The sequence below is a fragment of the Zalophus californianus genome, chromosome 10 (genome assembly GCF_009762305.2).
Source record: "Zalophus californianus isolate mZalCal1 chromosome 10, mZalCal1.pri.v2, whole genome shotgun sequence".
In the NCBI taxonomy this organism is placed as follows: domain Eukaryota; kingdom Metazoa; phylum Chordata; class Mammalia; order Carnivora; family Otariidae; genus Zalophus; species Zalophus californianus.
The window spans coordinates 47,619,508-47,743,999 of record NC_045604.1 but is presented as its reverse complement, the minus strand read 5'-3'; the positions used below and the strand labels follow the sequence as shown (position 1 = coordinate 47,743,999).

Below are 124,492 nucleotides of genomic sequence, written 5' to 3'. Positions count from 1 at the left end.
TGTTGCAATTCCCAACAGTAGTTAGGAACAGATGTATTCAAGTGGAGATTGGGTGATCCAGAGGGAATACTACTTTTGGAAGTCCTGCTAGTTTGTTCCTGTTCTTCCCTAGACCCAGAACTAACTGCAAAACTCCTTCCAACAACAGAGCAACAGGTTCAAGCTTTAGGTACTATCTTGAAAGCAATAGAATTTTTTTCTTTTTTGATATTATATTATTGCTCTTTATGTTTTCCAGCTATTTCACCTTCCCATTTGGTCTTGCAGACTTTTCTACACCTTTGCAGCTAATTACCTATATTTAATTCTCACTGGTAGAAATAGCTAGATTGGTCTGTTCCCTGACTGAATGTGACTAACACAATAAGTGATAACAGAAAAGACATATTCATTGTATGCAAAGTTTAAGATGTGGGTAAAGCCAAATGGAAGTAAGGTTTCCACATTTTACTTGCAGTGGTAACATGTCAGGAGTGAGTGATAAGCTGTAAATGTCTGTATTAATACTTAGACTGGTGTTACTAAAACTATACAAAGAAGCATAGTCAACAATATAGATATATCAAAATTGTTTTAAAATGTTGAAGAAACCCACAGGGAAGGCAAGAAAAGGAAACAAGAATGAGAAACAGAGGAAACACACACACAATAAATAATAAAATGGCTGCCATAGGCTTTAACGTAACAATAATTACTTTAAATGTAAATGGTATAAATACTTTAATTAAAAGACTGACAGGGGCACCTGGGTGACTTAGTCAGTTGAGCCACTGACTTTTGGTTTTGGCTTAGGTCATGATCTCAGGGTCCTGGGATTGAGACCTGTGTCAGGGCTCTGTGCTCAGGTGGGGAATCTGTGGATTGTCTGTCCCTCTCCCTCTTCCTCTGCCCCTCCCTCTGCTCATGTACTCTCTCTATCTCTAAAGTAAATAAATAAATCTTAGAAAAAAAAAAAGACTGACAATGGCAGGGTGGACATATAAACAAGACCCAACTATAGGCCATGTATAAGAATTTCACTTCAAACTTAAAAATATAGTTTGGCTCTAAGTAAAGGATTAGGAAAAAAACCCTTGATTTCTTTGATATGATTCATTCAAAGCACTGGTTGCTGTTCTCTCAGCTGCTCACTACTCTCCAATTGCACAGCTTATGGATCAGTACTCTGGATGCAGCAAGAGAGAAATGGGCCTCGTTGGCAGCATCTGACACAGTTGGGAAGCCTTGTGCTCATTCACATGTCATCACATTCACCTGTGGGAGAAATCATGGGCTGAGAAGCCCTCTCTTGGCACTGGGCTATACCACCTTGTGGGAGAGATATCAGTGGTAAAGCTAAATTGACCCTCTTCAAAGCAACCAATCTTGGATCTTTTGCTGCAACGATGTGCTGGAGCTTCTCTGCTGGACTCCTGGACTTCTACAAAGGCTCTCTTATCCATGGGTAATTATTTAAATTAGTGTTCTCCAGAGGCTCCTAGACTGACTGAGAGGGGCTGGTGCTGGTTCATGGGCTGCTTCAGGGTCTATAGCAGGGCCAAGGTCTGTGTACCTATTAATATACACATGGGTGGGTGAGACTCCTCCCAGGTCTGTTGGCTTATGGTGCTAGTTACAGAGTCAAAGCCAAATGGGGCTGTAGCCCAGTCCTCAGGATTATGAAACTGTTTCTGAGTTTCTAGTCAACCACAGATGGCAAGTCAGCTGCCTGGGTGCAGACCTGTCTCCTTAAAACAACTCTCCTTGTTCTTAGGCTGGACCAGGGTTTCACAATCTCCTACCTGGATCCCACATCTCCCACAAAGGCACTTTGTCTAAATAGATGCCAACTTGTTGGGGGGTGGATACTGTGAGGCATATTTTATCTACCATCTTGCTGACTTCACTCATTCCTTGTGTTATTGATGCTGGCAGGTTGGGTCTGGGGACCCAGATGGAGTCCCACAGGACCAGCCAAAATCCTTTGCTTTGTGTAGGAGAGAAGTCAAACATGAGCCAGCAGGAGGTGAAAGCAGAGTTTACTGAAGATAGAGAGCGGATACAGGGTCTGGGAGAGGAGAAAGGAAAGAAACTTGAGTCTTGTCTTTGTTTGAGGTCTGGGGTTTTTTACTGAGGCCGGTGGTCTGGTGTATGGGTCTTCTCAGGCATCCACGAACTGGTTAGAACCAGGACAAGGGCCCAGGTGTTATTCCTTGGAGTCAGGAGGCCTTGGCATCGAGATGTCTAGTACCAGTGGTCTCATATACACATATGATAGCCTCATCAAGTCATTCTCACCTCGTCTTTCCTTAGATGTTATCTATTCTAGAGAAATCATTAATTTCTCGTCCCTTAAAAGGAGGACATATGCTATTTGCATTACAATGCATGTCTGAAGTGGGGTGGGAGTGCAGGGCCTAGCAGGGATAGAAGCAGGAAAAGGAACAAAAAGCAGATTGTTATGGAGTCCTTCAGTTTCCCTGTCTCACTATTTTTGTTTTTATTTTGTAGTATTTTCTGTTCTTTGTGTCTGGAGTTTCTTGTTATTTGGTTTGATTTTCTTTGGAACATAGCATTTTTCTCATAATTCCATATATTTTCACATTTTATTTTTTATTTAGACAGAATGTTTTAGCTTTTTTTCTTCTAGTAACTTAATCACTTACAAATTTCTTGACAACTATATATTTCATTTCCAAATGCCCATTTAAAATATCATCTTCACGCAGGTATGAATTATATACAATAAAATTCACACATATTAGTGTGTAGGCCAATGATTTGAGAAATGTGTACCTCTGTGTAACCACAAACCCAGTCAAGCTAGAAACAGTTTTCATCTTCTGAACCAGTTCTATTCTTTTGCCATTCAGTCTCCCCCAGCAACACCACACCAGGCAACCAATATTCTTTTTGTTAGTATAGATTAGTGTTTCCCTTCCACAGTTGCATATCAATGGCTTTATAGAAACAGATTCTCAAATCTGGTTGTTTTATTTTTCCATAATGTCTGTGACATTCTTCTGTGTCGTTTCTTGAATCAGTAGCTCATTCCTTTCCATCATGAGCTTGTGTAGCATTATATAGATATAAAATTTGTTTATCCATTCCAATATTGATGGACTTTTGGAATGTTTCCAGGTTTTGGTAATTTTTTTCCAGGTTTGGCAATTATGATTGAGCTGTTTGTGAACATTTGAATTCAAGTCTTTGAATGATCATATATTTACCTAAGTGGTAAATACCTAAAGGAAAAATGGATAAATACCTAAAAGGAAAATTGCTAGGTTATGAGCATGATTAAATTTGTAAGAAGCTGCCATGCTGAGTTTCAAGTTAACTAGCATTTTACATTCCCACCAGCAATGTATGAGAATTCATTATGAGAATTGATTCTCATCTTTATTAACAAACAGGATGGTCAGGTTTTAAATTTTAACCACTATGATGTATATATTGTGGTATATCACTTTGCTTTAATTTTATTTTGCTGGTTGACTAATGATGGTGAACACATTTTCATCTGCTTATTGGTCATTGTTATTTCTCCTTTTGTGAAAACTTAATTTTTTCCCAACCTTAAGTAAGTCGTTTGTCTTATAATTCAGTTGTAATAGACACTTTGATATTTGGGAAATAATTCCTTTATCAAGTATGTGAATTGCAAATATTTCCTCACATTTTGTGTCATAACTTTTGAGCTTCTAACAGTTTATTTCCAGGAACATATGCCTTAATTTGATGAAATCCAAATTGACCATTTGTTTAATTATTTATTTTGTGCTCTACATAGGACACTTTTTTCCATCTTCAAAGTTGCAAAGATTTGTCATACTTTTTTTTTTCTGGCAAGTTTACACATGTACTTTTACATTCATCTCTATGATTGATTCCAGGTATTTTGTGTATGGAATAGGGTTCAACTCTTTTTCTCATATGGATTTTCAGTTGTTTAACACAATTTGTTGGAAATGGTATCCTTTTACTCACTGGATAACTTGTCATATTTGTCAGAAATCCACTGAATATAGGTGTGATGTGTTTTTGTCTATTTCTGGACTTTTTATTCTTTCCCACTAATTTATATATTTATCCTTATATCATTATGCCCTGCCTTGATTACTATAATGTGAGTCCTCCAATTTGTTCTTAATTGTGGGAGGTAGAATAATGGTCTCCCCAAAGATGTCCATGTCTAATCCCTAGTACCTGTGATTATGGTATCTTACATGGAGAAAAGAACTCTTCAGATATTAATATTACCTTAAAATCGAGAGGCTATTCTTGATTTTCTAAATGGGCTCAGGGTAATACCACATGGAAAGGGGGGTGGAATGGAGAGAGACAGAGCGAGAGATAGAGAAAGAGAGAGACATGTAGACCGACAGACAGAAGGATATACATGAGGTTGAAGAAGGATCAGAGAGAGACAGTTGCTGGCTTTGAAGATGGAGAAAGACACCATGAACCAAGAAAGGCAAGAAGCCTCTAGAAGCCAGAAAAGACAAGGAAACAGATTCTCCCTTGGAGCCTCAAGAAAGGAACACAGCTCTGTAGCAACTTGATTTAGTCCAGTGATACACCTGTCAGATTTTGAACTGACAAAATTTTAAGAAGTAAATTAGTATTGTTTAAGTCTGTAAGTATGTGGATTTTTTTGTAGCTGCAGTAGAAAATTCATACATTAATTTTTAATGTTTTTTGGCTTTTCTATCTGTTTTCCATTTTCTTTGAGTTTTAGTATTATCTTGTTAATTTCTACAGCAAGCCTACTAGGATTTTCACTGGAACTCAGTGAATCTGTATATCACTTTAGGGATAGTTGATTGTAAAAATATTTTTTCCTCCAATTTAAGAACTTGTTTTAGCTCTCCATTTATTTAGGTCTCCTTTAATTTTTCTCAGGAAGCTTGTATAATTTTCAGACTATGGGTTATGTACATGTTTTGTTAAATCTTTCCTTTTGTGGCACAGGCTTTTTAAAATACTATTACAAATGATATTTCAAGTTTTGATTTTCCACTTCCCATTACTATTGTATAGAAATATAATTTCATTTAATGTATTGTCCTTTTATCATGATCTTGCTTAATTTACTATTAGTTTGGTAATATTTTTATAGGTTCTGTAGGTTGTTACATATATTATAGAGTATCTGATGATTAAGATTAACAGGACTCCACAGCATAGATTTACATCAGGCCTTGTAAAAGTTAAGACGCAGCCCAACAGGAGAAAGAAACAAAGCAATCATAGGGAAGGTTGAACTCTTTCAGGCACAGCCAGCCAGTATCATGTCTCAGGATGTTCTTCATCTATGGGTTCCAAATCACCAAGATATATGCAAGGTATCTCAATTTCAGGCAGGCTAATGCACAAATTTACAAAGAGGTCTCATATATCATTATGTTTACATACTTAAAACTAGTCTGTGTAACCAGTTAAACCAGGTATAAACCATGAATCTATATATTTCTCCAAAATGTAGACAAGCCTGTACAGGGTGCTTCCAAGGGAGTTTTATACTTAAACAGCAAATTATAAATCACTAGGTACCACATCCAATGCTTATCTTGGCCAGGGGTTAGCACTAGAATTTTAGGTACACCTGGAGATAACTAATAGAGCAGTTTCATTCCACCTGTGAAATAATCCTATCCTTACACAGTTCATCTTCCTGATCCTTGGTTAAGCTTTCTTAAGTACAAATTGCTCATGAGTATTCTTTTTTCCATGCATTTTAGATAACATTTATAGAATAGAAAAAGCAAAAAGACAAGCACCAATGGCACATAGGTATTGCTTTCAAGAAACATTTGAGTTTTAACAAATATTCCAGCATAAACATGTTTCTGATTTTGACAACTCTCCTACTTCCTTCCAGAACTCAAATTTGAACTTTGTGAAAGGTATTTTAGAGTGATTTGATTTAATTGTAATTAATTTTCCATTTCAAGATTTCTTATCATAGAAGAAAAAATATCTTACATAATAAATACATCAATCTTTATTTAATTACCCATTTTACTCTGGTATATATATTGTAACTGCTAAGAAGTCTGGGATCTTAATTCACAAAATGCTATTCCGGTTTCCTAGAAAAAAGTACTATAAACTGTAATGGCCTCTTTTATTACTAGCAGGCTATGAATGTGTAAGTATAATTGAATGGAGAAAAATGTTCCTAAAATAAATTTTCAGAGGGTTTTAGTGATGAGAAGTAGAAACATTGTCTTCACTTTTGTTAACTATTTGAAGACAACAATTTATCACAGGTCTTTTTAGATTAATTTTACGTAGTGTTTAATTCATTAGCACGTACTAATTGATCAAGATTTTTGTTCTAGGGATGGGATTTACTAAGTTAGGTTGTTTATGAGCTACCATTATAAATAAAATCTTAAATTCTGTTATGAATTAGAATTTTGTGATATGCCAGGATTCATGAATGCCAGACTCAAGAGCAGTGGTACAAGGTTTCAGCTCAATGACCAGCTGGACTTTGAATGCTATGATGGATATGAAAACAGACTTGGACACATCACAGGCTCCATAGTCTGTGGTCACACTGGTTGGTCTGATACACCCACATGTTATGGCAAGTTACCTTTTTTTCAGGTATTCTTTTTTTTTTTTAGGATAAAAAAATCTGTAATTGTTGAATGACTATGTTGTGCACCTGAAACTAATATACCATTGTCAACTATACTTCAATGGAAAAAAAAACACTTTTTGTCTTCAGCTAGCAGTTATCAGTTAACTGGAAATAAGGTTTGTAAAAGGAACACTGAGTTAAAAAATGCTATGTGTTCCTTTTAAAAAAGTTTGAATTATCTAGAGGTATTCTTAAGGCACAATAATTAAAATCAAGGTGAATGCTTCTGATTTAATGTCAGCTGGGAAGAGAAGGTGTTCTGAAACTCAAAGAGAATATTCTATCTTTAACACAGTACATTAACGTAATGTTTCCGATGGGTTATGTACATCACAGATTTGTGATTAAAGTATAACTATTTTGTTTTACTAAATGAAAGCTTTTAAATTATTTTAAACTTAGCTTTCCTTAGTAACACTGTAGTTTCTTACAACTTCCTCAGCTATTTTGCTCTTGAGTTTCTGCTTGACCCCTCCCACCTTGAGAGTTAATTTCTACAGGTCTCGAGAGGATCTCTTTATTTTCTGACTTTGACAAGTTCTGTGGATGGTTGCATGAATCTCTTTTGTGTTTGCCACAATTCCAGAATTAGAAAGAGAGCTTGGATGTGTGGGAAAATAAGTGGATGTAGAGTGTGCAAAGCTTTGACAACAAAAGAGTATTTGGGAAATATCTCGGTAAGTGGATTCCAGTCTTTATGCGGGAGAATTTTATGAGCTGAGGCTGGATAAGAGGCTAAGGAAAGACTATTTAGGTTATATTAGGGCATCTCAGCATTTAGATTAATTTTATCATTGATAAAAAGCCATAAACGAGTCTTTAAGCAAAGGAATGATGTAATTTGATTTTAATTTCTGAATGTTGTTTATTTCTCTCACCACTGCCTCCCTTGTATACTCTTCTTGTGGTAGGCAAGAAAATATTCAGGAGTCCTTGTAGAGTGAGAAAAGTGGGGATCACATAGGGTGATGGCTGAGTGGATGCAGAACAGAGGACAGATTTGGGATATATTTTGGTGGTAGAAAGCACAGAAAATATTACTAAATGTTAGGTGTGAGAAAGAGTAACAAATCAAGGATTCACTTTTTATTTGATTTTTTTTTTAAAGTATCCAGGTAAATACCAGTGGCATTCTGTGAAATGATGCTGGCAGGAGAGAGAGCACTTTGGGAGGAACATTACAAGTTCTGACTTGGACACATCATGGCTGAACTGCCATGGACGATAAAAGTTGGATATGTAAACTACAGAATTGGATAGATGGGTCTAGCCAGGAGATATACATTTGGGATTATCACCATGTAAATGATGAAATTGGAAAAGAATATAGAATGATAAGAACAGAGAGCTCAGGACTGAGCCCTGAAGCATTCTAACATTTAGGTGTCAGACAGAAGAGGAATAGGTAGCCAAGTAGATAGAAAAAATGGAGGATGTGGAAATTGGGAAGAAAAAATGTAGGAATGAATGTTGTCATAGAAATGGAAAGAAGAAAATGACTAAAGGAAGAGAAAATACACCAGAATGATTAATAGTGAAGCCTGTGGGTCAGCCTGGATGGGCTCTCATTCTAATTCCACTACTTGCTAAGCATGTATCTTAGGGCAACATATCAAGCCTACTTGAACCTTTGTCGACTCTTTATCCGTAAAGGGCTTTAAAATGTATAATTGTTCTAATATTTCAAAAGGTTGCTTTGGTTAGACTGAATAAGCTGATATGTCTACCTAGAAGACTGAAAATATCACAGATTTGGCTATTTGGAGGCCAGCAATAACTGTAATAGAAATAGTTTTGGAAGGAATACATGGTGCAGAACCTAAATAGAGTTTACTGAAGAAAAAACAGTAAGAACTTCAGTATAGCATGTGGTCATAACTCTTCAAAGACATTTGTGTGAATATCGTGGATAGGAAGTGCAGAATATTGCTAGAGGAAATCATACACCAAAGGGAAGATTCCTTTTTTTTTAAAGATGGAGGACATTAGAGCCAAGTGAATGCTAAATAGGATATAATAGAGACTGAATACTCGAGGTAGACATTTCCCTGTGGGGGTGGGAGGGAAAGGGAACTGGAGCTCTGTGGAAGTACGAGGTTTCTGTGGCAACACAGCTGTTTCCAACTTTGTAATAGGAGGAAGGAAGGAAAACAGATGTGTAAATCCCATGCTGGAAAGAAGCAGGAGCTGATGTAAAAGTAAAGTAAAAAAGCTGATGTAAAAGTAAAAGAGTAAATTGTAAAAAACAATTTACACTTTCCTTTGAACTGTAAGACAGAGTCACCTGAGATTGAATGGTGCACAGGGAAAGGAGGAGAAGGAACACTTAGGAAGAATAAAAAAGGTTTAAAATAGAGACTTCAAGAAAGGAGCACACAGTGAGTTTATTATTGAGATGAGGTAGACTTGCTTAGTAGTCTCTTAGTTCCAGTTAAAGTTGATTAATTCAAGGCTGTCAACAAACGCCTGTTTATGAGCTAGAAATAGGCCAGGAGAGAATGGTGAAAACCCACAAACATGGCTCTGCCTTTTGGGAGCTTTCATTCCAATATTAAAACAACAACAACAACAACAACAACAAAACAACAAACCAACAACAACAACAACAAAAACCTAAAAAACCCAACAAATTAAGCCAAATAATGAACAGGATGATAAAAACATTTTAAATATATTTTATACATAACTGTGTTCAAAGAAACAAAAGAATCCAAGAACTTAGAAAATGGGAGGGCAAGGATGGAGGGCTCTATTTTCTATAGGATGGCATGTGCACAAAGAAAGGTTGAAAACCCTTCAGGATAGAGATGGGGGTCTATGTGAAAGCTGAAGCAGTGAAGAATTTGAGCTCTTTAAAAAATCCAAATATCATTAGCCTGGTGATGATGGGTATGACTTCGGCTCAGTTCATGATCTCAGGACCGTGGGATCAAGCCCTGCATTGGGCTCCACACTCAGTGGGGAGTCTGATTATCCCTCTCCCTCCCCTCCCCCCCATACATGCTCTCTCTCTCTCAAATAAATAGAATCTTTAAAAAAAAAAAGAATTACTATTATCGTAAACCACTTAAGCCAAACAGTGCTTCTAGCAATCTTAAATAAATGTACACTTAAAAAAAATTTTGTACTAGTATTTCTAAGTATCAGCGCCTGGATTTATAATTTTGACTTTTGGATAAAGACAAATATCTCTAATTCAGGGTATGCCCATTCAAACTCTTCTTTATAGTACATTTTAAAAGTCGGTATCTCTATATAACAGTTGGAAAATAGCCAACAGCCAAGATTTATTATTATTATTATTATTATTATTATTATTATTGTTTTTTGGTGTTAAGGCAGCATTTTTCACAATGTGATGAGATAAACAGAAAGTATATAAACAAAGATACATACAAATAAAAGAATTGCTATGTAGAAGACTGAAATAGAATTTTAGGAGAGAATCCCTGTAGTTCTCATCAAGTGTGACCTTCTCAACTAAGCTACAAAACTCAACATTAAAGCAAAAACAAATTTGCGGAATTATTTTTTGTGGCATTACTTTTAAGAATAGTTATCTTACACCTAATTTTATGATTATGTATAAATACTTGACTTTAGATAGTATGAATATTCTTTTTAGTATGATTCTAATTTTTAAATTTCAGTTTTTAATTTTATAAATTAGCAAGTTAGCAAGTTAGCAAGATTCCTAATTAGAAAAATGCAGTTTTTTTTAAATACAGTTTTTGACAATACTTAGCAATGTCACAATTATCACACATTTTAAGGAATAATTTTATACCTTCCTAATTTGAATCAGAACAATTAACAATTTATTAAGAGTTACTATAATTATAGGTATAATAAGAATAGGTAGTTGTATATTGCATAAATATTCAGGACACCTAGAATATGACTATGTGGCCTTGAACACGTTTCTTCATTTTCTTTCGTGTTTCAGTTTGATTTCTTCACTTATAAAGTATCGATTAAGCTTTTTAATTGTTCCTCTAACTAAAATACATTAGAAATGTTTCTCTTTAGAGTTCTAGGTCCCCAATTATATTAAAGAAAAATACCAATTTTTATTTAAGTGGGCAATTTTAAAATTGTAGCTTTAGTTTTTTTAATGTGACACAATGCTTTTCTGACAGTCTAAAAAAATATAACATTAAATTTTATAAATGTCAGTGATAAAAATCAGATCCAGTATAGGCAAACTGACTTTACAAATAAATTTTTAGGACACATCTATTGCTGCTCAACCCCTTAATATTTCTGAGTCCTGTATGGATTTAGAGGGCATATAAAATCTAATATGTAACAGTTTTCAAAGAAGAGAATTTATCAGAAGCTCCTCTGTATATGCAACACCTTGCCCCCATTATTATGTGACACATGTAAAATTTACTTTGGCAATGATTAATTATATATTCTTATTAAATTCTTTTACCTTTTTTTTATAGAAAGAGAACGTGAGATTCCTCTAATAGAAAAATACTTAAATGTTGAGCCCAGAAAAGACAAATAGAGAGTTGGAGATATGTTGAAATTCTCCTGCAGACAAAGATTCACAAGAGTTGGACCAGATTTGGTTCAGTGTTATCACTTTGGATGGTCCCCCTAATTTTCCAACATGTAAAGGTGAATATTTATCCTACAATTGCTGAAACAAGAATTAGAAATTAATATCCAATTGTTTATTGAAATATGTAGTAGAAGTATCCATAGATATTTACAGGGAGTCTGACACTGAAGGGACTTTTGTTACTTTTCTTTTTGCCTACAATTCCGCCATTAGTATTGAACATTTTTAATAGCATCGGCCTTAACTCATTTCATTGATTATGTCTAAATGATATTAAGCAACTTTTGGTCAAGTCCATCACATGTATAGCTTACTCAAAGTTAAAATATGTTGATCAAATGCTTATCTCTTGTCTCAAATGATGGTACTTTTTAAAAAAAGTTTTGATAAAATATTGCATGCAATATGATTAATATACTTGTACAGCCATATTTACTAATTGGTTTGGATACATCTTTAGAATATCTAGATCATTGAACATATTTTTTTGCTACTTTTTTCCTATTTGTCTGAACTATACTTTCAAAGCTGAATTCAGGGCTTTACCGAGGTTTTTAATCCACTCTTGAAGTTTCTTATGTTTATAGGATTGTAAGGTAGTCAGAAAATATTTTTTGTGTCTTTAGTTTTTTTATGTGTCATATCTAAGATATTTTGCTAATCTCAGTTCACAAAGATTTTCTCCTATGTTTTTTAAAGGCTTTGGTTTTATATTTAATGCTCTACTTTTAGTTAATTTTTGTATATGAATATGAGATATGATAGAATCAAAGCTCTGATTTGATTTGTATATGGGTATCCAATTGTTCTACCTCAATTTGCAGAAAAAAAACGATTATTTTCCCCTGAATTGCCTTTTGCAGCTCTGTCAAAAATCAATTGTTGATATAAATGTGAGTCTATTTCTGAGCTCCATTCTGTTTTTTATCATCTGTCTTTATGCTCAAACCACAGCTTCTTAATTACTGTTTTGTAGTAAGTATTGAAATCACATAATGTTAGTCCTTCAAACTTTTCTTCTTTTAGCCATTCTAGGTTCTTTGCATTTCCATGTGAATATTAAAATCAGTTTGTCAATTTCTGCAAAAAAAACCTGCAGTGATTTTGATTGGGGTAATATTGAATCTATAGATCATTGGGGAAAATTGATATCTTAACAATATTAAATCTTATGAACTTTATTTCTTCTTTTATTTGGGCCTATAGATTATCTCTGTGTTTTCTCATTTACAGTTTATCAGTTTTACATGTCTTTAACTAGATTTATGCCTATATATATTGAATGTATTTTCAAGGCTTTTAATATACTTCTAATAGGCTAGTTCAATATAAGTAATAGAATCGGGAAATGAATCTATTGTAAACCCCATTTTTAAAATTGCTTAAGAATACTATAATAAATTATGTCATGAATAATAAATTGATTAAAGAAAAAACCTCTCTGTTTTAGTGCATTTTTAAGATATAAAGTAGACACTGTAACCATCATTTACACAGTATTTCTACTGTAGAGCTAGTAAAATTGTGTGGCACACATCCTCAACTCCCCAATGGGGAGGTTAAAGAAAGAAACAAAGAAAATTATGAACACAATGAATTGGTGGAATATGTTTGCGACCCTGGATTTTTGATGAAGGGTCCTAATAAAATTCAATGTGTTGATAGAAAATGGACAACGTTGCCTATATGTATTGGTAATGTATAAAAAACATGAATATTCAAACTTGATTAAATCAACACTTTTTGTTTATATTCATATAACCACATAAATTATACTTTAAAGATAAACATATTTTTGTGAAATTTTTACAGAGGCCAGCACATGTGGTGATACACCCGGACTTGATTATGGCTATATTGTTGAGTTTTCTGCCCCTCCCTATCACCATGGAGATTCAGTGGAGTTCAATTGCAGAGAAACATTTACATTGATTGGATACAGATCAATTACATGTGTTAGAGGAATGTGGACCCAACCTCTTCAGTGTGTTGGTGAGAATAGCATTTCTTTTTTTTAATTAAAAAAACATTTTTTTCAAATTGTTTTAAGATTTTATTTATTTATTTGAGAAAGAGTGTGAGCAAGAGCACAAGTAGGGTGGAGGGGCAGGGAGAGAGAGAGCAGCAGACTCCCTGCTGAGCAGGGAGCCTGATGTGGGGCTCGATCCCAGGACCCCGGGGTCATGACCTGAGCCAAAGGCAGACGCTTAACCGACTGAGCCACTCAGGTGCCCTGAATAGCATTTCTTGATATATACAATTACAACAATATTTTTAAAATTTAGAGATTATTTGTGAAAATGTCATCTTAAATTACAATGAATTCAAACATTTGTTATTTATAGTTCAATATGTAGCTACAGAGGAAAAATATTAACTAGCAATTGAATTTATGAATCTTTCTGTCCCTTATGTTAACATTGTTTATTTATTTTTTTAATTTAATTTTATTATGTTAGTCACCATACATTACATCACTAGTTTTTTTTTAATTTTTTTATTGTTATGTTAATCACCATATATTACATCATTAGTTTTTGATGCAGTGTTCCATGATTCATTGTTTGTTCATAACACCCAGTGCTCCATGCAGAATGTGCCCTCCTCAATACCCATCACCAGGCTAACCCATCTCCCTACCCCCCTCCCCTCTAGAACCCTCAGTTTGTTTTTCAGAGTCCATCATCTCTCCTGGTTCGTCTCCCCCTCTGACTTACTCCCCTTCATTCTTCCTCTCCTGCTATCTTCTTCTTTTTCTTTTTTCTTAAAATATGTTGCATTATTTGTTTCAGAAGTACAGATCTGTGATTCAACAGTCTTGCACAATTCACAGCGCTCACCGTAGCACATACCCTCCCCAATGTCTATCACCCAGCCACCCCATCCCTCCCACCCCCAACCACTCCAGTAACAGTTTGTTTCCTGAGATTAAGAATTCCTCATATCAGTGACATCACTAGTTTTTGATGTAGTGTTCCATGATTCATTGTTTGCCTATAACACCCAGTGCTCCATTCAATACATGCCCTCCTTAATACCCGTCACCGGGCTAACCCATCCCCCTACCCCTCTCCCCTCTACAACCTTTAGTTTGTTTCTCAGAGTCCATAGTCTCTCATGGTTCGTCTCCCCCTCCCATTTCCCCCCCTTCATTTTTCCCTTCCTAATATCTTCTTCTTCTTCTTTTTTAAACATATAATGTGTTATTTATTTCAGATGTACGGGTCTGATTTATCAGTCTTACACAATTCACAGTGCTCACCATAGCACATACCCTCCCCAATGTCCATCACCCAGCCACCCCTTCCCTTCCAACTCCCCACCACTCCAGCAACCCTCAGTTTGTTTCCTGAGATTAAGAATTCCTCATATCAGTGAGATTTTTTTTAAAGATTTTATTTATTTATTTGACAGAGAGAGACTCAGCGAGAGAGGGAACACAAGCAGGGGGAGTGGGAGAGGGAGAAGCAAGCTTCCCGTGGAGCAGGAAGCCCGATGCGGGGCTCGATCCCAGCACCCTGGGATCATGACCTGAGCCAAAAGCAGATGCCTAACGACTGAGCCACCTGGGTGCCCCCCCGGTGAGATCATATGATACTTGTCTTTCTCTGATTGACTTATTTCACTTAGCATAATACCCTCGAGTTCTATCCACATCATTGCAAATGGCAAGATTTTGGGGTTTTTTGATGGCTGCATAATATTCCTCTGTGGTGTGTGTGTGTGTGTGTGTGTGTGTGTGTGTATCACATCATCCTAATCCATTCATCTGTCCATGGACATCTAGGCTTTTTCCATAGTTTGGCTATTGTGGACATTGCTGCTATAAACATTGGGGTGCAGGTGCCCCTTCGGATCACTACATTTGTATCTTTGGGGTAGATACCCAGTAATGTATTTGCTAGGTTGTAGGGTAGCTCTATTTTCAACTTTTTGAGGAACCTCCATACTGTTTTCCAGAGTGGCTGCACCAGCTTGCCTTCCCACCAACAGTGTAGGAGGGTTCCCCTTTCTCCACATCCTCGCCAACATCTGTCATTTCCTGACTTGTTAATTTCAGCCATTCTGACTGGTGTGAGGTGATATCTCATTGAGGTTTTGATTTGGATTTCCCTGATGCCGAGTGATGTTGAGCACATTTTCATGTGTCTGTTGGCCATTTGGATGTCTTCTTTGGAAAAATGTCTGTTCATGTCTTCTGCCCATTTCTTGATTGGATTATTTGTTCTTTGGGTGCTGAGTTTGATAAGTTCTTTATAGGTTTTGGATACTAGCCCTTTATCTGCTATGTCATTTGCAAATATTTTCTCCCATTCTGTCAGTTGTCTTTTGGTTTTGTGGACTGTTTCTTTTGCTGTGCAAAAGCTTTTTATCTTGATGAAATCCCAATAGTTCATTTTTGCCCTTGCTTCCCTTGCCTTTGGCAATATTTCTAGGAAGAAGTTGCTGCGGCTGAGGTCAAAGAGGTTGCTGCCTGTGTTCTCCTTTAGGATTTTGATGGACTCCTGTCTCACATTTAGGTCTTTCAACCATTTGGAGTCTATTTTTGTGTGTGGTGTAAGGAAATGGTCCAATTTCATTCTTCGGCATGTGGCTGTCCAATTTTCCCAACACCATTTGTTGAAGAGACTGTCTTTTTTCCATTGGACATTCTTTCCTGCTTTGTCAAAGATGAGTTGACCATAGAGTTGAGGGTCCATTTCTGGGCTCTCTATTCTGTTCCATTGATCTATGTGTCTGTTTTTGTGCCAGTACCATACTGTCTTGATGATGACAGCTTTGTAATAGAGCTGGAAGTCCGGGATTGTGATGCCGCCAGCTTTGGTTTTCTTTTTCAACATTCCTCTGGATATTCAGGGACTTTTCTGATTCTGTACAAAGTTTAGGATTATTTGTTCCAGCTCTCTATAGCTATTTTTAATGTAGTAGTTGTTTTGATTTTTATAATTAGTATTATAAAAAAATGAAATCTTTTCAAGGGGATATTTAATTTTACAGCATCAAATGAACTTAAGAAATGTAAATTATCACACTCATTTAACTATGAGATGGTTGAATTTGATCATAACACCAACATAAGTTACCAATGTAAAGGAAGATCAGAGAACAAACACTCAATCTGCATAAATGGAAGATGGGATCCTGAAATAGCCTGCACAAGTAAGCTCTTATTTATAATATTTTCAAGAATTTATTTGATTTCTAACTTATAAAAGAATGATCTTTGTGTCTCAAAAATTAGCTATTTATTATTCAAATAATTTTCAAGCTGGAGGTAATTTAAAAAATAACCAAAACCCTGCTTCTAAATATTGATTGTATCATGTGTATTAGTCAGCTATATAACAAACCACCTAGAAACCTGGCTTTAAATTAACATCTGGGCAGTAGGTGTACTCATTACTCTTGAAATACCATTGCTTTTAAGTCCTTTTATTACACACAAATGTGCCCATACCTATGCCTATAACTAGTAGGTATCTATGTATCTATCTATATATCCATTTATGTATCTGCCCATGTATGTATTTATGTATGTATTATGTCTCTAATCATCTATTTATTTATGTTTATTTGTCTTGAAACATCTGCATCCTACTAACACCACCAAATGCAACTGAATAGCACAGGCTTTATTCCAGTTTTCCACTTTTCAGATTTTGAATCTCTCTTCTCTATCTGTAGGACACCTTATCTCACTATCTTCATTTTAATCAATTTTCTCAAGCCTACAATACATAGAAAGTAGTGTCATACCAATACAAAAACCCACTTTACTATCTACAGTTCAACATATTTTTAGTTCTTTTTAAAAAGAAAATAAGAAATATTTACATGCAATGAAGCACACATGCGCTACATTAACTTTTAGAAGCTTTAGAGTTTTAGCATTTACATTAAGTATATCATCCATCATATATTACTTTTTGAGTTTGGTGTAAAATAGGGGTTGATTTAAAATATATATATATATAGATGCTAGTTGTTCTAGCGATATGTGTGGAATAGACTTTAAAATGAAAATCAGTTAACTATGTAAATATTGATCTATTTCTAGACTTTGTATCAGCCAATGTATCCATGTATCCTATTCCTGCCACATTGCTTTGGTAACTACAGCTTTATAATAAGTCTTAAAGTCTGATTTGTACTCTCCAATTATGTTCTTGCTATTCAAAATTATTTCACTTATTCTGGTCTTTTCATGTCCATAAAAATTTCAAGGAAAGCTTATGAATTTCTATAAGATATCTGCTTATATAATGAAATGGGTGGTTAATAACAGAAATAACAGAAAATACATAAAATGACAATGATAGCAGTACACATTGAAATCTATGGGACATAGCAAAGGCATAGATATCTATAACTTTAAACCATTCATTATAAATAAGGAACAAAATAAAAGCAATAGGAATTACCATCTAGAATTTAGAAAAGAACATGCACCCAAAGAACTTGGAAGTAATGAACAATTAAAGCATAAATTTTTATAATGAGAAGCTAAAAAAAGCATAAACATCTGGTTTACACAATAATAATTCAGCTTTTAGGGAAATCTGGTAAATACATCAACCTCTGGCAAGACTTATCAAGAGGAAGTACAAGTTTAGATTATTAGGACAAAAATAGTTAAACATCAGACATAGCATTGAAAAAATATGACAAGATACTTAAATATAAGAAAAAATTTTTAAGATTGTATTTATTTATTTGAGAGAGAGAGAAAGAGCACAAGTGGGAGGAGGGGCAGAGAGAGAGGGAGAGGCAGACTCACTGCTGAGCAGGGAACCCGATGTGGGGATCGATCCCAAGACCCTGTAATCCTGACCTGAGCCGAAGGCAGACGCTAAACAGACTAAGCCACCCAGGCACTCCAAGAAAAAATATTTTTGATGAAATATACAATACTCATATCAACTTAGAAAATTTGACATTAGTAGCGTGGAGGAAGTTTACTCAGTCAAATATTTCCCTGAATTGAATATAAAATGTGGACAAGTGAAACAATTTTGACAACTTCACAGTGTATACTCACAGAAAACTTTTAATGAAATAAAGATATGGTGTGACAGGAGAAAGCAAAATCAAGAAATCATAGAGAGGTCCAAAAGCTTCCAGGTATAGTCATCCAGAGACTTTTCTCAGTTGACCAGGACATGCTTTGCCTTCAAATTATTAACTGCCCAGATATATCCAAGCTGTCTCAGTTTTATGGGAGTTCAGACAGTTTACAGAGAGGTCTTTTATATCCCACTGGTCATGTAACTAAAGGCAGGCTGTTTAAACATTAAACTGTTCATCAGTCTATATATCTTTAAACAGTGTGGGCAAGCTAGTAAATGGTACCTCCAGGGGAGTTTTGGATTTTAAGCAACATACTATAAATCACTACTGAACATATTTCATTCTTGTCTTGGCCAAGAATTTGTATCAAATCAACTGATGGTTCACTAAATATAATTCTTCCTGTGGCTAATCACTTTCCTTTGGTAGGAAATCCTGTGAAGGTTTTAATCCAATCCCAACACATTTGATTGTGGACATCTTTAAAAAGTGGCTCAGATGGTTGAGCGTCTGCCTTGGCTCAGGTCATGATCCCAGGGTCCTGGGATCGAGTCCCACATTGGGCTCCCTGCTCCTTGGGAGCCTGCTTCTCCCTCTGCCTCTCTCTCTCTCTTCCATGAATGGATAAATAAAAAAAAATCTTTGAAGAAAAAAAAACTTAAAAAAAAAGGATCTTGATATCAGTCTTTATTGAGTGCCTGATACTGAGTGAGTAATTCAGCTAGAACATCCTAATGGTTAGAAATAATTAAAAGAGGTTTCATATAAACTATGCAAGATTGATCACAGAAAGAATGAAAGGAAGAAAGTACAAAGAAAACCATGAGAATAAGCCAAATGTGAAGCACCACTGTCCAAGTTGAAGAGTATAACATATTTAAACCTAGAACATGCCATTATTATGTGATCATTTATGATATATCATTTTCAGTTTTCTGCTTAATTATTCTTTTGATATTTTTAACCTATGATTTTTAATCAAGAAATCTAATTTTAATATTTTTAGAGCTACAAACACAGTCATGCCCACCTCCACCTCAGATTCCCAATGCTTAAGATATGACAACTACAGTGAATTACCGGGAAGGAGAAGAAATATCTGTTCTTTGTCAAGAAGATTATGTAATTCAGGATGCAGAAGAAATTGTGTGTCAAGATGGAAGATGGCAGTCAATACCATGCTGTGTTGGTCAGTAGTGCACACTTGCTTTATGATGTTCTTTCAAATGACGTTTAACACTCCCTGTGCTTTCTGTAAATGAACAAGAGGAAGACTTTCTCTATATTCCACTTTATCTTGAAACAGTAAATTACAATCTAAGTATACAAATGAATCAGCATTCTTTCACTGCTTCCGTGAAGTGAACACAGACAAAAACTTCAGGTTACTATGTAGACACGAGATAAAATTTCCTTTTATGCCTATTTTACCCCTTATGATGAGCAAGACAAGGATGAAGGGACATATTGAAACTCAGAGAATAGCAGCATAGATATTATGGAGACATATATCCTTGCAAGTTGCAAATATTTCAGTTTTAAATGATTTAATTTATTCACATTGTCCTTATTTTAAAATCCCAAGTAGTATTTGATTGTATTTTTCAATGTAAGCATTGTATTGGTGTTTGACTCTTTGATCTCTGTTCTTCGTATAGAAAAGTTTCCATGTTCTCAACCACCTCGTATAGAACATGGAATTGTGAAAGCATCTAGTTCTTCAGAAGAAAGGAAAGAAACATTTAAACCCAGGCTTTATGCACATGGCACTAAATTAAGTTATATTTGTGAAGATGGTTTCAGGATATCTGAAGAAGATGGGATAATGTGCTACATGGGAAAATGGAGTTCTCCACCTCAGTGTGTAGGTGAGGACAGGATGCAAGCTAAACTTCTATTTTCAATATAATTTATTGAAAATAATCAGTTGTCATCAAAGTCATGATACAGAATCCTTTAGGTTTCTACATATATGAAATCACTTGTATCTAAATGTTTAAAATCATTTATATGTTTATGTATTTTGCTAAACCCAATTTTTGTATAGTCAAAACAATCTTATTTGTGTTCATTTCATTGTTCATTATCGAGTCACTTTTAATTATGGCATTTAAAAAATTAAAACTAGATCCATAGTAACACTAAACCTACCTGTTTATATAAATTTACCTATTCACATTCTATTTATTTGAGTTGTAGTGCCTGCTTTGCCAGGAGGTTTTTAAAAATTTTATTTTTCCTACAATGTCCCTTCTGATTAGTTACAGTATATGGTACTTTTCTTAAGATGATTAAAAATTCTCAATGCTTTTCTTTTTATTGTTCATTATTGGTTTGAGAAGCATTGAAAGTCTCTTTGATAAATATGTTGACAATTGTAGTTTCAAGTTCTTGCCCAGGTTGGCAGCTGGACACACACCAGAATACTGGTTTTAGGAGCATCTGTGTACCTTCTCTGTGATATGATCATTGTTCCTATGTAATAATTTCTTTTTAAATAAAACTACAAAATATGACAACTAGTACATAAAATTAAATTTCAGACTTTGTGAAACATGGAGTAATTTTTTTTTCAATTTTTAAAGGACTTCCTTGTTAACCACCATATTTGATGACGCATTGTATTCTACCTCACATGTTAGATAGTTACCAGTATGGAGTAAGAAGTCACTTGCAACTATGCTGAAGGTTTTGGGATTAATGGACCCACATTTATAAAATATTTAGAAGGAAAATGGTCCCATCCACCAGAATGCTTAAGTAGAGTGCCTTTAATTTTACCCTTAATTCAGAGCATAAATGGTACAACTATGAAACTAAATAATACTAGACTTTAACAAGGTATCTCTGGAAAGTTCTGGATTCTGGTAGAGAATTAATAACCCTAATAATAAAAGGTTACAATAAGACCCAAATTATTTCACTTTCCTGTCATCTTGTGTACACTTAGGACAACTTCTGTTATACATTCTCAGACTTCTATTTTCTGTTCCTATACCACAGCTCCTCAATCACATCATTGTTCAATGTACTGTTAGTATGTCAGTTATCTCCTTATATGTATATAATTTTCTAAGATATTTGACATAATTAAAGGTAGCAGATTTTGACAGAAGCAAAAATGAGAAATACATGCGTAATGCAGGTGGCCTATATGGACAAAAAAGAATTCAAATGTAAGTAGTATGGTCTCAAGCATTACATGTATTCGTATTTCTCTAGGCTTTTTATATCACCATTCCCCTGTTATACTTTAGATAAACATAGAACCACTCACTAAACCCTACTCCTGAAACCAATATTACACTATATGTTAACTAACTAGAATTTAAAGAAAAAGTTAAAAAAAAGGAAAACAAAAAGAACCATTCAATGTAATTAAGTCAAGACTTCTAACTTATTTTTTTCAAGTTATAAGAAAAATTTTGTACAGTATTCATTGGTTTGATATGTACCTGTTGTTCTAGATTATAGTTATTGGCCATTATGTGTTTTTAAAGATTTACTGAACAAGTACCTATTCTTTTTCTTTCAGAAATGTATTGTTCTAGTTTACCTGACTTTGGTGATGCCATGCTCATAGGCCCAAAGAAGGAATCATATAGATCAGAAGAAAAAGTGACTTATACATGTCCAGAATATTACCAATTGGATGGATCCAATATTGTACAGTGTATTAAGAGCCAATGGATGGGAAGGCCGATATGCAGACTTTAATGAAATCTATGTATTAAAGTGTCTTAAGAATATAATGTAGAATTGCCTCTAGCATCATTAAAAAAATGGACATAGATTATTTTTTAAAGGCCAGAACAAAGGTTTATGCCTTAATATAAAGGGATGAAATTGTGTACCCACTGGGTAATCTTATAGCCCAGTGGTTCTCAAAGTGTGGTCTCTGGAATAGCAGCATCAGCCTCTTTTGGGAAATTGATAGAAATGCAAATGCAAATTCTCAGGTTCACTCAGACCTATTGAGTCAAAAACATGGGCATGCAACCCTGAAAACGTCTTAATAATTCCCAAGGGATTCAATGTACACTCCAGTTTAGGAGCCATGCTATAGCTTATTACACTTTATATCCACCTCAATTTGAGCGATGAATTATACTTTACTCATTATAGCGTCCTTAAGTATTTGCCAAAAAAAAATCATTAGTGTTTTTATAAATTATATATTTGTTTTTCTGTTATTTTCCCTATCTCCTGTTTGGATCCTCAGTTAATCATCTTCATCCTTTAACTATGGTATTCTTCAAAGTGCGTTAATTCTTAATTTATTCTCTAAGGAAGTGCCTACTGTGTTTATTTTTTTAAGGGCCTAAAATTACTTTCATAAATAGGATGATTGCAAGCCCAATTCTGATGTCAAATAATATTTTTATTATGATTTCTTATGGTTTATAAATCGATTTTGAGTTTATCTGATTCGTAATATTGATTTTATTAAACTCAAAGGGAAATGTCCAGAAAAACTATTTTCATAGAAGCTTAAATCTTATAAAAATATTGCTTTATCTCCTTTTCTGCAATCTTACATATAAATTTCTTTCTTTCTTTCTTTCTTTAAAGATTATTTATTTATTTGACAGAAAGAGGGAGAAAACAAGCAGGGGGAGGGGCAGAGGGAGAGGGAGAGGCAGGCTCCTCCCCAAGCAGGGAGCCAAAGGCTCCCTGGGATCATGACCTGAGCCGAAGGCAGACGCCCAAAGACTGAGCCACCCAGGCGCCCCTTACATATAAATTTCTTAAAATTACCAGTCTACCATGAAAGATTAAATATTGATTTTAAGTCCTTGAAATATATTTGGAATCTCATTTGTTGATTTATTACTCAAAATGATCATTACATTAGAGATGCTACTTTTTTCTTTCTCAGATGTTTCCTGTGTGAATCCACCCAGAGTGAAAAATGCTATTATATTAAATGAGATGCCTAGGTATCTACCTGGTCAGAGAATATGTTATGTATGCATCAAAATTCAAAAAAAAAATTTTTTTTTTTTTTTGCAGACTGAACTAAGTAATGTAGTGTATTTCTTTCTTTCTTTTTTTTTTTAAATTTTATTTTATTTTATTATGTTAGTCACCATATAATACATCATTAGTTTTTGATGTAGTGTTCCATGATTCATTGTTTTCATATAACACCCAGCGCTCCATGCAGTACGTGCCCTCTTTAATACCCACCACTGGGCCAACCCATCCCCCACCCCTCTCCCCTCCAAAACCTTCAGTCCGTTTCTTGGAGTCCATAGTCTCTCATGGTTCGTCTCCTCCTCCGATTCCCCCCCTTCATTTTTCCCTTCCTTCTCCTAATGTCCTCCATGCTATTCCTTATGGTCCACAAATAAGTGAAACCATATGATAATTGACTTTCTCTGCTTGACTTATTTCACTTAATATAATCTCCTCCAGTCCCATCCGTGTTGATGTGAGTGTTGGGTATTCATCCTTTCTGATGGCTGAGTAATGTTCCATTATATATCTGGACCACATCTTCTTTATCCATTCATCTGTTGAAGGGCATCTCGGCTCTTTCCACAGTTTGGCTATTGCGGACATTGCTGCTATGAACATTGGGGTGCATATGGCTCTTCTTTTCACTACATCTGTGTCTTTGGGGTAAATACCTAGTAGTGCAATTGCTGGGTCAAAGGGTAGCTGTATTTTTAATTTTTTGAGGAACCTCCACACTGTTTTCCATAGTGGCTGTACCAACTTGCATTCCCACCAACAGTGTAAGAGGGTTCCGCTTCCTCCACAATCTCTCCAACATTTGTTGTTTCTTGCCTTGTCAATTTTTGCCATTCTAACTGGTATAAGGTGGTATCTCAATGTGGTTTTGATTTGAATTTTCCTGATGGCTGATGATGATGAACATTAGCCATTTGTATGTCTTCTCAGAGAAGTGTCCGTTCATGACTTCTGCCCATTTTTTGACTTGATTATTTGTTTTTTGGGTGTTGAGTTTGAGAAGTTCTTTATAGATCTTGGAAATCAGGACTTTGCAAATATCTTCTCCCATTCCATGGGTTGCCTCTTTGTTTTGTTGACTGTTTCCTTTGCTGTGCAGAAGCTTTTTATCTTGATGAAGTCCCAAAAGTTCATTTTTGCTTTTGTTTCACTAGCCTTTGGAGATGTATCTTGAAAGAAGTTGCTGTGGCCGATGTCGAAGAGGTTACTGCCTATGTTCTCCTCTAGGATTTTGATGGATTCCTGTCTAAATTGAGATCTTTCATCCATTTTGAGTTTATCTTTGTGTATGGTGTTAGAGAATGGTCGAGTTTCATTCTTCTGTATATAGGTGTCCAATTTTCCCTGCACCATTTATTGAAGAGAGTGTTTTTTTCCATTGCATAATTTTTTCCTGCTTTGTCGAAGATTATTTGACCATAGAGTTGAGGGTCCATATCTGGGCTCTCTATTCTGTTCCATTGGTCTATATGTTTGTTTTTGTGCCAGTACCATGCTGTCTTGGTGATCACTGCTTTGTAATATAGCTTGAAATCCGGCAACATTATGCCCCCAGCTTTGTTTTTCTTTTTCAACATTTCCTTGGTGATTCACGGTCTTTTCTGATTGCATACAAATCTTAGGATTCTTTGTTCCAGCACTTTGGAAAATGTCATTGGAACTTTGATTGGGATGGCATTGAAGATATAGATTGCTCTGGGTAGCATAGACATTTTGACAATGTTTATTCTTCCGATCTATGAGCATGGGATGTTTTCCATCTTTTTGTGTCTTCTTCAATTTCTTTCATGAGTGTTCTGTAGTTCCTAGAGTATAGACCCTTTACCTCTTTGGTTAGGTTTATTCCAAGGTATCTTATGGCTTTTGGTGCTATTGTAAATGGAATCATTTCTCTAATTTCTCTTTCTATAGTTGCATTGTTAGTGTATAAGAAAGCAATTGATTTCTGTGCATTGATTTTGTATCCTGCCACATTACTGAATTGCTGTATGAGTTCTAGTAATTTGGGGGTGGAGTCTTTTGGATTTTCCACATAAAGTATCATGTCATCTGCAAAGAGACAAAATTTGACTTCTTCTTTGCAAAATTGAATAACTTTTATTTATTTTTGTTGTCTGATTGCTGTTGCCAGGACTTCTAGTACTATGTTGAACAATAGTGGTGAGAGTGGGCATCCTTGACATGTTCCTGATCTTAAGGGAAAGGCTCTCATCTTTTCCCCATTGAGGATGATATTTGCTGTGGGTTTTTCATAGATGGATTTTATGAACTTGAGGAATGTTCCCTCTATCCCTATGCTCTGAAGAGTTTTAATTAGGGAAGGATGCTGTATTTTGTCAAATGCTTTTTCTGCACAAATTGAGAGGATCATATGGTTCTTCTCTCTCCTCTTATTAATGTGTTCTATCACATTGATTGATTTGTGAATGTTGAACCACCCTTGCATCCCGGGGATAAATCCCACATGGTTGGGTGAATGATCTTTTTAATGTATTGTTGGATCCTATTAGGATTTTGTTGAGAATTTTGGAATCCATATTCATCAGGGATATTGGTCTGAAATTCTCCTTTTTGATGGGGTCTTTGCCTGGTTTGGGAATTAAGCTAATGCTGGCCTCATAGAATGAGTCTGGAAGCTTTCCTTCTGCTTCTATTTTTTGAAACAGTTTCAGGAGAATAGGTGTTATTTCTTCTTTGAATGTTTGGTAGAATTCCCCAGGGAATCCATCAGGCCCTGGACTCTTGTTTTTTGGGAGGTTTTGGTCACTGCTTCAATCTTGTTACTGGTTATTGGCCTATTCAGGTTGTCAATTTCTTCCTGTTTCAGTCTTGGCAGTTTATAGGTTTCCAGGAAGGCATCCATTTCTTCCAGATTGCTCAATTTATTGGCATATTGTTGTTGATAATAATTTCTAATAATTGTTTCTATTTCCTTGGTGTTAGTCGTGATCTCCCCCCTTTCATTCATAATTTTATTAATTTGGGTCCTTTCTCTTTTCTTTTGGATAAGTCTGGCCAGTGGTTTATTGATCTTATTAATTCTTTCAAAGAACCAGCTTCTAGTTTCATTGATCTGATCTACTGTGTTTCTGGTTTCTAATTCATTGATCTCTGCTCTAATCTTAATTATTTTTCTTCTAATGTGTGGCTTAGGCATCGTTTGTTGCTTTTTCTCTAGTTCTTTAAGGTGTAAAGTTAGTTGGTGAATTTGGGATTTTTCTATTTTTTTGAGTGAGGCTTGGATGGCTATGTATTTCCCCCTTAGGACTGCCTTTGCAGTATCCCATAGGTTTTGGACGAATCTGTTTTCATTCTCATTGGTTTCCATGAATTGTTTAAGTTCTTCTTTAATTTCTTGGTTGACCCAAACATTCTTAAGCAGAGTGGTCTTTAGCTTCCAAGTATTTTAATTTCTTCCACATTTTTTCTTGTGATTGAGTTCCAGTTTTAAAGCCTTATAGTCTGAGAATATGCAGGAAATAATCTCAGTCTTTTGGTATCGGTTGAGACCTGATTTGTGACCCAGTGTGTGGTCTATTCTGGAGAAAGTTCCGTGTGCACTTGAGAAGAATGAGTATTCTGTTGTTTTAGGGTGGAATGTTCTGTATATATCTATGAGATCCATCTGGTCCAGTGTATCATTCAAAGCTCTTGTTTCTTTGTTGACTTTCTGCTTCGATGATCTGTCTACTGCTGAGAGTGGAGTACTGAGGTCTCCTACAATTAACGTATTGTTATCAATATGAGTCTTTATTTTGGTTAACAGTTTGCTTATGTAGGTAGCTGCTCCCATGTTGGGGGCATAGATATTTACAATTGTTAGATCTTCTTGTTGGATATACACTTTAAGAGTGATATAGTGTCCTTCTGTGTCCTAACTACAGTATTTAGCTTAAAATCTAATTTGTCTGATATAAGAATTGCTACCCCAGCTTTCTTTTGAGATCCATTGGCATGGAAGATGGATCTCCATCCCTTCACTTTCAGTCTGGATGTATCTTTAGGTTCAAAATGAGTCTCTTGTAGACAGCATATGGATGGGTCCTGTCTTTTTATCCAATCTGCAACTCTGTGCCATTTTATGGGAGTATTTAGGCCGTTCACATTGACAGTGATTATTGAAAGATATGAATTTATTGTCATCATGTTGCCTGTGAAGTCCTTGTCTCTATAGATTGTCTCTGTAACTTTCTGTTCTATATCACTCTTGGGGTGTTTTTCCTTTTATAGAACCCCTCCTTAATATTTCTTGCAGGGCCGGCTTAGTGGTCACATATTCTTTCAGTTTCTGCCAGTCTTGGAAGCTCTGCATCTCTCCATCCATTCTAAATGACAGCCTTGCCAGATAAAGTATTCTTGGCTGCATGTTCTTCTTGTTTAGTACCCTGAATATGTCTTGCCAGGCCTTTCTGGCTTGCCAGGTCTCTCTGGATAGGTCTGACTTTATTCTGATGTTCCTCCCTCTGTATGTAAGGAATCTCTTCCCCCTAACTGCCCTTAAGATGGTTTCCTTGGTTCTAAGATGTGCGAGTTTTACTATTACATGCCGTGGTGTTGGCCTGTTTTCCTTGATCTTGGGAGGGGTCCTCTCTGCCTCTAGGACACTAACGTTTGTTTCATTCTGCAGATTAGAGACGTTCTCAGCTACGATTTGCTCAAATATATATTCTAGTCCTCTCTCTCTCTCTCCCCCCCTCAGGGATCCCAATAATTTTGACATTGGAAGTTTCATGTTGTCAATTATTTCTCTGATTCTATTTTCATGGATTTTTATTTTTTATGTTATTTTTTATTATGTTAATCACCATACATTACATCATTAGTTTTTGATGTAGTGTTCCATGATTCATTGTTTGCGTATAACACCCAGTGCTCCATTCAGTACGTGCCCTCTTTAATATCCATCACCAGGCTAACCCATCCCTCCACCCCCCTCCCCTCTAGAACCCTCAGTTTGTTTCTCAGAGTCCACAGTCTCTCATGGTTCATCTCCCCCTCCGATTTCCCCCCCTTCATTTTCCCCTTCCTGCTATCTTCTTCTTCTTCTTCTTTTTTTTTTTTTTAACATCTAATGTATTATTTGTTTCAGAGGTACAGATCTGTGATTCAACAGTCTTGCACAATTCACAGCACTCACCATAGTGCATACCTTCCCCAGTGTCTATCACCCAGCCACCCCATCCCTCCCACCCCCCACCGCTCCAGCAACCCTCAGTTTGCTTCCTGAGATTAAGAATTCCTCCTATCAGTTAGGTCATATATTTTCATGGATTTTTAGTTGTTTTTCCCTGGCCTCCTCTTTTGCCTTCTTTTCTATCAATTGGTCTTCTAGATCACTAATTTGTTCTTCTGCCTCGCTTACCCTAGCTGTTAAGATTATCTAGATTAGATTGGATCTCATTGATAGCATTTTTAAGTTCTGCCAATTCAGCTTTCATTTCTGCCCTTAGAGACTCTATGTTGCCATTAATCAATTTCTCCATTCTAGCTATTGTCTTCACAATTGCTACCCTGAATTCCATTTCCAACATCTTGGTTATATCTGTATCCATTTGTAAATCTGTGGCAGAAGTCACAGTCTCTGAGTCTTTCTTATTTTGGGGGTTCCTCCTCCTAGTCATTCTGTTGAAGGGTGGTTGAGGGAATGTGCAGAGTCCAAATTATTGACCACAACCCAAGCAAGATGCACCTGTTTTATAGGGACCTTAGGGTTGCTGACCTCTTGTTCTCCCAGTCTGTCTTCTGGGTGAGGGACCTGCTGCACTGTTACTCAGGCAACCCTGTTTGTGCAGAGTTGCCCTGCCCCTGTAGTAGGGGATGGGCTCAGTGAAAACTGGTTTTTGGGGGCTTTTGTTCTCTGGTGGCTTTCCCTGGCAGCTTTCCACATCTCTTCTGAGAGTCAGAGCAGAAGAGATTGTTTCCAACCCTCTGCCTCAGAGCAGAGAGATTGCTGATTGTTCTTCAGTGAGTTCTCCAGGCCACATTATCTCCGTTTCTGTCTGTGCTGCTATAAACTGCAGCGTCCTGGATTGTGTGCCCCTCAGCAGGGCTCCCAGTCCTCACCTCCGGGTTGGGGCATGTCTCTGCCCTTTGTGCTTCTAAAACTGCCTGCGGCCCTCAGTTCGCATGTGTGGTCCCACTGCTCTGGGTTTCAGTCTGGGGGCTGCCCTAAAGTCCTTTCTCCATCACTACCAGTCTGCAGGTCTCTGCCCCGTCCCCAGTGTGGGAGGCTATCACTCACTGGTGGTGTAGGATCACCATGGCTCTGCTCCCTCCCCCCTTCTGTTTATCCTCTGATATCTGCCTGCAGAATCACGGCTCCCCGCTCCACACCTCGAAACCAACCACCTGCGATACTCTGTTTGTAGAGATCCAGATCTATCTTCTTACATCTCAGGCTGATTTCGTGGGTGTTCAGGGTGGTCTGGTAGATATCCAGCTCAATTCCAGGGACTGGTTGGAATAAGGTCCCCTACTCCTCTGCCATCTTTTCCTCCTCCAATGTAGTGTATTTGTTTCATGAAGGATTTGGCCAGATTAAAAGAACAGTTGGAATCATGGAAAATTGCCTATCTTAAGCATTAGGACACTCAGTTATTTTCTGAGGAACAAATGTATTAAAGCTACCTTAAGTACATCTGACTACTCAAGAAATTCCATTTTGAGACATGGAATAGGCAGCTGGGGTGTGATCATAGAAGGTGATATAAATTTGGGCTTATTCAGCATGTGGATTATATTTCAAGGTAGTTTACTAGTGGAGCTTATCCAGGGGATTAGTGTGTACAGAAAAGAAAGTCTGAGAACCAGTCATAGAACACTCTAGTATTTAGAGTTCAGGAAATGAAGGCAACAAAAGTGATATTATATTAGCCATTTGTATTTCATATCAACTTTTGCCTGCCATATATACTTTCCAATCTTTTACTTTGAGCCCACCTATGTTTTCATGTTCAAAGTGAGTTTCTTTTAGACGCCATATAGTTGGGTCTTGTTTATGTGTCCACCATGCCATTTTCACTCTTTTAACTGAAGTATTTAAACCATTTACACAGGGATGCCTGGGTGGCTCAGGTGATTGTCTGCCTTCAGCTCAGGTCATGATCTCAGGGTCCTGGGATGGAGTCCAGCATCAGGCTCCTTGCTCAGAGGGAAGCCTGTTTCTCCGTCTGCCTCTGCCTGCTGCTTCCCTGCTTGTGCACGCATATGCTCTCTCTCTCTCTCTGACAAATAAATAAAATCTTAAAAAAAATACCATTTACACATAAAGTAATTATTGATAGATTAGGGGCTGTGTCAGCCATTTTATTATTTGTTTTATGTGTGTTTCCTCTGTTTCTCATTCCTGTTTTCTTGCCTTCCCTGTGGATTTTTGGAACATTTTAAAATCATTTTGTTTTGATATATCTATATTGTTGTTGAACAGATCACTTTGTGTAGTTTTATTAGTGTTTCTGGTGGTATGAAGATGCACATATATAGCTTATCACTCCCCCCTGGTATTGACATTTTACCACATCAAGTGAAATGTGGGAACCTTGCTTCCATTTAGGTCTATTTACTCTCTCCAAATTTTTAACATAAAGCTTTTAAGTATTTCCTCTACATTTAGTGAGCACCACATTAAATTATATAATTTTGCACAAACATCAAACATAACAAACTCATTAGGAAAATGTATATTACATTCACCCCCATTTTTATTAATTTCATTGTTTTTTTTTTCTTCCTTCCTGAAATCTCCATCCTTCTGTTATCTTTTCCTTTGAACTTGAAGAATTCCTTGAGCAATTCTTTAAGGGCAGACAGGTCTGCTGCAGACAAATTCTCTGTCTTCCTTTTTCTCAGAATGTCTTCATTTTGCCCTTAAATTCTGTAAGATAGTATCTCTGCATATAGAATTTGGGGTTGACAGTTCTTGTCTTCCAGCACTTGAGAGGTGTTGTCACTTCTTTCTGGCTCCATGGTGACAGATGAGAATCCCACCAACACTGGAATCCTCTTTCCCCATAGGTTAGCATAATTTCTATCTAGCTGCTTCGGATATATATATATATATATATATATATATATATATATATATATATATATATATATATATATATATATATATATTTTCCTTTTCTCAGTAGTTTTCAGCAGTTTGATTACAATGTATCTTGGCATGAATTTCTTTAGGTTTATCCTGTTCAGCCTTTTTAATGTGTAGGTTTATGCCTTATGCCCAATATGGGAAATTTATCAGATATTATTTTTGAAAGTTGTGTTGTTGTTGTTTTAATCTCCAACCTCTTTCTGTTTTCTTTCTGAGTATCCGGTTTTTTGCTAACATCTCACAGGTCCTTAAAGCTCATCTACTTTTTGTTGTTGTTTTCAGTCTTTTCCAAGTGAATAATTTGTGTTCTATATTCAAGTTTGTATAGCCTTCCATCACCTGAGATCTATAACTGAGCCCATCCAGTAGGTTTCTAAAAATTTTTATTATTATATTTCTCAGTTCTATACTTCCTATTGGATTTTTAAAAACCATTGTCAAAGAATTCCAATATCGGTGTCATCTTAGTGTGGTCTTCTGTTGATTTTCTTTCCCTTTTTAGGTATTTCTGGTCCTTGGTATGATGAATGATTTCCAATTATATTCTGGACATTTTGGGTATTGTGTTTTAAGACTTCTGATTTTATTGAAGTCTTTTATTTCTCAGGCCCCCATTACTACCATGCAGGGTGTAAGTTCAGGCTCCTCACTTGGCCTCTGTGGATCAAGGTAGGGAGAGGCGTGGTCTTAAGTTTCTTCTATGATATTTTTCTGAGGTAATTTAAGTATTGTGTAAAAATGTTTGTTTTGCTAGCTTACTCCTTTCCTGAGCCTTTGTCTAAAGAAACAAAGGAAATTCTTGGGACCTTTTTTTTTTTTTTTTGCTTGAACTTGGTATCATTTCTGGGTTACAGTCTTCTTCAGTGCTCAGTCCAGGATCCACTGAAGGCAAAATGAAAAACCAAATAACTCACTGCAGTGTGATTCCTTGAATTCTGAAGTCCTTGAAAGACTGACTTCTTGTCTACATCTTTCATAGTCTCTTATGTTGGATTTTTGCAATACGTTCAGGATTTTTGGTTATACTTAGCAGAAGGACTGAGCAGAAATGTTTCTACCTCATTTGTCCAGAACAGGAGCCAGCAATTCCCTTTTACATTATACAAATGTGTAATTCTTTGAATTTTATTAAAGAAGTCGATGTTTCTTTTGTAATAAAAGTGAAAATCAATAAACAATGACTAGAGATCCAATAGACACTGTAGTATGTTGTTTATAGCAATAAAGATTCTTTGTTTATATTAGCTACCCATCTATCCAGCATTTATTCACTAAGAAAAACATTTTTAATATCACAATACTGCAAAGCAGATGTATTTGTTAATGCTTCTGTATGCTTTCATGTGGGATAAAAAAGGGCGTACATGTGTGCTTTTCAGTTTCTGTGATTAAAATTTCTTTAATGAATCATTTGTGTCAGCAGATATTACAAGTGTTGATATTAAGTATTGTACTATATTTTTATCACTTTAACCTGTTTTTCTTTGGCCTTTCAATAAGTCAAATAATGTCTTTTAGACCCTAAAGGAAAATGTGGGCCCCCGAGACATTACCTCATTCCCATTACCAGCTTATGCTCCAGGATCATCAGTTGAGTAGCAATGCCAGGCCTTCTATGCACTTTAGGGAAACAGGAATGTAATATGTAGTAATGGACAGTGGTCGAAACCACCAAAATGCTTAGGTAAATATTTTAATGTTCTCATGGATCCTGGGAAAATCAGTGTAGTGAATATGATGTTTAGCTATTTATAATAGAATTTTCAAGGATTAACAAACCGTCATTCTGTTGAATGCTTGACTATCAAACATTAATACGTGAGCAAATAAAGTTTGCAAAATTCTTGTTCAGGCAGCGAAATATTTTTTAATTCATAATTCATAATTGACATGAATCTTTGATTGTAACAATTATCACAGACTAAACATAGTACCTCATTTTTACATCATTCATTGCTTAAAATCATTTAAATCTACATGATGGATTTTCAGTCTGTTGGTTTAGAAAAGATTTTGAGAATGAAGCCCTGAAGCAGTGTGGAAGATTCCCCTTGAAAGTCCAAAATTCTGGGGAAAATATTACTTACTACTTAATGTTTTTTGTTCATTTTTTGTACTTTCAGATCCATGTGTGCTATCAGAAGAAACCATGAGAATGTTTAACATATGGTTACGATGGAGTAGGGAGAAACAAATTTCTGCAAGAGCAGGGGATATTGTTGAATTTGAATGTAACTATGGATATCATAGAAAGACACCATGATATACATTCCGAGCAACCTGTCGGGAAGGGAAATTGACATATCCAGTCTGTGGATAAAACAATGGTTAAAATGCTGTCCTAAAATTAAAATATGTATATTTATTCAGAATTTTTCATTATTAACCTATTCTCAGTTTAGTTTTTCAAGTATTAACTAATTTTTATTCATAAGTCAGAATGTGTTTAATATTATGTGGATGGTGTAGTTATAATCTAAGAGACAAATGAATCACTTTTTTTTAGGGGGGGTGTCAGTAAATATTTTTAAAGTGAGGTATAATGTGGGAAATAAGCAAATTAAGTTAAATAACAAATGGAGTCATGTCTAGGTCAATTCCTGGCACATAGTAAGCACTCAGTTAGGGTCTATTGAATGGATACATGTGTACCTTTTTAACCAGGTCTCACATATGCTCCATTAAAAAATAAATCCAAGGAATGGAGAGATGTTTGTCAAAGGGTACAAACTTTAGGTATAAGATGATTAAGTTCTGGGAGTTTAATGTACAGCATGATGATTTTAGTTAACAAAACTGTGTTATATATTTGAAAGTTGTTAAGAGAGTAGATCATAAATGTTCACACCACACACACAAAAATAGGAATTATGTGAAGTGATAGAGATGTTAATTAATCTTATGGTAATCATTTAGCACTATATATGTGTATCAAATCATCATGTTTTACAACTTGAGTTTACAGAATGTTATTTGTCAATTATATCTTTGTAAAGTTGGAAAAATATTACATTAAAATTTTAATGAATAAATAAAAAGGATAAAAATAAATCAGTTTTTTCCTTGATAGTTTAGACCATTGGTAACCTAGCAGATAATTATTGAAAGGTATGTATGCTTAGAGCATGCATTTACAAGATGTTATATGCTCATTTGAATCTATTTGATATTTTTATTTTTAAATTTAATTATTTTTATTTTTTATTATTATGTTCAATTAGCCAGCATATAATACATCATTAGTTTTTGATATAGTGTTCAATGATTCATTAGTTGTGTATAACACCCAGTGCTCATCACCACATGTGCCCTCCTTACTACCCATCACCCGGCTACCCCATCCCCCTGCCTCTCTCCTTTCTGTAACCCTCAGTTTGGTTCCTGGAGTCCAGGGTCTCCCATGGTTTGTCTCCCCCTCTGATTTCTTCCCATTCAGTTTTCCCTCCCTTCCCTGTAGTCTCCCGTGCTATTCCTTATGTTCCACATATGAGTGAAACCATATGATAATTGTCTTTTTCTACTTCACTTATTTCACTTAGCATAATCCCCTCCAGTTCCATAATATTCCATTGTATACATGAACCACATCTTTATCCATTCACCTGTTGAAGGGCATCTTGGCTCCTTCCACAGTTTGGCTATTGTAGACATTGCTGCTATGAACATTGGGGTGCATGTGCCCCTACATCTGTGTCTTTGGGGTAAATACCTAGTAGTGCAATTGCTGGGTCACAGGGTAGCTCTATTTTTAACGTCTTGAGGAACCTCCATACTGTTTTCCAGAGTGGCTATACCAGCTTACATTCCCACCAATAGTGTAGGAGGGTTCCCCTTTCTCCACAACCTTGCTAACACTTGTTGTTTCCTGTCTCAATTTTTGCCATTCTAACTGGTGTAAGGTGGTATCTCATTGTGGTTTTGATTTGTATTTCCCCGATGGCTAGTGATGTTGAACATTTTTTTCATGTGTCTGTTAGCCATTTGTATGTCTTCTTTGGAGAAGTGTCTGTTCATGTCTTCTGCCCATTTATTGCCTGAATTATTTGTTTTTTTGGGTGTTGAGTTTGAGAAGTTCTTTATAGATCTTAGATACCAGCCCTTTATCTGTAATGTCACTTGTAAATATCTTCTCCCATTCTGTGGGTTGCCTTTTAGTTTTGTTGACTGTTTCCTTTGCTGTACAAAAGCTTTTTATCTTGCTGAGGTCCCAAAAGTTCATTTTTGGTTTTGTTTCCCTTGCCTTTAGAGACATTTCTTGAAAGAGGTCGCTGTGGCCAATGTCGAAGAGGATACTGCCTATGTTCTCCTCTAGGATTTTGATGGATTCCTGTCTCACATGGAGGTCTTTCACCCATTTTGAGCTTATCTTTGTGTATGATGTAAGAGAATGGTCCAGTTTCATTCTTCTGCATGTGGCTGTCCAATTTTCTCAGCACCATTTATTGAAGAGACTGTCTTTGTTCCATTGGATATTCTTTCCTGATTTGTCGAAGATTAGTTGACCATAGAGTTGAGGGTCCATTCCTAGGGTCTCTATTCTGTTCCACTGAGTCCAGGGCCAGATGACTTCCCAGGGGAGTTCTACCAAACATTTAAAGAAGAAATCATACCTATTCTACTGAAGCTGTTTCAAAAAATAGAAATGGAAGGAAAACTTCCAAACTCCTTCTATGAGGCTAACATTACCCTGATCCCAAAGCCAGACAAAGACCCCAACAAAAAGGAGAACTACAGACCAATATTCCTGATGAACTTAGATGCCAAAATACTCAACAAAATCCTAGATAATAGGATCCAACAGTACATTAAAAGGATTATTCACCATGACCAGGTGGGGTTTATTCTTGGGATGCAAGGGTGGTTCAACATTTGCAAATCAATCAATGTGATAGATCACATTTACAAAAGAAGATACAAGAACCATATGATCCTCTCACTTGATGCAGAAAAAGTATTTGACAAAATACAACATCCTTTCCTGATTATAACTCTTCAAAATATAGGGACAGAGGGAACATACCTCAATATCATGAAAGCCATCTATGAAAAGCCCACAGTGAATATCATTCTCAATGGGGAAAAACTGAGAGCTTTTCCCTTAAGGTCGGGAACATGACAGGGATGCCCCTCTCACCACTTTTGTTCAATATGGTACAACAAGTCCTAGCCTCAGCAATCAGACAACAAAAAGAAATAAAAGTCATTCAAATTGGCAAAGAAGAAGTCAAATTTTGTCTCTTTGCAGATGACATGATACTTTATGTGGAAAACCCAAAAGACTCCACCCCCAAATTACTAGAACTCATACAGCAATTCAGCAACATGGCAGGATACAAAATCAATGCATAGAAATCAGTTGCATTTCTATATATTGACAATGTGAGTGAAGATAGAGAAATTAAGGAATTGATTCCATTTATAATAGCACCAAAAACCATAAAATACCTAGGAATAAACCTAACCAAAGAGGTAAAGGATCTATACTCTAGAAACTAGAGAACACTTATGAAAGAAATTGAAGAAGACACAAAGAGATGAAAAAACATTCCATGCTCATGGATTGGAAGAATAAACATTGTGAAAATGTCTATGCTGCCCAGAACAATCTAACATTCAATGCAATCCCCATCAAAATAGCATTGACATTTTTCACAGAGCTGGAACAAACAATCCTAAAATTTGTATGGAACCAGAAAAGACCCTGAATCACCAGGGGATTGTTGAAAAAGAAAACCAAAGCTGGGGACATCACAATTCCGGACTTCAAGCTATATTACAAAGCTGTGATCATCAAGACGTCATGGTATTGGCACAAAAACAAATGAATCACTTCTTGAAAGCACCACATTAGGGGTGCCTGGGTAGCTCAGTGGGATGGGTGTGACCTCAGGGTGTGGGATTTAGTCCCACCTCAGCCTTTCTGCTCAGCAGGGAGTCTACTTCTCCTTCTCCCTCTGGCCTTCCCCCCACCACTCATGTGCACTCTCTCTCTCCCTCCCCCTCTCAAATAAATAAAATCTTAAAATACAAATCACCACATTAAAACTTGACAAACCAAAATGCTATGTGTCCTATTCATAAAATATCTATGGCAAGAAATTAGGTTCAATCACTTCAGGGCCTGCTTCTATCCATCTTTCTCCTAACTTTCTCAAAGCTCCCTCCATGACTTCTGAGGCCTCCTGAGACCCTGTTTCAGCAGAAATGTGAGAAAATGCTTTTCTCCTTCTTCAAAATAATATTATTTCAAAAACACATAAAACCTATGTCATATCTATGTTAGTAATATGATGTAAGTAGTTATCACTTACTTTTGCTTATCTATCAATAGATGTATATACCAAAAAATGATGAAATGCATGATCTCCTACAAGATGACTCTCTACCACACATAAAAATTAAATCATAAAGACAAAGTAGAATCTAATTGTGTGTATAACTATAATAACATGACATGAAAAGTGACCCCCAAATCCAAAATCAAGTATAAACACAAACACACACACACAAACCCCATGCTTTGAACACTGAATAAATGTTTACAGAACAAGGTCAGCAGAAGTACAATAGAATATTTACAAAAGCTATAGTTAGCTATAGTCAGAAATTAGTGGTCTGAGTTGGTATTTAATTCCTTAATACTCAACAGTATTCTCCATTTTTTTCTATCTTTAGCAGATATCACCTTTGGACCACAAGAATATATTATTTTAGAATAAAGATATATTAAAAACTAAGATAATACATGTTGAGACCTATGAAAACTTCTTTGTGATGATCATTAGATCTGAAAACATTTTCATGATTTTGCTGGTATTGAGGGTTTTGGAAACATTTAATGACAAGAGTCTGAATGAGGAGTTTTATGTTCATACATTTCACATTACGTAATTAGTTAAAATCATTTGACTATAAGTATTTTAAGTTTCTACGAAAACATGAAAATTTTAAGATGAAAATAAGGATATAAATAATTAAGGTAAAAAAATTTTATGGTGTTATCTTGTTACTTCATATCGCATCAAATCAGGTGGCACTCTAAGCATGTTGACTAACTAGAATTTAAATAAAAATTTGGGGAAAAAATGAATGAGAAACCTGGCTATCACCAATAGAATCAATTTATCTAAATTTGAATCACAAACGACAGCCAGTTTTCTCACATTTAAATGGCAAGTTATCTTTGCTGTTAATATTAACATTGGTGTATATATATTATTTGTCCAAAACCTTTCATCTAATGCTTATGGAATCTGTTTATAACACTTACCCTACAATTAGTATTATAGCCTATAACCAACTATTGCATTGTTGGCTGCAAAGTAGTGATTTTTAAAGATCAATTCTATAATTTTTCTGCACTTATTCATTGTCATTCTTGTGTAAAGATGAGTGTTAATGTACCAACTATTTTTAAAATTTTCACCTAACAAGATTTAGTAAATGTTTATTTTTGCTCTTTAATTTCCAATTTTTGGAGTGAGGACTTGATGTAATGGTGATCTTCTATGATGGCATTAAAGATTCTTTTCTTTCTTTTTGAAAAATATTGTATCAGTGTGGATTCATGAATTTTTATTCAATTTGTAACAATCAATTATAGTATTATTTTTGAAGCTTAAGTTATCCCAAATTTGGCTAGTGAGTGCTTCTTGCAACTAGCCCCTGATTGCTTTGTTATATCCCCATTAATCTTTGAGCATCTCTTTTTTTAATTATTTTTTATTATTATTAACATATACTGTATTATTATTATTATTTTAAGATTTTATTTATTTATTTGATAGAGCGACAGAGCACAAGCAGGGGGAGCAGTAAAGGGAGAGGGAGGAGCAGGCCTCCCGCCAAGCAGGGAGCCTGATGAGGGGCTCGATCCCAGAACCCTGGGGCTCACAACCTGAGCCAAAGGCAGATGCCCAACCATCTGAGCCACCCAGGCACCCTTATACTGTATTATTTGTTTCAGGGGTACAGGATTATGATTCATCAGTCTTACACAATACACAGTGCTCACCACATTTCTTTTCTTTATAGCACAACACAATGTTCCAGGCTCATGGTATACTTCCCCTACCCAACACCCATAATCAAAGATGGAACACAGCAGTCAATACCACACTGTGTGGGTCAGTAGTGCAAACTCGCTTTATGATGTTCTTTCAAATGAGGTTAACACTGCCCTGTGCTTTCTGTAAATGAACAAGAGGAAGACTTTCTCTGTATTCCACTTTATCTTGAAACAGTAAATTACAATCTAGGTACACAAATCAATCAGCATTCTTTCACTGCTTCTGTGAAGTGAACACAGACAAAAACTTTGGGTTACTATGTAGACATGAGATAAAATTTCCTTTTATGTCTATTTTACTCCTTATGATGAGCAAGACAAGAATGAATAGGCATATTGAGCCTCAGAGAATAGCAGCATAGATATCATGGAGACATATATCCTTGCAAGTTGCAAATATTTCAGTTTTAAATGATTTAATTTGTTTACATTGTCCTTATTTTAAAATCTCAAGTAGTATTTGATTGTATTTTTCAATGTAAGCATTGTATTGATGCTTGACTCTTTGATCTCTGTTCTTCATATAGAAAAGATTCCATGTTCTCAACCATCTCATATAGAACATGGAATCATATCTAGTTCTTCAGAAGAAAGGAAAGAAACATTTAAACCCAGGCTTTATGCACATGGCACTAAATTAAGTTATATTTGTGAAGATGGTTTCAGGATATCTGAAGAAGATGGGATAATGTGCTACATGGGAAAATGGAGTTCTCCACCTCAGTGTGTAAGTGAGGACAGGATGCAAACTAAAATTCTATTTTCAATACAATTCATTGAAAATAATCAATTGTCATCAAAGATACAGGATACTTCTGATGTCTAAATATATAGAGCCACTTATATATTTTACCATTGCAATGTTTGCATGATGAAGTCATCCTATTTTTTTAATATTATTGGTTCATTCTGGCATTTTAAAAATTCTGGCACTAAAAAAACCTGAATGTAATGGTGAAATTAAGTCTACCTATTCCTATAGGTATACCTATTCATAATCCTACCTGTTGCTGCCAGATTTAAATAAATTTTTTATCAGATGTCTTGTTCATCATTTAGATTTTTTATAACAGACCCAAAACATAAAACAGCATAGCTTTGAAGAACACATGTGTTTGGATGTGAAGAAATGCTAAATATAGTTGGTTAATGCCTATAGTCAGTATTATTAAGCCTAATTGACTTCAAGTAGAGAAAGCAACAATTTTTTAAACCTTATTTTGAGTAAGAGAACAGATTGCTGTAAATAGCATGGTGATAGCTTCTAAGCAGTGTCGGGGTTTGAATGGCTTTGTTATTTTCTATCTTTGTTATTTCTATATTTGTTATTTTCTATAAATGGATTATTAAGAAGATACCTGCTACAACTATTGTACTTGAATGAAGTAGGGCTGAGATGGGTGTCAGGCCTTCTGTGGCCGAGGGAAGTCATGGGTGAGGGCCAAATTGGGCGGATTTGCCAGTTTTGGCTAAAAAAAAGTCCAGTTCAAGGAAGATTAACATGACTAAAGTTGGGTATAAAACTTCGTTGAAAGTCTCATGAATTTAAATTAAACAGAAGTCATGCTATTGGTCTAATAATCCAGTATCTCCAAAACAGTTGTATAGGATTGCTTGGAGGGCAGCAGGGTTTGCGTCAGCTTGGCCCATAGCATCATCACCTGATTAATAGAAATGATATATTCCTACTCCTCCCCATCTGATGAAAAGCTGGAAAAGATTGTTTGCAGGGACTGAGATTAGGATAGTCATAAGGAATATAAGTAGGTATTTGAAAAATTGGTTAATGTTGGAGTCTGAATGTATATATCATGTTGAGAACTCTATAACTGACCATGTAACAAAAAGTGCTACTGATATACATATTACAGAGAAATAGTCTAATTTAAAGCTAAGTGATAGTTTTAGGGTTTGAATTTATTCAGTAACAGTTTGGAATAATTATTTCTTGGCATGAGTAAATGAATATTGTGGGAATTAAGCTGGTGATGAAGGCATATGAAATGATAGGTTTTACATAGTATGGATATAGATTAGAGGTGGATATATGTTAGAGGTGGTTAGGTGGTTACTACGATTGGTAAAATTAACATAAATAGTAAAGTTAATATAGAAGGGGTGAATAGATTTATTAGTTTAATTTAGAGTTGCACCCATTTTTTGGTTCCTAAGACCAGTGGAATACGTCTATTGGTTAAAAGCTTGAAAAAGCCATATTATTATACATGGAGGCATGAATTAGCAGTTCTTGCATACTTCTTGATAAAATAACTTCTATAAATTTTTATTGTTAGATCCAGAATCTAATGTTTTTAGTTAACTCTATGGTTTATAGGTCCCAAAATAATTTGAGGATTAAGTGATAAAAGTGGAAGGGGTAATAAATGTAAGGTTATGAGGGCATATCCTTGTGTAAATGATAGCTTAATGTTATTGGCATAAAATGTTTATTTGCCTTGTGATTAATATATAAAGGGAATATGGGGCAGCAATCACAAGATTGATTCCTATTAGGATGATAGTAATGTTTGAGAATGATGGTATTACTATGAATAGTTTTCCAATTAAATTAATTATTGGAGGTAAAGCTAAGTTGGTAAGCCTTGCTAGTGGTCATCGTGTTGCTCTTTGTAGAAGGAGTATCTGCAGTCTATGAGCTAGAATTATAGTTTGGTTGTGAATTAATTCATAGTTTGAATTTTCTAGACAAATAGTACTGATGATGTAAGGCCATGGGCAGTTATCAGGACTGTAGCTCCTATGTAACTTCATGGGTGAGAATGGCTACAATCCCTAGTGCTACATGGCTGACAGAGGGTTATGCAATGAGTGATTTTAAGATGGTTTGATGTAAATAGATGAAGCTGGTTGTAATTGTTCCTCACCAGGAAAATATAAGGAAAGGGTAAGGCATATAATTTGTTAAGGGGTTATTATTGTAATTTGTAGTGTACCATGGCCACCTAGTTTGAGTGGTATGGCTGCAAATACTATGGATCCAGAAATTGGGGTTTCTACATGTGCTCTTGGTAATCAGTGGTACAGACCATAAAAAGATATTTTTACAAAAATGCTAATATGCATGCCAGTCATAGGAAAATGTTGAATCAAGAACTGAGTAGTGTTTGGTTTCAGTATTGAAGTATTGGAAAATGTAATGAACTTATATGATTTTGGATTAAAATTAGCACGATGAGAAGTGGAGGTGACCCTACTATATATAAAATAAGAAATAAAGTCCTTCATTTAATTGTTCTGTCTGATTTCTTTAGTCGGTTATAATGATAGGTTTGGGACTAATGCTACTTTGAATAAAATATAAAATAGGACCAATTCTTTAGCAGTGAAAGTCATAATTAAGAATGTTTGTAATATACGTAACTAATGAATCATTGAACACTGCATCAAAAACTAATGATGTACCATACAGTGGCTAGCTGAACATAATAAAAAAAAGAATATAATATAATTAGTATTGTATATATAGTTTTTTTCAGGTTAGTGATTCTTTGGACAGATGACATTGGCTGGCTGTAAGTAGTAATGGGAGAAGTCATGTTGTTAATGTTAGCGGAGATGCTGATGGGGAGTCAGAATAGAAGATTAGTGAAAAGGCCATTATCATTAAGTTGATCCAGGAGAATAAGTTGATAAAGCTGATTAATAGGCTGTAAGTTGCTATATTAATTCAGACTATGTTATTTTTTGATAATCATGTTAATGACATTAGTGTTATAGTTTAAATAATAATTTTTAGCATAGAAGAAGGTTAAGATTTTGTGCTAAGTCAATACCATAGATATTGGACACTGTAACTGGTAATGACAGTCTTAGTGCAACCTCATAGGCTGTGAATGCTAATAAGATAATGGGCGTTATGCTAGCTAATATAAAGTGAATGTTTAGCATTATTATGGTTGCTATAAAGAATAATGATAATATTACACCTTCTATGCATAAGTGGGATTAATGTATTAGTAGTCCTTTAAAAGATACTGCAAATGCTAAAATAATATTAAAAACTAAGAAAATTTGAGTTATGAAATTAATAATAATTTAATGAGCCAAAATTACTTGCTTTAATTTAATTATCATATTCATTCTATCCTTTTTGAAGTCATAAGCTAAGTTTATGGCTAGTAATAAAATCAGAACTAAGATCATAATAAGTATAATTTTTAGGTTGTTTGGGATGCTCAGGGTAGGGGTAGGAAGAAGGCAACATCTAGATCAAATGATAGAAATGGAATGGCTACCAAGAAAAATTGTGTGGAGACGGGTGGGTGTGTTGACACTATGGGGTCAAATTCACATTTGTATAGGCTTGATTTTTCTGCATAGTCAATAGTCATTTAGTTGAGGAAATCAGAATGCAATAAATATAAGTAATGATGTTAATAGTGTATTGGTAAATAGTGTCAGTATAAGGTTTGTTAATCGTTTCAGGTTATACAGAAACTAATTGATTGGAAGTCAATTTTACTATTTAATACTGAGAGAATAAGATCCTCATCAATAGATAGAGACATATAGATCTGTGAACTGTAGTACCAGGCAGCTGTTTCAAATACAAAATAGTAATTAGATGTAAAATGGAACTTTAGCTGATGTATAAAGCAGACAATGACACAAGTAGAACTGATAATTACGTACAATCTGTCTAAGCCTGGCTATAAAGAATGGTGATCCATAAACTCCACCTCAAATGGTAAATGATGTTTCATAATATTCCGAGGCTTACAGTAGTGTAAAATAAATTCCTAGAAAAACTGTAACAAAGAAGGCTTGGAAGATACATTTTCAATTTCCTTCTTTTAGCCTGTGTTGAGCTCAAGGAATAGAGACTCTAGAAGGTAATAGAACTGAAGTACTAAGAAGCGATACTTCTAAGTGATTTAGAGGTGAGTGGTCAATAACCACCTAATTCAGGTTTCAGGGCTAAACTTGAAAGATAAAAAGCTCAGAAGAAACCAGTAAAAAAGAAGACTTCTGAAATAATAAATATGATCATTCCATTGCATAGTCCTTTTTGGACAGTTGGTGTGTGTGATGGCCTTGAAATGTACTTTCTTGAACGACGTCCTGTCACTATTGGTATATGGTTAGTACATTGGCTAAGGATAATAGGAATATTGGGCTAAAATGGAATCATATTACCAGAAGTTATGAGAAGAACAGAGAGGGCTCCCAGAGAGGACTGGGATTTACCATGTGATATGCATACATTTGTGGATCTTTAAATATCTTTAAGTATTATCATGTAAGTAAAACAAATACATAAGCTTGAATTAAGGCTACTGTGAATTCAAAGATAGTAAGTGGGATAAGAATAATAAATATGATAAAACGGCTAGGGTTGCTAGCCCAGTTAGGTGAATTAGATATCTGGCAGTAATGTTAGCTGTTAATCGTATGGTCAGATTATTGGTTGACTAAACAGGCTAATGATTTCAATAACTAGTATAGGAATAAGTAGAATAGGTGTTCCTTGGGGTAGGGAATAAACCAAGGATGCTTTTGTTTTATAGTGGAGGCGAGTATTTACTGTTGCTGCTCATAGAGGGATAGCCTTTCCTAAATGTATTGAGAGTGTGTGGTAGGTGTAAATGAGTGTGGTAGAAGGCCTAATAGATTTGTTGAGCTGATAAATAAATTATGTAACTATTAGCGTTCAAATTTGTCCTTTAATGATTGTGTATAGTTATTATTTGTTTAATATAAGTTGAATTAATCATGGTTGAATAGAAATTAGACAGTTATAAATTAGGTGATTAGGTGTGGGAAACAGAATGCTTGGGAATCTAATAATGAGAATAATGGTAATCTGTCGGAATAGTGAAAGAGGGGAATATTTTTGCATTTATTTTGTTTTTCAAGGGGTGAAATGTTCTTATGTTTTAATTGTTTTTACTTCTGGGTTTGAAGGATGGAAATGTTTTGAAATTTTTTGTTGAAATATAATAATACTATAATTATTGATATAATGGTAATAAATTATGTTGATGTATCTAGTTGTGGCATATCATTAAAGAGAGGTTTAAACTCTAAGTCTTTAACTTAAAAGGTTAATGCTATTTACCTTCTTAATGTCTTTACAGTATAAATGCAGGCCATTTTTGGAAATATTTTAGTGGAACTAATTGAAGAGCAATAGGTATAAAACTGGTTTGACCTACATTGTCCATAGTATAAGCCCAGTCATGTAGATATGCTGGCTGTTCAATTTAGATGTCTGGGGATGTCGTCTGTTTTTAGGCCTAAAGAGGGGACAGCCCATGAATGTAGTAAGTCTTTGGATGAAATGAATACTTAGTTTATTTCTGTAGGTAAAACTATTCAATTGTCAACTTTAGTAGTCACAATTTTCCTGGTCTTAGGTCTGATATAAGAATTGTATAGCAATTGAAGTATAAACCTTCATAATTTGTATATTTATAGCTTCAATATATAGTCAGGGAAGGGTTGTTGATTGTATTTATTATGTAAAGAATTTGTAGGGATGGTAGGGCAATTAGGATTAAGATAATGTCTGATAGGATAATTCAGACTGGTTTTACTTCTTGTATATTTATTGTGCTTGTGTGAATTAATTTAGTTGTTAATATTAGGGAAATGATATAAAGGGCTAAAGAGCTAATTAGGAAAACAATGATTAAGTGTATGATCATGAGAGTGTAAAAGTTCTTCTATGATAGGTCATGTTGCATCTTGAAAACTCAACTGGAATAGACATGCCACAGAGATATAAAGGGTTTGAACCTATAATTCGACTTTGACAGTTATGTAATTTTTACTAATTTCTCATTTGAGAAAGACATAGTGGTTATAATATTGACTTGAAACCAGTTGGAGGATTCTTTTCTTATTTTAAGTTTATGTAAGTAGGTTATTAGTTTCTTCAAATGTATGATATGGGGGGGGCGGGGATTCCGTGAAGTCATGCAAGATTAAGTAGTTAATTCTATTGATGCTTCTCATTTAGATGCAAATGCTTCTCAAATTATGAAAATTATTCAGTTATTGCTGTTAATGAGATAAATGGACCTACGCATGATATGGTGTTTCTTGTATATATACATCTGGGTAATCAGAGTAACATCTTGGTACTCCTGAAAAGCCAAGAAAGTGTTACGGAAAGTTATGTTAACACCTACAAATATAATAGTGAAGTTGATTTTCGCTCAGGTTGACTTGAGTGTATAACCTGAGAATAATGGGAATCAGTGAACAAATCCTCCTATAATGGTCAAATACTACTCATATCAATAAGACATAACAAAACTGTGCTACTACATAGGATGTATTGTGGAGAACAACCTCCCAGGATGAATTAGCTGAACAATCCCTGTTAGACCTCCTATTGTAAGTAAGAAAATAAAACCTAAGGCTCATAATATGGTAGGTGGTCATATAATATTACTTCCATGGAGGGTTGCAAATTCAATTCTGCTGGACTCCTTCCGGCTCTCTCCCTGAAACAGAGGGATAGTAGATTAAAGCCAGCTGTTAACTAAAAATTTGTGGGGAAAGCCTGCCAATCTAGAAAGGATTTAGCTTAATAAAAGTGTCTAATTAGCATTTAATTGATGCAGAGTCAAGTCTTGCAATCCCTATTTTTTAGGAATTAAATTATATTTACTTAGGATTTTGAAGGCTCTTGGTCTATACTAACTCAATTCCTAGTCCAGCACAGATGATATTGGTGTTAAAGGGAGAAATAATGTTGAAACTATGATTAGCAGTGATAAAAAGGTTGTTTTATGTTTTCTAATTGTCATTTTTGTTTTATATTGTTTATTGATGGAAATACAGTTAGTGGAGTAAATTAATTGTATATAGGAATATAGATTAAGTAGTTCTATGATAGCTGTTAATGTTGACAAAATAATGTTATTATTTTTTGTTATTTCTTGAATAATTGTTCATTTGGGTAAGGATCCTGAAAGTGGTAGGAGGCCTCCTAATGCTAATATAATAATAAGAATGAATATGGTAATCAAGGTATTTTATTTCATATTATGAGAGCAATGGTATTGTGGTAGATAAGTTATATATAAGTAATATAAATATAGTATGTGTTATTATAATGTAACCTAATAAATTTAGGATTGTTATAGTTGGTTGTTATAGTTGTATAGTTGTAACTATACAACTATAGTTGTATAGTTACAAATTATAATAGTTGTTATTCATCCTATGTGAGCAATTGATGAATAAGTTATAATTTTTCATAATTGAGTTTGATTAACTCCTCCTCATCCTCCTAGTATGATTGATAAAATAGCTATGGTTAATAATATAATTAGATTAATGGATGATGAAAATTGATATCAATGCAAGTGTTTATCATGTTAATAAAATTATACCTGATATTAATGGGATAGCTTGTGTAACTGTGGGTACTCAAATGTGGAAGGGGGAAAGTCCAAGTTTTATAGTGAGGGCCATTGTTATAAAGGTAGATGCTACTGGATTAAAATTTTTTGTAATTATTCACTGGCCAGGACATATTAGATTAATAATAATGGCTATTATAAGAAGTATTGACGCAGTGGCTTTTGTTAAAACAATAATTAGTAGATGATTCCATGTCTTGTGGATTAAATTTTTTAATTAAGACTGGAATAATGGCTTGTATATTTATTTCAAAGCTCATTCAGTGTGAGCTTATTATTATAATTATAATTATGGTTTCTGAGATGATGGTCAGTAATATGATGATGAAGATAAGGGGATTTATTAGTACAATAAGGATATAAATCAACAATTTTGGGGTATGAGCCTGATAGCCTAGTTAGCTGACCTTACTATAGAATATGATGTAATATGGTAGCTCAGTAATGACTTTTTCCCACGACTTCCATACTTTACAGTATTGGGTGTCTTGGCAGGGGTCCCCAGCCTGGCCCTGCCATGGGCCCTACTGATTGGTCATTCAAATGTATTAAAGCCAAGGACAGTATTTGAGTCCACCCAGCCAAGGTGGTTTTACTTGTTAATAATATAATCTGCTGTTTTAATACTCCATTTTTTCTTTCTACTAGTATTGCTATTTGTGGATTAAAGGGGAGATGGAACCTTCACTCAATGTCATGTTCTGTTGCCCGGTCTTGCACATCATGGCTTTTGAAATGTGACCTCCGGTCACTATCTTTTCCTCAAGCGTAACTATACATGGTACCCAGCTTCTCTAATCCCCTAATGGTAGCAGCCTGGTTTACATGACAGCAGGGGAAAGCTTGGGTTAGGCCAGATGCAGTATCTATACAAACCAAGGCATATTTAGAACTCTCACTCAGAGGGAGGGGGACAATAGAATCAATTTGGCAATCCCTCACTGGTTGGGAACTCTGGTGGATGGCTTCAGGTTCCTTCAGCAGTTGCTTTGGGTGCTGTTTAGAACACACAGGCCATGCTTTTACTGTACTAACCAAGTACTTTAGGGGCCATCTGGCATCCTTAGCAATATGCCATTTTTTGAGGCACTGTGGTGGCCATTCTTTCTAGGCACCCAACCTGCTGTACCTACTGAAGGGTCAGTAGCTCGTGCTGACACCTGCGGTAGGACATCAGCTTCCTGATTGGAAGTGTCAGTGCCTCATGAGCTGGGACATGGAAAACAGGGAGGGCTGCTTCAGGATCTTGCAGATGTCCCCAGATGTCTTTCCACATATCCTGACCCCCCATGGGCTTATTTTATGATTATCCATCCCTCAGTTTCTCATTGTCCAAGCCATAGGATTAATCTCTTTAGAACAGCCCAGCAGTCAGTACAAAGAGTTAATGACCAAGGCTCATGAGTAATCACCAGCCAAACTGCTCTAAGCTCAGCCCACTGGTTGCTTTAGTGGCTGCTGTGTAGAGGTCCTACCTTGAGGAGCACTGTGTACATTGCTAGGAGCTGTTGCTCTATGGGGGTATATTGGGCTTCTGCCCTCTTCCAGAGCTGGGACCAAAATCCTAGGCATACTCTCCCCTTCTGCTGTCTCTGCCACAGTGCCTGACCCATACCTTCCAGAGTATCTAGACACATCTAACTTAAACACATCTAGCCCTGCTTAGGAGATGTCCAGAACTTTAATCTGCCTCACTAGTATTTTTGCTTTCTCAAAGGTGGCTTGCTGCTCTGATCCCCAGTCCCATATATGCCCTTTCTTTACCCTTTCATATAAGGGATGGAGGCAGCTTGCCAGGGCAGGGATGGGGGGGTGGGGGTTTGCAGTCCTCCCAAACTGCAAAATCCCTACAAAGGTTTGAATCCTTTTCACATTCTTAAGGTTTGGATGACCTTGTACTTTATCAATCACAGCTTTGGGGACAACATGCATCTTACCTGACCAGATGACTCCCCAAACCAGACGGTGGAACCTGGGCCTTGAATTTTTTGTAGGTTTTTGCCCACCTTCTCCCTTGCAGATGTTCATCCTAGCAGCAGAGGCAAATTTTCATCTGTTAACATTATATCACAATATAATATGCCCATTTTATCTATGTGGGAAAGGAGAATGGGGCAGGTCTCCAGCTACTGTCTCATGACAGTGGTGGGGCTATACAGATAGCCTTGGGGAAGCATTTGAAAGTGTATTATTGTCCTTCCCACATGAAGGCAAATTGATTTTAGTTATCAGAAACTTGTCAGTCTTTTCCATGAATTTCCTGAGATGAAGCACTTTTGCAGAAACACTTTGCCAAAGCAAGAACAGTAAAACAGTAATTGTCTTCAAATGACAAAAGACTTAAAATGGCCATGATTAAAGATGTGACAAGAGTTCATTATAATGCAATGGACAGCAGAATGGTTATTTTTGTGATGGATTTTAAAATTATGACTGATACCATTATACCAGGACATAGGAGATTTTAAACATTTCATTGAAATATATCCTAAAAAATGTTTAGCATCACTTTTTATTTGATAATACTTCCCGTGAAATTTAACATGTACGAAAAGTTACATATTTGTAAAAATCTTAGCTCTTTTAATAGAGAAGACCTGGTTTTCTTAAGTAATCAAAACCTGATAAAGACAAAACACAGTGTTTTGTAGGCAGATTACATTAAAGGTAAAGAAGAGACTTTGCTTACAATTTTTTATGAAGAACAGGTCAATAATCTAAGAAAACTTTGTTCTTTTAAGAGAAAAGAAAACCAAATTTTAATTTTACCCCAGTGTACTTTTGATATTAAAATTCTCCCCTTTGTTTTCTGTTTAAATTACATAAATTCATTCCAATTTTAGCTTGACTACACATAAAATTCCTTTCTCAGTGTTCCTTTTCCACAAACCTTCTGCAACTTTCTATATCCATTCAGCTTTTATTCCCAGACTCTAGATGTGAGTCTGGCATCCACTCACATGGCTTGTGACTGATACTCGTGATCTTGTGGAGCCTGGAGACTGGATTTGGGGCAAGGGAAATCCTATGGCAGTCTGTATTTTATAAAGCCCCCCCCCACGCTTTTATCAGTCTCTGTGGGCAATATTTTGGTTATCTCCTGGGTAACCAGGATACACTTCAAAGACATGATAAGATTTGCAACTTCAGGGGACAGAGAAAGAATGCAAGTTTTCTCCTAAGAGTTATGGGGCAATAACTATTTAAAATTTTCCTTTGTATTAGGGGTCAGAAGTCGTGGAGCATTTCAATCAACACAACATCCTCTTCTTCATTCTCATCACTTTCCCGGGATTGTTAGCTCTTGGCGTCCTAATCAGGCTCTGTCACAAGTGCCTGGATCTTAATCTGAGGCATTTTGGACCCTCCTACCTTTGCAGAACTGCGCACTGAAGCCTCTAACTTATGATCCTGGTCTGCCATCTGCTCTGCCAGCCCTGAAGCTCGCAGAGTAGTGGACACAACCACTTCATTCTCTAATCTCAGCTCTTCCTCTAACTTTCAAACTTGAGCTTCAGCCTCCAGCCAAAGTGGCCACAATAGAGGCCAGCTCACTGTAGCTACCATGCACTTCCCTTGTCTGCGACAGTGAGCTCTGTGCGGTTCCTCCAACAAATGCATGAGACTGGCTGGCATTTTGGGGGCATCCTCGTACTCATGTGGTGATCCATAAGCATCTGACATACGGGTCACCCCTTCCCACATAGAGGTTGATGGTCAACTTGAGATTTCCTCCCATGGGTGTCTCATTCCCAAGGCCCATTTCTTCAGTCTCCTGGCTGACTCACTGATTGCTAGTTGACAAGCTCCTCATCAGCTTCCCTGGTCTCATCTGAAATTGGCCCCTGTACTTGGAGGGTGGGGAAAGACTGAAGAGTCAGGCCACTCCAGGTTGGTAGGTGACAGTTTTAATAAGCAAAGGAACTTACATATGAAACTTGTCTTGTGGGGCAACAAGATGAATAGATCCCTGCACCTGCCTGCCAAATCTTAAAAGTTTATAAAGAAGCCCAGACTGGGTTCAGTCATGTATACTGTGTAGGTGTTCTCATCATTATCTCAAGGCAATGCTGTCTTTGGAGAAGCCTCTAGTGATGAAAAAGGCAAGTAGAAACCTCCATTCCAAGGACAGGAGAGGGGATGTGGAGCCTCCAAGTGCTCAGGTCCAGCTCACTGGTCAACCAATGGTCACATCTTCTGATGACCTTCTCCAACAGTAATGGAATTCATATTGTTAGGGCTAAAGTGAGGGCTAGGATTGGTGCAATAATAAATCTGGGTATCGATGACATACTAATCATAGTGGTTTTTAATGAACAGTTTGACAGCATTAACGACAGGTTGTTACAGGACCTGAGGGTTGATGATGTTTGGTTTTATGGAGTTGCAGATAACCTAAAACTTTTCATTCAATTAGTGTACGAAATGCTATGGCAAATAGGATAAGGGATAATTAATAAAAGAAGGTTAATAATAAACATGCTGTTAGGGAGGAGAATTGAACTCTGGCCATAGAGGTTTGAGTTTTATATGTCTGTTACATATGATAATTGACATTATGAATCTTTGATTATAGCATTTAATCATCATACATATAACATATTATCTCATTTTATATCATTGTTTGTTGATTGCTGGTTGACAAGAAACTTAATGGATTTGCATAGATTTCTAGGAAATTCCTCAGTATCTAAACTCTAGTGACATGCTATCTGTCCAGGAGATAAACATGTGCCTATCACATGGGCCATGGCCATGATCACTCTTACCGTCCAAACTTAGGAAGCAAATAAATATGTATAATAAGGCATGCAAGTTATTTATTTATTTATTTAAATTTTATGATGTTATGTTAATCACCATACAATACATCATTAGTTTTTGATGTAGTGATCCACGATCCATTGTTTTCATATAACACCCAGTGCTGCATGCAGTACGTGCCCTCCTTAATACCCATCACCAAGCTAGCCCATCCCCCCACCCCCCTCCCCTCTAGAACCCTGTTTGTTTCTCAGAGTCCATAGTCTCTCATGGTTCATCTCCCCCTCCGATTTCCCTCCCTTCATTTTTTCCTTCCTTCTCCTAATGTCCTCCATGTTATTCCTTATGTTCCACAAATAAGTGAAACCATATGATAATTGACTTTCTCTGCTTGACTTATTTCACTTAGCATAATCTCCTCCAGTCCCATCCATGTGGATGCAAATGGTGGGTATTCATCCTTTCTGATGGCTGAGGAATATTCCATTGTATATATGGACCACATCTTCTTTATCCATTCATCTGTTGAAGGGTATCTTGGCTCTTTCCACAGTTTAAGCCATGCAAGTTTTAATATCGGGTCAGAATACGGGAACAATTGGCTTTTTCAACCCTATGTGTCTACTACATATTGTTAGGCCTTCAGTCAATTTAGAATGAAGACCAGAGACAGTGTTCAATTCACTTTTCAAAGCTATATTCCTCCCCAAACTCCATATAAACTGGCCATCTCTAGCCTGAGTTTCTTTCTCTTCTCCCTTTGATGTCTTTCATAAATGAAGCAAGAAACATCTGACTCACAACCTCATTCTGCCTTTTTTCCCAGTAATTTCCCTGAAAGGACTTACAGCCTTTTTAGTTTCCAAAGAATGGCAGATGAAGGTTTTATCAAATGTGATACTATGGAAGACACAGGCTGATGAAGTTCCAGTCCTCTTTCAAAGATGACTTTCTTTCAGACAAGTATATGGATAGGAGCTAGCAATATTTCCAAATATGAACATGTGTTCAACAAAATTCAAATGACCTGATGAGCATTCTGTGTTTTGTTTAATTTGGGGGCAGGAAGCAGTAGTAGTTTATTTTTAGTCCTCTGTGGAATACTTCAAATGATCCTTCCCTGTTTATTCCCCAACATTTTACTGTTTGTTAAAGATTAGATTTTTGTTTCTATCAGCCAATTTCTGTTAGTCATATGTTTTATTACTATATATAAAATCCCAGTGGCCCCGGACTTTCTGTCCACAGCTCTACCCTTGGAGACATCCTTTCTTCATTTTGTATGGTCCCTGTCCCTTTCAGTCCAGGCTGGAAGCATTTCTGCTAGTATAACATTATCAAAATTCTTGTCAGTCTCTAGAGTATTAACAGGGTACAAGCTTTCAGACAAGATGGTCCATTACAGATATTTCCTGGATAACAGCATCTCTATTTCTGGCTTAGGCTGAGATGATTTCATTTGGATCCATGAGTCACTTGCTTAACCTTTTTACCAAATGATTGTCTAGCCTCACCCTTGACTCTGTTTGTGAGTACACTATCTGGACAGGCTGAGAGGTTTCAAATCATCTAGTGCTGGTTCCTTCTTGCCCAACAGTTCATTCTTCAATTTATCTCTCCGTGGTTGCACTTTACTATAAGCAGCAAGAAGAAATCAGGCTAATTTTCCTTCTTTTTTTTTTTTCCTCCATCGTTTTGTTGGTAATGTCCTCAGTGAAATATCCAAGTTCATCACCATGGTGATTCATTTTGTGTCAACTTGGCTAGGTTATTGTACCTAGGTGTTTGGTCAAATTACCAGTCTAGGTGTTTCTGTGAAAATGCTTTTTTTTAATTTTTTATTGTTATGTTAATCATCATACATTACATCATTAGTTTTTAATATAGTGTTCCATGGTTCATTGTTTGTGCATAATACCCAGTGCTCCATGCAGAACATGCCCTCTTTAATACCCATCACCAGGCTAACCCATCCCCCTGCCCCCCTCCCCTCTAGAACCCTCAGTTTGTTTTTCAGAGTCCATCTTCTCTCATGGTTCGTCTCCCCCTCCGATTTCCGCCCCCTAATTCTTTCCCTCCTGCTATCTTCTTCTTTTTTTTTACTTAACATATATTGCATTATTTGTTTCAGAGGTACAGATCTGTGATTCAACAGTCCTGCACAATTCACAGCGCTCATCATAGCGCATACCCTCCCCAATGTCTATCACCCAGCCACCCAATCCTTCCCACCTCCCACCACTCCAGCAACTCTCAGTTTGTTCCCTGAGATTAAGAATTCCTCATATCAGTGAGGTCATATGATACATATCTTTCTCTGATTGACTTATTTCATTCAGCATAACACCCTCCAGTTCCATCCACGTGGCTGCAAATGGCAAGATCTCATTCCTTTTGATGGCTGCATAATATTCCATTGTGTATATATACCACTTTTTCTTTATCCATTCATCTGTCGATGGACATCTTGGCTCTTTCCACAGTTTGGCTATTGTGGACATTGCTGCTATAAACATTGGGGTGAACGTACCCCTTTGGATCCCTACATTTGTATCTTTCTGGTAAAAACCCAGTAGTGCAATGGCTAGATTGTATGGTAGCTCTATTTACAACTTTTTGAGGAACCTCCATACTGTTTTCCAGACTGGTTGCACCAGTTTGCATTCCTACCAACAGTGTAGGAGTGTTCCCCTTTACCCACATCCCCGCCAGCATCTGTCATTTCCTGACTTGTTAATTTTAGCCATTCTGACTGGTGTGAGGTGGTATCTCATTGAGGTTTTGATTTGGATTTCCCTGATGACGAGCGACGTTGAGCACTTTTTCATGTGTCTGTTGGCCATTTGGATGTCTTCTTTGGAAAAATATCTGCTCATGTCTTTTGCCCATTTCTTGATTGGATTATTTGTTCGCTGGGTGTTGAGTTTGATAAGTTCTTTATAGATTTTGGATACTAGCCCTTTATCTGCTATGTCATTTGCAAATATTTTCTCCCATTCTGTCGGTTGTCTTTTGGTTTTGTGGACTGTTTCTTTTGCTGTGCAAAAGCTTTTTATCTTGATGAAATCCCAATAGTTCATTTGTGCCCTTGCTTCCCTTGCCTTTGGCGATGTTTCTAGGAAGAAGTTGCTGAGGCTGAGGTCAAAGAGGTTGCTGCCTGTGTTCTCCTTTAGGATGTTGATGGACTCCTGTCTCACATCTAGGTCTTTCAACCATTTGGAGTCTATTTTTGTGTGTGGTGTAAGGAAATGGTCCAGTTTCATTCTTCGGCATGTGGCTGTCCAATTTTCCCAACACCATTTGTTGAAGAGACTGTCTTTTTTCCATTGGACATTCTTTCCTGCTTTGTCAAAGATTAGTTGACCACAGAGTTCAGGGTCCATTTCTGGGTTCTCTATTCTGTTCCATTGATCGATGTGTCTGTTTTTGTGCCAGTACCATACTGTCTTGATGATGACAGCTTTGTAATAGAGCTGGAAGTCCGGAATTGTGATGCCACCAGCTTTGCTTTTCTTTTTCAATATTCCTCTGGCTATTCGGGGTCTCTTCTGGTTCCATACAAATTTTAGGATTATTTGTTCCATTTCTTTGAAAAAAGTGGATGGTATTTTGATGGGGATTGCATTGAATGTGTAGATTGCTCTAGGTAGCATTGACACCTTCACAATGTTTGTTCTTCCAATCCATGAGCATGGAACGTTTTTCCATTTCTTTGTGTCTTCCTCAATTTCTTTCATGAGTATTTTATAGTTTTCTGAGTACAGATCCTTTGCCTCTTTGGTTAGATTTGTTCCTAGGTATCTTATGGTTTTGGGTGCAATTGTAAATGGGATCAACTCCTTGATTTGTCTCTCTTCTGTCTTGTTGTTGATGTATAGGAATGCCACTGATTTCTGTGCATTGATTTTATATCCTGCCACTTTACTGAATTCCTGTATGAGTTCTAGCAGCTTTGGGGTGGAGTCTTTTGGGTTTGCCACATAAAGTATCATATCATCTGCAAAGAGTGAGAGTTTGACTTCCTCCTTGCCGATTTGAATGCCTTTGATTTCTTTTTGTTGTCTGATTGCTGTGGCTAGGACTTCTAATACTATGTTGAATAGCAGTGGTGAGAGTGGACATCCCTGCCACATTCCTGACCATCGGGGGAAAGCTCTCAGTTTTTCCCCATTGAGAATGATATTCGCTGTAGGTTTTTCATAGATGGCTTTTATGATATTGAGGTAGGTACCCTCTATCCCTATACTCTGCAGAGTTTTGATCAAGAAAGGATGCTGTACTTTGTCAAATGCTTTTTCTGCATCTATTGAGAGGATCATATGATTCTCGTTCTTTCTTTTGTTAATATATTGTATCACGTTGATTGATTTGCGGATGTTGAACCAACCTTGCAGCCCAGGGATCAATCCCACTTGGTCATGGTGAAGAATCCTTTTAATGTACTGTTGGATCCTATTGGCTAGTATTTTGGTGAGAATTTTTGCATCCATGTTCATCAAGGATATTGGTGCGTAATTCTCCTTTTTGATGGGGTCTTTGTCTGGTTTGGGGATCAAGGTAATGGTGGCCTCATAAAACCAGTTTGGAAGTTTTCCTTCCATTTGTATTTTTTGGAACAGTTTCAGGAGAATAGGTATTAATTCTTCTTTAAATGTTTGGTAGAATTCCCCTGGGAAGCCATCTGGCCCTGGGCTTTTGTTTGTTGGGAGATTTTTGATGACTGCTTCAATTTCCTTAGGGGTTATAGGTCTGTTCAGGTTTTCTATTTCTTCCTGGTTCAATTTTGGTACTTGATACATCTCTAGGAATGCACCCATTTCTTCCAGGTTATCTAATTTGCTGGCATAGAGTTGCTCATAATATGTTCTTATAACTGTTTGTATTTCTTTGGTGTTAGTTGTGATCTCTCTTCTTTCATTCATGATTTTGTTGATTTGGGTCATTTCTCTTTTCTTTGTGATAAGTCTGTCCAGGGGTTATCAATCTTGTTAATTCTTTCAAAGAACCAGCTCCTAGTTTCGTTGATCTGTTCTACTGTTCTTTTGGTTTCTAGTTCATTAATTTCTGCTCTGATCTTTATTATTTCTCTTCTCCTGCTGGGTTTAGCCTTTAGTTGCTGTTTTTTCTCTAGCCCCTTTAGGTGTAGAGTTAGGTTGTGTATTTGAGACCTTTCTTGTTTCTTGAGAAAGGCTTGTATTGCTGTATACTTTCCTCTCAGGACTGCCTTTGCTGCATCCCAGAGATTTTGAATAGTTGTGTTTTCATTTTCATTGGTTTCCATGAATTTTTAAAATTCTTCTTTAATTTCCTGGTTGACCCATTCATTCTTTAGTAGGTTGCTCTTTAGCCTCCACGTATTTGAGTTCTTTCCGACTTTCCTCTTGTGATTGAGTTCTAGTTTCAAAGCATTGTGGTCTGAAAATATGCAGGGAATAATCCCAATCTTTTGGTACTGGTTGAGACCTGATTTGTGACCTAGGATGTGATCTCTTCTGGAGAATGTTCCAGGGGCACTAGAGAAGAATGTGTATTCCGTTGCTTTGGGATGGAATGTTCTGAATATGTCTGCGAAGTCCATTTGGTCCAGTGTGTCATTTAAAGTCTTTATTTCCTTGTTGATCTTTTGCTTAGATGATCTGTCCATTTCAGTCAGGGGGGTGTTAAAGTCCCCCACTATTATTGTATTGTTGTCAATGTGTTTCTTTGCTTTTGTTATTAATTGCCTTATATAATTGGCTCCTCCCATGTTAGGGGCATAGATATTTACAAATGTTAGATCTTGTTGTTGGGTAGACCCTTTAAGTAGGATATAGTGTCCTTCTTCATTTCTTATTACAGTCTTTGTTTTAAAATCTAATTTGTCTGATATAAGGATTGCCACCTCAGCTTTCTTTTGGTGTCCATTGGCATGGTAAGTGGTTTTCCACCCCTTTACTTTCAATGTGGGGGTGTCTTTGGGTCTTAAATGAATCTCTTGGAGACAGCATATCTATGGGTCTTGTTTTTTAATCCAATCTGATAGACTGTATCTTTTGATTGGGGCATTTAGCCCATTTACATTCAGGGTAACTATTGAAAGATATGAATTTAGTGCCATTGTATTGCCTGTAAAGTGACTGTTACTGTATATTGTCTGTATTCCTTTCTGGTCCATGCTGCTTTTAGGCTCTCTCTTTGCTTAGAGGACCCCTTTCAATATTTCTGGTAGGGCTGGTTTCGTGTTTGCAAATTCCTTTAGTTTTTGTTTGTCCTGGAAGTTTTTTATCTCTCCTTCTATTTTCAGTGACAGCCTAGTTGGATATGCTATTCTTGGCTGCATATTTTTCTCGTTTAGTGTTCTGAAGATACCATGCCCGTCCTTTCTGGCCTGCCAGGTCTCTGTGGATAGGTCTGTTGCCAATCTAATGTTTCTGCCATGGTAGTTACATATCTCTTCTCCCGAGCTGCTTTCAGGATTTTCTCTTTGTCTCTGAGATTCGTAAGTTTTACTATTAGATGTCGAGGTGTTGACGTATTTTTATTGATTTTGAGAGGGGTTCTCTGTGCCTCCTGGATTTTGATGCCTGTTTCCTTCCCCACATTAGGGAAGTTCTCTGCTATAATTTGCTCCAATATACCTTCTGCCCCTCTCTCTCTTTCTTCTTCTTCTTCTGGGATCCCAATTATTCTAATGTTGTTAGATCTTATGATATCACTTATCTCTCGAATTCTGCCCTCATGATCCAGTAGTTGTTTATCTCTCTTTTTCTCAGCTTCTTTATTTTCCATCATTTGGTCTTCTATATCGCCGATTCTCTCTTCTGCCTCATTTTTCCTAGCAGTTAGTGCCCCTATTTTTAATTGTACCTCATTAATAGTCTTTTTGATTTCGACTTGGTTAGATTTTAGTTCTTTTATTTCTCTAGAAAGGGTTTCTCTAATAACTTCCATGCTTTTTTCAAGCCCAGCTAGTATCTTTAAAGTCATGATTCTGAACTCTAGGTCCGACATCGCACTAATGTCTGTATTGAGTAGGTCCCTGGCAGATGGTACTACCTCTTGTTCTTTTTGTTGAGGTGATTTTTTTCGTCTTGTCATTTTTTTCCAGAGGAGAATAGATGAATGAGAGAACAAAATGCTAACAGGTTAACAACGTCCCCAGAAAATATACTCTAATCAAATCAGAAAAGACCTGGAACCAGTGGAAAAGAAAGGGAAAGAAAGAAAAAAGAAAGAGAAAAAAAAAAAGAAAAAGGAAAAGATAAAAACAAACAAAAACAGAACAAAACAAACAAAAAAACAGAATATGATCAAATATGATCAGGCTGGTGCATAGATCAGTGCCACACACTAGATTTTGGGTGTATTTTAGTCTGTTGGAAGAAAGTGCCTCCTAAAATTTTAAAGAAAGAAAGACTTATATATGTAGAAAATAAGCGTTGATATGATGAGAGGATGGAATATGACTGTAAAGATGAAAATTATAAAAAATTTTAAGAAAGGAATTGATAAGAAGATGTTTGAAAAAAGAAAGAAGAGGATTAAAAAAAAGGAAAGAAAGAAAGAAAAAAAAGGGGGGGAGATAATGTGATCAGGCAGGAGACTAGAACAAAGCCATACACTAGAGATTTAGGGTATATTTTGATATGTTAGAAGAAATTGTATCTCAAAATTTTAAAGGGAGAACAACTTATATATATCTGCCAAAAATAAGGGTAACTACTATGAAGGGATAGAATATGACTCTAAAAATGAAAAATAAAAATGTTTTTTAAAAAAAGGGATTGAGGGCGCCTGGGTGGTTCAGTTGGTTAAGCGACTGCCTTCGGCTCAGGTCATGATCCTGGAGTCCCGGGATCGAGTCCCACATCAGGGTCCCTGCACAGCAGGGAGTCTGCTTCTCCCTCTGACCCTCTTCCCTCTTGTGCTCTCTATTTCTCATTCTCTCTCTCAAATAAATAAATAAAATCTTTAAAAAAATTAAATAAAAAATAAAAAAAGGGATTGATAAGATGTTGGTTGAAAAAGGGAAAAAGAAAAATTCAAAAAAAAGACCAGTTAAAAAAATTAACTTTGAAAGACTAATGAATCATGGTAAAAAAGCCATGAATTCTATGTGCAGTATTCCCCTAGCGCTGGAGTTGTGCTGTTCTCATTGATCGGTAAACTTGGTCTTGGGTGGCTGTTCGTGCTGATCATCTGGGGGAGGGGCCTGTTGCCGTGGTTCCCAAATGTCTTTGCCGGAGGTGGAATTGCTCCGCCCTTGCCGGTCCAGGCTACACAATCTGCTTGGGTTTGCTCTCGGGAGCTCTTGTTCCCTGCAAGCTTTCCCTACAGCTTTGGAGGACAAGAGTGAAAATGGTGGCCACCCAATCTCCGCCAGGAGGAGCCGAGAACTCGGGGCCCCGCTCCTCAGTGCGCCCCCAGAGAAAAGCAGTCACTCCCGTCTCCCCGGTCTCTGGCCGCACTCCGTGCTCACCCGGCCTGTGACCGAGCGTTTCTGTCTCTGGCACCCGATCCCCTGTGGAGTCTCCAAACCCAGCAGATCCCTGTGGTGTGCTCCCGCGCTGCTCCTCCCGGGGGAGGAAGGGGAGTCTCCCCGGATCTGCCGCTTGTTGGGTCCCTGCTGGAGGAGCAGTGGCCCGACTGGGCCACGGATCATGGTTTATGGCAACCCCGAGCTGAGAGCCTGTGCCTTGGCTCCGTCTCTGCAGCCGGCTTCCCCGGTCTGATACCTGGGACCTCTGCCGCACTCAGGCACCCCCGGTCCTTCTGTGACCCCGAGGGTCCTGAGACCACACTGTCCCACGAGGGTTCCAGCCCCCCCTTAGCCACTGGAGCGACGTCCCTCAGCGGAGCCGACTTCTAAAAGTTCCGATTTTGTGCTCCGCGGCTCTATCACTTGCCAGAAGCGGCCGACGGAGGCCCCCTCCCCTGCCATCTACCCTCCCAAACATCGCCTCGGATTCGCTTCTCCGCACCTTCTGCCTTCCAGAAAGTGGTCGCTTTTCTCTTCAGAGAGTTGTTGCTATTCTTTTCTTCAATCTCCTGTTGAGTTCGTAGGTGTTCAGAATTGTTTGATCCCTATCCAGCTGAATTCCTGAGACCAAATGAAATCCAGGTCTCCTACTCCTCTGCCATCTTGCTCTGCCCCCCTCTGTGAAAATGTTTTTAAGATATGATTAATATTTAAGTCCAGACTTTAAATAAAGCAAATTACCTTCCAGCATGTGGGTGTACTTCATACAATATGGTGAAGGCCTTAAGAGAAAAGATAAAATCCTTCACGGGAAAAGGAACTCTGTCTCCAGACTGCTTTTAACCTCTAGACTCCACCATGTGCCTTTCTTGGATTTCCAGGCTGCCATCTGCCCTGCAGATTTCAGACTTGCCAGCCTCACAGTCATGTGAGCTAATTCATGAAAATAATCTCTCTATGTCTGTCTCTCTGTATCTCTGTCACTGTGTGTGTGTGTGTGTGTGTGTGTGTGTGTGTGTGTGTGTGTAGGGACTTAGAAGGAACATGATTGGAAAATTTGTGACAGTAAGGTCAAGGGAAGAGATATGTGGCTGGATCTCTGAATGGGCTAAAAAAGTGAGGATATTTATGTCCTATGTGAATGATCAGGACAAATCTGAATCTGGTTTAAAAATCAGGTAGACAGGGTGACCTGTTTTGTGGATACCAATCAGACTCTTTCCCCAGTCCCTCCTGTCATTTTCCAATGGGTTCATGAACAAAGGGGCCATGCGGACAGGAATGGAGTTATGCAGGGGTCAGAAACATGAACTTCCACTCACCAAGGCCTATCTGACTGCAGGCACTGCTGAGTACCCATTCGGCTAGCACCAGAGACCAACTTGATTTCCTGGCACAACACAGTCTCTAGGGGTGATCAGCCAGCTATCTGCTGGTGGGGTGATTACATTGGACACTTCCATTTGTTCTTACTGGGATAGACCACCCGGGTGTGGATAGGACTTCACTACACACAACGCTTCTGCCAAAACAACCATCTGTGAACTTATCCACTATCATGGTAAACCACACAGCATTGTTTCTGATTAAGGAACTCAGTTCACAGCAAATGAAATGCAACAGTAGGCCTACACGTTTGGAATTCACTAGTCTATTCATGTTCCTCAGCACCCTGAAGCAGTTGAATTGATAGAACAGTGGCATGGCTTTTTGAAAACTCAAGTTTCAGTGAGCTGTGGCAAGATTCTCCAGGCTGTGGATGCTCCAAGTCAGCATCCAATATATGGTGGTGTCTTTGTCTTGACCAGGATTGGCAGGTCCAAGAGTCAAGGGGTGGAAATGGGAATGACATTATTCATAGTACCCCTCCTGATCCATTAGCAATTTTTCTTTTTTTCCTGAACCTGTGGCCTTATGGTTTGCTGGTCTGAAGGTCTTAGTTCCAAAGGAAGAAATACTCCCATCAGAACAATAATATCTGAGTTAATTAATTAAGAATATTTGGTTCTCTGTCTATTATAAAATCTATTCTGTTGTTTATTTCTGATCAACTTTATTATGACGGCCATAGCTGAATTACCTCCTGAACACTATTTTCAAGAAAAAATGCAGTTAGAAATGTTTTAATGAGGAATTTACCTTCTCTCAGAAACAGAGGATATAAGTCCTCAATGAATTTTGATTATACTAATTAAATTTTATTTGATCCTTTGTTCAATCAACTAATCCTACCAAAATTGAGCAATGTAATCTACTTTGAAATGTATAAATTGTTCATTGTAAAATTTTATGTTTGAATGAATCACTGGGTAATTACAATCTACTTAAAAATCCTATCTATGTAAATGACAGTCGTCTATTTTCTATTTAATATACTTAAGTCTCATCTGTCTAATACAGAGAAACTAAAAATTTGTTGTAAACATATTTTACAAAAATTATGTTTATTCAATGTTTATGTAATAATCCTAATCTTAATCCCTTCATTTATTTTTACATTAACTTTTCAAAGATTTCATCTAAATGATCATTGCAGTTTTCCTTTAAATCTAAAATTATCCCATGCAAAGGCTTTATTTAAAAAAATAAAAATAAGAAAAAATTTCCACTTTGAATATTTTACTGTTTTCATTAAATTAAAAAAAAACTATAAAAATACCAAATAATGTGTACAAGTTTCTAAATCAATTTCCTTTGAAGAACCTTTTTACCTTCATGTGTAATTCAATATCCTTTCCTTTGCCATACCTTAAAAATTAATCAATTAATAAGGATGGCTTACTCTTAATTTTAATAGTACAATTAACAATATTGATATATTTCTGATGTCCTTCACCAAGATTCTGGGTAACTGCTCTTTACATTTTATGCAATTAACTTTGAAAACACCTCGTGCTCCTTTTAAAAGTTAACTATAGTCCATATTCATGACCAACCCAAGCTGGTTACACAAGCAATGATACCAGAAAATGAAATATTTTTTTCAAGAGTTTTTTTTTGGACTTCAAAAAGTGACAACTCCATTTTAAATACTATCAGTTTTGGAAAATGATATTAATATTTAAATTCTTTACAAAATTACTTATAGAAAGGGTAAAGTCTTTTTTTTAAAGACTTTATTTTTAAGTTACCTCTACACCCAACATGGGGCTCAAACTCACAACCCTGAGATCAAGAGTTGCAGGTCTACTGAATGAGTCAGTCAGGTGCCCGGAGGACATTTTGACTCAGTTGTCATTCTTGGCTAAAGTTCATTGCCCAGCTGATTTCTGCCATTCAGACACTTTGAGCTGATCAATTGATCAACAGTGTTATCTCCTTTTAATTTCTTGTTATCATTATACTAAAAACAGTGCTATAGCTTAAAAATATGGTGTTACTTCTTAATTTTGTGTTGTTATGTAGGAAACAACATAGTGAGATGATTCTTATTAGAGTTTGTATACACTGTAACAGAATACAGTTTTCAAATAGTTTCTTCAAGTATCAAATGCATATCAACAAAGCTGCCAGTGTTTTATTTTAATTTCACTTACTATTAATTATTTCATTGCTTCATTAGCAAAAGAGTTGGGAACTTAGGTATATTGACACAGAGCATTTTGAACAAAATCAGTGAGGCACAATTTCACAACTTAGTTGATTACGGTTGATTTTTTTCTGACACTTAACATACATATAATCATGTAAAAAGATGCATTAATTTTAGAGTAACCTTAGCTAATTTTTTACATGTTTATATATGTAACTCACATAATCATATATATAACCCATATGAGCCACCACCCGGATCAAGACAGAACATTTCCAGCACCCCATAAGCAACCCTGTTGTGATACCTTCGAGTTAATATACTACTCATCTCCAAAGGTATAACTAGTGTTCTGAACTTATAAAGTAAGATTAATTTTCACTGTTTTCTAACTTCATATGAGTGGAATTATACTCTATTAACATCTTTGCTTCTGACATTTTTCTCTCAAGAAAATATCTGTGATTTCCATCCAAGCTGTTGCATGTGGCAATAGGTCCTCCTTTTTATTGCCAAGTAGTTTCCATTGGATAAATATAGCAAAAAAATATTCATCTATTCTCCTAGTTTCAACATTTTGCTATTATGAAAAAAGCTGCTATGGGCGATCTAGTCTATAACTCTTGATGTATAGACATACTTATTTTTCTTAAAAATCTACCTATATGTGGAATCAATTGCCAAAGAATTTCCCAAAGTACCATTTTAATATTCTTGCAGTAATGTATAAAAGTTCTGGTTGATCCTAATCCTTAAAAAAATGGAAATGGCAGGCTTTTGTTTTATTTTTTATCATAGAAGCTACTTTTTATTTGATACAAGATTTCATTTGATATATAATTTATATAGATATTGCATTATTTATGTATTTTTTCTTACTTTAGAAATATTTTACACCCTCAGTATATGCAATAGAAACCTAATATATTCTTTTTTTAAAAAATTCAAGTTAGTTAACATATAGTGTATTATTAGTTTCAGGGTAGAGTTCAGTGACTCATTAGTTGTATACAACACCTAGTGCTCATCACATCCAATGCCCTCCTTAATGCCCTTCACCCAATTACCCCAGCCCCTCCTCCTCCTCCCCTCTAGCCACCCTCAGTTTGTTCCCTATATTTAAGAGCCTTTTATGGTTTGCCTCTCTCTCTGTTTATATTTTATTTTCCTTCCCTCCCCCTATTTTCATCTTTTTGTTTCTTAAATTCCCCATATAAGTAAAATCATTTGTATTTGTCTTTCTCTGACTTATTTCGCTTAGCGTAATACCTCTAGTTCCATCCGCATCATTGCAAATGGCAAGGTTTTATTCTTTTCGATGGTTCAGTAATATGATAATGTATTTCTCTTTTGAGTTTCACTGGTGAGTAGTGGTACAGAACGCATTGTGTATAGGTTTGTGAGGTGATTTTCGTAATTTTTAAAGTGGGTTGCTTATTTTTTCTCTTGGTTTATGAAACTGCTTTATGTAGAATACATATGAGCCTTTTATCCAATATATGTATTACAAATGTCTTCTCCCAATCTATGGCTTTTTTTTCCTTTTTGTGATGATTTTTTTTTTTTGGATTGGAAATTGAAATTATTCCTGAAAACTAATTTGAATTCTAGTAAATAAATATTGGTCTGTCATGAATGACTAAAAGTATAATACAATTCTTTCTTTTAGAGGCTTTATATTTAGGTCTATGACCCAACTTTAACTGATTTAGTTGGTATAAGGAACAGGCCAATTTTCCATTATTTTACCCTACTAAAATCCAATTGTTATCCCATCATTTCCAGGGAAAATTTTTTTCTCCATTGAATTGTGTTGGTGCATAAAACAAGTGATCTGTGTGTGGGTGTATTTGTGGGCTCCCTTTTTTCCACTGATCAATTTGTCTCATTATGATACTACTACACAGTGATAAACAATATCTTTATTATATATCTAGGATTCTGGTATTACAAATATTCCAATTCTTCTTTTTCAATATTTGTCTATTTCCACATTATTTTTGAATTACATGGTTAATTGTTTTTTTGGTCAAGTAAGAGAGTTTTACTTGGGTCATGTTCAAAGCACCAATTAACTGGGTAGAATAGATATCTTAATGGGGTAAAGTCTTCTAATCCATAAACATTTTTCCTTCCTTGGTCTATTAAATTTTTCTCGGTAATGTTTTGCAATTTTCAGGGTAGAGAGCTTACAAATATTTTCTTGAATTTATGCCTTAATATTTTAAGTTTTTTAATATTTATAAATGATGGTGTCTTCAAAAAATTCATTTTCCATTTTTTGTTCATAATATAAAGAAAATTTTTTTTAAAGATTTTACTTATTTATTTGAGAGAGAGAAGGAGCAGGGGGAGGGCAGATGGAAAGGGAGAAGCAGACTCCCCACCGAGCTGGGAGCCTGACGTGGGACTTGATTCCAGGACTCTGGGATCATGACCTGAGCCAAAGGCAGACACTTAACCAAGTGAGCCACCCAGGCGCCCAAAGAGACTATTTTTTTGTGAATTAGTTCTAATAGCTCTTTTTTGTGGAATCTTTAAAAATTTTTTAAATTACGATAATTATGTTTTATTCTTTTCTTACAATTTTCATGCCTTTTTTCTCTTGCCTTAACGAATTCAACATCATCTGAACTGATCAATCTTTTAAATTATGAAATACTCTTAAATTATTTTTTGGTAATTCTTTTGAATTTTATTTTACCTGAAATTAACATAAGCACTGCATCTTTCACATGCCTCTTTTATGCAAGGTACACATTTTTCAAACTTTTGCTTTCAGCTTGTGTCTTTATATGTAAATTGCTATCTTTGGAGACAGCATATACTTGGGTTTACCATTTTTATCCAATCCCACTTTATCTTTTCATTGGCCTAATTAATTTTTACTTAGTATCAATAACTAATATTGATAGATATATTTATACCATTTACCAGTTTCTTCTATCTGTCCCATCTATTCTGTAGTATTCTTTAGAACCCTTTCCTGCATTCTTTTAGATTAGTCTCATGCTTTTAGCATTTTATTTTATATCATTGGTTGGTTATTATTATCCATTGTTCCAATAGTTGATCTAGGGCTTATAATATATGCCTTTGGCCAATCACAAACCAATTGTAATTAATTTTTCACCACTTCATCTAAAATGTAAGAACCTTGCAATCATATATTTTCTCTCATATTTTTTCCTATATTGTTTTTCTTACAGCTTTGTTTTAAACTTTCGTGTTTTAACCTATTTAAGAATAGGAACATATGTGTTAACCATTCACATTTTTATCATTTTCAGCGATCTTCACTCTTTTCTAGGATCCATATATCTAGCTAGTATCAATTTTATTTCTCTGGAATAATTTCTTTTCATATTGTCAAATGAATTGACAAACCGTGGTATACCCCTACAATGGAATACTACTTATCCCAGTGAAAAATACCATGCTACAAGTGCATGGATCATTTGCAACAAATTCTCTGAGCTTGGGTTAATCTGAAAATGTATTTATTTCCCTTTTGTCTTTGAAGAATCTTTTTCATGACTATTGTATTCTCATTTGACAGAGTATGTCCATGTGTGTGCGTGCATGTATACGTGTGTTTAACACTTTATTTTTTTTTTGTTGTTTAATACTTTAAAGATACTATTCTACAGTTTCCTGGCCCCATTGTTTTTTAAAATGTTTTAAATTTTTAACAGCTTTATGATGGTATAATTAACATAGAATAATTACCCACATATATAATATTAATGTGATATGTTTTGATATCTGTTTATACTTCTGAAACCTTCACTGAAATTAAGAAAATGAACACCAGTCACCCCAAAATTTTTCCCATGCTTCATTTTAACCTCTTCTTCCACACCTTTCTCATCACCCTTTCTTCTGGGCTACCACTGATCTGGCTTCTATCACTATGGATTATTTTACATTTTCTAGAATTGTGTACAGATGAATCATATGGTATATACTATTTTTTGGTATGGTATTTTTCACTGGGCATAATTATTCATGCTGTTGTGTGCAATTGTTTATTCCTTTTTAGCACTGAGTAGTATTCCATTGTATGGGTATGGGTATACTACATTTTGTGAATTCATTTGACAATGAATATTTGGGTTTCCAATCTTGTTCTATTTCCCTTTTTAAATTAATTTTTTATTTAAATTTAATTAACATATAATGTATTATTAGTTTCAGAAGTAGAGTAAGTGATTCATCAGTCTTATATAATACCCAGTTGTCATTACATCACATGCCCTTCTTAATGTCCATCACTCAGGTACCTTATCCCCCCACTACTCTCCCCTCAAGCAACCCTCAGTTTGTTTCCTATGATTAAGAGTCTCTTATGGTTTGTATCCCTCTCTGATTTCATCTTGTTTTATTTTTTCCTCTCTTCCCCTGAGATCCTCTGTTTGTTTCTTAAATTCCACATATGAAGGTGCCTGGGTGGCTCAGTTGGTTAAGCAACTGCCTTCGGCTCAGGTCATGATCCTGGAGTCCCGGGATTGAGTCCCACATCGGGCTCCCTGCTCAGCAGGGAGTCTGCTTCTCCCTCTGACCCTCTTCCCTCTCATGCTCTCTCTCATTCTCTCTCTCTCTCAAATAAATAAATAAAATCTTAAAAAAAATTCCACATATGAGTGAAATCATATGATAATTATCTTTCTCTGATTGACTTATTTTGCTTAGCATAATACCCTCTAGTTCCATCCACATTGTTGCAAAAGGCAAGATTTCCTTTTTTTTTTTTTTGATGGCTGAGTAGTATTCCATTGTGTATATATCCATTCATCTGTCAATGGACATCTGGGCTCTTTTCATAGTCTGGCTATTGTGGACATTGCTGCTATAAACATTGGGGTGCACGTGCCCCTTCAGATCACTACATTTGTATCTTTGGGGTAAATACCCAGTAGTGCAATTGCTGGGTTATAGAGTAGTTCTATTTTCAGCCTTTTGAGGAACCTCCATACTATTTTCCAGAGTGCCTGCACCAGCTTGCATTCCCACCAATGGTGTAGGAGGGTTCCCCTTTCTCTGCATCCTTGCCAACATCTGTTATTTCCTGACTTGTTAATTTTAGCCATTCTGACTGGTGTGAGGTGATATCTCATTGTGGTTTTGATTTGTATTTCCCTGATGCCAAGTGATGTGGAACATTTTTTCATATGTCTGTTGGCCATTTGGATGTCTCCTTTGGAAAAATGTTTGTTCATGTCTTCTGCCCATTTCTTGATTGGATTATCTGCTTTTTGGGTGTTGTTTGATAAGTTCTTTCTAGATTTTGAATACTACCCCTTTATCTGATAAGACATTTGCAAATATCTTCTCCCATTGTGTAAGCCTGTCTTTTGGTTTTGTTGACTGTTTCCTTTGCTGTGCAAAAGCTTTTTATCTTGATGAAGTCCCAAGAGTTCATTTTTGCCTTTGTTTCTCTTGCCTTTGGAGATGTGTCTAGCAAGAAGTTGCGGCTGAGGTCAAGGAGGTTACTATCTGTGTTCTCCTCCAGGATTTTGATGGATTCCTGTCTCACATTTAGGTCTTTTATCCGTTTTGAGTCTATTTTTGTGTATGGTGTAAGGAAATGGTCCAGTTTCATTCTTCTGCATATGGCTGTCTAATTTTCCCAAAACCATTTGTTGAAGAGACTGTCTTTGTTCCATTGGATATTCTTTCCTGCTTCATTGAAGATGAGTTGACCATAACGTTGAGGGTCCATTTCTGGGTTCTCTATTCTGTTGCATTGATCTATGTGTCTGTTTTTGTGCTAGTACCATACTGTCTTGATGATTGCAGCTTTGTACTAGAGCTTGAAGTCCAGGATTGTGATGCCTCCAGCTTTGGTTTTCTTTTTCAACATTCCTTTGGCTATTTGGGGACTTCTCTGGTTCCATACAAATTTTAGGATTATTTGTTCCAGCCCTGTGAAAAAAGTTGATGGTATTTTGAGACGGATTGCCTTGAATGTATAGATTCCTCTAGGTAGCACGGACATTTTTTTAAAGATTTTATTTATTTATTTGACAGAGAGAGACACAGCAAGAGAGGGAATACAAGCAGGAGGAAACAGGCTTCCCACTGAGCAGGGAGCCCAATGCGGGGCTCGATCCCAGGACCCTGGAATCATGACGTGAGCTGAAGGCAGATGCTTAATGACTGAGCCATCCAGGCACCCCTAGCATAGACATTTTAACAATATTTGTTCTTCCAATCCAAGAGCATGTTTTTCCATTTCTTTGTGTCTTTCTCAGTTTCTTTCATGAGTGTTCTATAGTTTTCTGAGTACAGATCCTTTGCCTCTTTGGTTACGTTTATTCCTAGGTATTTTATGGTTTTTAGTGCAATTGTAAATGGAATTGACTCCTTAATTTCTCCTTCTTCTGTCTCATTGTTAGTGTATAGAAATGCCACTGATTTCTGTGCATTGATTTTATATCCTGCCATTTTGCTGAATTCTTCTATGAGTTCTAGCAATTTGTGGGTGAAGTCTTTTGGGTTTTCCACATAGAGTATCATGTCATCTGTGAAGGGTCAGAGTTTGACTTCTTCTTTGACAATTCAGATGCATTTTATTTCTTTTTGTTGTCTGATTGCTGAGGCTAGGACTTCGAGTACTATGTTGAACAACAGTGGTGAGAGTGGACATCCCTACCATGTTCCTGATCTTAGGGAAAAGCTCTCATTTTTTCCCCATTGAGAATGATTTATTCACTGTGGGATTTTCGTATATGGCTTTTATGATATTGAGGTGTGTTCCTTTTTGGAGAGAATTTTTGCATTCATGTTCATCAGGATGTCCATCAGGAATATTGGCCTGTAATTCTCCTTTTTGGTGGGGGTCTTTGGTTTTGGGATCAAGGTAATGCTGCCTCATAGAAAGAGTTTGGAAGTTTTCCTTCCATTTGGATTTTTTTGAAACAGCTTTGAAAGAATAGGTATTCTTCTTGAAATGTTTCGTAGAACTCCCCTGTGAAGCCATCTGGCCCTGAGCTCTTGTTTGTTGGGAGATGCTTCAATTTCCTTGCTGGTTATGGGTCTGTTCAGGTTTTCTATTTCTTCCTGGTTTAGTTTTGCTGGTTTATACATTTCTGGGAATCCATCCATTTCTTCCAGATTGCCTAACGTGTTGGCATATAGTTGCTCATAATATATTCTTATAATTGTTTGTATTTCTTTGGTGTTGGTTGTGATCTCTCGTCTTTCATTCATGATTTTACTTATTTGGGTCCTTTCTCTTTTCTTTTTGATAAGTCTGGCCAGGGGTTTATCAATCTTATTAATTCTTTCAAAGAACAAGCTCCTAGTTTCATTGATCTGTTCTATTGCTTTTTTAGTTTCTGTTTCATTGATTTCTGCTCTAACCTTAATAATTCTCTTCTCCTGCTGGGTTTAGGCTTTCTTTGCTGTTCTTTCTCTAGCTCCTTTAAGTGTAAGGTTAGGTTGTGTATTTGAGAACTTTCTTGTTTCTTGAGAAAGACATATTAATATATACTTCTCTCTTAGTACTGTCTTTGCTGCATCCTAAAGGTTTTGAACAGTTGTGTTTTCATTTTCATTTGTTTCCATGAATTTTTAAAATTCTTCTTTAATTTCCTGGTTGACCCATTCATTTTTTTTAAAGATTTTATTTATTCATTTGAGACACAGAGATACAGAGAGAGAGAAAGCATAGGCAGGGGGAGAGGCAGAGGGAGAGGGAGAAGCAGGATCCCCGCTGAGGCAGGAGCCTGATATGGGGCTCAATCTCAGGACCCTGGGATCACGACCTGAGCTGAAGGCAGATGCTTAACCATTTGAGCCACCCAGGCACCCCAACCCATTCATTCTTTAGTAGGATGCTCTTTGGCCTCCATGTACTTGAGTTCTTTCCAAATTTCCTCTTGTGATTGAGTTCCAGTTTCAAAACACTGTGGTCTGAAAATATGCAGAGAATTATCCCAATTTTTTGGTACTGGTTGAGATGTGATTTGTGACCCAGTATGTGATCTGTTCTGGAGAATGTTCCATGTGCACTCCAGAAGAATGTGTGTTCTGTTGCTCTAGGGTGGAATGCTCTGAATATACCTGTGAAGTCCATCTGGTCCAGTGTGTCATTCAAAGGCCTTGGTTCCTTGTTGATCTTCTGCTTAGATGATCTGTCCATTACTGTGAGTGGGGTGTTAACGTTCCCTACTATTTTTGTATTATTATTGATGTGTTTCTTTAATTTTATTATTAATTGGCTTATATAATTGGCTAGTCCCATCTTAAGGGCATAAATATTTTCAATTGTTAGATCTTCTTGTTGGATAGACCCTTTGATTATGATATAGTGTCCTTCCTCATCTCTTATTAAGTCTTCAGTTTTAATCTAATTTGTCTGATACAAGTGTTGCCACACCAGCTTTCTTTTGATATCCATTAGCATGATAAATGGTTTTCCACCCCCTCACTTTCAATCTGGAGGTGTCTTTGGGTCTAAAATGAGTCTCTTGCAGGTAGCATATGGATGGGTCTTACTTTTTTTATCCAATATGATACCCTGTGTCTTTTTTTATTTTGTTAAAGATTTTATTTATTTATTTGAGAGAGAGAGAGAATGAGAGAGAGAGAGCATGAGCGGGGGAGGATCAGAGGGAGAAGCAGTCTCCCTTCTGAGCAGGGAGCCTATGTGGAACTCGATCCTGGGAATCCAGGATCATGACCTGAGCCGAAGGCAGTTGCTTAACCAACTGAGCCACCCAGGCGCCCCTACCCTGTGTCATTTGATTGGGGCATTTAATCCATTTACAGTCAGAGTAACTATTGGAAGATATGAATTTAACAGACCTGTATCCCTGAAACAAATAATACATTATATGTTAATTAAATGAAAAAAACAAAAACAAAAAACAAGCGAAAAATAAAGTGGGTTTCCTGTAGGTGGGAAAAAAAAAGAATGATATGAATTTAGTGCCATTGTATTACTTGTAAAGTCACTGTTTCTGTATATTGTCTCTGTTCCTTTATGGTCTATGTTACTTTTGGGTTTTCTCTTCACTTAAAGGATCCCCTTTAATATTTGCTGCAGGGCTGGTTTAGTGATCACAAATTCTTTTTGTTTCTGTTTGTCTTGGAAGCTTTTTATCTGTCCTATTTTTAATGACATTCTTGCTGGATCAAGTATTCTTGGCTGCATATTTTTTTCATTTAGTGCTCTGAATATATCATGCCAGTCCTTTCTGGCCTGCCAGTTCTCTGTGGATAGGTCTGCTGCTAGTCTAATATTTCTACCCTTGTAGCTTATGTACCTCCTGTCCGGAGCTGCTTTCAGGATTTTCTCTTTTGTCTGACAGCTGCCAGTTTCACTATTGTATTTTGAGGTGTCAAGCTATTTTTATTGATTTTGAGGGGGGTTTCTCTGTGCCTCCTGGACTTGAATGCCTGTTTCCTTCCCCAGATTATGGAAGTTCTCTGCTATAATTTGCTCCAATATACCTTCTGCCCCTCCCTTTTCCTCTTCTTCTGGGTTCCCACTTATTCTATTGTTGTTTCGCTTTATCATATTCTCTCAAATTCTCTCCTTGTGAGCCAGTAGCTGTTTATCTCTTTTTTTCTCAGCTTCTTTATTCTCCATTATTCTGTCTTCTACATCATTAGTTCTCTCTCTTTGCCTCATTTATCCTAGCAGTTAGAGCCTCCATTTTTTATTGCATCTCATTAATAGCCTTTGTTATTTTGACTTGATTAGATTTTGGTTCTTTTATTTCTCCAAAAAGGGATTCTCTAGTATCTTCTATGCTTTTTTCAAGCCCAGCTAGTATCTTTACAATCGTTATTCTGATCTCTAGTTCTGACATCTTACTTATATCCATACTAGTCAGTAATGCCTCTTGTTTTCTTTTTTGAGGTGAGTTTTTCCATCTTGTCATTCTTGCAGAAAGTGGTCGCTTTTCTATTTGTAGAATTGAAGCTATTCTTTTCTTAGATTTCTGTTTGAGTTCACAGGTGTTCAGAATGATTTGATAGTTTCTAGTTGAATTCCTGGGACCAGATAAAACTAAAGTCTCCTACTCCTCCACCATCTTGGACTATTTCTTGGCCCCATTGTTTTCGATGAGAAGTCTGCTGACAGTATTAGTTCTGTCTCTGTGTTGGCATTATCTATGTTTTATATAGGTTCTTCTCCATCCTTTTTCCAGTTGCTTTCAAATTTTTCTTTTTAATGTTGGTTTTAGCAGGGTTTTTTTTTTAATTACAGTTTTCTGTGTATTTGTCATTCTCGATGTTAGCTGAGCTTCTTGGTTCTGTGGCTTCATGTCTTTATTAACATTTGGAAGATTGCTATCTATAATTTTTCAAATTGGTCTTCTGCCTTAAACTTTCTCTTCCTTCTTGTTTGATCACATGACACTACCCCTCAGGTCATTGAGTCTTCTATTTTTTATTCTTATTTTTAAGATATTTATTTCTGATAATTTTTATTAACCTATCTTTAAGTCCATTTATTTCTTCTTATTCATTTCTCATTCTGTTATTATTTTTCTCCAGTTTTTATGAATATTATAATTTTAATTCTGGGCTTCACATTTGGTACTTTCTTAGAAACTTAGAAATACCTCTATTCTGAAACTTGACAACTCTTAAGCAATTTTATATATATATATATAACTTTTCTGTAGATTCTTTAACATATTTCATAATCATTGAAAAGTTATATTTATCTTATTTATTTTAGTGTATTATTTGTCTTTAGGTCTGTTTATTTTGATAGCTCTTTTCTTCTGACTGTGGCTCATATTTTCTGCTTCTTTGCATGTCCAGTAAGTTTTATTCTACCCTAAACATCACCAACAGCACATTGTAGAAATTTATAGATTCTGGCATTTGCCTCTGAATAATATAGATTCTTCTTCTAATAAAAGTCCTGTTGTAAATATTTTTCGTTTTCTGCATATTATGGTGGTTTGATATCTTACAAAACCTTCTGGCTGAGGAGAGACTACTAAATCTTAGAGATAGCAAAGGGCCCAGCCAGAAGCCTGTCTTTGATCTGCAAACTAACCAACCAGAGCCATACCTCTTCTATCTGACCCCTAAACCTTCCCCTCATTCCTATTTCTGCCTCTGTCTCTAGGACTTGTGAGTATAATAAACTTTGTTTTTTCCTAAACCTATCCTCTGTCTCCTCTTATGGCCATATTTAGCTGACCATCTCATAAAGGAACATAAAACAGAGGTTATGTTCCTGGTGGAATACTATAATTCTGTGAGGTCTTCGTTTTGAGTTTTTTTTTTAAGTTTGGTTTATTTCAGTGTTGCCTTAATACAAGGATATAGCCCTTAGTCAACCCCTGGGACATAGTATTTACTCCTAAGACATATCTGTCTGGATGGTAAAATGTGAGGAACTTAATAAGCTAAGCTGGCCTTGAACTCCAAACTCATTCTCTTCCACACTAGGTACTACTTGAATTTTTCAAAGTTTTCAGCCTTGCAGCAATTTCTCCCCACTGGGCTGCTTTGAGTTTGCAGGCTCATATAGATTAGGAAATAATTTAAGAGGACATATGGAGATTATTGGGGATTTCCCTGATGGGGCTCCATACATTTCTCTTCTCATCTGGCAGAGGTTCTCCCAGCCCCATACTCAGATCTCTAAATTGTCCCACAAGTAAGACTCCTGCTTTCTGCCTGAGCTTATCATCCATGCACCAAATGGATGTGGGTGTGTTCTAAATTCATAAAATGGATAAATATGGACGTCAGAGTTTAATTCCATTCTTTCAAAGATTGGACACTATCCATTTTCCGCTTGCATTTACTCACTCAAGCAGTTCATTTTTGTAATTTATGTTAAGTTTATATCTGTTACTTTAATACAAGCTCTTTTGCTATTCTGGAAGTATTAATTATTATATTACTAAATTATTTAATATTTTAAAACTATGTAGTTACAGTAAGGAAATAAATAAATTTCAATGCATTAACTTTATGATATTAGTGACTGATTTATTTTCTCCTCCTTTATAATAATATTATATTTTCCATATTCATTATCTGCTTGAAAACAATTCTCTTATATTAAGTAATTGTATTTTAGAAGATGACAAATATAATTGGCTACATATATGTAAACATACATGTATATCTAAAAAATAAAGAATAAAATTAATAAATCAGTGAAAGGACAGCTGTGAGGACATTTGAGCTGTATTCCTACATGAAAAGGGCAATCATTGCATGCATCTGAATATATTGTACCCTAAAATAAAAGGGACCTCAAAGCACATTAGTTGAAAAATATTTCAGTGCCAAGAATATGCTGAAGCTCTTGTACTTAGTACTATAACCTAATGTGAATTTAAAAGTAAAGCAATCGGAGGGGGAGATGAACCATGAAAGACTATGGACTCTGAAAAACAAACTGGGGGTTCTAGAGGTGAGGGGGGTGGGGAGATGGGTTAGCCTGATGATGGGTATTAAAGAGGGCACGTTCTGCGTGGAGCACTGGGTGTTATGCACAAACAATGAATCATGGAACATTACATCCAAAACTAATGATGTAATGTATGGTGATTAACATAATATAATAAAAAAAAAGTAAAGCAGTGTTTCCCTAAGGGGAATACAGATAATGGAATGGGGTCCAAATATACACATTGGTTTTCATAAACCCCTAAGTAATGAGGTAATGAAGGGAAGTAAAGGACAAGAGAAAAATATAACGACAGGGATTTAGTTATTTGCATATGATTCACCTGGTTGAGAATGGGCCGTATTGATTTTCAGTGGGTGTTTAACTTAGTGTTTTACATCACTTTTGGAGCCAGCCTGTTATTGTCCCTAAAGAATGCTGTACAGTACATATCAGGGAATGAGTTCAAGAAATCATTGTGAAACATTTAACCACTAGGAATTGAGGGATTTTGCAAAGTTCTTTGAACTTTGATATTTACTGAGCAACCACAATTAACGAGCTTCATGGTATTGCACTTAAATTCAGGGTCACACTTGATAACTGCTAATAAACCAGATTTACAACCCCAAACAGCACAGCTGGAATATTTGTATTAATATAGCATTGGAATAACTAATATGCTGTTACTAATCAGTATTATTTTCATCTTGTGGGTTTCCTGTGCTCATGGACAAGGTAAGTTGAAACAGATCTGAACACTTACCTTCTCTCTTAAATGTAACTTCATATCATATCTACTTTCGTGTATCTATAATTTTTTAATGAATTTACTAGTAAAAATAGTCTGTATTGTGATACCATGATGGAGCATAACTTTATAAAGGAAAATTATCTTGTGTTTATCTAATGGGAAAATAAAATAAATTCTGTTTTCTATTTCCTAAATTTGACAGAAGGACACTCAATGCTGATTATGGAGATGTGTGAGTATGCTCACACAACTTTAGGAAATACGTCACAAGAAAAGTGAGATTCTGACCTCAAAATATATGGAGGTTTCTTATTTTTAATGCAAGAAATGGATATCTACGTAATCTTATATATGGTGATGGTTTTATGGCTTTGTATGTCAAAACTTCTTAAGTTTAGGAGTAGAATATTTGTCACATTTTTTAACTATTGAGAGTCATTTAAAAATCTGAATTAATCAGAAATGATCAACACTTAATAGTAATTTCTACTAATGCAAGAAGATGCTTTTTGGTTGAGATAAAGTCATTCTAAAATATTTTGGATTTGTAGGGGCACCTAGGAAGCTCAGTTCGGTAAGTGACTTAAAACATAAAAATATCTATCTTTATAGTACATAATATGTATTTGTCCTAAGCTAATAGTTTAGTTAAATAAAGTAATTGATGTTTTATTTGGTGAAAACTGCTTTCCCAATTCACTCACACAAAGAAACTTATTAAATCAGACATTTCAAATATATGCAGTTTACCGTATTTCAATTATACTTTAATAAAGCTGTTATGAGGGGCACCCGGGTGGCTCAGTTGGTTGAGCTTCCAACTCTTTGTTTCAGCTGAGGTCATGATCTCAGGGTCATGGGACCCAAGCCCCATGTTTAGCTCTGGGCTCAGCAAGGAGTCTGCTTCTCTTCCTCTCCCCCGCCCCCTCCCTCTGCTCTCACTCTCTCTCTTAAATAAATATAAATAAATAAATCTTTAACAAAACTAAAGCTGTTACAAGCAATTATGATCAATTTAATATTTCAACAAAATTAGCATCAAGACAATAAATTTTAATTTACATTTCTGAGTCCACTGGTAAATATTGAGTAAATAAATAATTTTCAGAGCATTAGCTGTAGCACATTGCTCACTGATTTGTTTTCACCTTTCAAGTAATATATTTTCTAGATTATGTCTCTGAATTCAGTCCTTGTTATTAAAAATTATATCTCATGACATAACAAATATAATTGGTAGATTTTTAAACTTTAGAGAGCAATTTATTTTTGTGTACTAGTTCTAATAGCTTTTTGCTGCATGTGTAAAATCTTTAAGATTTTTATTTATACAATTACATTTTTCTCCTTTCTTAATGTCTTTATAAATTCTTCATTATGATATCTTTTTAAAGGCTCTTTCTTTTAAAATCAAAAACTCTTATTTCCAAATTATTATAAATGAAATCTCTAAAGTGCTTTAGGATACTTCATTGCACCATTTTTGAATAGAATATAAATCACAATGCTTTACTTCTGAATTTACTAAAATTCATTTTGGTAATTTGCAGTACACAGAGTTTTATATGCTCTTTAAGTTTCCCTTTACTAGCAACAATAACAACAAGAAAACAAAACATCCCAGCTAGTTTGAAACTATCCTCCCTCAATGAATTCTTTCTGAAAGCAGCCTTTGAGATGAATGCCCTATAAGTTTGGGTTGCACCAATGTTTCTCAAAGGAGAATTGAACTCACTTGGTGGAAGCACACTGTTTTGTATACAGAAGACATCTTTGTGTGTTTATTGGCATGGGTTGAATTGTGTTCCTGCAAAATTCAAATGCTGAAATCCTAACTCCCAGGACCTGAGAGTGTGACTGTATACAGAAATAGGGTCTTTAGAGAGGAAATTAAGTTAAAACAAGGTCATTAGGGTGGATCCTAGCCCAATAAACCCGGTGTCCCTATACGAGGAAGAAATTAGGACAGAGACACATAAAGGGAAGACTCAGGGAGAAGAGGCCATCTACAAGCCAAGGACAGATGCCAAAGAAGAAACCATTCCTGCTGACACCTGATCTCTGACTTCTAGCTTCTAGAATTACAAGAAAATAAGTTTCAGATATTTAAGCCACCCATTTTACAATTATAGTTTCATATGTGTATATGTTCATATATCCTATGTAATGTGTTATCTAGAGTAGGAGAAGAGGGATGGAAAGGGCCAAGATTTCTGAGGGGAGATCTGCAGAAGACACAGAAAGAAGAGACACAGAAAGTGAATAGAGAACTATAAATAGTCTGACCATCCCATCCCAAGTGAATTTCTTAGATCTGAGAAGCCTACTGGATAGAACCACTTCTATTCTTTCCTCAGTTTTTACATTTTAATCTTGGAAATACTTCTGAAGAACTTAAACATCACAAATGTCTCAAATATCTTTATACTCCTGGTTATAGATTGTCCCAGTTCTTGAATCACAAACCTAAGTGGAACAATTAATTTAAATAGAATAATAAATTCAGGGCCCCTGGGTGGCTCAGTTGGTTAAGCAACTGCCTTCGGCTCAGGTCATGATCCTGGAGTCCCGGGATGGAGTCCCGGGATCGAGTCCCACATCGGGCTCCCTGCTCAGCGGGGAGTCTGCTTCTCCCTCTGACCCTCTTCCCTCTTGTGCTCCCTAACTCTCATTCTATCTCTCTCAAATAAATAAATAAAATCTTTAAAAAAAACAGAATAATAAATTCATCAATGATTATTAAAATAAAATATAATTATTCATGTATGATACTTTTTTTTTTCTTAAGGAGGAACTTGTGATTTTCCAGAAATAAAACATGGAAACATATATGATGAAGACAGATATAAACAAAGCTTCCCCGTTGCTATAGGAAAATATTTCTACTATTCCTGTGATCACAGCTTTGTGTCTCCTTCACAGTCACTCTGGACTCAAATAATCTGCACAGAGGAAGGATGGTCACCAACACCAAAGTGTATCAGTGAGTAAATACATGGTCATTATCTGGATGAATTATTCAGTGCATTCAGTGGGGGAGATGGGGTTGAGGGGGATGTCAGGGGGGCTCACAAAGTTTAGACAATTACAGAGTTGGGGACTGGAGGAGCCAGCAAGGACAAGATAGTCATTCCTCTTGTAAGAAGCTGTTTGTGGAAACAAATCAGAAAAAAAAAAAAAAAAAAACAAGTACAAACTTTTGTGTAATATCTAGATCTTTTCATTTTAAATGCTAATGGTCAATACTGTTAACTGCTACTATTTAATTCAAACACACTCATTTGGTAATTGTATGAATGTAGATTTTCTCAAGAGAGTTTATTTGTGGGGCGTCTGGGTGGCTCAGTTGGTTAAGCAACTGCCTTCAGCTCAGGTCATGATCCCAGGGTCCTGGGATCAAGTCCTGCATAGGGCTCCTTGCTCAGTGGGAAGCCTGCTTCTCTCTCTTCCTGCTGCTGCCCCTGCTTGTGCTCTCTCTCTCTCTCAGATAAAAAAATAAAAAATCTTGGGTCGCCTAGGTGGCTGAGTTGGTTAAGCATCTGCTTTCGGCTCAGGTTATGATCCCAGGGTGCTGGGATAGAGTCCCACTTTGGGCTCCCTGCTCAGCGGGGAGCCTGCTTCTCCCTCTCCCTCTGCCTGCTGCTCCCCCTGCTTGTGCTCTCTTGCTGTCTGTCAAATATATAAATAAAATCTTTTAAAAAAATTAAATGAAAACTCTTAAAAAAGAGTTTATTTGTATGTGTAATATCTGATTCAAAATGTGCTGTTCCTTTGAATATTCAAGAAGCATTTTTAAGCTATTTTCTTTAATTTTGTGTTTTTTACTGATTACATCTTTGTTTTTTAAAATTATATCTCTTACCCTCTCAATGAGTACAGAGAAAAAGCAGAGAAGTGAAGAAAACAGTGTCATAAGAGAAAAGTAACAAAGGCAAAGGAGAAAAAAGTCATCTCTTCCTTCAAAAATCAATTTAGATAATCAAATGAGAAATAAAAACTAACTTTTCTGATATCTAGAGGAATTTTACAAATGTAAAAAGTTTTATATATGCATGTGGTGATTGATGACATTACATATTTTTTTCTTTTTAACTTGCATGAACTAATATTTAAGAATCGAATTTTTTGCACTTGATTTCTCTTTTGAAATTTGCAGAATGTACTACTCTTTCCTTGCAAGATTTGTATTTGTCATCTTTTCGGTTTTCAGGGCAGTGCTTTTTCCCTTGGGTGGAAAATGGTCATTCGGCATCTTCAGGACAGACACACCAGGAAGGTGACACTGTACAAATTGTCTGTGATACAGGCTACAGCCTTCTATATAATCAGAGCAGCATCCGATGTGCAGAAAGTGGCTGGTCCACTCCTCCTAAATGCAGTCAGCGAGGTAAGTAAAATACTGTCCTTTTGGGATCCTGTATTTTTTTTTTTATAAAGACTTAGCAGCAGGAAAGATATGCAGCATTGCTTTGTGCATTATGCATTGTGATTGTCCCCCTTTTAGGTTTAGGGTTCCAACTGTATCTAAGTAGATATGAAAGTCTCTGGATAGTCACTAGAAAATCATTTTGTCCCCTTACATGAGTTAAATTTAGGCAATATTAGAAAACACTAGTCAAGAACACAATGAAAATCTTTGAAAGATCCCTGCATGTTTTAGTAACACAAATTTAATGTTATAATGAAATTAGGCAAAATCAGTTGACACAGCATGAAGATAAATTAAATTTTACATAGTGTAATTGTTAAAATACCACATGTGCAAGATCTTACTGCTAAGAAACATAGCTACTTGGCACTTATCTTTTTTGGCAAGTGCTAAATTGATCTCATTTAAAGACTAGCACAAACATATTGATAATATCCACATTGTTAGAACTTTGTACTTCTGAAATTCAGATTTCCAGGGTATAATTTAGAACATGGAAAACTCCTTCATAAGAAACCACATCAAAAACAGGAATATATTGGAACTGAAGTTGAGTTGAGTTTCTCATACTTTTAATGGAAACAAAGCAGTTGCTGGATGTGAATAAGGGTCTCGGGAATAATAAGATTCCTAAAGCATAGTCAAAGCCTCTAAGGGAACAGTGTCTATTCTATCCCTCCATGTTTTCCCACTCATTATTAATTCATTTAATCAATATTGTGAACTTGTATATGCCAAGCAGTACCACAACTGTTGGAGATTAGTGCTCTATAAGAGTCAGTGTATCTTTATTCATAGACTATAATGTCAAGTGGAAAACTGACAGTAACAATAATAATTTTACAAAGAAGAAAATAGAAAATTAAAGATGATGAATCATGCACATTATAAAAGATAATATTAATAAAATGACTGGACAAAGTTCATGTTTCACATGATATAGTTTTTGAACCTTCTCCAACCTTAAGGATGGCACCTGGAGAAGAGTTAGATCAATCATCTGAAGGTATCAAAAGGCTTCTACTCAATGAAAGAAAACAAGGAGGCCAATGTGGCTGGCTCATGATGAGGCAGAGTGTTGAATTAATTTAGAAGTTATAAGCCATAGCACATATTTTGGATTTTAGTCTATGTGCAATTAGAAACCTCTGGGAGATTTTCAGCAGGCAAATGACACAAAATGGATTTAAAACAAGATCATTATGAATGCTATTTTGAAAATGAATCTGAAGTGACCAAGAAGAGAAGAAGGGAGGAGTGCCAGTAAAAACATTACCATCATCTAGATGTGGCATGTTCTGGGGTACAATAAAATGGAGAAAAGAAGCATTTTTCTGGAGTCGCAGTTTATGTTATTTGCAATGTAGAAAAGGAGAGAATTGAACTGTCTGATACAGTGTGAATATTACAGTATGTCAAGCATACTTTTAAATAAATGGAAAACAAAAAAAATCAAGAAGAGTCTTAACGCCTTAAACCTTTGTAATGTTATTTGTCAATTACATCTCAATAAACTGGGAGAAAAAGAAGCAAGTCTCTTGTAGAGAGCATATACCTGATTCCGAACATTTTTAGACCTCTTTCTCCAAAACTTTGCTTTTTAAATGAAGAGTTTAATTCATTTAAAGTAATTACTGATAACAAATTTCTTACCACTGCCATTTTAATTTGTTTTCTGTATGTCTCATATCTTTTTGTTCTCAGTTTTCCATTAATGCCTTTTTTTAATGTTTAATGGATTTTTTTGTAGTGAACCAATCTGATCCCCTTCTGATTTGCTTTTCTTTCTATTCTTTAGTAATTTATTTTAGTGGTTTCTCCAGGGATTACAAATCACATCTTAAATTTACAATTACCTAGTTTGAATTAGTACCAGCCAAGCTGAAGTAGCATTTAAAAATCTGCTCCTATACATCTTCATTCCTTCCCCTTTTTATGTTATTGTCACACAGTATATCTTTGTTATTGTGTTCCCATTAATATAGATTTATAATTATTGTTTCATGCATTTGTCTTTTAAATCATATAAGAAAAATAATTTAAAAACATAAACACAATAATAATGGCTTTTATATTTCCCTTTATTACCTATAGTCACCTAATGGTACCTATAGTGATCTTTACCATTGTCCTCTATGTCTTCATTTAGCTTCAAGTTACTGTCTGATGTCCTTATACTTCAGCCTTCAGCATTTCTTATAGGTCATGTCTACTTGTAACAAATTCCCTCAGTTTTTGTTTATTGGAGGATGTCTTCATTTCTCCTTCAATCTTGAAGGATATTATGGCCCAATATAAAATTGTTGCTTGATTTTTTTTTCCCTTTTAAATATTTCTTATCACTGCCTCCTGGCCTCCATGGTTTCTAAGGAGAAATTGACTCGATGTTAATTAGGGCTTCTGATATGTGATACGTGGCTTCTTTTTTGCTACTTTCAAGATTTTATCTTTGGATTTGATACTTTGATTCTAATGTATCTCAGTATGGACCTCTGCATCTGAGTTTTTTCTCCTTGGAGTTTGTTGAGATTCTTGGATGTGAAAATAATACCTTTTATCAAATTTGGGAAGGTTTCACCGATTCATTTGAATAGTGGTTCGTTTTTCTTCATTTTGTTCTGCTCATTTTTCTTCATTCTTTTTTCTTACTGCTCCTCTTTTGACCTACCTTCAAGTCCATTGATTCTCTTTTTTTGTTATATTTTCTTTTCTTCTTAGAGACTTCTCCTTCAGTCATACTTTAAGGGTAATTCTGCTGGCAACAAATTCAGTTTTCCTTTGAGACTTTCTTATTTTCCTATATTCCTAAAGGATATAGAATTTGAGGTTGATAATTCTTTTGTTCCACCACTTTTAAAATATTGGGCCACTTGTCCTGGCTTCCTTAGTTTTGGATGAGTAGTTTACTCTCATTTGAATCATTGTTTGCCTATTGGTTCTGCATTATTTTTCTCTAGCTACATTTAGGATTTTTTTTTTCTTTTCCTTTAATTTTCAGCAATTTGATAATGATGTGTCTTGACATGGAGTAGAGCTTGCACAGTTTCCTGAAGAGGTATATTTATATGTTACATGTATTTGGGGAAATTCTTAACCACAATTCTTTAAGTATTTTTTTTTTAGCTCTACACCCTTTCCCCTTTATGGAATGCCAGTTTTACTTATTTTCCCACAAATCCCTGCAGTCTGTTAATTTTGTACCTTTACATTCTATTTTTAGATTAGATCATTTCTATTCATCTATCTTCAACATCAATGATTCATTCTTCCATTATCTCTAGTTTATTACTGAGCTCCTTCCAATGAGGGTTTTTTAAATGTTTTATTATTGTATTTTTCAATGTATAATTCTTATTTGGTTCTTTAAATTCGATATCAAAGAGTTCCACAATCTGAGTGATCTCGAAGTTAGCATCTGTTCATTTTCTTTTCTCTTTTGAGATTTTCCTGAATCTTAGTGTGATGAGTAATTTCCAATTGTATCCTGAATCATTGGGGTATAATGTAGTAAGAAATGGGATTTTATTTAAACCTTCTATTTGATCAGGCCTCCACTGATACAACTCCTGCAGGTAAAGGAGGCAATGCCTTAGTAGTGCTGGATGGTAAAGGCCTATCACTTGTCTTTGCTGACATCTCCCTAGACTGAGGTTGGGGTGCCACCTTATTACCAAGCAAGGTGCATTTCCAACTATGCACTTGCCTTCCACTGATACCGTGGGAGAGGAGAGGTAATTTATTGCTGCAACTGTGGACATAAGTATAGCATAAGCAGTGAGCCTCTGCTCACATCATGGGAAGAGCAAGGAGCACCTTGTTTGGTAGGGCAGGTTGAAAATCTAATCTACCCACTTAGCCTTTCCTGATAGGCAGACTGCAGTGTTTCTATGGTGTTTTTCTAGGATAAGTTAGGTATTATTTAAAAAAAAAAAAAAGCATCTGTCTTTGTAGGCTGTTTTTCTTGGCCTTTGCCTAGAAAGAGACCATTCTCTTTCTTTATTCTTTTGGGTTTTTTTTTTTTTTGGTGTAAATTTCATGGCTCTAGGTTGAAAGTTTCTCTCATCGCATGTCTGGGATATGCAAGAAGTAAAAAGAAACCCAAGCAATTCACAGCTGTGTTGCTCTTTTTGTTTCTATATCCCTAGCAAATCTGACTTCTCTACATTGTTCAGAGTTTCCTTATGTTTGTTTTATATAATATGTCACTTTTGTGTTATACTTAGCAGAGGGAGTTAGAAATGCTTCTAGATTCCATCTTTCTGAAACAGGAAGTTAGTATACCCTTTTTACCTTCTATAAATTTGTTTCTTTAATTTTTGCAAGGAGTTGATTTTTAAAAACAATGAAAAAAATAAATGATTAGTGTCCCAAGAGACATTGTAGTAGGTTGTATGAGAGTACAGGAACTTTAGGGGCACCTGGGTGGCTCAATTGGTTAAGCAGCTGCCTTCGGCTCAGGTCATGATCCCAGTGTCCTAGGATAGAGCCCCACGTCGGGCTCCCTGCTCAGCATGGAGTCTGCTTCTCCCTCTGCCTCTGCCACTCCCCCTGCTTGTGCTCTCTCTCTGTCAAATAAATAAATAAAATATTTTTAAAAAAGAAAAGGTACAGAAACTTTATATGATGGCTAACTATGCAACTGCCCATCATTGCAAACATCATTTTTATACTGGAATATGGCAAAGCAGAAATATTTATTTCTAGTGTATGTGTGATTTAACGTGGCATTAATGGAAGGGCTACAAGTTATTGTAATCCTCACTTTATATGATTAGAACTTCACCAATAAATTATTTCTTTCCTCAGAATCACACAAGTCCCGAAATTACATATTGTGCTGCTTCTCAGACATACAGGATATTTTGTATATAATTCCTAATAATTTCACATAACAATACATTAAAAGAAGCAAGTCAAAGTAGGGTTCTATCATAATACTTTTAAAAGGTGGCACAGTTTGTTTACTCTGACAAGATCAGTTGTCAGGAGTGGATGGTGTATAGAAAGGAAACTGTTACTTGCATCCATGTTTACTAGATTAGCATCGGAGAGAGCTGCTGGAAGCATGAGACTCCCACACAAGGCAACTAACTAGAGGGAGAGAAGCAAGAGCTTTACTGGGCAGAAAGAAAGACTCTGGCATGGGAAGGGTTTAGGGGAGCTAAGGCGGGGCAATGACGTTGTCTAGGGGTCTTTACAGGTTTTACCTGGGCAGGGGGCCGAGTTTTTGGCCCCCTCCTCCAACAGTTTTCCCATTGGTCAGTTTAAGAACTTTTCTATATAAGGCTATGGCGCCATGGGCTTGGTGGGCATAGTGCTATGTCCTAGCTTCCTGTTATCCGGGGCCATTGTTTAGCCTTACACGGTCTATTGTCAACTTTTTTTTATCTTCTTCAGGCCCCTTGGTGGATTCTTTGTTTAGTGGCTGTTTGTCCGGTTTTAGGCATGGAAAGCTTGACCCACAGATGTTTGTGCAAACTTGCTTCAGCCCAGGTCCCTGACTACCAACAATTCCTTAAGGCCTATCAAAATAAAGGGAGGGGAGAAGACTAGCTTTATTTTAATTGTGTAAAACCAAGTGGTAAAACTGAAAATTTTCAGTTATACTCTATGGCTTTAATTTTAGGCCCACTGAAGATGTCTATTTGTAATCCTGACTGAAATTTGCTATTCAACTGGTATGTTGATCTTTCCTTTTTTTTTCTTTAAATTTTTTATTGTTATGTTAATCACCATACATTACATCATTAGTTTTTGATGTAGTGTTCCATGATTCATTGTATGTACATAACACCCAGTGCTCCACACAGAACCATGCCCTCTTTAATACCCATCACCAGGCTCACCCATCCCCCAACCCCCTCCCCTCTAGAACCCTCAGTTTGTTTTCAGAGTCCAATGTCTTTCATGGTTCGTCTCCCCCTCCGATTTACTCCCCTTCATTCTTCCCCTCCTGCTATCTTCTTCTTTTTTTTTTCTTAATATATATTGCATTATTTGTTTCAGAGGTACAGATCTGTGATTCAACAGTCTTGCACAATCACAGTGCTCACCATAGCACATACCCTCCCCAATGTCTATCACCCAGCCACCCCATCCCTCCCACCCCCCACCACTCCAGCAACCCTCAGTTTGTTTCCTGAGATTAAGAATTCCTCATATCAGTGAGGTCATATGATACATGTCTTTCTCTGATTGACTTATTTCATTCAGCATAACACCCTCCAGTTCCATCCACGTCGTTGCAACTGGCAAGATCTCATTCCTTTTGATGGCTGCATAATATTCCATTGTGTATATATATCACTTCTTCTTTATCCATTCATCTGTCGATGGACATCTTGGCTCTTTCCACAGTTTGGCTATTGTGGGCATTGCTGCTATAAACATTGGGGTGCACGTACCCCTTCGGATCCCTACATTTGTATCTTTCTGGTAAAAACCCAGTAGTGCAATGGCTAGATTGTATGGTAGCTCTATTTTTAACTTTTTAAGGAACCTCCATACTGTTTTCCAGACTGGTTGCACCAGCTTGCCTTCCCACCAACAGTGTAGGAGGGTTCCCCTTTCTCCACATCCCTGCCAACATCTATCGTTTCCTGACTTGTTAATTTTAGCCATTCTGACTGGTGTGAGGTGGTATCTCACTGAGGTTTTGATCTGGATTTCCCTGATGCCGAGCGATGTTGAGCACTTTTTCATGTGTCTCTTGGCCATTTGGATGTCTTCTTTGGAGAAATGTCTGTTCATGTCTTCTGCCCATTTCCTGATTAGATTATTTGTTCTCTGGGTGTTGAGTTTGATAAGTTCTTTATAGATTTTGGATACTAGACCTTTATCTGATATGTCATTTGCAAATATTTTCTCCCATTCTGTCGGTTGTCTTTTGGTTTTGTGGACTGTTTCTTTTGCTGTGCAAAAGCTTTTTATCTTGATGAAATCCCAATAGTTCATTTGTGCCCTTGCTTCCCTTGCCATTGGCGATGTTTCTAGGAAGAAGTTGCTGCAGCTGAGGTCGAAGAGGTTGCTACCTGTGTTCTCCTTTAGGATGTTGATGGACTCCTGTCTCACATCTAGGTCTTTCAACCATTTGGAGTCTATTTTTGTGTGTGGTGTAAGGAAATGGTCCAGTTTCATTCTTCGGCATGTGGCTGTCCAATTTTCCCAACACCATTTGTTGAAGAGACTTTTTTCCACTGGACATTCTTTCCTGCTTTGTCAAAGATGAGTTGACCATAGAGTTGAAGGTCCATTTCTGGGCTCTCTATTCTGTTCCATTGATCTATGTGTCTGTTTTTGTGCCAGTACCATACTGTCTTGATGATGACAGCTTTGTAATAGAGCTGGAAGTCCGGAATTGTGATGCCACCAGCTTTGCTTTTCTTTTTCAACATTCCTCTGGCTATTCGGGGTCTCTTCTGGTTCCAAACAAATTTTAGGATTATTTGTTCCATTTCTTTGAAAACAGTGGATGGTATTTGATGGGGATTGCCCTGAATGTGTAGATTGCTCTAGGTAGCATTGACATCTTCACAGTGTTTGTTCTTCCAATCCATGAGCATGGAACGTTTTTCCATTTCTTTGTGTCTTCCTCAATTTCTTTCATGAGTATTTTATAGTTTTCTGAGTAAAGATCCTTTGCCTCTTTGGTTAGATTTGTTCCTAGGTATCTAATGGTTTTGGGTGCAATTGTAAATGGGATCGACTCCTTGATTTGTCTCTCTTCTGTCTTGTTGTTGGTGTATAGGAATGCCACTGATTTCTGTGCATTGATTTTATATCCTGCCACTTTACTGAATTCCTGTATGAGTTCTAGCAGCTTTGGGGTGGAGTCTTTTGGGTTTGCCACATAAAGTATCATATCATCTGCAAAGAGTGAGAGTTTGACTTCCTCCTTGCCGATTTGAATGCCTTTGATTTCTTTTTGTTGTCTGATTGCTGTGGCTAGGACTTCTAATACTATGTTGAATAGCAGTGGTGAGAGTGGACATCCCTGCCACATTCCTGACCATCGGGGGAAAGCTCTCAGTTTTTCCCCATTGAGAATGATATTCGCTGTAGGTTTTTCATAGATGGCTTTTATGATATTGAGGTAGGTACCCTCTATCCCTATACTCTGCAGAGTTTTGATCAAGAAAGGATGCTGTACTTTGTCAAATGCTTTTTCTGCATCTATTGAGAGGATCATATGATTCTCGTTCTTTCTTTTGTTAATATATTGTATCACGTTGATTGATTTGCGGATGTTGAACCAACCTTGCAGCCCAGGGATCAATCCCACTTGGTCATGGTGAAGAATCCTTTTAATGTACTGTTGGATCCTATTGGCTAGTATTTTGGTGAGAATTTTTGCATCCATGTTCATCAAGGATATTGGTGCGTAATTCTCCTTTTTGATGGGGTCTTTGTCTGGTTTGGGGATCAAGGTAATGGTGGCCTCATAAAACCAGTTTGGAAGTTTTCCTTCCATTTGTATTTTTTGGAACAGTTTCAGAGGAATAGGTATTAATTCTTCTTTAAATGTTTGGTAGAATTCCCCTGGGAAGCCATCTGGCCCTGGGCTTTTGTTTGTTGGGAGATTTTTGATGACTGCTTCAATTTCCTTAGTGGTTATAGGTCTGTTCAGGTTTTCTATTTCTTCCTGGTTCAATTTTGGTACTTGATACATCTCTAGGAATGAATCCATTTCTTCCAGGTTATCTAATTTGCTGGCATAGAGTTGCTCACAATATGTTCTTATAATTGCTTGTATTTCTTTGGTGTTGGTTGTGATCTCTCCTCTTTCATTCATGATTTTGTTGATTTGGGTCATTTCTCTTTTCTTTGTGATAAGTCTGTCCAGGGGTTATCAATCTTGTTAATTCTTCAAAGAACCAGCTCCTAGTTTCGTTGATCTGTTCTACTGTTCTTTTTGTTTCTAGTTCATTGATTTCTGCTCTGATCTTTATTATTTCTGTTCTCCTGCTGGGTTTAGGCTTTATTTGCTATTTTTTCTCTAGCTTCTTTAGGTGTAGGGTTAGGTTCTGTATTTGAGATCTTTCTTGTTTCTTGAGAAAGTCTTGTATTGTTATATACTTTCCTCTTAGGGTCCCTTTGCTGCATCCCAAAGATTTTGAATAGTTGTGTTTTCATTTTCATTGGTTTCCATGAATTTTTAAAATTCTTCTTTAATTTCCTGGTTGACCCATTCATTCTTTAGTAGGTTGCTCTTTAGCCTCCACGTATTTGAGTTCTTTCCGACTTTCCTCTTGTGATTGAGTTCTAGTTTCAAAGCATTGTGGTCTGAAAATATGCAGGGAATAATCCCAATCTTTTGGTACTGGTTGAGACCTGATTTGTGACCTAGGATGTGATCTCTTCTGGAGAATGTTCCAGGGGCACTAGAGAAGAATGTGTATTCCGTTGCTTTGGGATGGAATGTTCTGAATATGTCTGCGAAGTCCATTTGGTCCAGTGTGTCATTTAAAGTCTTTATTTCCTTGTTGACCTTTTGCTTAGATGATCTGTCCATTTCAGTGAGGGGAGTGTTAAAGTCCCCCACTATTATTGTATTGTTGTCAATGTGTTTCTTTGCTTTTGTTATTAATTGCTTTATATAATTGGCTGCTCCCATGTCAGGGGCATAGATATTTACAATTGTTAGATCTTGTTGTTGGATAGACCCTTTAAGTAGGATATAGTGTCCTTCCTCATCTCTTATTACAGTCTTTGTTTGAAAATCTAATTTGTCTGATTTAAGGATTGCCACCTCAGTTTTCTTTTGATGTCCATTAGCATGGTAAATGGTTTTCCGCCCCCTCTCTTTCAATCTGGGGGTGTCTTTGGGTCTAAAATGAGTCTCTTGCAGACAGCATATTGATGGGTCTTGTTTTTTAATCCAATCTGATAGCCTGTGTCTTTTGATTGGGGCATTTAGCCCATTTACATTCAGGGGAACTACTGAAAGATATGAGTTTAGTGCCATTGTATTGCCTGTAAGGTGACTGTTACTGTATATTGTCTGTGTTCCTTTGTGATCTATGCTGCTTTTAGGCTCTCTCTTTGCTAAGAGGACCCCTTTCAATATTTCTTGGAGGGCTGGTTTTGTGTTTGCAAATTCCTTTAGTTTTTGCTTGTCCTGGAAGTTTTTTATCTCTCCTTCTATTTTCAATGACAGTCTAGCTGGATATGGTATTCTTGGCTGCATATTTTTCTCGTTTAGTGCTCTGAAGATATCATGCCAGTCCTTTCTGGCCTGCCAGGTCTCTGTGGATAGGTCTGTTGCCAATCTAATGTTTCTACCATTGTAGGTTACATATCTCTTCTCCCGAGCTGCTTTCAAGATTTTCTCTTTGTCTCTGAGACTCATAAGTTTTATTATTAGATGTCGGGGGGTTGACCTATTTTTTTTTTTAATTTTGAGAGGGGTTCTCTGTGCCTCCTGGATTTTGATGCCTGTTTCATTCCCCACATTGGGGAAGTTCTCTGCTATAATTTGCTCCAATATACCTTCTGCCCCTCTCTCTCTTTCTTCTTCTTCTGGAATCCCAATTATTCTAATGTTGTTTCGTCTTTTCATATCGCTTATCTCTCAAATTCTGCCCTTGTGATCCTGTAGTTGTTTCTCCCTCTTTTTCTCAGCCTCTTTATTTTCCATCATTTGGTCTTCTATATCGCTGATTCTCTCTTCTGCCTCATTTATCCTAGCAGTTAGTGCCCCCATTTTTGATTGCACCTCAACAATAGCCTTTTTGATTTAGACTTGGTTAGATTTTAGTTCTTTTATTTCTCCAGGAAGGTTTTCTCTAGTAACTTCCATGCTTTTTTCAAGCCCAGCTAGTATCTTTAAAATCATGATTCTGAACTCTAGGTCCGACATTGTACTAATGTCCGTATTGAGTAGGTCCCTGGCTGACGGTGCTACCTCTTGTTCTTTTCGTTGAGGTGATTTGTTTCGTCTGTCATTTTGTCCAGAGGAGGATAGATGAATGAGAGAAAAAAATGCTAACCGGTTAACAACATCCCCAGAAAATATACTCTAAACAAATCAGAAAAGACCCGAAACCAGGGGAAAAGAAAGGGAAAGAAAGAAAAAAGAAAGAGAAGAAAAAGAAAAAGATAAAAACAATCAAAAACAGAACAAAAAAACCCAGAATATGATCAAATATGATCAGGCTAGTGCATAGATCAGTGCCACACACTAGATTTTCAGTGTATATTGGTCTGTTAGAAGAAGGTGCCTCCTAAAATTTTAAAGAAAGACTTACATATGTACAAAATAAGGGTTGATACAATTGCAGGGATGGAATATGACTATAAAGATGAAAATTATAAAAAATTTTAAAAGAGGAATTGATAAGGTGCTTGAAAAAAGAAAGAACAGGACTTAAAAAAAAAGAAAAAAAAGGGGGAGAGAATATGATCAGGCAGGAGACTAGAACAAAGCCATACACTAGAGATTTAGGATATATTTTGATATGTTAGAAGAAACTGTATCTCAAAATTTTAAAGAGAGAACATATATATATATATATATATATATCTGCCAAAAATAAGGGTAACTACTATGAAGGGTTAGAATATGACTCAAAATGAGAAATAAAAATGTTTTTTTAAAATGGGATTGATAAGATGTTGGTTGAGAAAGGGAAAAAGAAATATTAAAAAAAAAAGTTAAAAAAATTAACTTTGAAAGACTGCTGAATCATGGTAAAAAAGCCATGAATTCTATGTTCAATATTCCCCTAGCGCTGGAGTTCTGCCGTTCTCATTGATCGGTAAACTTGGTCTTGGCTGGGTGTTCGTGCTGATCTTCTGGGGGAGGGGCCTGTTGCTGTGGTTCCCAAATGTCTTTGCCGGAGGCAGAATTGCCCCGCCCTTGTCGGTCCGGGCTAAGCAATCTGCTTGGGTTTGCTCTCAGGAGCTTTTGTTCCCTGCAAGCTTTCCATACAGCTTTGGAGGATGAGAGTGAAAATGGCGGCCTCCCAATCTCCGCCCCCAGAGGAGCTGAGAACTCAGGGCCCCACTCCTCAGTGCGCCCCCAGAGAAAAGCAGTCAGTCACTCCCATGTCCCCGGTCTCCGGCCGCACTCCGTGCTCAACCGGCCTGTGACCGAGCATTTGTATCTCTGGCACTCGACTCAGTGTGGAGTCTCCAAACGCAGCAGATCCCTGCGGTGCGCTTCCGTGCCACTCCTCCCGGGGGAGGAAGGGGAGTCTCCCTGGGTCTGCCTCTTGTTGGGTCCCTGCTGGACGAGCAGTGGCCTGACTGTCACCGATCACAGTTTATGGCAACCCTGAGCTGAGAGCCCATGCCTCAGCTCTGTCTCTGCAACCGGCTTCCCCGCTCTGATACCTGGGAGATCTGCTGCATTCAGGCACCCCCGGTCTTTCTGTGACCCCGAGGGTCCTGAGACCACACTGTTCCGCGAGGGTTCCACCCCCCGCTTAGCCACTGGAGCGACGTCCCTCAGCGGAGCCGACTTCTAAAAGTTCCGATTTTGTGCTCCGCGGCTCTATCACTTGCCAGAAGCGGCCGCCGGAGGCCCCCTCCCCCACCGTCTATCCTCCCGAATATCGCCTCGGATTCACTTCTCCGCACATCCTACCTTCCAGAAAGTGGTCGCTTTTCTGTTCAGAGAGTTGTTGCTATTCTTCTCTTCGATCTCCTGTTGAGTTCATAGGTGTTCAGAATGCTTTGATCCCTATTCAGCTGAATTCCTGAGACCAGACGAAATTCAGGTCTCCTACTCCTCCGCCATCTTGCTCCGCCCCTCTATGTTGATCTTTCCTATTATGATGTGTGTTTTTTTCCACACCACCAAACAATTATCTGACACCAGCAGCGTGTCCTACAATTCAACTCAATTCTGACACTATTTACCTGAAGATTGCATAATCCCACAGATTAAGGGCTCAGTCCTACTAGACTGCCTCTATTCCCTTCACAAGACAATTGCAAAAATTCAGTGTGTCACCTTTGCCTCTACCAAATAGCTATAGATCAGAGGTTCCTAGGACCTTCTCCTCAGGTTCAATTAATTTGGTAGAGCACATCACAGAACTAAAAAAAACAAAACAAACAAAAACATTTTATTTACTAGATTACTAGTTTATTATAAAAGGGTATTACTCAGTGATAGCGAGATGAAAGAGATGTGCAGGGCAAGATATGTGGTAAGGGGCATGGAGCTTCCTTTGCCGTCTCTGAGTTCACTACCCTCCCAGCAGCTCCATGTGCTTACCACCCTGGAAGCTCTCAGAACCCTGTCCTTTTGGGTTATTATGGAGCTTCCTTTGCCTTCTCTGAGTTCACTACCCTCCCAGCAGCTCCATGTGCTTACCACCCTGGAAGCTCTCAGAACCCTGTCCTTTTGGGTTATTATGGAGGCTTCCTTACATAGGCATGGTTGATTAAATCATGGCCATCAGCAACTGATTCAACCTCCAGTCCCTCTCCCCTCTCTGGAGGTCAGGATGGTGGGACTGCAAGTTCCAACTCTCTAAAGATAGGGCTGGTTCCTCTCTGGCAAGGAGATTCTATCCTTGGTGTTTTCTAGAAGTCACCTCATTAACATAACTAAAGACACCTTTATCACACTCATCACTTAGGAAATTTCAAGCATTTTAGGAGCTCTGTGCTAGATGTGGGGACAAGGACTAAATATATATTTATTATAAATCATAATATCACCACTGTTAACATTGTTGCAAGTAAATTGGGATTGTAGCATATTGGCAGCATAGTATCTCAACAGCTCTGTTTTGTTTGCTTAAAGAAATTTCCTTCTTTTTGTGTTTGCAAGAATTTTGTTTATTGTATTTTCTTTTTTGACTATTTGTCCTGAATTGTATTGGATTATCACTTTATTGGCATCTGTTAAGATGCTTAACCACTAATAATTTTCTTTCTCCAGGCTTACAAGTTTGTATTCTGCTAGTTTAGAAGGTAGGTCATAAGATACAATACTTTCACCAGGACAAATCAATATTTCCCTTTACTGGAAGTTGATGGTAACTCTGTTGTTATCTTGGGCCTCTCATGTCATTGAACTAACAGGCATACGAGTGGATTGTGTACACAGGCTGGGATATTAAACTGAATTACCAAAGGGTTATTGTTTACTACTACCTGATGAGAGCAAGGAAATTATATTTGAATGCAGAAAATTCTCTGAGGCTTCTCTGTGTATCAATAAAGGTTAATAGAAGATAACAGCAAACTACTAAATATAAGGTTGCTGTGGATTCTGACAATTTGGAAATGAAGTTTGGTTAACCCCATCAGGTAGAGGACCTGGACTAGTTTAGATGCTGGCTGAAGAGGAAGGAAACATATAATGAATGGGATGTAGAAAAACATTTATAATATCAACCACAGCCAAATGATTAATAACTTACATTAGGACTATGACAATATACTTTCTGTTTTGATTCTTATATTTGCATATTTTTAGCTGTTTTCTCTTGCTTGACCTTATGCTTTTGTGAAAAGAAATAATTTAACTCTTAAGATACAGAATACCTCTGTGGGCTTGTGACTAAAGTAAGGTAATAACATCACCAAATATCAATAGGATGACTTGGAAGTTCTGACTCCCATTTATAGGAAGAGAACAAAGACATCTTCATTATAGGAAGGCAAATTTGATCTTAGTATGTGGAGCTATCATTACTGTTATTGTGATGGACAGTGGTGGATTACACTGATAATTTCACTGATGTCATCAAGCACCACATCCAAATTTCTTAAGATTTAAAGCATATAAACTACATTTCCTGTTATTCTTTGTTTGTTGGTTTTCATTGAGTTTCACCCATAGAAGGAGTAGTCAGAAATCAGAAACAAGGAAGATCATTTTGGCTTTACCAGTGTAGCAGTTCCCAACAGTAGTTAGAAACAGATGTATTCAAGTGGAGATTGGGTGATCCAGAGGGAATGCTACTTTTGGAAGTCCTGATAGTTTGTTCCGTTCTTCCCTTGACCCAGAACTAACTGCAAAACTCCTTCCAACAACAGAGCAACGTGTGTAAGTTTTAGGTGCCATCTTGAAAGCAATAGAATCTTTTGCTTTTTGATATTATACTTATTGCCCTTTATGTCCTCCAGCTTCTTCATTCTCCCATTTGGTCTGGCAGACCTTTCTACACTTTTGCAACTAATTACCTATATTTAATTTTCACTAGGAGAAATAGCTAGATTGGTTTCTGGCTGAATGTGACTGAATGTGACTAATTCAGTAAGTGATAACAGAAAGAACATATTCTTTATATGCAAAGTTTAAGATGTGGGGAGAGTAAATGGACCCAAATGGAAGTAAAGTCTCCATATTTTACTTGAAGCGGTAATGTGTGAATACCAGAAAAGAATGCTAAGCTATATATGTACATCTTAATACCTAAGCTACCATTAATAGACTTATACAAGAAGTATACTCAGCAATATAGATGTATCAAAATAAAATTATTTTAAAATGTTGAAGAGACCTACAGGGAAGGCAAGAAAAGGAAACAGGAATTAAAAACAGAGAACACACACACACACACACACACACACACGCACACCCAAATAATAAAATGACTGACATAGCCTTTAACATAGCAATTATTACTTTAAATGTAAATGGTCTAAATACTTCAGTTAAAAGACTGAGAATGGCAGGGTGAACACAGAAACAAGACTCAGCTAGGTACTGTCTACAAGAAACACTTCAAATATGAAAACATAGTTCCACTCAAAGTGAAAGATTAGAAAAAAAATCACTTGATCTATTTTGTTGTCAATGCTCTCCATTGCATTTTCAATTTCATTTCTTCAAGTGCAGAATTTGTTTGGTTCTTTTTTGTGATTTCTATATCTTTGCTAAGTTTCTCATTTTGTTTGTGTATTGTTTTCCTGATTTTATTGAATTGTCTTTCCGTGTTTTCTTGTGCCTCACTAAGCATCTTTAAGACAGCTGCTTTGAGTTCTTTATCAGGTAAATTGCAGATCTCCAATCTTTCGGGTTGAAGATTACTGTGTCCCTTTGGTGGTGTCATGTTTCCTTGACTTTTTTATGTTCCTTGATGTTTTAAGGTGTTGCCTTTACATTTGAAGTAGCATTCACCTTTTGTCACCTTTAGTGATTGATTTCAGCTGAGGAATACCTTCAGTCAGCCATCTTAGGGATTCTGATGATTTCTCAGATCTTTTTGTGGTTGTGCCTACTTCACAATTCTTGCTTCCCCCCATGGCAGAAATATTAAGCTTGTATACTTTCTCAATGCTGCAAAGCCAGGCCAGGTGCTACAGCCTTTATTAAAATAATTTTCTTGTGGTTTATAATTCATTTAAAGTTTATATAATTTATAATATTTATGTTATTAAACCCAAAGGGAAATATCCAGAAAAACTCTCATTTTTAATGGCTCTCTACCAAAAAAAAAAAAAAAAAAAAAAAGTCTATCAAACTTCTAGTGAGGGATGGGAGAGAAATTTAAGGTATAGAAATTTAAATTTTATAAAAAATATTGTTTTATCTCCTTTTCCTCAATCTTATGTGTAAATTTATTAAAATTAGCAGTTTTTTAAAATGATGGCTTAATTATTGATTTTAAATTATGCTTGAAATAGACTTGGAATCCCATTTGCTGAATGGCTACTCAAATTATCATTACATTGGATATACATTTATTTTCTAATCAATGTTTCTGGTGTCACTCCACCCATAGTGGAAAATGTTATTATACCAAATAAGATGCCTGGGTGGTATCCTTCTAGTGAGACAGTACATTATGAACTCATCAAACCTTTAGAATTGTTTGGTGAAGGAGAAGTGATATGATTTTGTTTTTGTTTTGTGAGAGAGCATGAAAGGGGGCAGAAGGAGAGAGCAGATTCCCTGCTGAGGAGGGAGCCCCATGCGGGCCTCAATCTCACAACCCCGAGATCATGACCTGAGCTGAAATCGTCAAATGTTTACCTGACTGAGCCACTGAGGTGACCCCAAAGTGATATGTTTAAATGGAACTGGACAGAAACACCTCAGTATGAAGGAAGATTATCTCATTTCCCCCCAGGTTTTATTTATTTATTAAAGATAAAGTATGTTGCTATAAGTATGTCATGAAATAGTACTTATGGAATTTTTTTTAAAGGTTTAAAGTTTTATTTCTACAAATCACAACTGATAAACACCAAAGCCTTTACCTGTAGAGACCATGCTCCAACTCAGGCTGGGAGCATCGCTCTGTGAGAAGAGCTATGCTTCCAGGAAAGGGGGTGGCGCAAGAGGCAGAAACCTGGGAAGTCCAAAGTTCAGGGTCAAGAGGGGTCAGGGCCTGAGGGCCTCAGCCTGAGCAACCCCAGCAGCTGCAGTGTGCACAGTTGATGATCCGGCCCACTTCCTGCTTGCTTTTGGGGACCCGGAAAATAATGCAGTTCCTCCATAAAATTGGTGTCTGTGTCCGAATGCAGCACAGGCAGCATAAATTCTCATACTCCTGCTTTTTCCATTTTGTGATCAGGTTTTTATCTGATTTTATCATAGCCTTCTTTAATACAATATTCATATTGTTCTCTGCTTATGGCTTTCGGGCTTCTAAAAGAGGTCAGAAATATAATGGGTTTTCTGGTGGTGGATCCTGAAGATAGACCACAGAGATTCCACTTTCTTTTTTCCCTCATGAGGTTCTGTTTCAGCTTCTCTCAGCTTTTGATCTAATTCATCCAGGGTTGGCTCCATCAACTCCCAACCATCTGGGGGAGCTTTCTGGCGTCTTTTGACTTTAGGCATTTTCCCCACAAGATAATTTGCGAAGATCATCTTCTTCCCAAGGGTATAACAGAAAGACCTCTGGTCTCTTCAGTTACAGGCTTGGGTTCTTGTCCAGCTCTACCAATTATTACTCTGTGACTCTGGGGAGGTCACATTCCCTTTCTGGTCCTCAGTCTCATCTGAACCACTGTCACCATCAGCCGCCATTTCTTTTTTATGGAATATTTTTTAAAATACAAATAAAATGATGGTACTTAAAATTCAGTTTTTGGGGGGCAGACTGAACTAAGTAATGTAGTATATTTGTTTCATGAAAGATTTGGCCAGATTAAAAGAACAGTTGGAATCATGGAAAATTATCTGTCGTAAGCATTAGACACTGAGTTATTTCCTGAGGAACAAATGTATTAAAGCTACCACAAATACATTTGACAACCCAAGAAATTCCACTTTGAGACATGGAATAGGCAGCTGGGGTGTGATCATAGATGGTGATATAAATTTGGGTTCCTTCAGCATGTAATTATATTTCAAGGTAGTTTACTACCTGAGTTTATCCCAGGGACCAGTGAATATAGGAAAAAAAAGTCTGAGTATTTGGTCATAGAACTCTCTAGTATTTAGAGTTCAGGAAATAAAGGGAGTCAAAAAAATGTGTTATTATATTAACCCTTTGTAGTATTTCAAATAAACTTTTGCCTGGCATATATATTTTCCAGTCTTTTACTTTGAACCCACCTATGTTTTCATGTTTGAAGAGAGTTTCTTATAGAAGCCATATAGCTGGGTCTTGTTTATGTCATCCTGACACTTTTAGTCTTTTTTTTTTTTAAAGATTTTATTTATTTATTTGACAGAGAGAGACACCGCAAGAGAGGGAACACAAGCAGGGGGAGTGGGAGAGGGAGAAGCAGGCTTCCCGCTGAGCAGGGAGCCCGATGCGGAGCTTGATCCCAGGACCCTCAGATCACGAGCTGAGCTGAAGGCAGATGCTTAATCGACTGAGCCACCCAGGTGCCCCATTTTTAGTCTTTTAACTGAAGTATTTAAACCATTTACAATTAAAGTAATTATTGATAGATTAGGGACTGTATCAGCCATTTATTATTTGTTTTATGTGTGTTTCCTCTGTGTCTCATGTCTGTTTTCTTGCCTTCCCTGTGGATTTTTTGAACATTTAAAAATCATTTTATTTTGATATGTCTATATTGTTTTTGAGCATATCTCTTTGTGTAGTTTTATTAGTGTTTCTGTAGGTATGAAGATGCACATATATAGCTTATTACTCCCCCCAGGATTGACATTTTACCACATCAAGTGAAATGTGGGAACCTTGCTTCCATTTAGGTCCTTTTACTCTCCCCACATTTTTAACATAAAGCTCTTAGGTATTTCCTCCACATACATTAATTAGCATGTGATATAGTCTTGCTCAGACATCAAATCATATCAAGTGATTTAATTTTGTACAAACATCAAACATAATTTAACCAACTAACTAGGAAAAAGACAGTCTGTTATATTACCCTATTTTTATTAGTTCCATTTTTTTTCTTCGTTCTTGAAGTCTTAATTCTTCTGTTATCTTTTCCTTTCTACTTAGAGAATTCCTTTATAAATTCTTTAAGGACAGGTCTGCTGGAGACAAATTCTGTTTCCTTTGCCTCAGAATGTCTTCCTTTCTCCCTTAAATCCTACAGGATAGTGTCACTGCATATAGAATTTGGGGTTGACAGTTCTTTCTGACCCCATGGTCAGAGATGAGCACCCCACTGATATTTGAGTCCTTTCTCCCCCATTGGTTTGCATAATTTCTATCTAGCTTTTGATACTTTTTTCCTTTTCTTAATAGTTTTCAGCAGTTGATTATGATGTATCTTGGCATGAATTTCTTTGGGTTTAACCTGTTTGGAGATTACTCAGCTTTTTTAGCATATATATTTATGTCTTATGACCAATTTGGGAAATTTTCAGCCATTATTTTTTGAAATATTTTTTTCATTTCCAATCCCTTCCTCTTTCTTTTTCCTAGTGTCTACTCTGTTATCTTCCCACAGGTCCCTGAAGCTCTGTCTCTTTTTTTGTTTGTTTGTTTGCTTGTTTTCAGTCTATTTTCAAAGTGAGTGATTTGTATTGCTCTACATTCAAGTTTATGTATCCTTCTGGCATTTGCAATCTATTATTGAGCTCACCTAGTGAGTTCGAAAAGAAATGGTTACAGTTTTCAGTTCTATACTTCCCACTGAATTTCTAAAAGCCGCTGTCAAATATTTCCAATATCTGTGTCATCTCAGTGTGGTCTTCTGTTGATTTTCTTTTCTCTTTTGAGATTTTCCTGGTCCCTGCTATGATGAATGATTTTCAGTTATATTCCGGACAGTTTGAGTATTATGTTTTAAAGCTCTGCATCTGGGGCACCTGGGTGGCTCAGTCAGTTAAGCGCCTGCCTTTGGCTCAGGTCATGATCCCAGGGTCCTCAGATCGAGCCCCGCATAGGGCTCCTTGCTTGACGGGAAGCCTGCTTCTCCCTCTCCCACTCCCCCTGCTTGTGTTCCATCTCTCACTGTGTCTCTCTCTGTCAAATAAATAAAATCCTAAAATAAATAAACAAAACTCTGCATTCTTTGGAAATGTTTTATTTATTAGGCCATCATTACTACCATGCAAGGTACAAGTCCAGGCTTCCCACTTGGCTTCCCCCAACATCACGGGAAAAGGGAGTGGTGTCTTGTTCTCTAGGAGTGTGGGTAGAAGTCTAGGCTCCTCACCTGGCCTCTGTTGATCAAGGTGGAGAAAGGGGTGGTCTTAGGTTTCTTCTATGGTGTTTCTCTGGAGTAGTTCAGGTATTGTAAGAAATGCCTCTGTCTTGCTAGGCCTGGGCAATCTCTTTTTATGTTGGAAGCAGAAATGTTTTGACCTCATCTTGTCCAGAATAGGAAGCTAGCAGTTGCCTTTCACTTTATACAAACATGTAATTCTTTGAATTTAGGAAAGGGGGGATATTTATTTTGTAATAAAAATGAAAATCAATAAAAAATGACTAGAGATCCTACTACTTGCATCGACATGGTTGGAACTGGAGGGGCTTATGCTAAGTGAAATAAGTCAGTCAGGAAAAGACAGTTATCATATGGTTTCACTCATATGTGGAACATAAGGAATAGCGTGGGGGACCACAGGGGAGGGGAGGGAAAATGAAATGGGAAGAAATCAGAGAGGGAGACAAACCATGAGAGGCTCTGGACTCCTGGACCCAAACTGAGGGTCTCAGAAGGGAGGTGGGTGGGGGAATGGGGTAACTGGGGGATGGGTATTAAGGAGGGCACGTGTGGTAATGAGCACCGGGTGTTGTTCACAACTAACGAATCGTTGAACACTACATCAAAAACTAATGATGTACTCTATGTTGGCTAACTGAACATAATGAAAAAAAAATGACTAGAGATCCAGTGGATACTATAATAAGTTGTATATAAAAATGACCTTTCTGTATCTAAGCTATCCATCTGTTCAGCATATATTCTCTAAGCAAAGCATTTTTTAATACTGAAATAATGCAAAGCAGACATATTTGTTAATGCCTTATGTGTGCTTTCATGTGGGGTAAAAGGAAGGGCTCAAAAATGTAACTCTCATTTTAAGTGATTAAAATTTCTTCAATGAATCATTTATGTTAGCAGAAATCACATGTCTTAATATGAAGGACTGTGTGGTATCTTTATTGCTTGCCTGTGTTTTCCTTTGGCCTTTCAATAAATCAAGTAATGTTTTTTTTTAGACCCTAAAGGAAAATGTGATCCCCCTCCACCTATTGACAATGGAGACATTACCTCATTCCCATTACCAGCTTATGCTCCAGGATCATCAGTTGAGTACCAATGCCAGGACTTCTATACACTTCAGGGAAACAGGACTATAATATGTAGGAATGGACAGTGGTCAAAACCACCAAAATGCTTGGGTAAATATTTTCATATTTTCATAGATCCTGGGAAAATTTGTGTACTGAATATGATGTTTTCCTATTTATAGAATTTTCATGGATTAACAAACAACAATTCTGTTGAATTCTTGACTACCAAATATTAATATTTGAGGAAATCAAGTTGGAAAAATTCTTGTTCAAGCAACAAGGGCAACAAAAGATTCTTTAATAAAAGTTCTTCCTGTGATAGCTGACATTTTGTATTTTGATTATAATATCTAATTATTATACATTAAACCCAGTACCTCATTTTTACATCCTTTGTTTAAAATGATTTAAATCTACATGATGGATTTTCAGTGAGTTGGTTTGGAACAAGGTTTGAGAATGAAGTGCTAGGCCAATGTAGAATAGTCTACTTGAAAGTCTGAAATTCTGTGGCAAATATTTGTATGCTATTTAATGTTTTATATTCATTTTTGTACTTTCAGATGCATGTGTGGTATCAGAAGAAGTCATGGAAAAGCATAACATACAATTACGATGGAGACATGAGAAAAAATTTTATTCTAAAACAGGGGATAATATTGAATTTATATGTAAAGCTGGATATCATAAAAAGTCACCAGCTCATGCATTTCGAGTAACCTGTTGGGAAGGGAAAGTGATGTATCCCACTTGTGTATAAAGCAATGGTTAAGATGCAGTCCTAAAATTAAAATATGTACGTTTATCCCAAGTTTTCATTATGAATCCAATTCTTCTCATTTTTTCAACTATTATTTAACTCATTTTTATTCATAAATCAGAATTTGGTGTTAAATAGAATGTGGATGATATAACCTGAGAGACAAATGAATCATTTCTTAAAAGCACCATATTAAAACTTGGTGAACCAAAATGCTATGTGTCCTATTCATAAAATATCTGTGTCAAGAAATTAGTTGCGATCACTCCCATGCCTGCTTCTTTCCATCCTTCTCCTAACTTTCTCAAACGTTTCTCCATAACTCCTGAGGCTTCCTGAGGCTCTCCATTTCAGAGGAAATGGGGGGAAAAAATGCTTGCATCCATCTTCAAAATCATATCACTTCACAAACACATAGAAACCTAATTGTGTCATACCTATGTTATTAATGAGATATATGAAATTATCATTTACTTTTATCTCTCAATATATATGCCAAAAAATGATAAAATGCATGATCTCCTATAAGATGTATATCTAGCAAACATAATAATTCAAACAAATCATGAAGAGGAATTCAAATCTAATTAGGTGTATAACTATTATTACATTAAAAGTGATTTCAAAAGTCCAATATCAAGTATAGACACACACACACAGACACACACACAGACACACACACACAGACACACACACACACGGACACACACACACACACTATGCTTTGAACACTGAATAAATGTTTATAGAATAGAAGCTGGCAGAAAGCACAAAAATTTGTAATAACTATAACTGAATTTAGAGATAATAGAGGGAAGAGTGGCTGTTTAGCTCCTTTATACTTACCTGTATTCTCCAAATTTTCTATCTTTAATATATATCACCTTTGAACCATAGGATATGTTATTTTAAAATAAAGATATGTAAAAAGTAAGACAATATATATCAAGAACTATAAAGACCTCTGGTGATTATCTTCAGATCTAAAAATATTTTCATGATTTTGCTGGTATGTAGGGCTTTGGAAACATTCAGTGACAAGTCTGAAATATGATTTTTATGTTCATACATTTCAAGCAGCATAATTAAAATCAGTTGACTATAAACATTTTAAATTTCTACAAAAACACAACTTTAAGATGAAAATCAAGATATACATAATTAAGGTAAAAAATTTTTAAGGTGATATCTTGTAATTTTGCATTGCATTAAATCAAGCGGCATTCTTTTTTTTTTAAAAGATTTTATTTATTTATTTGAGAGAGAGAGAGAGAGAGCACATGAAAGGGGGAGGGTGAGAGGGAGAAGCAGACTCCCCGCGGAGCAGGGAGCCCGATGGGAGACTCGATCCTGGGACTCCAGGATCACGACCTGAGCCGAAGGCAGCTGCTCAACCAACTGAGCCACCCAGGCGCCCCAATCAAGCAGCATTCTTGCTTAGAATGAGAAACCCGGCTGTCACCAAGGGAGTCAATTTATCTAAATGTGCATCCTTGGTGACAGCCAGTTTTCTCACATATAAAGGAACGCTGTTAGAATTGGCAAGTTATCTTTGCTGTTAATGTTAATGCTTGTGTACATACTCTTCTCCAAAACCTTTCACCTAATGTTTGTGGAATCTATTTATGATACTTGTATATAATCAATTATTTCAAAATAGTGATTTTTAAGATCAATCGTATCGTTTTTTTGCATTTATTGTCATTCTTGGGTAAGGATGAGTGTTAATTTATCAACTCTGTTTAAATTAAACTTTCACCTAAAGAGATTCGATAAATCTTTATTTTTGCCCTTTATTTCCAATTTTTGGAGTAAGGACTTGATGCATCAGTGACCTTCTGCGATCGCTTTAAAGACTTTTTAAACATGGTATCAGCCTAGATTCATGAATTTTTATTTACTCAGTCTGTCACAATCAATTATAATCATTATTCTTTGAAGCACAAATGATCCCACATTTGGTTAGTGAGTGCCTTGCAACTGGCTCTGGATTGCTTTGTTATATCCCCAATTAGTCTTTGAGTATTTCTCTTCTTTTTAGCACAACATGACATTCCAGGCTCACTGTCTATTTCCACTGTGGAACACCTATAATCACATATCTTTCCAAGAAGTTCTGATTCTTTTTATTGGAGAACAGTACTTAGAATCCAAGTTGTACTATTCATGGTAGTTGGGAGTGTTCAATACTGTTGAAGTGTCTTTACTTCCAGGGTCTTTCAGTTGTCAGAAATTTGAAATAGAAATGAAATTTCAAATTCATTAGTTCCTATCGGATGTTCCAATTCAAGTTTAATAATATAGGGTTAAAAAAAAACCTTTTTAACACATTTTCCCCTTTTCTCTTTATATATTCTTATATTTCAATATCCATGAAAACAATATCAAAAGTGTCATGCAAACATTACTATCACCAGTTAAACTATCAAATGAAGGTTAAAATGTTTTGTGTTTATTTTGTCCCAGGATGCTTGACTCTGAGTGTAAGTACTTTCTTAAAAAGAAACTTGAAATGATTCTTATCTCTGATTGGCTCTCTTACCAAATTAAGAGTTTTACAATTATTTGCATTAGTTTTTTTTCAATTTTTTCAATTTTAGATTTTGCTCCTTCTTACTTTTCTAATCTAACTTTATTTTTTTAAAGATTTTATTTATTTATTCGACAGAGAGAGACACAGCAAGAGAGGGAACACAAGCAGGGGGAGAGGGAGAGGGAGAAGCAGGCTTCCCGCCCAACAGGGAGCCCGATGCGGGGCTCTATTCCAGGACCCTGGGATCATGACCTGAGCCGAAGGCAGACTCTTAACGACTGAGCCACCCAAACGCCCCTCTAATCTAACCTTAAACGATGGAAAACATCTACGTGTTTTATAAGGCAGAGTGATATGATAAGTGTCTTTATGCAGAGTAGTCTTCTTTCTCTCACATCTGTTCCCTCATTGAATAAGGTTATAATTTTATTACTTTCTGAAGTGTCAGAAAAGAAAGACTAATCTTTCTTTTCTCTCTCTCTTTCTTTCTTTCTTTCTTTCTTTCTCTTTCTTTCTTTCTTTCTTTCTTTCTTTCTTTCTTTCTTTCTTTCTTTCTTTCTTTCTTTCTTCTTTCTTTCTTTCTTTCTTCCTTTCTTTCTTTCTTTCATTCTTTCTTCCTTTCTTCCTTCCTTCCTTCCTTCCTTCCTTCCTTCCTTCCTTCCTTCCTTCCTTCCTTCCTTCCTTCCTTCCTTCCTTCCCTTTTCTTTCTTTCTTTCTTCCGTCTTCTTTCTCTTTCTTTCTTTCTTCTTTGGAGAAGGAGAGAGAGCACACAAATAGATGTCAAGGGGCAGAGAGAGAGGGAGAGAGAAAATCTTAAGCAGGCTCCATGCTCAGTGTGGGGCCCAACATGGGGCTCCATCTCACACTTAGATCATGACCTGAGCTGAACTCAAGAATCAGTCACTTAACTGACAAAGCCACCCAGGCACCCTATTAATCTCTTTTTTATAGAGATTATTTTACACATTTATCTGTCCCTTGTTATTTTCATTTTAGAATGTATCTCACTTAGACCATTTTGATATTTTTACTATTACAGATAACAATATGATGAATACACTTTGTGGACATATTGTCAGGATACGCTGCTCAAAGTGAAATTAATGGATCATGAGATAATTTCTTAGGTATTTCAAATTATTTTTCACAGGGGTCTTATATGGTATCCTGTAATGTTCTAGAGAGCCTACTTTTTCTTGGCCTTGTCAAGTGAGAATATTGTCAACTTTTGACTATCTTTCCTGTTTAGTAGCTTTAATGTGCATTTTATTATTTTGAATGTGTTTATTTGCATTTAAGATATTTAAGGGACATTTGTTTTGGGTTTTTTTCTCTCTTAATTTTCTGATTAAGAGACTAGTCCCTTTTGCTATTATTTTTCCTTTGTTTAGAAATAATGAGATTATCACTTTTCATTTTACATTTCTGTGATATAAATTAGACATATTTTCCAAGTTATTATTAGACTTTTGAGTCCACGTTAATTTTTTGAGGAAGAGATTTTTGAATTTTATGCACGTATAATTATCAATCATTTTTTATTTATTCAAATTCTGAATCCTTTTAATGTTCTATTCTTAGCAAATGCACCCAGGCTTTCAGACATTAGTCATTCTCTGAATGTGTAGTGATACTTAATGTGTTTCCCTTTTGAGTTTCACTGATGAATGGTGATAACTGAACACTTTGTGCATAGGTTTGTTAGGTGATTTTTTGCAATTTTTAAGTTGGGTTATTTTTTTCTCTTGGTTTATGAAACTGCTTTATATGGAATACATATTAGTCTTTTATCCAATATATGTAGTGCAAATGTCTTTTCTCAGTCTATGGCTTGTGTGTGTGTGTGATGTTTTTTGATGGATTCGAAATTTAAGTTATTACTGAAATATAATTTGAAATCTGTTAAGTAAATATTGGTTTATCATGAATGACTGAAGGTATAACACTATCTTTTCTCTTAGATGATTTATATTTAGGCCCACAATCCAGTTTCAGTTAATCTACTTGGTATGACAAAGAGGCTGGGTTTCCATTTTGTTGGTCATACCAAAATCCAATAGTTATTTCACCATATTTAAGAAAAAATTTTCACTCCTCATTGAATTACATTAGTGCATAAAACAAGTGATCTGGGTGTTGATGTGTATTTCTGGACTCCCTTTCTTCTGTTGATCAATTTGTCTACCATTATGATACTACCACATGATAAATAGAGTATCCTTAATATAGATCTAGAAATCTGGTATTAAAATCTTCCAATTTGTTCTTTTTCGGGACAGCCTTGGCCATTTCCAAATACATTTGAATCATGTTGTCAATTATTTTTGGTCAAAAAAAGAGACTTTTATGTGGGTCATATGCAAAGAATAAATTAACTTGGGACAATTGACATCTTACTTGTCTTCCATCCATGAACATCATAGAGTTCTTCCTTTACATGTCTTTTTAATTTTTTTCTCAGTAATATTTTGCAAATCTTAGTGTAGTGATCTTAAAAATGTTTTGTAAGATTTATGTTTCAATATTTTGTTTTTCAATATTAATAAAGGATTTTTTTAATATTTCATTTTCCAGTTTTGTGCTTCTAGTATAAAGACATTATTTGTTGTTTTGGTCTTAATATCTCTTTTTTTGTGGCATATGTAAAATTTTTTAGAATTATATAATTATGTTTTACTCTTTCCTTACAATTTTATTGCATGTGTTTTTCATTGCCTTACTGAATTTGAAATCACCTGAAACCACATCCATATGCTTCAGATGGAGAGAGCCCACCCCTTGCAAATTTTCTGAGACAGCTGCTGCAAAGCTGACAGTGAATCCCCATTTGGACTTGCTGCCTGATGGGGACCCAGGGTTTCTTCCAGAACATTCTCCACTGCAAGGCAGTCCAGTTCCTGCCATCGTCTCCCTGTTCCAGTTCCCTGGTTATCCTGACCTGTGTGGCTCATGCTTGTGCAATTTGCACCCCTTCAGTCAGCCAGAGGCATCTGAGGGCCTCCAGGCCTATGGAACATTGGTCCCCAACCACCCATATTGCCTCCAGTGTGAAGGAAGCCCACTCCAACCATCTTTCTGAGGTGGCTACCTCATAGTACCAAGAGTCAATTCAGTCTCCATTTGGATTGGCTGCCTGATGGCGTTGGGGCTTATCAGTGCCCCAGACTCCAGGTGCCTTTTAGTGGAGGATAATCTCACCAATTTGACCAGGGAGTCCAGGCTCTTCAGCTTTGCCTTCAGGGAGAATGTGCATATTTCTGTGAGCTAGGGCTTGGAATTATACAAATGTCAAAGACCCCCAAGAGCCTGTTGTTGAGACTTGGTGTCTTCTGACACTTAAGTTCCCAGTCCCTGGCTTCCCTGACCCCTGGGGCCCAAGCATCCTATCAACAAGCCTTGGGCACCTGGGTCTCTCCAGGCCTGTGGAGTTTGCACCATTCCCCAACCACCTCCTCCTGTCCAGGGCAAAGGAAGACCACCCACAAGTCTTTGTGTGGTGGCAGCTTTAAACTGATAGTCCCCATTTGGACAGGTTGCCTAATGGGGTCCCAGAATTCTCCAGCAATCAAAGCTCCCAGGTGTCTCTTATTGAAGGATACCTCAGCCTGCCTACTCAGCCTGCCTTTTCAAAGCAGTCCATTATCTACACCTCTGCTTTTAGGAGGAATATATGCATATGTGTAGGTTAGGGCTTGGGATTAGGCAGACGCCGTGGACCTCCAAGAGCCCACTCTTGATTGACCAGTTCCAGATCCCTGATCTCTGGAGCCTGTGTATGAATAGCATGCACCCCATCAGCAGAACTTTAGGCAGCTGGGTTCCTCCATGCCTGTGGAGCTCCTGATGGTCCCAACTACCTGCAGCACACAGGGCAGAAAGATGCAACCGTCCACCCCTGAAGAAACCTGAAATGTCCCTTGCAGCCTAAGGCTGAGCAATGGGATGTGACTGCCCATGCCTGGGCTACATAGGTCAGAGTACCCAGGGACCTGGAACAAGGCAATGTTGGGTGAGGCTGGGTTACAGGAGAGGGCTATTAGGGGTAAAAGGAGGTAGCCTATTATGCAAAGCCTGCCCACCCATTATGGAATATTCCCTCTGAAGGCAGAGCTGGAGGTTTTTCAACAGCCCTGCCAAGGAGGGGCCCAGCTGTCAGACAGGGTATCCTCCATTTGGAGACAAGTGGGAGTCCTGTTCCTAGGGAAGCCTAGGATTCCAGTAGGCTGTAAATCCTGTGGCCCATTTGCCGCTGTCAGCTTATAGCAATATTCAGGTGGTTGGGGTCTGGTCGGAGTCTCACAGGTGGAGAGCCTAGTCCACCCAATGTAGCTTACTGGTACATGCTGTGCATGCGTGGGCCTCCAAGGTCAGGGTAACCAGAGACCTGGAACAGGGTGCCAGCTCATGGAAGTGGGCTTCTCGTATTACAAGGCATCTGCCTAATCCCAAGCCCTATCCTACACAAATGTGCATATTCCCTTTGAAGACAGAGCTGGAGTAATTGGGACTGCCTTGCCAGGGCTGCATCCAGGAGGCTGGCCAGCATATCCTCCAATATGAGACAGCTGGGAGCCTTGATTGCTGCGAAAGCCCCAGGTAATAGCAGTCGGTAAGTATGTGGGGCCTGATTATCTCCATTTTTGCGGGTGTCTCAGAGCCATTTTCACAGGGTGGACTCCCTCCACACTTTAGGCTATGCAACTGGTTGAGGATGGGCCCTAACGCCACAGGCCTGGGGGGTCCAAGGGCAGCTGCCTAAGGGCTTTCAAAGTATGTACTGTGTACATGTAGGCTGTGCAGGTCAGAATAGCCAGGGACGTGGAACAGCTCAACTGTCAGGAGACTCCTCCCAGTCAGAGGAAGGGGGTAGTAGGGGTGCCTGGCATCTGCTTAATTCCAAGGCTTAACCTACACAAATTTGCATATTCCTCCCCCCACCCTGCCCACTCCAAGGCAGAGTTGGAGATTTTTCAGCTGCCTTGCCAAGAAAGGGGCAGTCCAGCAGGACAGGGTATCCCTCCATTTGAGACACCCAGGAGTCCTGAATCTGACCAGTACTAGGAGTCTGACCAGAGTTTCACAGGTTTGGATGGCCAGGCTGCCCAGGGCTTGCTTTGGGGGTGTATACTGAGCAAGTATGGGCCTCCCAGGTCAGGATAGCCAGGGACCTGGGGCAGGGCAAATGCTTGGATGGGCCAGGTCATGGGAGCTGGCTTTTGGGGTTACAAGACCTCTGCCTAACATCAAACCCTAGCCTACACAAATGCACATATTTCTGCAGAAGGCAGACCTGGAATAACCTGGGCTGCCCTGCAGGGCTGGATGGGGTGGGCTAGCCTGGGTATACTCTAGTAAGAGACACCTAGGAGCCTTGATAGCTGCAGAAGCTCAGGACCTCAGGCATGAAGTCTTACATGGGGGCTAAGTGACGCCCATCTCAGTGGGTGTCTCAGCGATTTGGGGATGGTTGGCTCTCTCCACCTTTGAGGCTACTTAGATGGTTGAGCACGGACCACAGAGTATGTACTTCGTATGCAAGTGCCCAGCAGATCAGGGGAGCCAGGGATTTGGAAAAGAGTAAGTGTCCTGTGAGGCCGGGTCACAAAAGCAGGCTATTGGAAGTATCTGGCATCTGCCTTAATCTATACAAATGCTCATATTTTTCCTTAAGGCAGGTCTGGAGAAACCTGGACTGCCTTCCCAGTCCAGATGGGTGGAATGGCGAGGGTACTGCCCGATAAGAGACACCTGGGAGATTTGATTACTAGAGAAGTCCAGGACTCCATGAAGTAGCCAGACCAATTGAGGACTGAGAGTTTAAGATGGAACTTGAAGTATTTTTTTGGAGGGGGGCTCTCTCTACACTGTAGACTATAGGTGTTTGGGGACCAGCTTAAGTCCCACAGGTATGGGGGGCCCCAACAGCTGATAGGGTGCTGACTGTGCATGTGCGTGTCTCACAGGACAGGGTAGCCAGGGGACCTGGAACAGGGCTCGTTGGGCAAGACCAGATCACAGGAAGGAGCTCTTGGGGGGGACTTGGTATATGTAAGTTTTCAAGGAGTAACATATACAAACATGTATATTCCCACAGAAGGCAGAGCCGGAGGAATCTGGACTGCCTTGCTTGGGCAAGGTTGGGTCAGATGGCTGGAGTTCCCTCTAGCATGGACACCTGGGGGCCTGGATTACTGGAGGAACCCGAGGCCCTATTAAGCAGTCAGACCTAACAGGGACTGACTGTCATCACTTTAAGCTGAAGCTTCAGAAAGATGTTCAGGTGAGGGGCTCTCACCACCCTGGAGGCTAGCAGGAGCTTGGAGATCTGCTTGAGCTCCACAGGCCTGGAGAACCCTCACTGACAAGGACTGGAACAGGCTAACAGGGTGTGGACAGCACATGCAGGTTGCTAAGTTCAGAGTATCCCGGGAATGGGTAAGGCCAGGTCACAGCAGGGGCTTTGGAGTTATCCTGGCATCTGACTAATACCTAGGCTTAACCTACGGAAATGTGCATATTCTCTCAAATGTCAGTCCAAATAGGAAGTGTGCATGCCCAGGCTTTGCTAGTGAAGATCACCAGCTGTCCTGGCAATGGGCAATGCCGGGTGAGGCTGGGTCACAAGAGGCAGATCTTTGGGTTACAAGGCATCTGCCTAATTTTAAGCCCTAACCTACACACATGAGTGTATTTTCACTGAAACCAGAACTAGAGTAATCTGAAATGCCTTTCCAGGGCTAGATCAGGAAGGCTGGCCTGTGTATCTTCCAATAAGAGACATCTGGGAAACTTGGTTTCTGCCAAAGCCTGGGACAACAGCACACAGTAAGTAAGTCTACATGGGGACTGTCTATTGCCTACAGCAGTGGTTGCTTCAGAATAATTTTCTGGGGCGCGACTTCCTCCACCCTTGAGGCTGTGCAGGTGGTTGGAGATGGGCTATCGATCACAGGCTTGGAGGACCAGACTGCCCAAAGACAGCTTTTGAAGTATGTTCTGTCCATGCATGGGATGAGTGGGTCAGGGTAGCCAGGCACCTGGAACAGGGCGGGTGTCAGGCGAATCCAGGTCACAAGAGCAGGCTATTGGGGAAACCTGACATCTGCCTAATTCCAAACATTAACCTCCACAGATGTGCTTTACCCTGCCCCCACCCCCCGGGAGGCAGAGCTGGAGGAACCTGGACTGCCTTGCCAAGGAGGGGCCAGGAAGGCTTGCCAGTATTTCGGGAACGGTGGGTGGGCTCAGGTGGTTAGTGTTTCGCTGGAGCTTCCTAGGGGTGGAATGCCCCCATCACCCATGCTGGATGACAGGTTGCAGACAGCGCATGTGTGGGCCGTGTGGCTCAGGGTATCCAGTGACCTGGCATAAGACAATGTCACAGGAGGATGATACTGGGGATACAGGGCAACCTCCTAATATGCATGGCCTACCAACCTATTGCAGAATATTCTCCCTGAAGGCAGAGCTGGAGTGTTTCAGTTGCTTTGCCAGGTAAGACAGGATATCCTTCATTTGTAGAAACCTGGGGGTCCTGGCTCCTACACATAATAGACACCTGGGTGCCTCCACTGCTGGGGAAGGCTGGACCCAATCAGGCAGCCAGTGCAAATGGGGACTGACAGTCACCAGTTTAAAGCTTTAGCGTCAGAAAGATTTTGGGGGGTTGGCACTCTCTATCCTAGAGAGTAAGCAGATGGTTGGGAAGAGCCTGAGTTCCACAGACCTGAAGGACCCCTGCAGCCAAAGACTGGTCGACAAGGTGTGGGCTGTGCATACATGGGAGGCACATGTCAGGATATCAAGGGCCTGGAACAGGTTAATGTTTCCTGAGGCTGGGTGGTGGGGGGCCGACTGGGGGGGGCCCAGGCATCTGCCTAGCTCCCAAACCTAACCTATACAGATGCCCATATTCCTCTTGAAGGCAGACCTGGAAGAGTCTGGATTGCCCTTGCTACAGCTGGGTCCTACAGGCTGGCTGAGGTATACTCCAATAAGAAACATGTGGGTACCTTGATTGCTGCAAAAGCCTGGGACCCCCAGGAAGTACACATGGGGACTATCACCCATTTCAGTGGTTCCCTAGAGTGACTTTTGGGGCGTGGGCTCCCTCCACCTTTGAGGCAATGCATTCCATTGGGGATGGGCCTTAGCTCCATAGGCCTGAAGGGCTGTGGCTGGCCAAGATGGCTGACAGAATGAAGACAGCTCATGCCTGGTGTGTAGTTAAGCGTAGCCAGAGACTCCAAATAGGGCAATGGTAACTGTCAGTTCCAAACCCTAACCTATACGAATGCACATATTCCCCCTGGGGACTGTTTTGTTTTGGGAAGCAAATAATGCTCAGGGACTGAATGTCTTTTTTTAAGATTTTTAATTTTTATTTTTAAGTAATGGGGCTCTAACCTACAACCCCGAGGTGATTTCTAATGGTGCCCACATTAATACGAAAGGCCTAACGCCCAGGACAAATCTAAGTTCACAAAAATATCAATCCAGTCTGTGATTCTACATCACTTACCATCTTCATCACACTCATTCATCTTTTGGGAGTATTTTTTGCTCAACACACATTCTTTTAATTTTTTTAATTTTTTAAAAATATTTTTATTAACATATAATGTATTATTTGTTTCAAGAGTACAGGTCTGTGATTCATCAGTCTTACACAATTCACAGCGCTCACCATAGTACATACCCTCCCCAACATCCATCACCCAGCCACCCCATCCCTCCCACCCCCCTCCACTCCAGCAGCCCTCAGTTTGTTTCCTGAGATTAAGTCTCTTATGGTTTGTCTCCCTCTCTGGTTTTGTTGTTTCATTTTTTCCTCCCTTCCCCTACGATCCTCTGTCTTGTTTCTCAAATTCCTCGTATCAGTGAGATCATATGATACTTGTCTTTCTCTGATTAACTTATTTCGCTTAGCATTATATCCTCTAGTTCCATCCATGTCATTGCAAATGGCAAGATTTTATGTTTTTTGATGGCTGCATAATATTCCAGTGTGTGTGTGTGTATACACATATACCACATCTTCTTTATCCATTCGTCTGTTGATGGACATCTAGGCTCTTTCCATAGTTTGGCTATTGTGGACATTGCTGCTATAAACATTGGGGTGCAGGTGCCTCTTCGGATCACTACATTTGTATCTTCGGGGTAAATACCCAGTAGTACAATTGCTGGGTCATAGGGTAGCTCTATTTTCAACTTTCTGAGGAACCTCCATACTGTTTTCCAGAGTGGTTCCACCAGCTTGCCTGCCCACCAACAGTATAGGAGGGTTCCCCTTTCTCCATGTCCTGCCAACATCTGTCATTTCCTGACTTGTTAATTTTAGCCATTCTGACTGGTGTGAGGTGGTATCTCACTGAGGTTTTGATTTGGATTTCCCTGATGCCGAGCGACGTTGAGCACTTTTTCATGTGTCTGTTGGCCATTTGGATGTCTTCTTTGGAGAGATGTCTGTTCATGTCTTCTGCCCATTTCTTGATTGGATTATTTGTTCTCTGGGTGTTGAGTTTGATAAGTTCTTTATAGATTTTGGATACTAGCCCTTTATCTGATATGTCATTTGCAAATATTTTCTCCCATTCTGTTAGTTTTCTTTTGGTTTTGTTGACTGTTTCTCTTGCTGTGCAAAAGCTTTTTATCTTGATGAAGTCCCAATAGTTCATTTTTGCCCTTGCTTCCCTTGCCTTTGGCGATGTTTCTAGGAAGAAGTTTCTGTGGCTGAGGTCGAAGAGGTTGCTGCCTGTGTTCTCCTTTAGGATTTTGATGGACTCTTGTCTCACATTTAGGTCTTTCATCCATTTTGAGTCTATTTTTGTGTGTGGTGTAAGGAAATGGTCCAGGTTCATTCTTCTGCATGTGACTGTCCAATTTTCCCAACACCATTTGTTGAAGAGACTGTCTTTTTTCCATTGGACTTTCTTTCCTGCTTTGTTGAAGATTAATTGACCATAGAGTTGAAGGTACAGTCTGTTCCATTGATCTATGTGTCTGTTTTTGTGCCAGTACCTTACTGTCTGGATGATGACAGCTTTGTAATAGAGCTGGAAGTCTGGAATTCTGATGCCGCCAGCTTTGCTTTTCTTTTTCAACATTCCTCCGGCTGTTTGGAGTCTTTTCTGGTTCCATACAAATTTTAGGATTATTTGTTCCATTTCTTTGAAAAAAGTGGATGGTATTTTGATAGGGATTGCATTGAATGTGTAGATTGCTCTAGGTAGCATTGACATCTTCACAATATTTGTTCTTTCAATCCATGAGCATGGAACACTTCCATTTTTTGTGTCTTCCTCAGTTCTTTCATGAGTATTCTATAGTTTTCTGAGTACAGATCCTTTGCCTCTTTGGTTAGATTTTTTTTTTCCCCCCCTAGGTATCTTATGGTTTTGAGTGCAATTGTAAATGGGATCAACTCCTTAATTTCTCTTTCTTCTGTCTTGTTGGTGTATAGAAATGCAACCTGATTTCTGTGCATTGATTTTATATCCGGCCACTTTACTGAATTCCTGTATGAGTTCTAGCAGTTTTGGGGTGGAGTCTTTTGGATTTTCCACATAAAGTATCATATCATCTGCAAAGAGTGAGAGTTTCACTCCTTCTTTGCCGATTTGGATGCCTTTGATTTGTTTTGTTGTCTGATTGCTGTGGCTAGGACTTCTAATACTATGTTGAATAGCAGTGGTGAGAGTGGACATCCCTGCCATGTTCCTGACCTTAGGGGACAGGCTCTCAGTTTTTCCCCATTGAGAATGATATTTGCTGTGGGTCTTTTGTAGATGGCTTTTATGAATTGAGGTATGTACCCTCTATCCATACACTGTGAAGCGTTTTAATCAAGAAAGGATGCTGTACTTTGTCAAATGCTTTTTCTGCATCTATTGAGAGGATCATATGATTCTTGTTCTTTATTAATGTATTGTATCACATTGATTGATTTGCAGATGTTGAACCAACTTGCAACCCAGGAACAAATCCCACTTTGTCGTGGTGAATAATCCTTTAAAAGTACTGTTGGGTGCTATTGGTGAGAATTTTGCATCCATGTTCATCAGGGATATTGGTCTGTAGTTTTCCTTTTTGATAGTATTTTTGTCTGGTTTGGGGATCGAGGTAACGTTAGCCTCATAAAAGAAGTTTGGAAGTTTTCCTTCCATTTCTATTTTTTGAAACAGTTTCAGAAGAATAGGTATTAATTCTTCTTTAAAGGTTTGGTAGAATTCCCCTGGGAAGCCATCTGGCCCTGGGCTCTTTGTTGGGAGATTTTTGATGACTGCTTCAATTTCCTTAGTGGTTATGGGTCTGTTCAGGTTTTCTATTTCTTTCTGGTTCAATTTTGATAGTTTATATGTCTCTAGGAATGCACCCAAATCTTCTAGATTATCTAATTTGCTGGAATATAGTTGCTCATAATATGTTCTTATAATTGTATTTCTTTGGTGTTGGTTGTGATTGCTCCTCTTTCATTCATGATTTTATTTGAGTCTTTTTTCTTTTTGATAAGTCTGGCCAGGAGTTTTTCAATCTTATTAATTCTTTCAAAGAACCAGCTCCTAGTTTCATTGATCTGTTCTACTGTCTATTTCATTGATTTCTGCTCTAATATTTATTATTTCTCTTCTCCTGCTGGGTTTAAGCTTTATTTGCTGTTCTTTCTCCAGCTCCTTTAGGTGTAGGGTTAGGTTGTGTATTTGAGACCTTCCTTATTTCTTGGGAAAAGCTTGTATTGCTATATACTTTCCTCTTATGACCACCTTTGCTGCATCCCAAAGATTTTGAATAGTTGTGTTTTCATTTTCATGTGTTTCCATGAATTTTTAATTCTTCTTTAATTTTCTGGTTGACCCATTCATTCTTTAGTAGGATGCTCTTTAGCCTCTATGTATTTGAGTTCTTTCTGACTTTCCTCTTGTGATTAAGTTCTAGTTTCAAAGCATTGTGGTCTGAAAATATGCAGGGAATGTTCCCAGTCTTTTGGTACCGGTTGAGACCTGATTTGTGACCTAGGATGTGATCTCTTCTGGAGAATGTTCCATGGGCACCAGAGAAGAATGTGTATTCTGTTGCTTTGGGATGGAATGTTCTGAATATATCTGTGAAGTCCATCTGCTCCAGTGTGCCATTTAAGGCCTTTGTTTCCTTGTTGATCTTTTGCTTAGATGATCTGTCCATTTCAGTGAGGGGGATGTTAAAGTCCCCCACTATCATTGTATTATTGGGGATGTGTTTCTTTGCTTTTGTTATTAATTGGCTTATATAATTGGCTGCTCCCATGTCAGGGGCATAGATATTTACAATTGTTAGATCTTGTTGTTGGATAGACCCTTTAAGTAGGATATAGTGTCCTTCCTCATCTCTTATTATAGTCTTTGGTTTAAAATCCAATTTGTCTGATGTAAGGATTGCCACCCCAGCTTTCTTTTGATGTCCATTAGCATGGTAAATGGTTTTCCACCCCCTCACTTTAAATCTGGAGGTGTCTTTGTAACTAAAATGAGTCCTTGCAGACAGCATATCGATGGATCTTGCTCTTTTATCTGATCTGATAGCCTGTGTCTTTTGATTGGGGCATTTAGCCCATTTACATTCACGGTAACTACTGAAAGATATGAATTTAGTGTCATTGTATTGCCTGTAAGGTGACTGTTACTGTATATTGTCTGTGTTGCTTTCTGGTCTCTGTTACTTTTAGGCTCTCTCTTTGCTTAGAGGACCCTTTTCAATATTTCTGGTAGGGCTGGTTTCGTGTTTGCAAATTCCTTTAGTTTTTGTTTGTCCTGTAAGCTTTTTATCTTTCCTCTATTTTCAGTGACAGCATAGCTGGATATAGTATTCTTGGCTGCATATTTTTCTCATTTAGTGCTCTGAAGATATCATGCCAGTCCTTTCTGGCCTGCCAGGTCTCTGTGGATAAGTCTGTTGTCATTCTAATGTTTCTACCATTGTAGGTTACCGATCTCTTCTCCTGAGCTGCTTTTGGGATTTTCTTTGTCTCTGAGACTTGTAGGTTTTACTACTAGATGTCAGGGTGTTGACCTATTTTTATTGATTTTGAGGGGGGTTCTCTGTGCCTCCTGGATTTTGATGCCTGTTTCCTTCCCCAAATTAGGTAAGTTCTCTGCTATAATTTGCTCCAATATACCTTCTGCTCCTCTCTCTTCTTCTTCTTCTGGGATCCCAATTTTTCTAATGTTGTTTCATCTTATGGTATCACTTATCTCTCAAATTCTGCCCTCATGATCCAGTAGTTGTTTATCTTTTTCTCAGCTTCATTTTCTGTCATTTGGTCTTCTATATCACTAATTCTCTCTTCTGTCTCATTTATCCCAGCAGTTAGAGCCTCCATTTTTTATTGTACCTCATTAATAGCCTTTTTTATTTCAATTTGGTTAGATTTTAGTTCTTTTATTTCTCCAGAAAGGGTTTCTCTAATTACTTCCATGTTCTTTTCAAGCCCAGCTAGTATCTTTAAAATCATCATTCTGAACTCTACTTCCGACATCTTACTAATGTCTGTATTGATTAGGTCCCTGGAGGTCGGTACTGCCTCTTGTTTTTTTGAGGTGATTTTTTCCATCTTGTCATTTTGTCCAGAGGAGAATAGATGAATGAGAGAAGAAAATGCTAACAGGGTAACAACATCCCCCAAAAATATACTCTAAACAAATCAGAAAAGACCTGAAACTGGGGAAAAGAAAGGGAAAGAAAGAAAAAAGATAAAAACAAGCAAAAACAAAACAAAACAAAAAAAGACTATGATGAAATATGATCAGGCTGGTGCATAGATCAATGCCAGACACTAGATTTTGGGCGTATTTTGGTCTGTTAGAAGAAAGTGCCTCCCAAAATTTTAAAGAAAGAAAAACTTACATATGTACAAAAATAAGGGTTAATATGGTGAAGGGATAGAATATGACTGTAAAGATGAAAATTATAAAAGATTTTATAAAAGGAATTGATAAGAAGTTGGTTGAAAAAAGAAAGTAGAGGATTTAAAAAAAAAAAGGGGAGAGAATATGATCAGGCAGGAGACTAGAACAAGCCATACACTAGATATTTAGGGTATATTTTGATCTGTTAGAAGAAACTGTATCTCAAAATTTTAAAGAGAGAACAATATATGTATTATATATATATATATACCAAAAATAAGGGTAACTACTGTGAAGGGATAGAATATGACTCTAAAAATGAAAAATAAAAAAGATTTTTTAAAAAAGGGATTGATAAAATGTTGGTTGAAAAAGGAAAAGAAAAATTAAAAAAAATTAAAAAAATTACCTTTGAAAGACTAAAGAATCATGGAAAAAAAGCCCTTAATTCTTCTGTGCAGTATTCCCCTAGCGCTGGAGTTCTGCCGTTCTCATTGATCAGTAAACTTGGTCTTGGCGGGCTGTTCTTGCTGATCGGGGGGAGGGTCCTGTTGCCGTGGTTCTCAAATGTCTTTGCCGGAGGCAGAATTGCCCCGCCCTTGTCGTCCGGGCTAAGTAATCTGCTCGGGTTTGCTCTCGGGAGCTTTTGTTCCCTGCAAGCTTTCCGAACGGCTTTGGAGAATGAGAGTGAAAATGGTGGCCTCCCAATCTCCACCTGGAGGAGCTGAGAACTCGGGACCCCACTCCTCAGTACGCCCCCAGAGAAAAGCAGTCAGTCACTCCCGTCTCCCTGGTCTCCGGCCGCACTCCGTGCTCACCCAGCCTGTGACCGAGCGTTTCTATCTCTGGCACATGACCCCGTGTGGAGTCTCCAAACCCAGCAGATCCCTGCGGTGTGCTCCTGCGCCGCTCCTCCCGGGGGAGGAAGGGGAGTCTCCCCAGATCTGCCGCTTGTTGGGTCTCTGCTGGAGGAGCAGTGGCCTGACTGGGCCGCGGATCACAGTTCATGGCAACCCTGAGCTGAGAGCCCACTCCTTGGCTCCATTTCTGCAGCCGGCTTCCCTGCTCCGATACCTGGGAGCTCTGCCCCACTCAGGCACCCCCGGTCTTTCTGTGACCCCAAGGGTCCTGAGACCACACTGTCCTGCGAGGGTTCCCCCCCCCCCCCCTTAGCCACTGGAGCGTCATCCCTCAGCGGAGCCAACTTCTAAAAGTTCCGATTTTGTGCTCCGCGGCTCTATCACTTGCCAGAAGCGGCCGCCGGAGGCCCCCTCCCCCACCGTCTATCTTCCTGAATATCGCCTCGGATTCACTTCTTCGCACATCCTACCTTCCAGAAAGTGGTCGCTTTTCTGTTCAGAGAGTTGTTGCTATTCTTTTCTTCGATCTCCCGTCGAGTTCATAGGTGTTCAGATTGGTTTGATCCCTATCCTGGATCTGAATTCCTGGGACCAGACAGAATCTAGGTCTCCTACTCCTCTGCCATCTTGCTCCGCCCCTCTCCCCAAAATTGGTTCTTGTTGAACCAGTCTCTGAGTCCTGATAAGAGATCAGTTCAGTTAAACTCATTTCAGGAGGCAGTGTCCAGGTGGTTTCCCAAAGTTAGCTCTATGGGTCAAGTAATCAGTAATAAGTAATCTTATTAAATAAAAGACATTTCAATGGAAACAATAAAACAATGGTTAATGATTGGAGCACATTATAAACCAGATTCTAAGTTCTGAGAGTAGCCAGTTGAGAAGATTTCCAGATGTCAGGATCAAAGTATTTTTATACAGGGTGAAGTCAGGCAATGGCAAGCTGATTTTTTTTTTTTTTTTCCTGTACACAGTTTGAATGCCTCTGGTGATGTTTGTTAGTGGCCACAAAATGGCTGCCAGCACCAGGGTATTCATATATGAGCTGTTGTGGTTATTATTCTACGTTTATATCATGTCATTCATATTCAGTTTGGAAGACTTCAGGAAAAAGGTAAGTTTTAGGTTTAAATGACTTCAATTCAAAAGGATGGGAGAAAGTTGGAGTTTGAAGAGTTATACCCAGACTTTAGAGGAAACTACAGTAATTCAAGATCAAGTCTAGTTTATAGGTAGAAATAAAAACCTTAAAAATAATAGAATTAGAATCTGATATCCAAAAGTATGTATTATAGTTTCAATTGAAAATAACCTCTTCTCTCTATAACTACTCCCATTTCTATCAATGATAACCATGCTAAGACTAATTTGTTTGCAAATTAACTCTAGTTTCAAAAAATTTTTAATTATTTACACAAGTGCAGCGAGAATAGCAATTGATCACTTTAAAATCTGCTTTGCTGGAGTGCCTGTGTGGCTCAGTTGGTTAAGCATCTGACTCTTGATCTGAGCTCAGATCCTGATCTCAGGACCATGAGTTCAAGCCCTACACTGTGCACCACGTATATATTTTATATAAAGGAACACATATATTTATTTATATAAAATATATAAAATGTGCTTTGCTGGAACTTTTCATTAGGACTCTCAGATTGAACTTTTAACAGCCTCTTGAGGCTGAGAATCCAGGCCAAATACTTGCCATCAGATTTCACCTACAGGACTTGATGTTTGGGTTAATTCTTCTTGAGTTCCCTTCAAAATATCCTGAGTTTCCTACACCTGTTAGGCAGTGACCTTCTTCACTCATCTGGTAAAGCTGCTGGGATCCCTGTAAGCAAGGTATCAGGCCAATATTTCCAAAAAGCTTTACTGGTGTTAGAAAGTCAATCTTACTTAGAGCTATCTGGTCATATCTCAGTCTATGTGCATCTCTTTCAAATATGACATTCCAGTCAAAGCCTTGGTAATATAACCAATATTACCAATTGTGTCCTGTCACAAAGAGAAGAGATTCTTATTGAACATATGCAAATAAATATATTACCCTGAAAATATAAAAAATTATATTCTCTGGGAGTTTCTGATTCTAGAGAGATCAGGTAGGGAGAAAAAGATGTTTCAATCCTGCTTACAAAGGTATGATTTACCAAATTAGTGTAAGTCATACTTAGCCTAAGAGGAAAGATTTTCTTATATTTAGAAAACAAAAGGTTAAAGATCCAGCAATATTTCAAGCAAAAAGTCATAAAGTATAATTATCCTCCTCAGTTTGTTCAGTCCTGTGTAGGTGATTTTGATCTTTTGTTAGCAGTTGTATGAAGACATCAGTTTCATTAGAGTTCTATAAATCCTTACACAGTTCAGTGGCATGATCTTAAACGTACTACCTATTACCTGTATTATATAGTACTTGTCAGAATCTTTCCCTTGAATCTCCTTGAGGAGGAGGGTATTCAATTTGTTGACATATAATTTTTTGTAGTAGTCTCTTGCAATCCTTTGTATTTTTCTGGTGTTGGTTATCACTACTCTTTCATTCCTAATTTTTTTCACTTTTCTTGATGAGTCTGGCTTAAGGTTTATCAATTTTATCCTTTCAAAGAACCAGCTGTAGCTTTCATTCATCTTTTTAAAATAGTTTTTATAGTTCTATTGCATTTATATTTGCTCTGATCTTTCTATTTCCTTCCTCCTAACCTTGGGATTTGTTTGTTCTTGTTCTAGGTCCTTTAGGTATAAGGT

The 124,492-nt window shown here is 37.3% G+C and overlaps 2 protein-coding genes and 2 pseudogenes across 4 annotated transcripts; 2 read left to right on the top strand and 2 right to left on the bottom strand.

Moving 5' to 3' along the window:
• Positions 1-14,735: 14,735 nt before the first annotated feature.
• LOC113932600 (complement factor H-like) lies at positions 14,736-21,992 on the top strand. The gene is made up of 5 exons (XM_035722196.1): positions 14,736-14,788; positions 16,206-16,367; positions 19,282-19,464; positions 19,934-20,143; positions 21,811-21,992. Exons 3-5 carry the CDS (start codon positions 19,335-19,337, stop codon positions 21,990-21,992), a joined length of 522 nt encoding a protein of 173 aa, XP_035578089.1. The 5' UTR covers positions 14,736-14,788; positions 16,206-16,367; positions 19,282-19,334.
• Positions 21,993-46,288: 24,296 nt separating this feature from the next.
• On the bottom strand, positions 46,289-51,495 carry LOC118356010 (annotated as a pseudogene).
• A 25,986-nt stretch (positions 51,496-77,481) lies between these two features.
• Positions 77,482-104,678, top strand: LOC113932855 (complement factor H-related protein 2-like). Of its 3 annotated transcripts, XM_027612347.1 has the most exons (6): positions 77,905-77,930; positions 78,250-78,272; positions 80,621-80,681; positions 81,909-82,085; positions 103,640-103,822; positions 104,278-104,678. In XM_027612347.1, exons 1-6 carry the CDS (start codon positions 77,912-77,914, stop codon positions 104,472-104,474), a joined length of 660 nt encoding a protein of 219 aa, XP_027468148.1. In that variant the 5' UTR covers positions 77,905-77,911; the 3' UTR covers positions 104,475-104,678. The 3 variants fall into 3 exon arrangements, with proteins under 3 accessions (XP_027468147.1, XP_035578252.1, XP_027468148.1); XM_027612346.1 differs by lacking the exons at positions 77,905-77,930; positions 78,250-78,272 and adding an exon at positions 77,482-77,682 and having other exon boundaries at positions 80,487-80,681; XM_035722359.1 differs by lacking the exons at positions 77,905-77,930; positions 78,250-78,272 and adding an exon at positions 77,560-77,682.
• Positions 99,434-99,879, bottom strand: LOC113932856 (annotated as a pseudogene).
• Positions 104,679-124,492: the final 19,814 nt, after the last annotated feature.

Excerpts from the sequence above, each read along its gene's own strand:
- LOC113932600 (XM_035722196.1), top strand. The coding sequence starts at position 19,335 with ATGACAACTACAGTGAATTACCGGGAAGGAGAAGAAATATCTGTTCTT. Across the intron at positions 19,465-19,933 it reads GTCAATACCATGCTGTGTTG|AAAAGTTTCCATGTTCTCAA; the intron begins GTCAGTAGTGCA and ends TTCTTCGTATAG. Across the intron at positions 20,144-21,810 it reads TTCTCCACCTCAGTGTGTAG|AAATGTATTGTTCTAGTTTA; the intron begins GTGAGGACAGGA and ends TTTTTCTTTCAG.
- LOC113932855 (XM_027612346.1), top strand. The coding sequence starts at position 77,625 with ATGCTGTTACTAATCAGTATTATTTTCATCTTGTGGGTTTCCTGTGCT. Across the intron at positions 77,683-80,486 it reads TTCCTGTGCTCATGGACAAG|GAGGAACTTGTGATTTTCCA; the intron begins GTAAGTTGAAAC and ends TTTTTTCTTAAG. Across the intron at positions 80,682-81,908 it reads ACCAACACCAAAGTGTATCA|GGCAGTGCTTTTTCCCTTGG; the intron begins GTGAGTAAATAC and ends TTCGGTTTTCAG.